The sequence below is a fragment of the Schistocerca americana genome, chromosome 6 (genome assembly GCF_021461395.2).
Source record: "Schistocerca americana isolate TAMUIC-IGC-003095 chromosome 6, iqSchAmer2.1, whole genome shotgun sequence".
In the NCBI taxonomy this organism is placed as follows: Eukaryota; Metazoa; Arthropoda; class Insecta; order Orthoptera; family Acrididae; genus Schistocerca; species Schistocerca americana.
Window position 1 is genome coordinate 298224729 of NC_060124.1, and position 144179 is coordinate 298368907.

Below are 144179 nucleotides of genomic sequence, written 5' to 3' on the forward strand. Positions count from 1 at the left end.
AGGAATACTTTTCTTTTAAGAAAAAAGACCAAATCGCACATACAGTAATATCAAATTATACTTTTACACTATTGATTTGTATCACATCACTGGTCACTAATCACACTAACACACACACACACACACACACACACACACACACACACACACAGACGCACGCACGCACGCAAACTCACAGGGAACTTTTCGGTTGCCATCAGGCTCTTGACGATACATTTGTCATTCCCTCGAATTCTTCATATTGTCGCCTTGGTCCATGTGGGAAAGGTGTCAACACCTCACCAAAATGGATGAGATGTTGGGCTGTTTTGTATTTCTTGTTTGTTTACTCTTCGTAAAAAAAAGTTTAGTGTGGCTATTATTCCATGATCACGAATATTGTCTGTCTCTGTATTCCATTCTGGATCGTGTACGTTATTTCAGTAAATAATAATGAGCCTTACTTTGCACTGGCGTTTTCTTCATAACTCTGTGTGGTGCCTGTGAGACAGCTACCGTAATATTCGTTCCAGCTGGTCAGATACTGCATCAGTAGGACCGTTGCGCTGAGGTCACCATTAACAAGGAGAGTGTACAAACTTGCGCTCACCGATTTGATTCATACTGACAAGATGTGGAGGCCATGACTAGGACTTCAACACTTGTAAACAGAAAGACGCATCTCTCAACTGTTTTCGAGAAAATCGAGTACGGAAAGTCCACAGGCGAACGAGTAAGCGTTAAGTTTCAAAAGGGCGAGGCGTTTGGATCTGATCTCCGTGTCAGCACTCCTTTTTTCTTTAATTCCGACAGTTCTAACAACAGATTTATTATGACTGCACAGATTATCAGTATTTAATGATTCATTTATTTTTTTCATAATTTGTATCCTGAAAAAAGAAGACAAAAATTTACATTAAGGATACTGGAAATCGAAAAGGATACACAAGAACTTTCAATAGAATCATCATAGTCATTTTATTTACGTTACTATATCTACATTTGAGACAAATATAAAATAAAATGTGGAGCACAGTACGAATCGCGATTAAACTGATCGTAGAAACATGGAAGACAATACTTATTGCGACATACAACACTTGCAATGAACGCGTAATTTTTGCACGTGCACAGTTTTCTCGGTGTGTGTATAGCAAAACTAACTTGGTTTACATCCATAAACAGTTACCGGTCGCCAAACAATTTCGTAGCGTACCACACATATCTATTGTCAGAACTGCATGGGAATTAAAAAAAATTTGCACCGGCAGCGAAGTTCGGCAACAAACCTCGCGCTCATGAATCTAAGCGCTTTCTCGCTCGGCTGCGGATGTCTTCAACGCTAGCGACCATGCGAAATGTAAACTGACGTGACAGAAGTCATGAGATAGCAATGTGTACATATACAAATGGCTGCAATACCGCGTACACAGGGTGTAAAAGGAGCTGTCGTTTGTACTCAGGTGGTTCACGTGAAAAGGTTTGCGACGTGTTTATGGCCGCACGACGGGAACTAACATAAACGTCGAGTGGTGGATAGAGCTAAGCGCATGGGACATTCCATTTCGGAAATAGGAAATTCAGTATTCTGGGATCCACAGCGTCGAGAGTGTGCCGAGAATACCAAATTGCAGGCATTACCTCTGACCACGGACATCGCAATAGCTGAAGGCCTTCACTTAACGACTGAGAGCAGTGGCGTTTGCGTAGCGTTATCGGTGCAAACAGACAAGCAACACTGCGCGATACAACAGCAGAAATCAACGTGGCACGTACGAGGAACGTATCCTTTAGCACAGTGTGGCGAAATTTGGCGTTAATGGGGTAGGGCAGCAGACAACCGACGCGAGTGCCTTAGTTAACAGCACGTCATCGCCTGCTCTTGACCGTAACGGTTGGACCCTAGACGACTGGAAAACCGTGGCCTGGTCAGATGACTCCTGATTTCAGGGTTCGAGTGTGAAGCAGACCTCAAGGAGCCATGAATCAAAGTTGTCAAGAAGGCACTGTGAAAGCTGGTTGTGGCTCCATACCGGCGTGGGCTGTGTTTACATGGCATGGACTGGGTCCTCTGCTCCAACTTATCTGATCGTTGACTGTAAAAGGTTATGTTCAGGTACTTGGAGAACAATTGCAGCTAAACAACGATGGAATTTTTATGAATGAGAATGCGCCATGTCACCGGGCCATGACTGTTCGCATCTGGATTGAAGAACATTCTAGACAGTTCGAGAGAATGATCTGGCCACCCATATCGCCCGACGTGAATCCCATCGAACATTTATGGGACGTTATCTAGGTCAATTCGTGCACAAAACCCTACACTGGCAACACTTTCGCAATTATGGACAGCTATGAGGCAGCATGGCTCAATATTTCTGCACGGCACTTCCAGTGACCTGTTTAGTCCATGCCACGTGGAGATGCTGCACTAAGCAGGAAAAAAGGAGGTCCGACACGATATTAGGAGGAATCCCATGACTTTTGTCACCTCCGTGTATAAGCAGGCCTAAACAAACATCCTCTTACTGATAGGCACGACTAGGACTTCAATATGTGAATATTTTAAACCCCTAGTCGTGCCCTACACACGCTGTCAATATAATTAAATCAGTGAGAGGAAGTTTTTACTGTCTCCTTGTAAGACACAAAGCGCACGGCATTTCGATTGATGTATTAATTCTATTTGCTTTGGCAGCAATGTATTAAGGCGCGGTCACACGCGCAACTAAAGTGACGCCGCTGCTCATGACATACTCTAGTGGCACCACAGTTACGTGCGTAAACACTCAGTTTTCGCTGGCGTCACTGAATTGATACTACCTTCTGCTTTGTCATTAAAAGCTGAAGTCGGTTGTACTTAATGACGCCATTATTCTTCCTCCACTACTAAACGACACCATTCGACTGCTGCTTGGGAGTTGTAAGTAAAAAATTCTGTCTCAGTTTTAGTGGAATCGTGGTCCATTCCATTTCATTGAGTTTCTTTTTCTTAGTGAAAAAAAAGGTCGAAAAGTGGTCGGCAGGTACGAATTCGCAGTTTATGTAACCGTACGAAGAGTAACCTGATATTACTGTTCAATTTTTTGTTGAAATGAGCTTGCGCGCAAATGTGTGTTTGTGTGTGTGTGTGTGTGTGTGTGTGTGTGTGTGTGTGTGTGAGTGTGTCTGTGTGTGTGTGAGTGTGTATGAGTGTGTGTGTGAGAGAGAGAGAGAGAGAGAGTGTGTGTGTGCGTGTGTGTGCGCTCATTTTTACACATTATTTATATATGAATGACATATCCCACAATCCGGAAACATATCTAGCCAAACACATAAATTAAAAAAATATGGATCCGAAAAAGCGGGTCGCATAAGGACCATGGTTTCAGATATCGCAAAAGCTGTGGACTATATGCAGGAAAGAGCCCCGAGTGTGATGTACCACACAGGAAAATAAAAATTAGAAGTATTCCAAAAGCCTACATTTACAGATGCCATAATATTCTTAAATCTCGGAAGGGTGGGACGCCTGTAGGTGATATTTACAGGGCTATTGAAAGAGACTTTACCACTCATATCGTACTACATAATTTTAAATTTTCTTTTGTTGCAGACCATAGACGGCCGCCCGAATTACTTTGGAAGAGAGAAGGAAGGCAGAAGCGTGGACAGAAGTGATAGGGTCACCTTCCACACTAAGAAAAAAATTCCAGCATTGGTTTCATAAGGATCCTCCAAGCCATTCAGTTATATGTCGACTGCATGAGAAATTTCTGCGTACCGGATCTGTGACCAATGACGATAAAGGAAACAGTGGACGTTCAAGAAGTATTAGAACGGAAGATTTAAATGTTCAAGGCACACTAATCAGGAGCCCAGGAAAGTCAAGTCCGAAATGCCGGCCGGAGAGACCGAGCGGTTCTAGGCGCTACAATCTGGAGCCGCGCGACCGCTACGGTCGCAGGTTCGAATCCTGCCTCGGGCATGGGTGTGTGTGATGTCCTTAGGTTAGTTAGGTTTAAGTAGTTCTAAGTTCTAGGGGACTGATGACCTCAGAAGTTAACTCCCATAGTGCTCAGAGCCATTTGGACCATGAAGACCGAAATTAGCAGTGGAAACAGAAATCACGGAGACAAGTTTCTTAAGAATTCTCCACCTCGATCTAGGAGTGGAAGCCGTACCACAATCAAAGGATACAGGCTATATCTGACTCTCATAAAATTGCTCGTGTACGGGCTACAGAAGTCTTCTTACAAATGACCCTATTGTTGTTTTCTTTATGTTGAATGAAGCCACATTTCATGTCATCGGCAACGTCAATAAGCACAACTGCGCCATTTGGAATACAGACAATCCCTATGAAGTAAAGGAGCACACTCGATCCTCTCCGAAAGTCAATGTATGGCACGGTATTTCGAAATTTGGAGTATATGTTGCATTATTTTAAGACCGAACTGTAACGGGAGATTATCACCGAGATATTTTGCGGAACTTTGTTGTTGATAATCTTGCTGTAACATCAGATTACCTCTAGTAAGATGATGCATCACTACATTACTCCTTAAAGGTTCGACATTTGGTAGACGCTTTGGAAGAGGTAAACCTTTGGAGTGTTCACCACGGTCTCACTATTTAACTCTATGTGATTTCTGGCTTTAGGGAAAGTTGAAAAAACGCTTTTATGCTACAAGACCTACTGAGGTTAATGACGTAGAAACATATGTGTGTACGAGCTATGGCTAGTGTGGTGAAAAGACTTTGGACACACACTGAAAACCCAGAGTCGAAGAAGTGCATTAGCTTTATTTGGACTTGTGTACATAGTGTTCGTCTTCATATTAAAATAAAATAATAAAATAATATAAGAATAAAGTAACAATAAATAGTAAAAATAATAAAATAAAAGTCAATCCCATGTAAGTGATAACATCTTTTTGGACAACTCTTTATAATCCAACTGTTGGCTAGTTTGCCTTAGCAGACAGCATTTTCATCTTCCAGTGTGTGTTTGTTATCCGCACTTCATTCCTGCGCGTAACTCATTTTCGGATCCAGCATTTGGGTTTCGTTTTTCTTGTAATTAACTCTTGTCTGAACTCTAATCCCACAAACCACACTATAGTATTAAAACAATCGCGAATCACCTCAGCTGAAGCTATATTGAGAACTATGCTACTGCGTAGAACTTGTGGCGTCCTATGTGAACAGTAACTCACGGTAGCACTGCAGTGTGCGTCACTTAAGCTGTGTACGGTAACGCGCTCTTACGCTAGACCGGTATACCATTTGTTTTGCCGCTCTTTAGTTTTCAGGTGATTCGATAAACGAAACTTTGAATTTGGGTCATATGGTATTCAGACCACTGGCGGCGGTGAAATTTGGTGTTCAGCCAAGAAGTGTTGCAAAACCTCGCTGCGAACAGCTTGGCAGTTGCCTTGGCGTTTCTGCCAGCATTTGGCATGTTGCAAGACGCCGCTAGCGAGGGCAGCTACAGCAAAACGCAGATTCATTTCTACAAGACAAGAAACGCGTCGAAAGCGTTCCTGCGAGCCAAAAAGAACCTTGGGAATTAACAAAGGCTTCATAAAATACTCCACTTTTGGGTCTGCTTCCACATTTGGAACACACTGTATAATGTATTGTTGAGTATGGCTAGTCATTACCTTCCCGTTGGTGTGTAGAATGTATGAGACTGGCGATATACCATCTTACTTTCGGAGAAATATCATCCACATGATTCCGAAGATAGCAAGAGCCGACAAGTGCGAGAATTATCTCAATTCTGTTTTAAAAGCTCATGAACCCAAATTGCTAACAAGAATAATATACTGAAGAATGGAAAAGAAAATTGAGGATCTGTTGGATGACGGTTATTTTGGCTTTATAGACCAGAGAGGCAGCTCTGACGTTGCAGTTGCTAATGGAAGCAAGACTGAAGAAGTATTAAGAAACGTACATAGGATCTGTCGAACTGTAAAAAGCGTTCGACAATGCCAAAGTGTGCAAGGTGTTCGAAACTCTAAAAAAAATAGGGATAGTTTATAGGAAAAGAGGGATGAAGAAGAAATATGTACAAAACCTGAGAGAGCAATAAGACTGCAAGACCAAGAACGAAGTCCTTAGTTTACAAAATGTGGGACAGAGATGTAGTCTTTCACCCCTACTGTTCAATCTATTCACTGAAAAAACAGTGACGGAAATAAAAGAAAGATTCAACAGTGGGATTAAAATTCAAAGCGAAAGGGTGTCAGTGATAAAATATGCTGATAACATTGCTATACTCGCTGAAAGTGAAGATAATAGCAGGATCTGCTGAATGGAATGAACAGTCTATTGAGTACAGAATGTGGACTGAGAGTAAATCGAAGAAAGGGTAGAGTAATGACAAGTATCAGAAATGAGAACAGCGAGAAACTTGACATCAGAATTGGGGATCACGAAGTAGACGAAGTTAAGGAATTCTCTAACCCATGACGAACGTAGCAAGGATGACGTAAATCCAGACTGGCACTAGAATAAAGGACAGTCCTGGCCAAACTGAGGAAGAAATTTCTGAGAACATACGTTTGGAGCACAGCATTGTATGGTGGTCAAACACAAGCTGTGGGAAAATCTGATCAGAGGAGAAACGAAACGTTTGAGATATTGTGCTACAGACGAATGTTCAATATTGGGTGGTCTGATAAGATAAGGAATATGGAAGTTCTCCGCAAAATGGTCGATGAAAGGAATGTATGGAAAACACTGACAAGAACAAGGGACTAGATGATAGGACATCTGTTAAGACATTAGGGGGCTGACTTCCATGGTACTAGAGGGAGCTGTAGAGGATAAAAACTGTAGAGGAAGACGGAGATTGTAATACTTCCAGCAAATAACTGAAGACGTAGATTGCAGTTGCCATTGTGAGATCAAGAGTTAGGCACAGGAGAGGTATTCGTGGCGGTTTGCATCAAACCAGTCATAAAACTGATGACTAGAGAGAAAAGAAAAAAAAGAAAAAACTTCATTCCCTATCTTGCTCCACTTACAGATGAAACGAAATAAAAACCGATTTACTTTCTGCTTCGTACGAACCATAATGCCCCTTATTTAGTGCTTACATGTTTACATCTGCATCTACACCCGTAACCCGCAAGCCATAATGGTGTACCACTGTCACATTTACCGTTCCCGGTTGCAGTGGAGAATGGTGCGAGAATTTGAACGATTGTTGTCAAACCACCGTGACCTGAAGTTTGTCGTAATTTACCGTCATGGCCTTTTCAAGAGATATACGTAGAAGGAAGTGATATATTGGTTGACTGTCATACGAACGTACCATTTCTGAATGTTAACAATAAACCACACAATGAAGCGCAACGCCTCTATGTGTCTACCACATGGAGGTAAGAATACCTCCATGGTCTACCACTAGAATTGGATGAGCATCTCTGAAACGCTTTCGCGCCTACTAATTCAACCTCTCAGGAAACGCGTGGCTCTTCTTTGCATCTACTCTATTTGCTCTATCAGTTCTATCTGGTATAGGTCTCTCCTTAATGGGTGGGTTAAACTTCTTGAGGATTTTTGAAATAATCTCAGTGTGGCATCTGTCTTATCTGAGATTAGTTTTGTGTAGTCGTTCCTCTTAAGCTTGCTCCGTACACATGTTCCCAGTTACTGAAGGCATGTAACCGTGTCCAACGAATCTTCGCCATTTGTGTACTCATATAAATATCGGTTGTTCAGCCTATTTAGTGCAATAGATGACATTTATTTATGTTGAGGGCCAACTGTCAATCCCTGCACCAAGCGTCGATCATCTCCACGTCTTTCCGCATTTCACTATAATTTTCTAGCGTTGCGACTCATTCTGTAAATACGAGGGTCAGTCAAAAAGTAATGCCTCCTATTTTTTTTTCTACGTTTAATTGTCAGGAAATTTAAATGCAATTACATAGGTTGAAAACCACAACATTGAGGATCATTTTGTCATTTTTCAATGTAATCTCCGCCCATCTCTACAGTTTTGGTCCATCTTTGAACAAGGGCATGTATCCCAGCACGGTAAAAATCACAGCTCTGCTTCCTAAGCCATTGACGCACGGATGTTTTGACGGCCTCGTCATCTTCAAAATGAATCCCACGATGAGCTTCTTTTAGTGGCCCGAACAGATGGAAGTCTGATGGTGCCAGGTCAGGGCTGTATGGGGGATGAGGCAAAACTTCCCATCCAATTTTGACAATCTCGTCAGAGGTGTGACGACTGGTGTGTGGTCTTGCATTGTCATGCAAAAGAAGAACATCTGCCATTGATTTTGTTGGGCGAACTCGCTGAAGACGTGCTTTAAGTTTGTTGAGGGTTGTGACGTATTGAACAGAATTTATTGTGCATCCCTGCTCCAAAAAATCAACCAGAATCACACCCTCTGTATCCCAGAAAACTGTTGCCATAACTTTCCCTGCCGATCGCACAGTTTTGAATTTTTTCTTCCTCGGCGAGCTTGTGTGACGCCACTCCATTGACTGCCTCTTTGATTCGGGTTCAAAAAAATGCACCCATGTTTCGTCCCCGGTCACAATTTCTTTCAGAAACTCATCTCCCTCCAAACGGAAGCGCTGCAAGTGTTGGGAGGCTATTGTTTTCCTTGCCTCTTTATTCTGATCGGTTAACATTCTTGGAACCCACCGTGCACAAACTTTTGAGTACCCCAATTGTTTAATAATCGTGATCACACTGCCTTTACTAAGAGAAATAATGCGACACACTTCATCTGCAGTCACCCGACGGTCACCACGAATGATGTCATCAACTTGCTGAATGTTGTGTGGAGTCACTGCACTCACCGGCCTGCCGCTCCGCTTTTCGTCAGTCAACGGTGTTTGCCCTTCAGCTTCCTTACAACGACGAACCCATCGTCTAACAGTGCTGACATCCACTGTCACAACACCATACACCTTCTTCAGTCTTTCATGAATGCGTATGGGCGTTTCACCTTCTGCATTCAAGAATTCAATCACACAACGCTGTCTCAAACGAACATCGATGTCGGCCATCTTACAAACTTCTGCTGTGCTGCCACCTGTTGACACAGAAAGTTACTACTGCAGTGGATTGCAGAAGAAGGTTTGAGGAATGGCGCCAAATTCAAATTTTTCACCTAACTTAATTTCTTTAAGTAGAAAAAAAATGGGAGGCATTACTTTTTGACCGACCCTCGTAATAACGTCATCCAGATACAGCCTGATGGAACATTCGACGTTATCATTTGTGTAGGCCTATATTTTGAAAAGTAAATGTCCTGGCCACAGGAAAGGGATCCGGCCACCCCTTGAATTCTCTCTCTCTCTCTTAAGTGTTTGCAGCAATAGGCTATTCCCTTTTTCTGTCTATCTTCCTCTTCATTTCCGCGTAAGCAGTGCACTCCACATCACTCATAATCTCCTGCGTGTATAAAATCCTTTGTCATCCTGGGCGATTCTTTCCCTCCTGCTATAGTTCCTATGATGTTACTGTGTCTTAGAAATGCGTCCTATGAGTTTCTCTCTTCTTACGTGGATGTGTCTCCAAAAAGATCTCGTTTCCTGTACTCTTCTCAACATCTCTCCATTGGTAATTCTGCCTTTCCACCTGATCTTCATCATCCATTTTAGCACCAAATCGCCAGGGCTCCCGTACAGGGTCACGCTCCAAACAAATGCTTTCATGACCCATTTCCTTATTTCCAGACTGATGTTTTTGTTCGTGAGCAAGTTCCTCTTCAAATTAAATGCAATTTTAGCCTGCTGAATTCTACTTACAATTTCTTTCTAGCTTGTACCATCGCTTGTAAATGTGCTTCCCAAATAGGTAAATTTCTCTATCATTTCTAGTTCCTCTCTTCCAGTTCACAGTCTTATAAAGGAACCGAGCGAGGTGGCGCAGTGGTTAGCCACTGGACTCGCATTCGGGAGGACGACGGTTCAATCCCGCGTCCGGCCATCCTGATTTAGGTTTTCCGTGATTTCCCTAAATCGCTCCAGGAAAATGCCGGGATGGTTCCTTTCAAAGGGCACGGTCGACTTTCTTCCCCGTCCTTCCCTAATCCGATGAGACCGATGACCTCGCTGTCTGGTCTCCTTCCCCAAAACCAACCAACCAATCTTAAAGGTTCATACTCTTCTTCAGCACCACATACCATTACTTTAGTCTTTCGCTTGTTTTTTCTCATGCCATGCTGACGATAGAAAATCCTTTCCATTGTGGTCAGAATCTTCTCTAGACCTTCTTTCGTCTTCGTGATCACAGCAGTATCATCTGTGTAACGTAGTGTGTCTGTCTTCTGCCTATCAATTTTGATCCCCACCTCAGCAGTTTCATGAACTTGGTCTACAACTTTCTGGATGTAAGCATTGGATATGACAGGAGAAAGAGCATCATCCTTGTCTCACCTCTTTTTTTAAATTTTTGCTTCTTGTTCTTGACGAAAATTCCTAATCACAGCCACTTCGCTCTTACAAAAGCTGTGTATTACCCTCATCTCTTTGTATTTTATCCCTGCTTTCTTCAGCATTCTGAACATCTCTTGCTAGATAACGTTATCAAATGCCTTTTTCAGGTCCACAAAGGCAATATAAGTTGGTTTATTTTTCTGTATTTGTATTTCGATAAGAACCCTTAATGCCAGAATTTCTTGTTCCTAATGCCTTCCTGAAACCAGACTGATCTTCACTCAGCATATCGTCCACCTTCTCTCCAATTCTCTTCAGAATTATCATTATAATAATTTTTGATGCATGCGATATTAGGCTTCAGGTTCTGTACTGTTCATATTTTGTACCTGCCGCCTTCATCGGTATAGGAACGATGATGCATTTCTGGCAGTCGGTAGGTATCTCTCCTGCGTCATAGATGTCCTAATCAGTTACGGCAGCATCATTTTCATGTTGTCACCAACATTCTTGATTAGTTCTGCAAAAATGTCATCAACAAGCGTTGCGTTGTTCTCTCATAGACCTTTAAGAACTTTCTAAAATTCTTGCAGACTGTAGTCTTCTTTGTCAACTTCGTCTATTTCCTCTTAATTTACTATTACATCCTCTGATAAAGATATTCCCTCATACAATTCCTCAATGAATTCTTTCCATCTCTTTCCAAATCTTTACCAAACAACATTTTTCTCTCTTTGTCTTCTCCTGTAACCGAGTTTACTGTTTAGAGTTTGTTAAAAAATTTTTTTGTCTTCTGTAGGTTATATCACTTCTTCCGTTTCGCATATTTTCTTCCACTTCTCTGCACATTTCCTCAATAAAACTTTCTTTTACTTTCCTAGCTTTTCCTTAATTTTTTGTATTCAGCTTTTTCTTGTTCATCAGCTCCGTTTTTGTATAGTCTTCTGCTTTCGATGAGCTGAATAACATCTGATGTAATCCATTTCCCCTTACTTTCCCAACTATCTTTTCTGCTACTTTGTATATATCAGATTTAATTTGTTCCCAGTTTCTTTTACTTCGCCATGATGTACATTTTTAGCTAGGTGTTTTGTTTCTTGTGCATAGTACCTTGCCAGTCCCTCAGTTTTCAGTTTTTCTGTTTCCCATTTCTGTTTTACTGTCTTTTTCTTCAGACATTTGAATCTGAATGAACTATTCACAAGGCCAGATTGTGGTGACTGTCTATGTCTGCAGATAGATAGCTCCTATAGTCTTTAACTCAGTTTCTAAAACGTGATTTCACTAAAATGTAATCGGCCTTTTGTCTCAAGCCTCCTGGGGCCTTCCAGATGTGTCTTCTTCGCTTGTGGTATTGAAAAATGGTGTATTTGCAAAGACTAATTGCTGTCTGGAGCAGAGCTCAATTACCAGGGCTCCTCTTTGTTTTCTTCTTCCAAGTTCAGTGTTACCCACCATCCCATCTTTCAGTTCTACACCCATATTTGCATTCCAGTCCCCCATGACAATCAGGTTTTCATCTCCGTTAATATTTCCTATCATATTACTTACGTCTTCGCACATTTCGTCAACTACCACATCTTCTAGTTTGGACGTTGTTGGTGTGTTAGCCTGTATTATCACAACTGTATTGCACTTATCCCTTGACACATGAGCCAGTGTTTTTCCTTAAAATCACTCCAAATCCTTCCACTCCAGGTCTTTCTTGATCAGTTCTGACGTGATTTACTCAGTATTCTCCACACCAGAAGTCTCCTGACTGCGGCCACATAATCTCTGATATGCCAAGTATATCGATTTCTAGTCGTTCCATTTCAAGTTCTAGGTTTTCTAATTTGCTGCATTGCAGCAGTGTTCTCACATTCCAAGTGGCTATTTTAAAACTGGATTTCTTTTCTTTACCTTAATGTATCTTTCTCCAGTCCTCTCCCGGTGGTCCGATTGGGGGACTATTTTATAGAAAATACTGGCACGGTTTTACTGCTGATGCTTGTGATATCGATGGATCCTTAATGTGATGGTTTTCTTTGCCTTCCACATCCCACGCCATTTGCCATCAATCGGTCCTTCTGCCTTCGGAAACGGTTTCTCATTTCCAGGAAAAGAGGTTGCTCTGCCCAGAAATTTGCTGAAATGATGACTTATTCCGGTCATCTCTCTGTCCCTATCTACGATAGACGTCGCATAAGGTGACGCTGACCCCTGTCTACCACTTGGAGAAATAGATCAGGAGTTTCCGTTCATCGGGTCTAAGACCTTAACGGCATTTCCTGGATCCCTGAGTACTTTAGAATGCTTAAATTAATCACGCCAAACCCGTTCATAATCATGATGAGTCTGCGCTGATGCTGGACAAAGACACAAGAAAAAGAAGAAGAGTGAAAAGTAATAGTCCTAGACCACTCCTTTGGGGTACACCCGAATCTACATAGGCCTTAGTTCCCAGAATGAAAAAGGTAATGAGTTGCAAACACTCATCGCATATCCTCTAACTTGGTTCAACGTGATCGCTATTCAGAGATTTTTTTTACTGTAAACGCCTGTCATAATTATATTTGTGACCTAATTCTCTTCTCCCATTATTGAAAGTCTTTTTTTATTAATTGGCCTTTGACGTTAACCATCTACCCAGAGAAATGAGTAACTACAGATTTGGTATACAATATCATATATACAGCATAGGCATTAAAAATTAAATCAGTTCCACGTAAACTTCATTCGCTCTATATATTCACCCACTCAATACAGTCCATGTATATCACAACTTCTAACGTTGGAACCTTCGTGTCCGCATTATAAACGGATATCCACTTCTTGCAGAAGCCGGACAATTCCGACATAATCCGTTGTTGTCATTTCGAAACAGTTCCATTACAAATGTGGGTTGGAGAAGTCCTGCTCTGACCAAAGCCTTAACGTGAGTTGGAACGCCCTATCCCGCCAATGTTAAATTTAGTGACTTGGCTTCCCTGTATTTCAGGAGCCACTGTAGCCATTGACATGAAACTTTTACAGGACATTAAACTGTGTGTTCTGAGTGTCCTGAACTACAATAATTGCATTTCAGCCACTGCTTTCGAAAATACAGTCTTTTACTTAAACGGTTAAAATTTTGCGTATTTTTTTGCACGTTATCGTTAATAATTTTAATTATACATAACATTATGTTCTTCTTTTAGTTCACTAGACTCAGGATATGTATGTTATTACTCCCTGAAAATTTGAATACTCTACTCGGAGTGGTTTCTGAGATTTAGGGAAAAATGCAACAGAAAAGTTAATTTTCAGGAACGGCCTATAAAGTTTCAAAAGAGTCTAACTCAATATATGCTTAATTTTCTATTTTTAGTCACTCAGAAGCACCCTGCAGCATGCTGTATATCATCCTCTTCATCTTTTTCTAAGTTTTTTCTTCTTTTCTTCTTTCTGGACTCCTTAGTGGCCAACTGTGCTGCATACTCCTCTTTATCAGTGCGAACCTTGTCCATCCGTTCAAGTTCTCTGATGCAGTTTTCTCCAGGATTAATTCCCATATGCTGTAGCACTTTCACCCTAACAATGTTGCCATCATTAAAAGCATCACTTATCCCTTACTTTAGTGTCTTCATTACAACAAAAACATTTTTGGTAAGCGAGTCCATATAAGACTATTGAACGACCCACTGGGATTTTGAGTCTGGCAATGCACACACTTCCTCAGTAATTCAGGATTTACAAGGTCTCTGTAAATGGGTTTCATTATATCTATGACTGCTGCTGGGATGGAATGTTTATGGCTGTATTAACTGTTTGAGTACTGGGCATTGCGGTAATTGCACCAAGAATCATGTCCAGGAGGGCAAAGGTGGTGCACTGGTTTTTCATCAGTTAACAGTCTGTAGAAGAAGGTAGCCCATATTGCCTGCTTCATTTTCAACAAATCCTTAGTGTTATTTTTAATCACCATCCGATAATACTAATGTAGTTCATCAATCATTATTTCTGTCAGCCTGCCGCTTATGGTTTTACCATCAGAAAGTTTCTTGTCTCTCAAGCTTTGTTTCAGCTTCCTCAACCTGGTGCCCATCCTCTTCTGGACTTGACATGACATTAAACCTTCATAACACAGCAATCCACAGCCTCCTATATAAAAAAAACTATCGATTTCATTAGATCTTGAAGTAATGCACGTAAAATTTTGACATTTTTAACTGGTGTAGATTATATTTTAAAAATTAAATAAAATACTTCTCATGTGAGTTTATAACATATATATATATATATATATATATATATATATATATATATATATATATAATTTTATTCGGAAAATTGCAAATTTTATAATGAGATAGAAATTGGGAAACGTGAAAAAAATTTCCGTTCTGACTCCCCTTCCGAAACTTGCGGCGTTGTCTGTCATAGCATGAACACACTAGTATCACATGGCTGAGGTCTGAAATCTCAGTTGGGTAGACTTCGCAATATCGAGATGGATGAACATTCATCCTATAAAAATGTGAAAGGCAACAGCCGTGACCCAGCCAGATGCACGCTATGGTAGTGATATGACGTCTGTTCAACTTGATTGGGGAGAACCAGGTTTTTCAAGAAATATTCGGCTTTATTTCGTCATAACGTCTTCCTTTGGACTGTTGTAAGATCTCTCCCATCTGTGACCATTCTTGATGGACCTTTATGCTTACATTAGCAACAAAATATATATGCAGAAGGGGAGTGTAGTAAGGTTGACCATCAATCCCACTTTGTTTCTCCAGGTGGTCCGCCGTCACGTTACATGAAATACCAGAGTGTCCCTTGATCCATAATTACTGGACATGTGTATGTTGACTTTCAGACTTATAGATTAATTTAATTACATCGACCACATGGCGGTTGGTGTTGAAGTCCCGCTGCATTTTCCAGGCTTCCCAGTGAGCTCCTTGGATCCGTGACAATAAAGGATGTCGTCCAAATGATTTGCCACGTATTGAAAGGCTTCCTTAATTGGAAGAAGTTAGCAGTGAAGATGCTAGTTTCAGTCGGTAGCTCAAACATAGCCCAGTAAAGTGGATCTCCGCAGAAGTAAGTAAAGGCGGTGCTCTCTCTTGCTTTGGAGCCGTCAGTGAATGTTTTGACCAATAAGGGCTACTTCGATGCAACCAAATGGGAAAGGCCAGTAGAAGTAGTGAAGGTGCGATCCGTCCCTCTGGTCTGATAGAAGATTGTGGTCTGGTAGTTCAACACTTCGTATTCTAAGCTAAATGCGGGAGACAAAGAATCGTTTAGGACCATGGATATCACATATGTTTAGGTGCCTGAAACTTTGAAATAGGAGAGGTAACTTCCTCCTTCGAATCCTATCGACGTACCCGTTGTCCTCAGTGGAGCAGTTAAGATTTTTTAGAAGAGGATGAACTGTTTGCTCTGCCGTGATAAGGATGAATTTCTGAGCCAAAACAGTCCTCCAGAATTGAAAGAGCATCCCCGTTGCCTCCACCAAAGGCGAGTTCGCAGGTGTAGAAATCATTACCCCAAGACATATGCGTATAGCACGATACTGCAGAGTATCGATCTTGCTCAGTAGAGTTGTCGAGGCATTGCCCTATAACGTGCATCCATAATCCATTATAGACTGAATCATGCCACGGTAAAGATATTAAAAGATTCTTTTTGGGCTCGCGCGGAATTAAGCTAGTGCGAGGAGAAACTCTATCGTTGCAGAAAATTGTTTTTATCGTATCAGTTTTCTGTAGCTGTGGAGATGTATATCGCCTCTCTGACTTTGCTGTTCGAACGATATTCCACAGACTATTTCTTTCAGCCAACGCATTACTAATTAAATTTTGATTTATGTAGCTTTCGATATTGATGGCAGTCTTCGCAAAACTGAATGTATATGTATGGTGTCAGGGTCAATCAACTAAAACTTGCATCGCAAATATTGCGGAAATGGAAAATGCTATTGACGTGTGGTTTTCACAGAATAGATTGGCAGTCAGGGGCTCATACTGTTAGCCAAGCAACAGACTGTAATAATAAGTAGGATAAGTTATAATGTTAGGTGTGTTTGTTGCAGGACTCTTGTGCGAATCGTTTACGAGATATCATATTTTGAAAAGTTCCCACACTGACAATTGTAGAATACCTGTGGTAGCACACACTACAGAACAACACAAATGCGTACCGCAGTTATGTGGATTCTGACCAGTAACGAGAAAAATGACCGTTACATGTTGTGTTCAGAATGATCACCAGCAGTGACAATACACGCTTCCAGTCTGGTATGGAACGACTAATGTACACGTGCTAGCGTTTCAGCGGAGATGTCCGAGCAGGATGCAATAATACGTCGTTGCACGTCATCAGATGTAGTTGGTATGTCCTTGTAGAAAGCGTCTTTCAGCTTTCCCCCCAGAAAGAAATCTACTGGCGTCAAATCTGGGGAATGCGCCGTGCAAGGAATAGATCCTCTGCGTCCAGTCCCAACGATTTGGAAAAAATTCGTGAAGACATTCTATAGTACATCCAGCACTATACGCTGGACAGTCGTCATGTTGGTACCACAGGTTCCTCCCATTCTGCAGAGGAACTTCTTATAGCATTCATGGGAGATGGTCTGTTAGGAGGCTGTGATACTTGCGCGTTCTCAGAGTTCCGTCTTTGAAACATGGACCTGTGAGGTGATGGTTCACCATCCCACACCACAAGTTTACGCTCCATGAACGCTGACGTTCCACCTGACGATCTAACAGGGATTGTCAACAGACCAATAGTGCATGTTTTGGCAGTTTACCTGGTCATGACTGATAAATACGGCTTCATCATTTAACAAGATATGTGATACATCTAGAGTATATTGTCTTAACACAATGTTATTATAATCGTTTCCATGCAGCTGTTATTGGAGACAGATTTTATAGGGATGTAACCTATGTCAATGGAGAATGCGTATTACACTTGGCTGACTCATGCCACTTCCTCGTGCGATTGCCTGGGAGATAACATGTGGATTAACTGCAACAGTAGCAAGAACGTTGATTTCCCCCTCTTCTGCAGTCACTTGTTTACTCCTGTTACGTTGTCTAGGGGCTACACTACCACTTTCACGCAAATAGTTGAATGGGTTGATAAATGATTACGGAGATGTTTAGCATATATTAGGAATACTTGCCGCATACACCATACAAGAACGAACTACATTCTTCTTACGCTCTCCACATACCATGAGCATGTCAGCTTTTTTTGCGTTAGTAAATCCCATCGTCCACTCACCCCCTAATGCTTGGACTGTCATACACTGATTAGCAAATGACAATACACTCAAAGAAGACACAAGTACACTGTAAAGAAATATAACAGGCAACTGTGCAGGCTGAATGGTACAAACAATTGTCGGTGTGGAAACTTTTCAAAATACGATATCTCGTTAACGACTCGCACTAGAATCCTGCAACAAACACCACTCGACATTATAATTTACACTACTTTTAGTTAGTATCAGTAGGCATTGTTCAATTTAAAAAAGTGTATGTTAGCACAAAAATACGCTTTCTAAGTATTATTACACTCTGTTTATTGGCCAACAATACAAGCCCGGGACTACCAATCCATTCTGTGAAAACTGCATATCAATAGTATTTTGCATTTCCGTTGTATTTGCAGTTCAAGTTTTAGGTGACTCATCCTGAATCTTCAGTTTCAGTTTTATTGGATCCTCACAGTAAATTGCACAGCTTATTTAATAATACTTTCTGCCGCAATAGACAATAAACAACAACATACTCACAGTTGCCGACTGTTTGGCAGGTTGTCATACTTTCTGTTTCACTGTATAATGATATAGTTAAAATAAAAAAAATTTCTATTTTTGACATATTAATTAAAAAGCATTGATGCAAGCGAGTCCATGGACAGGTCATTCTGTAACCTGGTCGTCGGGGGCCTCCTTTGTCTTCGCTCGGTGTCATGAAACAGGAAACAAACAAAACTATTTAGTTTAAGTAACTATTTCGATACTAATATATTAAAACGTCACTGAAAGAAGAAAATAAAGGAAAAACACGGACTCATCTTCAGGCTTTCAGCTGTTCAGGAGAATAGTGCGCCGAAAAGTTTTGGCACGCTACAATTTACATCTGAAGATTTCTCTCCATTAAGTATGACGTAGTGTATTCAGTTTCACTAGGAATTCTTGAATCCATTCACATAGCGTATGTCATGCACCGAATGTTCGTATTTTGATAATTACACGTCTGTGTGGAACTGCATAGAACGCTTTCCGAAAGTCAAGGAATAAGTGTAACATCTAACATGCTTTCCGCCTTCCATCCAGCGTAGCAATTACATTCGTAAAGTTTTTTTTAAGAAAATGTCAAACAATAATTAAGCGACTAATCTCGGTATGAGATAATGTTAGCCACAGATAAGATAATATGCGCGTCGCTGCGTACCTTCTTGTTGTCGTGGTCTTCAGTCCAGAGAGTGGTTTGATGCAGCTATCCGTGCTACTCTATCCTGTGCAAGGTTCTTCATCATCCAGTACCTACTGCAACCTACATGCTTCTGAATCTGTTTAGTATATTCATCTCTTGGTCTCCCTCTACGATTTTTACTCTCCACGCTGCCCTCCAATACTAAGTTGGTGATCCCTTGATGCCCCAGAATATGCCCTACCAAGCGATCCCTTCGTCTAGTCAAGTTGTGCCACAAATTTCTCTTCTCTCCAATTCTATTCAATACCTCGTCATTAGTTATGTGACCTACCCATCTAATCTTCAGCATTCTTCTGTAGCACCACATTTCGAAAGCTTCTATTTTCTTCTTGTCAAAACTATTTATCGTCCACGTTTCACTTCCACTTTCACTACACTACATACAAATACTTTCAGAAAGGACTTCCTGACACTTAAATCTATACTCGTTGTTAACAAATTTCTCTTCTTCAGAAACGCTTTCCTTGCCATTGCCAGTCTACATTTTATATCCTCTCTACTTTGACCATCATCAGTTAATTTGCTCCCCAAATAGCAAAACTCGTTTACTACTTTAAGCGTCTCATTTCCTAATCCAATTCCCGCAGCATCACCCGATTTAACTCGACTACATTCCATTATCCTCGTTTTGCTTTTGTTGATGTTCATCTTATATCCTCCTTTCAAGACACTGTCCATTCCGTTCAGCTGCTCTTCCAAGTCCTTTGCTGTCTCTGACAGAATTACAATGTCATCGGCGAACCTCGAAGTTTTTATTTCTTCTCCATGGATTTTAATTCTAACTCCGAATTTTTCTTTTGTTTCCTTTACTGCTTGCTCAATATACAGATTGAATAACATCGGGGATAGGCTACAACCCTGTCTCACTGCCTTCCCAACTACTGCTTCCCTTAAATGCCCCTGGACTCTTATACCTGCCATCCGGTTTCTGTAGAATTTGTAAATAGCCTTTCGCTCCCTGTATTTTATCCCTGCCACCTTCAGAATTTGAAAGAGAGTATTCCAGTCAACATTGTCAAAAGCGTTCTCTAAGTCTACAAATGCTACAAACGTAGGTTTGCCTTTCCTTAATCTATTTTCTAAGATAAGTCGTAGGGTCAGTATTGCCTCACGTGTTCTCCATTCCATAGAGAGAACCGAGATGTACGAATTATCAGTCATACTTTGTGTATCTTGATGCATAGTCTGTAGAGACGACTACTTAAAAGAGATTTGTTTAGCCATCGCAAAAGTATGCGTAATTGAGAGTTGGCAACTACTGCGATAATTTATTTAAAGAGGGTTTGTAATGGCTATAATAAGACGGAAGTTTTACACGCCACATACTCGACCACACTGAGCAAGACCAATGAAAAATAATAAATTTGAAGGTATATTTAAGCTATTGTCGTTATTTGTTATCAAATACTAATCTATCTAAAGTTCTATTCCTAGGATCAGCATCCTGTGGCAACCTCTGCTGTACAACTCATTTTCATAAGAGCCAAGATCCGCTCGACATTTTTTTTCTTTCCTGAGGTGCGCAGATCGTTAAAACCTAGAAGAGCAAGAGTGGAGCTTCAGTGCATCAACCTTTACTATCTTCTGGGTCACGTCCACTAACAGAGTGCGCTTCGTCCTTATAAACTCTAGGCTTATGAGCCACCGCAAAACGCATGGCGGAAGGTACTATTGAACATTGCTATTTTTAATAGTTATTCCCTTTCCTGTTCCACTCGCAGACTAAACGGAAGAAAAATGACAGATGCCTCTTTAAGAGCGATGATCACCCTTGTTGTGTCCTTAGGGACTATATGCTATATGAACGTTAAAGGTAGGAGAATTGCTCTGCAATATAGCGAAAATGCTGGTGCTCTAAACTACCTCAATAGCGTTTCGCCGCGAAAATGTCTTCTTTTTCTTCTTCTTCTTCGTCTTCTTCCCTCCAACAATTCCCATGCATGCTTACGGAGAATTTCCGTGATGTTTTTGTACTGACTGAAACGACTGGAAACAAATGCAGCAGTGCACCTTTGAATTGCTTCTTCCTGTCGTCTGTTCGAACTCCCAAACATTCCAGCTGTATTCAAGAAAGCATCGTACAAGCATGTCCCCTATTCGCCTCCCCTACAGCTTACATACGTTATGAACTAGTTCCATCTCATGTCGTTTCCCAAATTTAATCGACACCGCGCGGGATTAGCCGAGCGGTCTAGGGCGCTGCAGTCATGGATTGTGCGGCTGGTCCCGGCGGAGGTTCGAGTCCTCCCTCGGGCATGGGTGTGTGTGTGTGTGTGTTTGTCCTTAGGATAATTTAGGTTAAGTAATGTGTAAGCTTAGGGACTGATGACCTTATCAGTTAAGTCCCATAAGATTTCACACACTTTTGAACATTTAATCGACCAGACGGAATCGAGCAGCAGACCATCAATGCTGTATTCGAATATTGCAGGACTGTTGCTCCTACACATCCGCATCAAGTTACTGTCATCCACATTTAACGCAAGCTCCTACTTATCTCACCAAATAAAAATTCTGTGCAAGTCGCTCAACTTCGGTGCACAACAGGCTCATTAACAACGACCTGACTGCTACCCACAGATCGTTATTTACACAGGGAAGAGGAGCCGTCCTACCACACTTCCCTTGAGCACTTCTTTGCTTCTAATAATCACTCGCTGTCCACGACAACGTGCTGGGATCTACACTAACCAGTCACATTAATGTGACCATCTGTCCTAAGCCTGAATAACAACCTTTTACAGTGCGGACGGCTGCGAGACGTACTGGAAGAGAGTCAGTGAGGTTCGGGAAAGTAACTACAGGGATGTGTGCCATGCCGACTCCATGCCGTATCCGGCTGCGCTAGGTTTCTCGGTTGAGGATCGATGCCGCGAACAACCCGATAGAGGTGGTCCCAAAGATTCTCGATTCGGTTTAAATCCGAGGAATTTGTTGGCCAGGGGAGTATGGCAATCTCATCCTGGTGCTCTTCAAACCACGGACGTAGACTGCGAGCTGTGTGACACGTTGCACTGTCCTGCTGGTAGATACCACTGTGCTGAGGAAAAGTGAACGGCATGTAGGGGTGGACATGGTCCCCAAGGATAGATGCATACTTGTGTTGATCCATTGTGCTTTCCAGAATGCTGATATCATACATGGAACGCCACGACAACATTCCCCAGCCCATAACGCCCCCTCCTCCGGTCTTGACCCTTCCGACGATTTTACATGGTGCTTGCTTTCAGACGTTCCACGCCATACACGTCGACGGTCATCTGAAAAGGCCACCTCTCCCCTCTTGTCGCTGCTCAGTGCAGCTGCTGTTTTGGCGCACATTCCAGGCCTCATTGCTGATGAACAGCTGTCAGCATGGATACATAAGCCATGTGCCTTTGTGGAAGCCCATACAAAGCAACGTTCGCTGAACGGTCGTTGAAGAGACACTGTTGGTAGTCCTTAGTTCAGCTGTGTGGTCAGTTGCTCAACAGTTGCAGGTCTCTTCGCCTGTACAAACCTACGCACTCCCCCTGTCATCTATTGCTTGTGGTATCCCATAGTTTTCTCAGCTCCGGTTGTGGACAGCGCCATACTTTAACCACATTAACAGTTACAAACTTAGCCGTTTCGGAAATGCTGCCACCCTTGGCTCGAAAGCCAGTATCATGTCTTTATGGACGTTAGACAGATGGCTCTTTTTCTGCACTACGACAACTGTACTCTTTTCCGCATCCCCCCAGTACACTTTAGACATTCTCCACTGCTGGTGCTGCTTCCTGCCGTCTGTGAGTGATTATTGCACGCCGACGTTGAACATAAGCGGTGGTCACTTTAATGTTACTGGACTGTGCATAGCTCGTCACTGTACAAGAAAAGGTATTCGCTAATCTTAGATCTACTAGTACTGGCTGAAACAATAGTAACTTTTGAAAGCCAAATTTATTTTGTAGCACAAATTCTACTCGTTTCTAAATAAAATTTCTAATAAGATTCGTATGCCTCGTCCAAAGCCTTTCTGACCTATTTTTTATTTTCCAGGGCTCATCGAAATAAGAGTTCATTCTGTGCAAGACATCTTTCTTCGACATGAATTTCCTTCCTATGATATATTTCTTGAAGACTTTGAAGAGAATTTAGTTGGAAGTTGGAGAACAGAGTGGCAGAGGCAGCATTTAGTAGTTCGGTCATGTTGGATATGGCAGTAGCTGGAGAGTGTACGACTGCAATGACCGAACCAAAGAGCAAGGGGGTGAGAAATAGACAGACAGATGGCCTATATTACAAAAAAAACGTGAATAATAAAGTGGGAAATTAATAAAAGTTTCCATTGAGTAGGGTGCTATATAGGATGGCAGTATACTGACGCAGTTTCTCAAATAATATATCAAAGAAGCAGAAAAATTGAAAGAATGTTAAAGAATGGGAATAAGAGTGTTAAGGGACAGATACCAATGCAAAGGTTCAGAATTGATAAGTGCTTTTGTGCAGGAGTATAAAAGACTTAAAATTGTTGAATGGATTGGAAAGACTCCTGACGAAAACATCGAACAAGACAGATGGCATACCAATAATTGTACAATGCTTGCACTCACTCCAAAGCTATTGCGTCTCTCGTAGTAACCATCAAATATTTTCCAGTGTTAGAATCAGTTTGCATGGCTTTACAGGCTGTTGAATTGAATTTATTAAAAGCACATATCCATGTACAAGAAATAATAAAAATCTTGAAGCAACACACAGAAAATTTGATATCAGTATTTGAAGATATACTTACAACTGTTAAAAATGTACCGGCCGCGGTGGCCAAGCGGTTCTAGGCGCTTAAGTCCGGAATCACGGGACTGCTACGGTCGCAGGTTCGAATCCTGCCTCGGGCATGGATGTGTGTGATGTCCTTAGGTTAGTTAGGTTTAAGTAGTTCTAAGTTCTAGGGGACTGATGACCTAAGATGTTAAGTCCCATAGTGCTCAGAGCCATTTGAACCATTTTTTTGCTAAAAATGTGACAGATTAAGTAAATGTGGATCTTTCAGTACCAGGACAAGATGAGAAACATCATCCAGGTAACTCTCTAAATGAGTGTTACAGATGATCAAGTTTCATCCCATTTATTTGATTCTATAATTTTCTCATCGCAATCCTGACTTTCAGATGAGTATACAGAAACATTTTAGTTTATTTAAACTACATCCTCATCAAATGAAAAATGTGTGCAAAAAATACAGAAATATTCAGAGGTATTATAATAGTGAAAATTTCCTACCTGAAAGTACACTGTTGTACAATTTTTTTCTCAGTGAGAGTGTAAATACTTACAAATCTATCAGCCATTGTTGACAAACGTACAGAATTTTTCCCTGCTGTAAAAACGGCGCTGTTAATTGCTTTTCCTTTAGCTACAACTACAGGTACACATGAATTATCATTTAGTATTCCATGAAGAGTAAAAACGTGTCCTCTTTCCACAGTGAATGAAAACCGGAGTTATATGGTTTGTGCACACTAAGTGTTCACAGAAGAAAAGTGATTGAAAAACCAGATTTTTCTAAGATCGTCACTGACAAACTTTGGTAACAGTCTCAGCAATTGTCATCTGTCTTCAAATAGGATTAAGTATAATATTACATTTTGTGTAGTTACGTATCAGATATGGCTCTTTGTGAATAGTCTTTCCTTCATCAGCTCTTTTTCAGAAAGCAGTTGATTATATTATTATTTTAAAGCATAATTTATAAGCTTTCATTTGATATCATTGAAACTACAACTTTTGGTGCTTGTGAGTAGATGTATTTCGTGCAAGCTATGATTATAGAGTATAAGCATGTTTACAATATGTTCTCTACATTTTTACTTTCGAGGAAGATTAGTCAAAGGCTCTTTGCGACTGGTTATTTTTGTTTAAAACTAACAATTTTCTCATTTTAGATTTCTTCTTGCTTCAGATCTTTCACATTTAGTTGTTGTTGTTGTTGTTGTGGTCTTCAGTCCAAAGATTGGTTTGATGCAGCTCTGCAAGCTACTTGATCTTGTGCAAGCCCCTTTGTCTGTGAGTAACGACGGGAGGACGACGGTTCAATCCCGCGTCCGGCCATCCTCATTTAGGTTTTCCGTGATTTCCCTAAATCGCTCCAGGCAAATGCCGGGATGGTTCCTTTGAAAGGGCTCTGCCGATTTCCTTCCCCTTCCTTCCCTAATCCGATGAGACCGATGACCTCACTGTCTGGTCTCCTCCCCCGAAACAACCAAACCCAACCCAACCCAACTACTGCAACCTACATTCTGCTGAATCTACTTACTGTGTAAATCTCTTGGCCTCTCTCTACGTCCTTTACCCACCACACTTCTCTCCAGTACTAAGTTGGTGATTCCCTGATGTCTCAGAATATGTCCTACCTACCGATCTCTTCTTGCACTTGTAGTCAGGTTGTGCTACTAATTTGTTTGTTCCCCAATACCATTCAGTACTTCTTCATTAATTACGTGATCTATCCATCTAATCTTCAGCATTCTTCTGTAGTACAACATTTCGAAAGCTTCTATTCTCTTCTTGTCCAAACAGTTTATCATCCATGTTTCACTTCCGTATATGGCTGCACTCCATAGACATAATTTCATAAAAGAGTTCTTGACACTTAAATCTGTACTTGATATCAACAAATTTCGCTTCTTCAGAAGTGCTTTCCTTACCATTGCCAGTCTATGTTTTATATCCTCTTTACTTGAGCCATCGTCATTTATTTTGCTTTCCAAATAGCAAAACTCATCTACTACTTTAAGCGTTTGTTTTCCTAATCTACTTCCGTCAGCATAACCTGGTTTAATTCGACTACATTACATTATCCTTGTTTTGCTTTTGTTGATGTTCATCTTAGATCGTCCTTTAAAGACACTGTCTATTCTGTTCAACTGTCCTTTGCTGTCTCTGACAGAATTACAATATCATTGGAAAATCTCACAGTTTTTATTTCTGCTCCCTGGACTTTATTCCTTCTGCAGATTTTTCTTTTGTTTACGATACTGCTTGCTCAGTGTACAGATTGAACAGTGTAGGCATCAGGCTATAACCCTGTCTCACTCTCTTCTCAGCCAATGTTTCCTTTTCATGCCCCTCAACTGTTATAACTGCTGTCTTGTTTCTGTACAAACTGTAAATAGCCTTTCGCACCCTGTAGTTTATCCCTGCTATCCTCAGAATTTCGAAGAGAGTATTCCAATCAGCATTGTCAAAAGCTCCCTCTAAGTCTACAAATGCTATAAACGTAGCTTTGCCTTTCCTTAACCTATCTTCTACGATAAGTTATTGTTTTAATATTGCCTCACGTGTTTCTACATTTCTCCAGAATCCAAAAGATCTTCTACCAGTTTTTGCATTCTTCTGCAAAGAATTCGTCTTAGTATTTTGCAACTGCGACTTATTAAACTAATAGTTTGGTAATATTCACACCCGACAGCACCTGCTTTCTTTGGAACTTGAAGTATAGTATTCTTTCTGAAGTCTGAGGATATTTATTCTGTTTGATGCATATTGCTCACCAGATGGAACAGTTTTGTTATCTGTGGCTCTTCCTAGGCTACCAGTTCTTCTAATGGAACGTTGTCTACTCTCAGGGCCTAGTACTGACTTAGGTCTTTCAGAACTCTGTCAAATTTTCCCTTCTTTGCTTGTGACTAGTTGTTCACCTGTGATCTTGATATTCATACAGGTGATTCTCTCTTCTCCAAACGCCTCCTTACTTTCCTGTAATTTGTAGCTATCTTTCCCCTAATGATAATACTTCTAAAACCTTACATTTGTGCTCTAGCCATTCCTGCATAGCCATTTGCATTTCCCGTCAGTCTCATTTTTTAGACGTTTGTGTTTGCTTTCGCCTGCTTCATTTACTGCATTTTTATATTTTCTCCATTCTTCAGTTAAATTCAGTGTCTCTTCTGAAACCCAAGGATTTCTACTAGCCCTCGTCTTTTTACCTATTTCATCCTCCTCTGCCTTCACTCTTTCATCTCTCAAAGTTACTTCTAATTTATTCCTTTCCCCTGCTCTTGTCAGCTGTTCCCTTATGCTCCCTCTGAAACTCTCAATAACATCTATTGCTTTCTGCTTATTCAGGTGCCATCTTCATAATTTCGTACCTTTTTCAGTTTCTTCAAGTTTTTATTTACAGCTCATAACCAATACATTGTGGTCAGAGTCCACATCTGCCCCTGGAAATGTCTTACAATTTAAACCCGGTTCTGAAAGCTCTGTCTTACCATTATACAGGGTGATTCACTAACTATTGCCACCAGGAATAACTCTGAAAGTATGATAGTAGCTGAAAAGTTAGTGGGAAAAATATTGCATGGGACAACGGGGGCCACAGTACAACGTTTGTTTCTTGTTGCTAGGTAGGGTCATGTCAGAGATATGAAGGTCAACTCCGTTTCTTTAAATGGGATACTATAGCTTGGTACTTATTTTCTGATAGCGGCTATCGAGATGAATACAACGATGTGTAGCAGTAAGGTATTTGAAGGTCAACGAAGGTAAAAAAGGTAGCATGAACGTCTATTTACAGAAGGTGTTCGAAGTGATAAATATTGGTATCAATGCAGTGCTGCACTCTCCTTATCATGGATTGAGTGGTATTCCTTATCACTTCGGCGCTTATCGAAGCACATGTTCTGACAGTTCTCTCTTGTATATCGTGCAAATAGTAAATATTCGCCGTAAACGGCGTATCCATCTAAATTGCCATTGACATGTAAACACCAGTCGACAGTTTCGTAATACAACACTAACAGGAACGGTAAGACTAGTATCGTCGACTCAAGCGAATGTGAATTATGTATTCCTGCGAAGAACAGGTCGATATGCCTCTCATTCACGAAGAAAGCCAACTAAGTTCAGTGAGAGCTAGAGACTTATACGCTGACAGATATCTTCAACATACTCACCCTACACGTCGTACATTGAAATATGTGTATGATAAATTGAGAACAACTGGGATATTTAACGCATCGGAAATGTATTTGGCAAAGGGAAGTTACTAACAAGGAAGCGAAAATTGGTACTTTTCCCACTGTGGTTCGAGATCCTTGTGTTAGTTCACGTCAAATCGCAAGGGAATCTGACATGAGCCAGAATAGTGTTGTTCGTGTTCTACATCGCCATAAATGTCATCCTTACCATATTGGTCTCCACCAAAAATTAACTGTTACGGATTGAATGCGTCGCATTGAATTCTGCCGGCGGACTCAACTTCAGATTCAGAGGGATGACACATTTATTAATTTCATTTTATTTACTGACGAGACTACATTCACAAACCGTGGAAATGTTAATTTGCATAACATGCATTATTGGGCAACTGAAAATCCAAATTGGCGGCTGCAAGTTGCATACAAAACACTGTGGTCGGTGAATGTATGGTGTGGGATTCTTGAGGAATGAACTATAGGCCCTATTTCGTCGAAAGAAATCTTAATGCTGGGAAGTAAACCACATTCCTGCAAGAAACATGTAGGTATGTTATTGGAAGAAATACCTTTAGGAACAAGGTACAGAATGTGGCATCAACACTATGGGTGTCCAGCACATTGTTCGTTGATGGCTAGAAATAAGCTACAGAGACAATTTCCAAATCATTGGGTTGGACGCGGAGGATATGTGTCATGGCCGGCTCGTTCGCCAGACTTGACGCCTCTGGATTTTTTCTTGTGGGGATTCATAAAAGACATTGTTTATAAAGACGTTCCAACTACACCTGAAGATATGCGAGAGAGAATTGTCAGAGCATGTGCTTCGATAAGTGCCGATGTGATAAGGAATACCACTCAATCCATGATAAGAAAATTGCAGCACTGCATTGATACCAATGGTCATCACTTCGAACACCTTCTGTAAATGGGCGTTGCTGCACTTTTGTGACCTTCATTGACCTTCAAAGAAGTTACTGTTACACATCATTGGATTCGTCTTGATAGCCACTATCAGAAAACAATAACCAACCTACAGCATCCCATTTAAAAAAGTTGACTTTCATATCTCTGAAGGGACCCCACCTAGCAACCATAAACCAACCAAAAAACACCGTTGTCCCATGCAACTTTTGTCCCACGAACTTTTCAGCTCCTATCATACTTTCAGAGTTATTCTTGGTGGCAATAGTTAGTGACTCATCCTGTACAATCAATTTGCAACCTTCCAGTGTCTCCAGGTCTATTTCATGTATACAGCATTCTTTCATGATTCTTAAACTAAATGTTAGCGATGATTAAATTATGCTCTGTGCAGAATTCTGCCAGGTGGCTTCCTCTTTCATTCCTTTCCCCCAAGTCCATATTCACCTACTATCTTTCCTTCTCTTCCTTTTCCTGCTATCGTATACCACTCCCCCAGAACTATTAAATTTTCGTCTCCCATAACTATCTGGATAATTTCTTTTATCTCATCGTATGTGTTTTCAATCTCTTCATTGTCAGTGGAGCTAGTTGGCATAGAAGCTTGTACTGCTGTGGTGGGTGTGGGCTTTGTGCCTGTCTTGACTACAATAACGTGTTCACTATGCTGTTCATAATAGCTTACCCACACTCCTATTTTCTTGTTCAATACCAAACCCACAACTGCATTACCCCCGTTTTATTTTGTATTTATAATCCTGTATTCACCCAACTAGAAGCACTGTTCCTCCTGCTATGAAACTTCACTAATTTCCACTACATCTACCTTTAACCTATACATTATCGTTTTTCAATTTTCTAACCCACCTTCCCAATCAAGGAATTGGATATTCGACCCTGTGATTCATAGAAGGTTTGTTTCTCCTGATAATAACATTCTCCTGGATAGTCCCTGACCGAGGATCTGAATGGGGACCTACTTTACCTCCAGAATATTTTACCCAAGAGGGTGTCATCATGATTTAACCATACAGTAGAGCTGGATGCCCCCGGTAAAAATTACTGCTATGGTTTTTCGTTGCTTTCAACTCTTCACAGTACCAGCACAGCAGGGCCATTTTGGCTAATAATAAAAGGGCAGATCGGTCAGTTATCCAGACCCCTGCCCCTGCAACTATCAAAAAGGCTGCTACACCTCTGCAGCCGGCCGGAGTGGCCGTGCGGTTCTAGGCGCTGCAGTCTGGAACCACGCGGTCGCTACGGTCGCAGGTTCGAATCCTGCCTCGGGCATGGATGTGTGTGATGTCCTTAGGTTAGTTAGGTTTAATTAGTTCTAAGTTCTAGGCGACTGATGACCTCAGAAGTTAAGTCGCATAGTGCTCAGAGCCATTTGAACACCCCTTCAGGAACCACATGTTTGTCTAGGATCTCAAGAGATATGCCTCCATTGTGTTTGCAGTTAAAGTGCGGCTGTCTGTACCACTGAGGTATGCAAGCCTCACCACCAACAGCAAGATCTGTGTTTCATGGGGGGTCACATTAAGTATTATTTTAAAATTGTCAGTAAATGAATAAAAAATACCTTTTCAAATATTTTACTGCTTTATTTCCTAACCTTCCGATCACTTTGTTGAAAAATGTCATATTTAATTTAGAAGATAGTCAGCTTCATAAATGTGTCATATCCATAATCATTTTAATATTACCTTGTTACAAAAAGATATACTGTGAAGATAATCGTGCTTACATTTTAAGTATCAGAGTAATCTATCTATAACAAGTATAAACACTTCGTAAATAACCATCAGTACTCTGAATTATCATAAGTTTTTTGTATCACTGAGCCGTGCTGTAGGTCGCGTTGGTGCTGTTTGTAGATATCTGCCCTCTGTTGCAGGCCAGGCGGTATCGTTTAATTGGCTCGGCTGGGGTTGTTTGTCTTCTTCTCGTGTTGACTGGCGCCACTCGGTTTCGCAAGCGTTGCCTGTCCGCCAGTGGCAGCAGCGGCGGTTATCGATATGTAGTAACTGTTGCCCTATCTTTGGGGCGACGCTGTTGTTTTTCCGGGTCGTGTGAGTGTAAGAATTCGGTTGGGGACTCTGGAGGAGCCAGGTCTGTGCATTCCCAGAACACGCCGGGACTGCTGGCGGCACGCATGGACTGACAGATGGAAGGGCTGTGGTCACGAGAGTGCACGACCTCGTCGTAAATCGGATCCAACAAGCTTTAAGATGAGTGCATTTCGATCCAAGTAAAGAAACCTTCACAAGTGTGCTATTTCGCGATTCTCCAGTGACTTGGGTTCGTATTGCTACTCGTAATGTCGCCGAGGCGAAGAGCAGCGAGTGGAGTTCTTGGGGAAGGCGGATCTGAATCGCTTTCCTCGACTTCTTATAATTATTTCTGCGTTCAACTGGTTACAATTTATTAAGTTGAACCAGTGGTAATTTTTCTTGGCTGGTGACCACTAAGGCCTCAGTTACCTGCCCTGGGGATTCGTGTATGTAACGGCAGTGTATACACTCCTGGAAATGGAAAAAAGAACACATTGACACCGGTGTGTCAGACCCACCATACTTGCTCCGGACACTGCGAGAGGGCTGTACAAGCAATGATCACACGCACGGCACAGCGGACACACCCGGAACCGCGGTGTTGGCCGTCGAATGGCGCTAGCTGCGCAGCATTTGTGCACCGCCGCCGTCAGTATCAGCCAGTTTGCCGTGGCATACGGAGCTCCATCGCAGTCTTTAACACTGGTAGCATGCCGCGACAGCGTGGACGTGAACCGTATGTGCAGTTGACGGACTTTGAGCGAGGGCGTATAGTGGGCATGCGGGAGGCCGGGTGGACGTACCGCCGAATTGCTCAACACGTGGGGCGTGAGGTCTCCACAGTACATCGATGTTGTCGCCAGTGGTCGGCGGAAGGTGCACGTGCCCGTCGACCTGGGACCGGACCGCAGCGACGCACGGATGCACGCCAAGACCGTAGGATCCTACGCAGTGCCGTAGGGGACCGCACCGCCACTTCCCAGCAAATTAGGGACACTGTTGCTCCTGGGGTATCGGCGAGGACCATTCGCAACCGTCTCCATGAAGCTGGGCTACGGTCCCGCACACCGTTAGGCCGTCTTCTGCTCACGCCCCAACATCGTGCAGCCCGCCTCCAGTGGTGTCGCGACAGGCGTGAATGGAGGGACGAATGGAGACGTGTCGTCTTCAGCGATGAGAGTCGCTTCTGCCTTGGTGCCAATGATGGTCGTATGCGTGTTTGGCGCCGTGCAGGTGAGCGCCACAATCAGGACTGCATACGACCGAGGCACACAGGGCCAACAGCCGGCATCATGGTGTGGGGAGCGATCTCCTACACTGGCCGTACACCACTGGTGATCGTCGAGGGGACACTGAATAGTGCACGGTACATCCAAACCGTCATCGAACCCATCGTTCTACCATTCCTAGACCGGCAAGGGAACTTGCTGTTCCAACAGGACAATGCACGTCCGCATGTATCCCGTGCCACCCAACGTGCTCTAGAAGGTGTAAGTCAACTACCCTGGCCAGCAAGATCTCCGGATCTGTCCCCCATTGAGCATGTTTGGGACTGGATGAAGCGTCGTCTCACGCGGTCTGCACGTCCAGCACGAACGCTGGTCCAACTGAGGCGCCAGGTGGAAATGGCATGGCAAGTCGTTCCACAGGACTACATCCAGCATCTCTACGATCGTCTCCATAGGAGAATAGCAGCCTGCATTGCTGCGAAAGGTGGATATACACTGTACTAGTGCCGACATTGTGCATGCTCTGTTGCCTGTGTCTATGTGCCTGTGGTTCTGTCAGTGTGATCATGTGATGTATCTGACCCCACAGATGTGTCAATAAAGTTTCCCCTTCCTGGGACAATGAATTCACGGTGTTCTTATTTCAATTTCCAGGAGTGTATTTCCTAGCCTTGCCGCTGCTGTACGGTAAGACGTGTAGTTTTGACAGCTTTCTTGATTGTAGGCCGGTTGGTTATTCCTCTACTCTGGTGGTAATGATTCCTTTCTCGTTCTGGGGGCTCTAAACACAGTATTCTGGACGTAGTGCAGACCGCCGGTTTCGGCTTTAGCGTATTGTTCCATCGCCCAAGATTATCATTAGTCATTCGTTAGACTGCAACTAGTCTGAGTTACCATCTTGTGAAGTGAATGCAACTCTTGGCAGCCTATCTCATCGCTCGCGAAAGTGTTTGTAGCCGGACCTTCTCAGAGGTCAATTCCTGGAGCACTGTCTGGATCAGTTGCTTGTTTTTTTTTTTTTTTTAAATTAACTTTGCTATTGTATTTGCTGTTTAACAGCAGGTTACAAAAATTTTTATATTGTTGCCATTCCTGGCGTGTAAGGCTTCCATCTGTGATTGTGGTCATTTGTCTTAAAACTCAAATTTGGTATTTGTATTTACGGAGTAAGCCTTTAAAACCTTATTTACTGCCATTCCTGGCGTCTGAAGCCGTCTGCTGTGTTTGTGGCGACTTGCCTTTAATATTTCAATACCTGTAATTTGTAAGTTGCAGCGAGTTTTAAACAATTCTTAATTTATTGCCATTCCTGGCGTGTAAGGCCTTCTGCCCAGATCACAATGGCTTGCTCTTAAAACACTATCTGTTGTGTCTGTATTTAATGGTGATTTGCTAAATTGTAACTCACTGAAAACACTATTATTTACACTGTTGTTTATTTCATCATTAATAACATGTGGTATTTTTTATTTATTGTTGAGTCTGAAATTACTGCTTTAAAATAAGTTGTGTGTAATTGTAAAGGCAACTAATAGCAACTGGTTAAGGCCCTGTCCACAATCGTAACCAAATCCTGCCTTCCCTTGACTACCACCAGGTTTCAACTGGCAGCAGAACGTGGTTACGATTGTAATATCGTCATTTCAGTGGCTGTTGGTTTGATTTGTTAATGTCTGTGAGTGTTCTACGATTTCTGCCTTTGGTATTCTGTTCTGTTTTAGGTGATCAACTCTGTAATGGCGGTCAGGCAGTGCCCCGGGATCGTCCTATTGAGGAGGGACCACGTCACTTGTGAGTTGGCGATAAGACGCCAGCCTATTGAGGGTAGTGTTCCGGACTTAGCAGCCCGCTTGTGTGCTACTGCTCTTCAGCCGGTGGACGTCATGCCGAATGTTGTGGCTGAGACAAAGGCAGCCATTGAGTTTTTGTTTAAAGCTGTTAGGAATCTTGAGGTCAACATCGGCTTTTCAGAGGGCACTCAACCTAGTGGCAGTCAGCTAGACAGGGTGCAGGCACAGTTGATACATTTAACCAACTGAATATCTGATTTAAGGGCGTTAAAGTTAGAGGATTGTGATATGGAATCAACCGCTGAATTGGCGTCCTTGGTCAATAAATTGCAGTTTAAGGTCACATGGTTAGAGCTTGATGGGAAGAGGACAGGGGAGCAGGATTTGTTATCTTCCGAATGGTCCGCTAGCGAACCCCGGAATAACGCCCTTATGTCCTCCGAGGGGTTAGCCGGGGCGTTTGCTTAATTGCCTAATCCCCTGGTGCATCTGTGTCTATCTGCTACAGACCGACTTGAGCAAATTGAAAGGTTGTTATGGTTGTTGGTTCGCTTTGAGCAACACGCTGATGTGTTTTGTCTCTATCGTATCCTTTAACTAGAGGCGAATTGAGGTCTCTGGTATCCAGTTCCATGGCAGAAGGGTTTTCATTGCAGCAGTTCAGGGAGCTTGTGATCAGCGAAAGATTGACCACGGGAGTTTTTAAGCAGTTCGAGTGTCGCTATATTTGGTAGATGCAGCAAGGTAGGGAGGAATTGCATCAATAAGTGGAAAGAGTTAAGATAGCCTATTTGGCCTTGTTAGTCGACTTGCCAGAACGGGAATTAGTTTCAATTGTCCTGAGGGGAATGCGAGCGGCGGATAAGTCACATTTTGTTTTTCGTGGTTGTCCCTCCACTTGGGAAAAGCTTCGTGCCGCCGTTGTAGCGATATCCTTGTAGCCATGTAAAAAACTAATGGGTCACTAGTCGGATTCAATTAACATGTGACAGAAAACGTGTTTGAAAAAAAAAAAAAGTATAGATCCTGCAGTAGTGGCAAATTATAAAAACTAACCAAACTGCTAAGAAAAGTTATTAAGAATCAAGGAATATGCACATTATGTAATTCCTACAACAGACTTAAGGCTGTCAATACGGAATGTATTGAAACGAGACACAGGACAACTAGCTATGGAATGAGATAACATCACTATTGAATAAAATGAAGGGCCATAAATGATTATTCACAGGTAGCAAATACGGATAGTAATTATTTCTTAAACAAAGTAAAAATGTAAGGACAAGCAGTTTAGAGAAAAGTCATAACTGCTGAAATAGCAACTCTCATAAAACTCAATCATGTGATTGTGTCATAACTTCTTCTTCTCAAATTAAGAAAATCATATAGTCTCTCAAAAACAAAAGCTCATTTGGATTTGATGGTGTTTCCAACACAATACTAACGATATGTCCCCATATAATAAGACCTGCCTTAGCTGAAAAAGCTTACCTAACTCAACGCATTTTTTCCCAGGAAATGTACCATTGTTAAAGCCATCTATAAGAAAGATGATAGATGATGGGAGATATTAATAACTAAAAACCTGTTTCACTACTGACATCATTTTCCAAAACGTTTGGGAAGATGATGTGTTCTAGAACATTATTTCACCTGAGCAACAATAATATCCTCAGTAAGTCACAGCTGGGATTACATAAGGCTTGCTCAACTGAGAATACCATTTAGACATCCACTCACCAAGTTTTACAAGCATTAAATAACAAAATAGTAATAGCAAATAGAATTACAATATTCTGCCAGATAAACTGAGATTTTATGGGATTGAATGTATTGCCAACCAATGGATAACGCCAAAAGAGTGCAGAAAGTTGTACTTAGTAAGTAATCCAATGTAAGCAGGGGGGATAATTCTGACTGCAGAGAAACCACATAAGAAGATCCTCAATGCTCAATCTTAGGTACACCATTGTTCCTCATTCATGTGCACCATCTTCTATGTTATGTACAACCTAGCCGAATTAGTTCTTGTTGCAGATGACATTAGTATTGTGACCAGTCCAAACCTATATCTAGCAACAAAAGTAATGGTAAGCAATGTTCTTAAAAGCTAATGGTAAGCAATGTTCTTAAAAGCATCATTGACTAGTTTCTGCACATTGTCACACTCTGAATTTTAAAAAGACATGATATATTCAGTTCTGCACATCTAGGTACTACACCAGTGATAAGTATAACACATGGTGAGGAAATAATAAATAGGGTGGAAACTTCAGAATTCAAAGGTGTCCATACTGATGAGATTAAACTGATGAAAGCACATTTTGTAACTTCTGAAACAATTTACTTCAGTCACATTTCGCTTAGAATATTTGCAAATCTTGGGGAGAGATATATTAGTAAGATCGATTGAAGACTCTCTCAGGGTATTCCACTGATGAACTCTTCTCAGGTGATGAGCAGAGTGGTGGTGTCGTCTTGTCAAAACGTTTCGATGAGTGTCATACCCATCATCCTCAAGCGAGTTGTCAGGACGCTGTGCTGGATATTTCTATAGAGTTACTTGCCAGCAGGCCAATCATGCGCCTCCGGAAAAAGGTGCCGAGTGGCTCGGCCGGTGGTGGAGGATCACAGCGCGGCCGGTGGTAGGGGACCACGGTGTGGCTCTGGTGCGGGCGTCGAGTCCTGGTCGCTGTCCATGCCGTCCACGGACGCCACCACCTTCCGAACGGAGTGTACCTGACGTATCAGTTGCGGGATCCCACGCTGCGCTAAGTTGAAATCCCTTATCCAGATTGACCAGACTGTTGTGGAGACGTATTTCCACTGTCTCCTTAAAGATGGAGTCCCAGAATCCGTTGTCAGTGCATATCTTCTTCGTTTCTTCAAAGTTGAAGGTGTGCCTCTCGTTAATGCTATGCTCTGCTACCGCGGACTTTCTTATTTGCCGTAAGCGCACGCTTCTGACGTGCTCCGTACACAGCCGTGATATACACCGTTGCGTTTGTTCGATGTACTGCCTTCCACATTCACACTCGATACTGTAGATGCCCGGCATCTGCAATCTTAAAGGGTCTTTGGTCGAGCCACATATGTCCTTTACATTCCACGTTGCGTGGGAAATGGCTTTTATACCATGTGTAAGGTGGCTATAATTTCGCACCTTACAAGGACTCATCTACATACTTTGCCATGATTTACAGTTGGAATTAGGTACCATTTGATTGGTTGTAGTCGCGCGGTATTAGGCGAGCGGTCTCGGGCGCTGCAGTCATGGACTGTGCGGCTGATCCCGGCGGAGGTTCGAGTCCTCCCTCGTGCATGGGTGTGTGTGTTTGTCCTTAGGATAATTTAGGTTAAGTAGTGTGTAAGCTTAGGGACTGATAACCTTAGTAGTTAAGTCCTATAAGATTTCACACACATTTGAACATTTTTGATTGGTTGTACATCGCATATATGAATATTTAAAGAAGACTGACATTGTCACCTACATCTTGTAAATAGTTGTTAACGCTTATTGCATGAAAGGTTTGTCTTTATTATCAAAACGGCGTAATGAATGATTGCCTATACTAGCAGAGCTTGTAACGCCAGTGGAAATGAAACGGCAGGCATAATTCAGGCCCTGGGTGGAAAAGCCCGCACAGGTGTGTTGGTCCTGTTTAACACAGGCCCAAGACTGAAGATTGGGGCACCTGAGTGCTGAAGCACGATAGAGCGGCGGCCGGCCAGTATTGTAGCGAGGCCAGAAGGATACCCAGACAATACTTCGGAAACTCTGAAGATCTTGGACACGACAGACAGGAAAGAGGAAGCATTACCTCGAAAATCACGCAAGCTGGGTTATTTCCGAGGATTTTTACTCTGAGAAGTGTACCATTCAATGACTTCCTAATTAACGGGAATATGTATTTCCTCATAAACTTTCCGCGCTGGACGGCAAAAGACTAAAATATGGTTGGTCGGCGTTAGGAAGAATCTGTAGAGGGTGAGGATGTTCCGTGGTTTCGAGAATATGATTCACCTTCTGCAGTTACGAGGGTGGGGGGGCGAGCTTTGCTGGGAAGTTCAAATGACTCTGAGCACTATGGGACTTAACTTCTGAGGTCATCAGTCCCCTATAACTTAGAACTACTTAAATCTAACTAACATAAGGACATCACACACACCCATACCCGAGGCAGGATTCGAACCTCCGACCGTAGCAGTCTCGTGGTTCCAGACTGTAGCGCCTAGAACCGCTCGGCCACTCCGGCCGGCCCTTTGCTGGGTAGCTAGCAATGAAGAGAAAGCGGTCTTCCGTTTTGAGCACCCATGTTAGATAGTCGTTCAGTATCAGCTTTTGTTGGTACAGATGGACTTGCTGTCTTTGCTCTCAGGAGATTTTATTGTTAGTGAACGGTTAGACACTGTACTGCTGCGAACTTATACGATTCTCTACTTCGCCTCTGGGTAGGGATTCGATGTTAAGTACACAGCATTCAATGATTGAGAGCACTACTTCTGTCTATACTCACATTGAGATGTTATATGAATTCCGTCCTTGTGGCTGAGAGTTCGCGTTTGTCTTCTGTAGAACACAGAGAGGAGAAGACAGTATTAGATTATGCTAGTCAGAGTATCGCCTTCTGCCATTCTAGTATTTTGAATTAGTCTTTTTTTATATTTTGTGACTGGAGTTCTTCCATCGTCGCAGACATGTATGAGAACCATCACTCTGATGCACCGGATGCAGTACATATGGTGATTTTGCTAATTGCTTCAGCTTATTGGCGATATAAAGCTAAATAGCTGTGATCATGTAAGTTTATTTCCACTGAGGCTGCACAGCACTGTAGATCATCTTTGAAAGTAGTGTCTTCTAGTGTTTGGTACCTAGATGACATCAGTCATTTTTCACGCGTTATTTGTATTAGATCGCGTATCCGTAAAAAGGAAATATTTGGGCAATTGATCGGTAATATTAGTTAGGAAATTTATTTGTATCTCGTTATGTCCACTGGACATTGATATATAAACATTTGTGATATATAAACGAGGTTTTAATCTACAATAAATGAATAAGCAGAAACTTTATTTATAATTTTGTAGTTACTAGTTCCTACTCATTCATTCATGTTTTATGTTGTAATTTATGTGTTAAAGAGTAAGAAGGAGGAAATACACTCCTGGAAATTGAAATAAGAACACCGTGAATTCATTGTCCCAGGAAGGGGAAACTTTATTGACACATTCCTGGGGTCAGATACATCACATGATCACACTGACAGAACCACAGGCACATAGACACAGGCAACAGAGCATGCACAATGTCGGCACTAGTACAGTGTATATCCACCTTTCGCAGCAATGCAGGCTGCTATTCTCCCATGGAGACGATCGTAGAGATGCTGGATGTAGTCCTGTGGAACGGCTTACCATGCCATTTCCACCTGGCGCCTCAGTTGGACCAGCGTTCGTGCTGAACGTGCAGACCGCGTGAGACGACGCTTCATCCAGTCCCAAACATGCTCAATGGGGGACAGATCCGGAGATCTTGCTGGCCAGGGTAGTTGACTTACACCTTCTAGAGCACGTTGGGTGGCACGGGATACATGCGGACGTGCATTGTCCTGTTGGAACAGCAAGTTCCCTTGCCGGTCTAGGAATGGTAGAACGATGGGTTCGATGACGGTTTGGATGTACCGTGCACTATTCAGTGTCCCCTCGACGATCACCAGTGGTGTACGGCCAGTGTAGGAGATCGCTCCCCACACCATTATGCCGGGTGTTGGCCCTGTGTGCCTCGGTCGTATGCAGTCCTGATTGTGGCGCTCACCTGCACGGCGCCAAACACGCATACGACCATCATTGGCACCAAGGCAGAAGCGACTCTCATCGCTGAAGACGACACGTCTCCATTCGTCCCTCCATTCACGCCTGTCGCGACACCACTGGAGGCGGGCTGCACGATGTTGGGGCGTGAGCAGAAGACGGCCTAACGGTGTGCAGGACTGTAGCCCAGCTTCATGGAGACGGTTGCGAATGGTCCTCGCCGATACCCCAGGAGCAACAGTGTCCCTAATTTGCTGGGAAGTGGCGGTGCGGTCCCCTACGGCACTGCGTAGGATCCTACGGTCTTGGCGTGCATCCGTGCGTCGCTGCGGTCCGGTCCCAGGTCGACGGGCACGTGCACCTTCCGCTGACCACTGGCGACAACATCGATGTACTGTGGAGACCTCACGCCCCACGTGTTGAGCAATTCGGCGGTACGTCCACCCGGCCTCCCGCATGCCCACTATACGCCCTCGCTCAAAGTCCGTCAACTGCACATACGGTTCACGTCCACGCTGTCGCGGCATGCTACCAGTGTTAAAGACTGCGATGGAGCTCCGTATGCCACGGCAAACTGGCTGACACTGACGGCGGCGGTGCACAAATGCTGCGCAGCTAGCGCCATTCGACGGCCAACACCGCGGTTCCTGGTGTGTCCGCTGTGCCGTGCATGTGATCATTGCTTGTACAGCCCTCTCGCAGTGTCCGGAGCAAGTATGTTGGGTCTGACACACCGGTGTCAATGTGTTCTTTTTTCCATTTCCAGGAGTCTAATATCATCATTGAGAGATTACAAGATCTCCAGGGGGTTGTCAGATAGGAACAAATCTTCATTTTCGCGTTCAGTTTTTTCCATTGCGCACATTCTTTTTAACACATGCTTGGAGTAGCATCATTGGCATGCTTTTTCAGTATTCTAACGATTTTGGCTGTTGGCGAGCCTCTTCTCACGTGTTATCTGCGTCTCGCTGTAGCCTTTTTTATGGAAAGTTTCCCGCAGACGCTGCAACTCCTATGGCAAACTCCCCCTAGCACAGATGGAGCTGACTCTATGTACTAACGTGTTTAGTACGGAGTTGTGTTGTGCTGGCTGGTGGCAACTCCGAGCATTAAGATAAAGGCCCATGTGCATCTTCTTCCTGTAGACCAAGTATCCCAACGTGCCATCCGGATTTCTCTTGATTAAAATGTCCAGGAAGGGTAGACATCCATTCTCTTCTACTTCCATAGTGTACTTGATATTTTCATGAGTGCCATTGAGATAACGTAGAAACGTCTGTGGGTTTTCCTTGCCATGTGGCCACACCACAAAAGTGTCATCAACGTATCTATAGGACACCTTTGGATTTAGGTGGGCGGCATCCAGTGCCACATCTTCAAAGTCCTTCATGTAAAGGTTGGCAATACCTGGAGCTAAGGGGGAGCTCATGGCAACCCAGTCTATTTGTTCATAGAATTTCCCACCACATTTGAAATAGGTGGTAGTTAGCACATGATGGAAGAGTCTCATTGAGTCTCCAGCAAAGTGTCCCTTGAGAAACACTAAGGAATCGCCGAGTGGCACGTGAGTGAGAAGGGATGTAACATCAAAGTTGACTAGTAGGTCCTCATCTATGCACAGCTCTTGGAGTACTTTAACAAATTCTGTCGATTTCGTATGTGGAGTGGGCAGTGACCCACAAGTGCTTTTAGCAGTTGTGTTAGATGTTTGCTTGTCCCATATCTTGGTGAGTTTCTGATGTTCAGTATCAGACATAGTGGAACCTTCTCCTTATGGATCTTCGGGAAACCATATAATCGTTGAGGCGCCGGTGCCCTGGGTTAAAGCCTTCTGTTGGTGTTCCTGTCTAGTGCAGAGATGTTGGGAAGATCTGTGGTCTTACATGTGACTGCAGTTGTCCCTTCTTTCTTCGCTTATTTGTATGCAGGGTCTTGCAGCAAAGTCTGGATCTTTTGCCAGCAATCTTCTGTCTGCAGTAGCACAGTCGCATTGTCTTTATCTGCTGCTAAGCCCACTATATCCTTGATCGTCACGGAGGGCTTTCAGCGCCTTGTGTACTGCTGCTGAAATGTTGTTCTTTCGCAATCCGGCTTTCTCAAGTATTCTGCAAGTCTCCCTCCTCACTTCTTCATTGGTCTCCGAAGAGAGCTCACATGTGACTTGCTCAACATTGCTGATGATGTCACAGTTTGGTAAAGTTCTAGGAACTGGAGCAATGTTCAGTCCTTTCGACAGGACGGAGAGTGTTGGTTCATCCAGTTTTCTCTCAGTCAGGTTGATGCTGGTCTTCACACTGTTTGATTTGTCTTCCTGCTGCCAAGCCCCTGTAAGGCGGAGAAACTTGTTGCACTGTTTCTCGCTGGCTTTCATCTTGTGGAGCTCACTACTTGCATAATTGTTGCCATCTAGCCACTCCCAGGTATGTGCTGGCTGAATGGAAACCAGGGCCCGCATCTCGTGGTCGTGCGGTAGCGTTCTCGCTTCCCACGCCCGGGTTCCCGGGTTCGATTCCCGGCGGGGTCAGGGATTTTCTCTGCCTCGTGATGGCTGGGTGTTGTGTGCTGTCCTTAGGTTAGTTAGGTTTAAGTAGTTCTAAGTTCTAGGGGACTTATGACCACAGCAGTTGAGTCCCATAGTGCTCAGAGCCATTTGAACCATTTGGAAACCAGGTACAAGTGGTGAGAGAACAAATTTCTCGTGTTCTTGTCGAGTTCCATTCTAGTAATATGGATATGCTTCTATACCAGTGCTGAACTGGCTCATCGTAATATGGATTTTGTCATGCCTCTGCTGATGAGATGCTGTAGGTTAGAAAACTGCAGCATCACATTCTTATCCCAACAACTTAGCAAGAAGGCCAACCTGCTGAGCAGCTTCTCCTTCTTCATTCATGGTTTCTGCAGCATCTTGTAGCTGCGTTGGATGTCCTCCCCGTAAAGGTGTGACAAATGCGATTGCAGGCTTTCCCGGCATCCATTGATGAACTCTTCTCGGCTGATCAGCCCAGAGATGGCGCCGTTTTGTCGCAACGTTTCGCCTGCAGAAGAGCACAATGGTCAAGTAACTATATAGATATGTGCAGCACAACATCCCAACACCTCGCTTGAGGATGATGGGTACAAAACTCATCGAAACGTTGCAATTACTGCAGTTGGTCGTAAGACCATAGATCTTCTCAGCAGCTCGGTACTAGACAGAAACACCATCAGAAGGTTTTACCACATAGCACTGACACCTCAACGACTATATGGCCTTCTGGAGATCCATAAGAAGAAGGTTCCACTATGTCTGATACTGAACACCATAATCTCACCAACATATGGGGCAAGCAAACATCTAGCATAACTACTAAAAACACTTGTGGGTCACTGCCCACTCCACGTCAAGAACTCGACAGAATTTGTTAATGTACTCCAGGAGCTGCGCATAGATGAGAACGACCTATTAATCAGCTTTGATGCTACATTCCCTTTCACTCGTGTGTCGCTCGACGATTCCTTAGTGCCAAGGGACACTTTGGTGGAGACTCAATGAGACTCTTCCATCATGTGCTAACTACCACCTATTTCAAATGTGGTGGGAAATTCTATGAACAAATGGACTGGGTTGCCATTAGCTCCCCCTTAGCTCCAGGTATTGCCAACCTTTACATGAAGGACTTTGAAGATGTAGCACTGGATACCGCCCACCTAAAACCGAAGGTGTCCTATAGATACGTTGATGATACTTTTGCGGTGTGGCCACATGGCAAGGAAAACCCACAGACGTTTCTACGTTATCTCAATGGCACTCATGAAAATATCAAGTACACTATGGAAGTAGAAGAGAACGGATGTCTATCCTTCCTGGACATTTTAATCAAGAGAAATCCGGATGATACGTTGGGACACTTGGTCTACAGGAAGAAGATGCACATGGGCCTTTATCTTAATGCTCGGAGTTGCCACTAGCCAGCACAACACAACTCTGTACTAAACACGTTAGTACATAGAGTCAGCTCCATCTGTGCTAGGGGGAGTTTGCCATAGGAGTTGCAGCATCTGCGGGAAATTTTACGAAAAACCAGCAACAGCGAGACTCAGATAACACTTGAGTGTTGCGGACAGAGAAGAGTTGGGTGCGCTATGCTGGTTCGCCAACAGCCAAAACCGTTAGTATACTGAAAAAACACAGTATAAAAGCCATGTTCCACGCAATGCGAAAAGTAAAGGACACATTGGGCTCGACCAAAGACCCTTTAGGATTACAGACATCTGGCATCTACAGTATCGAGTGCAGATGTGGAAGGCAGTACATCGAACAAACATCAAACAAACATTTCTTATGGCAAATAAGAAAGTCCGTGGTAGCAGAGCATAGCACTAACGAGGGGCACACCTTCAGCTTTGAAGAAACGAAGAAGATATGCAGTGCCAACGGATTCTGGGACTCTGTCTTCAAGGAGGCGGTGGAAATACGTCTCCACAACAATCTGGACAACCGAGATAGGGGATTCGACCTTAGCCCAGAGTGGGATTCCGCAATTAAGAAGATACATAAGGAAAGCTATGTTCGGAAGATGGCGGCGTCCGCTGACAGAATGGACAGCGACCATGACTTGACGCTTGCACCAGAGTCGCGCCGTGGTGCCCCACCAGCATCCGCACAGTGATCCCCCACCAACGGGCACGCCACTCAGCACCCGTTTCCGGAGGTGCATGATTGGACTGCCTGCAAGTAACTACACAGATATGAGCAGCACAGCATCCTTACAACTCGTTTGACGATGATGGGTACAAAACTCATTGAAACGTTGCGACAAGACGACACCACCACTTGGCTGATCACCCAAGAAGATCTCTTCAAATATCTGTAAGTTGATATATTTTGCCCATTTTGATTCAGTGATGTGCAGAATAATGTTCTTGTGTATTGTCTTTAAAAAGGAATTTCTTCAATGATCAAAAACGTGCTATAAGACTAATATATGATGCTCACCTATGATCATCATGAAGACATCTGTTTAAGCATTTAGGCAATTTGACTACTGCTTCACAGTATGTGTGCTTCCCCATGAAGTTTGTTGTAAATAGTCGACTACATTTTAAAAGGATCAGTGGTGTACATTATTACAATACAATATAGAAAAAATGACATCCATTATGCCGTATTGTGGTTTTTTTTAGCACGAGAAGGGGTACACAATGCTCCAAGCAAAGTTTTTGATCACTGACCCAGTGACATAAAACTTCTGACAGAAAGCAAAAGTAAAATTTGGAAATAAATTCAAAAAGTTTCTCCATGACAATTGCTTCTACTTCACAGAGGTATTTCTTTTATTGTTATGTGTAAAAAGTCGTAGGAGTTATACCTCGCATCTGTATGTTAAAAAAAGACAAAAATGCTTGAAAATCAACAGCTTGTAGCCATATTTACAAAATAATTTTTAATTTGAATATAAAAAACTTCTTTGAGATCACTTTGATTTGTCATTCAGATGATCTATGGAACATGAAATTAATTAATTAAGTACATAATCCCTCCCCCTTGTGGGGGAAATTTTGCTTCAACTCTGAAAAAAGATTCATTCCTACCTATCACCTATTCTAATAAACAGTTTGGAACAGTTTTTATTCTCTCTACCAATTGATACTTTCTACTAGTTCATGAGTTTGAATTATTCTGCTACTCGTTTCTTGAATATTTACTGCCGACTAAATCTGTACTGTGTATTGCAGTATTTTTTAGGAAATTTTTGTCAAGAAGAACTGATATTTTCCTAACAGAAAACTACTGAAGCAGAAGGCAAATGACATTTATTTATGTACAAAAATTAGTTATTATCTAAGTCATACCCAGAAGATTGTAATTGAGATGTAATTGATAATTGTATGATCTAAAATATCTGTGAGTGTTATTTTGTGGGAAAAATGGACCAACTTTGCACCATTGACAAAGTGGGTCAAAGTAGTTCCAAAGGATTTTCATTACTTGTTCTAGACCTGATTCAGCTTGGGATGAATCTTATTATGCTGAAATTGAGCAATGCTAAAAGATTAATGCTGTTGTAATATGGTATGTGTGTAAACAGAAGCTAGGACCTCCCTGCAGTTTACACCATAGAAAACCTGATATAAAGATGGAAATCGGTTAGAAACGGAACACGTGCTTGAGATGTCACAAAGCTCTTCTAATCCAATGCAGGTACTAGTGAATGACCTAAGCAGAGGATATCCAGACAGTGCTTGATTCTTTAATGATGAAGGCCTGTTAAAGAACAAATTCTTCATGAAAGTTCAGACAAAGATTGGCAACCACACAAAAGAATTCAAATGGAAGCTCAGCAACATCTACTGATAATGCAGAGAGCCTCTCAAAAGTGCAAAACTGAAATCAATTAGCTAGCAATTGCCCTATTTCTGGTTATGCAATACGAAAATAAACATTACCCTGGTGTTATTCAAGTTTTATCGAAGCTGGTGCGATCATGAATATCTTGATGTCATGGCTCGGCAACTGGAAATAGCCTGTAAACAAAGATGTACTTTTTCATAAATTGGGTGGTATAGTTATGACTCTATCAAAATGCTTAAGCGAAAGAGCCATTTTCTCAGTGCCAGAGTTGGTCGATGGTGATGAATTTTGCAAAATATTTTCCTGTATTTCTCTGGTATAGATGCTGACATTTTGTCAGACCAACATAACTTATGAAGCTTTTTCCTTTTCTTTGATAACAAAAATACCTAAATTTTGTTCACGTTTGTTACTTTTTTTACGTCTTAAATTTAAAAAAAGTGACGCTACCCTGAATTTTTATTGCTTTTGTCCTTTTAATACCAAAAATTACATTAATGTTGGTTTACTATATAAGGTAAGACAATAAATTTTAAAGAGGGTAACATTGCCCAAACTACTGTCCTGTATCAAAATAGTGTTTATATTAAGTGGATCAAAGTAACTCACACCAGGGTTTGCTTTGCTCCAATTTTTAGAACTCTATAAAATGAGAAAAATAAATCTTTGGTATCTTTGTGTGGTACTCTAAAGGTTTCCACGTCAATCAACAATAGACTAACCTCATTTTCAGAGTCCTTTTACGAAACTGTTATGAATTACATGATTTTGTTTGAAAAATTGTCCAAAATTGAAGCAAAGTAAATGCGAATACCAAATTTCAGTAGTAAAGACTGAAAGATTGCAAGAAAAACTATAGACTTAAAACTTGACTTTGAGAGGTATTTTTAAGAAATCGAAGATTATTTCAGCAAGCTAGGCTAGTTGTATTTTATTTTTTTCCCCTAGGACTCATGGATGTGGAAGTCAGAGATGCTAGCATTAAGTCGATAAGTGGAGACGACTGATACCCGTAAACTTTGTGGTCATGTGATCCTTGTACATGTGGTTGCGTCATGAGTGTCATGTAGATGGAAAAGGTGATATTGGCAGATAGTAAACAAAGTTAAGTGAATAGTGAAGAAACGGATTGCGACGTCTATCCATATAGTTTTCGATATGGAAGAATACAATGGAAATGGAACTGTGAGTGTTACGTACTGTCATCTCTCCTGAAATAAATTTATTGCGTTCTACGGTGATGGCGTTACTTGTGCAGAAGTATTATATTCTTCTGACATTTTTAGGATCTCTACAGCCACCACGGAGTGCTGTTGAAGATTCATGGAAGTCATGGAAAAGATGATGACGGCCATAGTTTGGGCACCTTGAGTATTGTGGAATTTGTAAGTGTTACAGCTGGGGTGTAATAGTTAATGCACGAAGTTGACAAGGCTACTACAAAGTTACATGGTTGGCACATTGCACTGTTAGTCCATAGGCTAGTGATATGTTCACCAGAGGTCACAGGTCGTTTGTACCAAAATACTCAAAGGTCACTGAAAAACTTGATGAATTGTGTCTGAGTGTAAAGAAAGCAGATCCGTGTATAGTATTACGTTAGATCAACCTAGCACTCTAATAAGTACACACACAGCAACTTATGTCTTCTAATTAGTCAACGCTGTTGTGGTTTCTTAGTAATGGAGTCGTTTAGTTACAAAGAAAACAAATTGACCAACATGAGTCCGAAACATTGTTATTATGGAGACTTAAAATATTTCGTTGACATGTCGTCATACTTTTTGCCGACTGGTACACCGTATATTTCCATTGTTCATAAAACTTGACAGCTTGCGGTGAAGGCCAAGCAGATACCATTTTGACTAGGGAAAATACAGTTTCTGTGCTGTGGTGTTAGATATTCAAAGCTGTGCATTCCACTTCCTGAATACAATGACTGAAAGAATGTTAATGACACTGCCAGCACATCCTTTCTCTTCTTTAATTGTTGGTACACATCCTAACCCACAAAAACAACAGTTAAAACCTGGGCATCATTACCACATTATTTTCATGGTCACTAATGCAGTGCTTACTGGAGTCATTCTGAATCGCCATTTTCCTTTCATTGAAAATATGGGTAGGTGTATCATTAATTTGTATCGTTTTTAGCACAGATAAATAGAAATTTAAAGATGGGTTTGTATTCAAAATGAAACAATCCCCTCTCACTAAAAGTGAAAGTTGAAACCTGTGAACTGCCATTAAATTCTCCCCCATACAAAGTTGCACTAGGTAGTATGACACTAGCTGTTCTGAAGACCAATACAGCCTGTTTATTGAGGCAATTGATCCCAAAATTATTTGTATTAGTTTGTCTTTAAAGCTTATCAGTATCTTCATTTGTTTGATCAGTTAGAGTTTCTTAAGTTACATAGGTGTTTATGTAGGCTTCTAAAATAGTTAAAAGGTGATTATTCAGTTTTAATACATGATATGTCATTAGTTAATAGCCTGTATTAGATTAAATATAAAGCTGTGAGGAGACATCTGCAGTTATGATAAGCTATTGAGACCCATACAATAAGCCACTTCCTTGCAAGCTGCTAATTAGGTAAACTTCTAATGATTTGGATAGTTTTTGGAAATCTTGGTTACTTTGGTTAAACCTGTAGAGCATAACCATGTTCTTTCTCGCATGTTAATCAGTTGACTACTCAGAAACAAACTCTTCAAAACAGCAGCCTTCAAAAACAGATTACAGGTATTCATATATAAAGTCATAGCTTTTATCTGTTTGCAGCATGTGGGGACATTGTTTACAATCATGTAGCTCTAAATTGTGATATCATTTGATTATAATTACTACTACTACTACTACTACTACTATTTGTTTCTGGGAAATCCCATAAGACATGGGATATTGTATTCTCCTTCTGCCCCCCCCCCCCCCCCCAATCCCAAATGGTCTTAATCGCTTTCCCTCACACCACAACCAGGTTGTTTTAGTATCAAATGCATTGGCTTCGCCAACTCACAACTGAACTCTTCCCTTCCAATCTAACTTATACTTTGGGTTAAGCTAAAGATCAGTGTATCACCACGATCAGTGTATAGATATTAAATTTGTTGACTTTGCCAGCTAATGACAAAACTGTGAATATATTCACCAATAGGTGAGGTGATAGCAGCTATTATTGTCACTGGCCAAAGCCAATAATTTGCATTTTACCTGAAACATCTTTGAAATATGACAGATTTTATCACTTTTCAAATAGAGTATGCAAGGATATTTGCAAAGCCATATTTAGTCCTTTCTTTGCAAGCAGTGCTCCCACTAATGTGTAGTTAGTGATGCATCAGACCCCGCTATCTGAGAGAACTGTGTACCTTAGCAAAGTGTTTCAAATGTTACATAATGATTTACAATAGTATGTCATCTCCATTAAATACTCTGGTCATATATTATTTTGCAATCCCCTTCTCTTCACCCAACCTTAACAGCCATAATTTGGTGATTGCGCCTGACCATTGAAGGGCTGAAAGAATGAGCAGAAGAAGAATGATGTAAATTTCTGGATCTACATACTATGTACTCCATAAACTACTGTGTGGTGGATGGCAGAGGTACCTGGGGGTGAATTTTTGACAAATGTGGGTATGAGACCAGTAATATGTAAGAGCAAATTTCATAAAATCAAAGATCTGCCACAGCAGATGAGCACAAGGCACTGACAAGTCCTTTCTGATGGATTTTTATAAAGAATATTTATAAGGTGCTTAGTACGCTGTGTCAGCATTATTTGTGTATTAGTGTCTGAAGGAGTTATTTCAATGGTGTTTCTTGATTTTATTATATGTATATTGTGTCAAATTGGAGGGATACACTCAAATTGTCAACTGTTTTCTCTGGTCACGATTTAGGATTTCTCCTTGCCCAGCAACTAACAAATTAGTGCACAGAAGTGTGCACACTCTTAACTTACTGGAAGGAGTGAGAAGCCATCACTGTATCCCATTACAGCAGTGTAGCAACTGAACCCACCAGGAAAAAGTAATTCCGAATATCCAAAATGCTTTGTAGCAGATAAAAAGAAAAGGTTAACATGCTACTTGGTAGTAGGAATTCAAAATGTCATGTGCAATCCCACAACATTCTATCAAATCACTGCCGAGTAGTGGGATTGTATGTCTCTGGGAAACAGTGGTTGGAAGTAGCAGAAAACAAGCTGCAGGTAGTCAGCAGAACAATTGGGTCTGATAAGTGTCTCACCAATCCTAATAAATTATAGTGCCAGGCGGAGGGTTAGGATAGTGCTCTTTTATACACAAGTCCGTCAGTGTGATGATCAAAATGGTATATGAAAGAAATGGTGTATCACTTTAAATACTATATATATTTAACTGGGTGTCTTTTATTTACTGACTAAAACATTCTCGACTTATATGGGGATTTACTCTTGTCTCTGTTTTAGAAGAGGATGGTTAAATGTAGAGTATATTTTGAATTTTTTGAGGTATCTGACTTCTTAAAACATTAAGAGATAAGTTCCTTGTTTGTTTTAGTAATAAGCCAGCCACATCTAGGTTAAAGAGGTTTATACTTCTGAAGCTCCTGTTGTTAATTAGTTTTGTACAGGCAGTTTTGGTTTCATTTTACAGAGACGATGTGTGTGTCAACAAATAGGTAGTCTAGTGATAGTTATTTACTATACCAGTATATAAGCAAGTGAAGTATTATGCGATGTAGTCTCGCTTTACTATACCAGTATATAAGCAAGTAAAGTCTTAAGCAATGTAGTCTTGCTTGTCCACATGCCTAGAGTATCCTAGCAGTTTGGTGCTCTTGTTAGATAACCAGCAACCATCCATTTTAGTAACAATCGGATGAATATTGTAAGCATTCTGCAGTTAAGAGAGGTTGCTGGATGCTCAAAACACTAAGATTTTCTTGTTTTAATAGAATGCTGATCATTCTAGTCTGTCAGCAGTCACACATTTCTGTAATTTTTTCAACTTTGTACTAGTTTTACCTGTTTATAAAGTTGAAAGAAGAGTACTGTTCTATATAGTGGTGTGTGTTGGTGGGGCTTTGGGAGGGTTGGCTCTTCCTGCATTTCTGTCCTATAAATACACTGGCTTGCCATTGGAGATGTAATAGGCATACAGCTGTTTCTCATTTTTCCAAATGTGTCTAATTTTCCTATAGGCAGCATTTGTCTTTTCCTTAGTTGTGTGTGCATCTGTATAGTAGCGTTTCCCTCTAGCCATTTCTTGTTAGCTGTTTTGCAGTCTCGGTCAATCTCATTTCTTGGACATCTCCATTCCTTTTCAATGAAATTCAGTATCTTGTGAGAGATACAAGAATTTCTATTAGGCCTTATCTTTTTTACCTGTATGATCCACTGCAGCCTTCACTGTTTCATCTCTCAAAGTTACCTGTGGTATCATCTCTTTATCTTGCAACCTTTTGCAAATTCTTTGCTTTTAATCTGCAGTTCATAACCAATAAATCATGGTCAGTGTCTGCATCTGCCCATGGAAGTGTCTTCCAGTTTAAAATCTAGGTGTGAAATCTGTCTTGCCATTATATAATCAACCTGTGACCTTAGTGTCTCCAGGTCTCTTCCATTTAAAGAATCTTCTTTCATGATTCTTAAATCAAGTGTTAGTGATGATCAAATTATGCCCTGAGTAAAGTTCTCCCTGGTTAATTTCTTTTACCCAGTCCATATTCCCATACTATTTTTCCTTCTATTCCTCTTGTTAATATTGAATTCCAGTCCCCCTTCGCAAACTTTGGTCTCCCTTAACCACCAGTATAATTTCATTTATCACGTCATAGGTACATTATTTCAATGTCATCTGTGGAACTACTTGACTTGTAAACTTGTAGTGTTACAGTGTGTGTTGGTTTCATGTCTGTCTTAAAAGGAGATGTCCCCAGCTGTGCAGTTGACTGTTTGCAACCACCTATAGGGTGGTGTAGGTTAAGAACCCAGGTATCACTCCCTAAAGATGTTCACCCTGGTGGGCCCTTGTTTATGAGTAACAGCTGAAAAACAATTTATCATGATCCTCTAGAATATTAAATTAATGCCATATGCTCGACTGCCGTTGTAGCATAATGGATAGCTTGGAAGACTAGGAAACTGAAGTGGCGGCTGGAATTTTGTCACATTCATTAATGATTCTTTTTTTAAAAAAATTTCTAGTTTCTTCAGTATTTGCTTCAAATGTAAATCTTTCAATTTTCTAATCCTTGTATTCTTTATTTGCTCTCATATTGTCTTCCTGCCATTCTTTTTTAATTTGGAATCTTTGTCCATAGGGTTTTAATTCTTTTTTATTTATGTATTGTAATATTTAGTCATTTAAAAATACTGATCAAGCAACAGAAAAGTGAAATAGTTATTAGTATTCATATTGACAGTGCTACAGTCACAAATATTTTCCATTGTGAGAGGTACAGTTTTTTGGGTGGTAATTGTCAAACAAACATTTGAAACATAAATTTTTCTTGCACAATGGACAAACTATAAAAGCTATCTTTCTGCATTTGCATAGTTTCTTCATCAAATTCAATGGGAAGCACACTTCATTCATGTTATGAAATAATGTCTTTTCACTGCATCTTCGATCCATACCAGGCATACCTTATGTTTCGAAAGACTGGTGGACAAAGAATCCGATGAAGAGTGGAATGTATTTTGATTACGTCTTCACATGTAGCAATTTCAGATTTATCTTGAAGTAATTCAGGTGTGCTCTGGCATCTTTTAATAATATTTTTCACCTGACAATAAAAATATATGTCACATGGCTGACACAAGAGTACACTTTTGAGGAGGGATTTTGACAGTGCATGTAGCATTTCCAACACTGTTCACCAATATTTTGTTGTATAAAGTGTTGACCATCTTACCACTCCTTGAATAAACTAGTTACAAAGTCATTGTCTTTAATGTATGGTTTCATTATAGGTTGCACGTATTGTCTGTACAGCTTTCGTTAATTTTCCTGATTTTGAGCAGGTGACGGCCACGTTTCAGTATTCTGACTCCAAATTTTCAATTTCTTTAGCAGCTTTAGGTCTAAGTTTATTTCTGGCCTCCAGCATATGTAAGAACACTTGTGCCAGCAATCCCCTTGTGAATGTCAATGTATATTGCGGTATATATGAATGTGTAGCTTTCGCCAAATCTCTCTTGCATTACACTGTTTTTGATCCCAGAAATTCCAGTGGTAGATGTTACGTTGATTTGTAATTGCAACCCATTTGATTGGTATTATTAAGAATGTTTGGATTGTAATTGCCTCTTATCAGTACTATTTGCTGCAGACTCGCAAAGCAAATGTGAGAGGAAAATGAAAAAAAATAAACAAAAAAGAATTGATTTGTGATTGGTAACTGCAAGTCCACCAATGATTTTGAGCCCAAGGGAGAAATGAGAACAAATAAGAAAGTTAATACAATGGTTACAATAACTTGCTAAAGGCTTAGAAAATTTAAAATTATTACATTTGAAGCAAATAACTGAAGAAAAATAAAAATTAGGAAAAATTTCTTAAAAAAATATTAGGAATGTTAAAAAAATCGAACCTACCACCTTCTTTATCCAGTCATTTACACTATCCATTATGCTACAACAGCAGTCAAAAATTAGGTGTTAATTTAATGTTCTAGAGGAGGAGGTTAAATTGTTTTGTGGCTTTTACTCTTAAACAAGCCCCCCCCCCCCCCCCATCTGAAGTATACTGTTTAGAATTAAAATGCAGAGAGCTGGCAATACACAATTTTTTGAGTATAAATGTGGTGGATGATTGCACTGGTACTCTCTTAATAATTTTTTATCCTTTTTTGTGTCAGGAAAATTTTTCTGTGAGCAGCCCGCAAAAATGGGGAGGGGGGGGGTTGTGTTGGCTACACTGGGGTCCTGGACAACAGTTGCTGATTTTTCCTATAGAAATTCACAGTTCTGAGATATTTCAGTTTGTTCCATTGTGCCTTACCACATAAATTCAAGCAGTGGCTGCCACTTCTAATACAAAAGAGAAAGTCTTGTTGAAAGATTCATTTTCAAAAACTCTGTAGGAACTTGCATACTTCATTTGCAGTAATATCCCCTTAGTATATTTCTAAGACTGCTTCCCGTAATCTGTAAAAACAATATGAAAAAAGGGAATTAACAAGAGTGTTCTGTTGGAAATCATTAAATTACTTAATTTTGAAGTATCATAGAAACTGTTACCAGTAACGAAGAGAGTCCATTTATTATCAAGCAGTGATGAGACTGTAACCCATAATAAGGGGAATAATTTTTCTTTTTTTTTCCACTGAATAATTTTCATAAAAGGGCTTGAGAGATAATGCGTAGCAAAGAAAACACACTAATTCAGAAACAGTATTTCTTTTTGTGTGTGCGCAGAAAGTAAGATGCTACTCAGAACACAAACTTCAGAAATGGATGTAGTTTAGCTCGATTTACATAAAACTGTTCTCTTTGTGGGTGCAGTGGATGCCATTTAGTCCCAAATTATAGGTGCAGACATGCTAAATACATATGCAACAACTGAGAACTGTAGTCATATAGTTCACATATACAATACTTCTCGCTTGCATATTAAATTTATTTTGGTGTTCAAGAAGAGAATTCTTGATCTGCCTACTGCCCCCTGCACACTCACCCAATATAAGGTGACCCAATGATTAAGAAATTTGGCTTACAGAATTACTGGTTTCTGAACAGTATTGGGTTTTCCATGCTTCACGTAAATTGCTTCAACTACCCTTATCCAACTGAATTAGTGCATTGTATATAGTGATGGAATATTGAATCATGACAGAGGCTTTCCCAGCTGGTGAACACAGCCTTGGGTAAAGTGAGTGAACGAGTAATCCAAAGGCTCAGCAGTAGATGGTTACTACACATCAAATATTAAGTTTGTTAATATTTTCATAAAACATTTTGTTCTATCTGTTTTGAGCTATGGATTTTCATTGTATTATTGTGACAATTATTATATCATTGAGAGATGATCCTTGGATGGCTAAAGATAAAACAAGAAAATAAAAATAACACTTGTCCAATATACTACACAGAATTGAATCTAGATGATTTTTGAACATATTCATTTGTCAAGTAATGTGTTTAGAAAGCTTGCAGTTGGTCAGCACTGTGATGCAAACTATATCAGTATAGTATTACCTTCAATTACAGTTAAGCTTATTGTTAAAAGAGGTAGTCATTACAGTTGCAAAGATTACAGTAATGTAGAAAGTGTATATCCCCTTGTCATGTTTTAGTGTTTACTGTATTATGAGGATCATACTGAAATTAGTGTGCTAAGTTTGATAAAAATGACTAAATTTTCATAATCTACAGACTTTCCACTGTGATGACATATTGTGATGTCATTAACTTGTTAAGATTTTATTTTATTGTGTACTGTCATTAAATTCCTCATAAAAGGACAAAAGCTGCTTTGGAATTTCTTCTAAGACTGTCCTCACATTCGCCATAGAAGTGCCTGTGCAATACACAACACGAAGAGTTAACAGGTTCACAAGAGATGATGGACATGCCACTGTGAATGAAATCACATCAAAACTTGCAGTAGGGTATGATGCAGTGTACATAATGATTGATTGATAGTGTAGGTTGTCTAAACATTTGTGTCCATGGGGCATTTATTGACCCAAGAGCACAAAGTTCAGGGAAGAACCATCGTGTTAAAATTTCTTTAGAGATTTCAAAATGGAGGAGGAAGTTTTTTTAGCAAACACTCCAACAGATGATAAAAACTAGTTCTCGTTACAAACCTGAAAGAAAACACCCGAGTATAGAATGGTACAATTTTGATTCTCAATCAAAATAGAAAGCAAGAACCATATGATCTGCTGGGAAACTAATCGGTGTTGTCTTTTGAGGTGCAGTGTATTGCGTTCTGTTTGATCTCCTGTATTCTGGACACACCATAAATGCCCTCCACTATGTCCAGGCATCTTGGAACCTCCATAATATATCATACCATAAGTGCCCTGGGAAGATAGTCATCTTGAACCATGGTAGTACATGATCTCTCACTGCTTGTGTCATTGTGAAGAAAATTAGCCTTCCATACCCTGCCTTGTTGTCCCAGTTTGTCATTATACCGTCTTTATGGTTCTGTGAGAAAACAGCTGTTAGTCCAATACTATGAGATGTTGGAAGACATCCAGAAGCAGTACATCTACAGAAACGGAATTTTTTATGCATGGATAAGTGTGTGGAAAGTGTGCAAAGAAATGGAGATTGTTGAAAAGTAATAGAAAAGTTTGTAGATTATGGTGATGTACACACTTGCTCTGAGATAAAATAAAAATTATATCAACTGTTTGCTCATGACTCTCAATACAATCCTCATATTTCAGGGTGCAGCAGCGAAACTTGATTACTCAAAAGATCAATGAAACAAAACAAAACAAAAAGTGCACCACTTATTTCTTCTTGTGTTTCTACTTATTTGGGAAATCAGAATTATACATTTAAAAAATATCTAGTAAATACTGTATATTGTCAGTACATCGATTTCATCAATTTCTTAAGTTAGCTCTTTTGAGCACATTGTTGGTTTTGTGGGCTATTGCTAGACAAATTTTGTCCTTCAGGTGTAAAAGATCCATAGACAACTGATGGTAATGATAATGATGATTGTATATAGCCTCATTTAAAAAAAAGAATAGCAAAAGGCTATATTGAGCAAGCGCTCTGATCTCAGAAAATAATCTATCAAGATCCAGTCTCCAGAGAACTTCCCTTTAAAACATGCATTGCATTTCTCATGTCTCCATCTTGCTGAAAAAATGCGTTCCCAAAATCAGTTTGTTAAAGACTGGGTAAGTAGTAGTTCTCAGATATGTTAAACAAATTGCTAAGACTTCACAAAGCTCATCACAAAAAACACTAGCAAGTTCTGAGGCAACTTCTCAAGCAGCTCTTTCCATGTATTTTGCCGTGCAAAATAATTCTGTACACTGATTTCTTGCTCAACATCAAACTTTTGCCAATGGAAACTAACATTATCATGAATATCGACCTTATAATGATCAGAAAGTTGGTCAGATGTATGCTTACATACTGAGTGCCAATGAATTTAAAAAAAATTAGTGTCTAACTGCTTCGATGTTTTGTAGTGAACACATGAGCTGAAGTAACTGCATTTTTCCTCTTTGCACATTCCCGGTTGACTTGAAGCTGTCCACCCATGAAAAAACTGATTTGCTGGCAGAAAGAAGGGGTTTGTGAGGAATATTGCAGTGTGCACAAAATGAATGCTACACAGTGACAATCAACTGGTATTTGAAAAAGTAGACCTCTGCAACAAACACCTGTGTTGCACATTTGGCAAAGGTGGTTTTGGTGCTGAGGCAAGTGGTAAACGAAGTTACTAGTCCACTGCTTTGAATGAGACCATCCCCACTCTTGGCCTACAATATATCCCTTTACAGCACCCCATTCAAATCTGCAAGTTTCATTGCTGCACCCTGTAGTATTCATGCACTATACTACTTTCTAATACTGAGTATGAAACTTAGCCCACAGGAAAGGCTATTGAGTGGAAAACATCAGAGGTGTCTGTTGATTCCGAGACTCATGACCAAGATTGGTCTGTTGTACATACTGTCGGGAACCGTACTCGAACAGTGAGCTGTGAGTGTTACTTTTATTCTGGTTATGAAACTCTTATTTTTAAGTCTTGTTAGTATGATCTTACGTAACAGTGTAGTTTTTCGTTATTTGTTATAGCTTCAAGTGCTGATAGTCAGGCACAAAGCAGATGTCTTCGAATTCCTTTATCGGATGTCAAAAGTTTCAGAGTCACAAGAAATAAGCAACAGCTCACTGTAATGCAGAGAGATGGATCAGTACACAGTTCATTCTTCTTTCAGAATGGAAATGCAGATTGTTTTGTAGATGCGTTGAAAGGAAATTTAAAGACTGTGAGGTAAGATAACCTTTTTCTTTTATTTGTGAGAAAATAATAGTTGCTTTGTAGTTCTTTTCTTGTTGGCAACAGATTTGTGATTTCCATTTATGGTGAAAATCATGTATCACCATATGTTTTAATTATCTTCTTACTATAATGATTGAAGTTTAAAGTATTCTGCAAAGATATTTGTGGAATTGAATTGTGAATATTTGTCGATCATGACAGATGCTTTGTAATTGATAAAATGCCTATAAAAGTAACCATAGGGATCAAAGAAGATTATATGAACACATTGTCATAGTCACCTTATTCCTAGACCCCATTTGCTGACGCCTATGTAATGCACTATTAGCTTTCACGTCACGAAGACATTATTCATGAATATGGGGATCAGAAATGTGCAAAACTTGTAATTGTACAAGAATCTATGCAATACCTATACTACTGACAATATGCTCAAAGGCAATAAAAAATATTGAGACAGCAGAAGTTTGATATGTACAGTCAATTTGATCTTGTTTGTGTAGCGTGTACTGTTCATCCCTTTCTTGTGTATTTGATATTTTGCTTGCAAAGCTGCGTATTTTTCCTTGTAACATTGCACAGCTTTGTAATCTGATGACTCAGATATGTAAATATCAGCAGTGGACATAAAAGAGACTGTGGAACTTTTTACATATCTAGAGAGCAGATCTCAGTGAAAATGTGATAGAAACTGCATTATATGTGAACTTCGGTCATAGAAGACCATACAGCAGCAATGACTCCCAACCATGGTCAGGCTAGTAAAGAGCATGCAATTGCCGAATAACTTCTGGAAAAGATAGAATCCCCACATTATTCACCGCATTACTCACTCAGCCCAAAGACTGTATAAGAGTAAGGTGCTGCATGCTTACACCATGAAAATGGTAAAAGAGTAACTGGTTATAAATATGGAATTATTCTAGGCAGATTAGCTGATAAATGCTTGAGACACTAAGATTGTTGAAGATGGAACCACCATTATCGAGACAAAGGATGTGCCCCCAAAGATCGTTTGGCAATGGAGAACCAAGAACATTTAGATCCCATTGAAGAGGTATGGGTATTCCATAAACTTCCCATGATTGAATTCTTGAAGTGGCACATGTTCACTGGTAAAAATGTATGCAAAGTGCATTGCCCTGAAACGGGACTCCGACAGGACAGAAATGTCTGTGTGTCCCTAAAATCTTTCATTGCCAGGCCAAGATATTTTTTTTTTTTTTTTTTTTGCTCTTTTACAGACACAATTGAACAGAAGATAACTATTAAGAAATATGAAATAATTTTAGCTAATTCAATTCATTCAATGTAATATGTCTTATTCTCATTAGGGATTGCATGTTGCAAGGTACTACTCCCACTCTCATGACAAAAATAGTGGTTTGCTGATTTTAATGTTGAAGTAGCATGTCTGAAGGTCCCCATAATGCATTATATGAATGATATTGAGCAATTGTAATCTGTACTGGAAGACTGGTTAAGGGCTTGCTATATTTCTTTAGAACCTCTCGAGAAATTATATTATTTTCTTTGCAAAAAACATGTTAAAATGCCATGTAGTCATAAGGAATTCCAGTCTTGAATTCTGGCAGGTTTTTACAGTTTTGAATTTCAGACTCTGCCATGTAAGGTTAATATTCATATTGATTTGCCAGACTCCAGTCTTTCCTGCAGCTTCTGTTGATCGTAAGTGTTACAATCTGTTAATTGCTGATTTTGCTTGAAGAATATATTTCTCACAGTAATGTCATGTTTTTCAGGTCCAAAAAGGATAAGAATCTGTACTTGATTCTGGACCAGCCAGAGAGCCAAGTTCTAGATCGATCCTTTGCCGAGCTGGATCTGTTCACAGAAAATACAACTTATGCAGTATGGAAGTTTGTCAAAAACCTTCACAATCACCCTTATGAGACAACAATGGAAGCATTCAGCAAGCTGACTGATGTTTTGTGTATGTAATTGAGAAATTCTGTATTATTCCTCTCAATTTCTATGAACACGTAATGACAAAAGGTAATTCCTTTTAAGGTTGGCAAAGCAGATATTTTTGTATCTGTAATTCAGTCTGGTTCCTGGTGAACATCGAGCGAGGTGGCGCAGTGGTTAGCACACTGGACTCGCGTTCGGGAGGACGAAGGTTCAACCCCGCGTCCGACCATCCTGATTTAGGTTTTCCGTGATTTCCCTAAATCGTTCCAGGCAGATGCCGGGATGGTTCCTTTGAAAGGACACGGCCGACTTCTTTCCCTAATCCGATGAAACCGATGACCTCGCTGTTTGGTCTCTTCCCCCAAACAACCCAACCCAACCCTCTTGGTGAACAGTTAAACATAATCACTCGTGTGTTGAAACACAAGTCACCAAAAAGTTTACAAAACAGTTGTACAACAAAGATCTACTCAAAATTGCTGTATGTTGCATAGATTACTGCACTCATTTAACAATTTTGTTGTTCTCCATTTAGTTCACAAGTGACTTATTAACAGATTAGTGAATACAGTTACCACAGAATAAATGACACATTGTTTATAAGTTATGTAGCATGTGAATTCTCGAGTACCAATAAGAACAATTTTTAATTAAAAAACTTGAATTTAGAGTGTGGGAACCACTCGTGGTCAAGGCAAAAATCACTCTTGACCAAATGGTATTACAGTCAACCAAAGTAGAACTTTTGATGGTAATGGGTGGAAATCACTGTATTCACATCCCAAGTAGCCCTAGTCCTCATGAAGGCACAACAGTCAGTCCAGGGAATATTCAGATATAAGAGATGTGGTGCAGTGCTGTCTTCAGTCCATCAGCTAGCTGTGGAGAGGAACACATTTGCTATCAAATAGAAGTGAGAATGGGTCTGTGACCACGTGACCGTTTTCTCGTAAATCTACTGGCTGATTAGGCCCATGTGACCTGCCACCCTTTGGTGCACACAGCCATGCCACCAAACATAGATGAGTCAATAGTATGGAGTCATCCATGAATACACCCTGCGGGATTACAAGTACCAGACTAACATTTAAGTGCATGAATCTCAGGTGGTTGTTAATGATAACTCCACACACACACACACACACACACACACACACACATGAAACTTTTTTTTAAAGCCATTTGCACAGAAAGTTTAATGTTAACGACTATGTGAAATTGGAAAGGTTATTAAGGACTGTTAAATGTGAGGAAAGCTGGGGGTATTGATGTTGCTTTTGGTACAAACGTTCATTTAGTGAATAATATTTAGTAAACTGCAAAACGGTTTAACATTTTCAAAAAGTGTGTGTTAATGATATTGACAACCTTTTTTTTCCTTCCACGGGTTTGAAGCAGCACCTTAGATTTGTGGACAATATGTTGCTCAGTACATAATCAGTTTTCTTTTGTACTGTGATGCCTAAATCAACAGTGAAGGCTGCTTGATTAGTGAAAACCAAAGCTAATCAACTTAGCCATCTTCCAATCTGGACCAAATGATATGCACTACTAGTAACACTTGAACTCATTTCTGAATGTTGATGATTTAAAATACTAGGATGAAAACCTGCTTTTGATTATCTCATGTTTTGAAATTATTTCCTGTGCTGGTCACTGATTTGCTCAATGAAAACGCAGCAGCCATACCTTGTCATACATTATTACTAGGGACAGGAATAAAGTTTCGTTTTTTCGTCATATTTAGCATTACTTTTTGCTAAATTGGTGTTACTTTTAGCCATGTTTTTCTAATTTTGTTACTTTTTTTTTTGCCAGAATCGGTGTTGGTTATTTTGCAAAACTCAGCCTTTCTTTCTTTTTTTCCTTAAATTTTGGTGTTTTTCTTGTCAAATTCATTATCTTCATTCTGACTTCGATGGTTAGTTTACAGAAGTCAGTGTGGTTTTTTTTTTTTTTTAAATATCGGTGCTGTTCTGGTTGTCACATGAAAGTTAGTTATGTGGGAAATGGATTGTCAGTTTAAGAGTGTACACTAACTTCAGATTTGGGAGATAAGTCAAAATGGAGTTTTAACATTCTCTGTCAGTTAAGAGTAGCTCAGTTGGTAGAGCACTTGCCCGCGAAAGGCAAAGGTCCCGAGTTCGAGTCTTGGTCCAGCACACAGTTTTAATCTGCCAGGAAGTTTCATATCAGCGCACACTCCGCTGCAGAGTGAAAATCTCATTCTGGAAACATCCCCCAGGCTAAGCCATGTCTCCGCAATATCCTTTCTTTCAGGAGTGCTAGTTATGCAAGGTTCGCAGGAGAGCTTCTGTATAGTTTGGAAGGTAGGAGACGAGGTACTGGCAGAAGTAAAGCTGTGAGGACGGGGCATGAGTCTTGCTTAGGTAGCTCAGTTGGTAGAGCACTTGCCCGCGAAAGGCAAAGGTCCCGAATTCGAGTCTCGGTCCGGCACACAGTTTTAATCTGCCAGGAAGTTTCAAGAGTATTAGTAAATTGCCGTCCTCAGATTTAAAACGTGTTTATATGGAAAATTAAAATTTTTGTGATATATATGACTGTAGGCTTTCCCGGCATAAACTGTTGATGAAGGTTTCTCGGGTCTCCAGCCGAGTGATAGCATTGATATCTCGTGACGTTTCGGGAAGTGTTGTACTACCCACCTTCTGGCAGAGTGTCGAGATTTGCAGAGAGCGGGCCATTTATATGCGCGGTCACCCCCCCTCCACTAGACCTCGGGTGGCTGTGGTGGACCAGCAGCGTGCGCGCGGTGGAACCCTGTGATAGCGGCAATCCATCAGGAGCGCGCCCATCAACGTCCTCCACCACTGACGCAGACAGAATGCTTACACCGAGAACCAAACATGGCCGCCGGGGGTGACTGCTATCCCCACCACTGCGCGCATGCAACTGGTCCACCACGTCACCAGAGGTCTAGTGGAAGGGGATGACCGTGCATATAAATAGCCCGCTCTCCGCAAATCTCGACACTTCGCCAGAGAATGGGTAGTATGATACTTCCTGAAACGTCGCAAGACATCAATGCTACCACTTGGCTGGAGACCTGAGAAACCACCATCAACAGTTTGTGCCGGGAAAGCCTACAGTCACGTAGACGACACCTCTACAGGGAGGAAATAGTCTGCAGCTTCAAACGGCTGCAGAAAGAACGCACCAGGAAAGCGAAACTTCTCAGCACACTGGCTTTCCTACAATGCTGTCGAGACAAGAACATTTTACCAAGGTTTGCAGTGATTCGATATCCAGTAAAATCTAAGAAGACCGTCCGGATATTATGACAAGCAGGCATAGCCTTAGTAAGGGAGCGCATTCATTTCACTCAGAAGGAGCTTGACAGGAATGTGTGCATCCTCCTCACATGCCACCTACAACTGGCAAGGACATTACCAGCCTATCTGTGGGAATGGGCTGACTGCAGCACATACTCCAACAGTGAGGTGCAAAAACGGGGCTCTAAATCTAAGCAACTCAGCAAATTCGGCAGACTAGCAGGGACTTAAGACGACAAAAAAGGAGATGAATGACAACAGAGCTGTGGTCAATTTGATTGGAAAACAACTGGATGCTGCCACAATCACAGTCCTCAAAATGGACTGAATTTCGCCCCCATTCCCAAAATGATCCCGAAATGAGACATTATCAGTGGTGTGGATGAAGCAGTACGAGGGCTTCCAAAGGAGGAAGTTAGACGGGGAACTTGCAGAATAATTAACAGATCTTGATTACCTAAAAGTAATGTATCTGCAGAAGAACAAGCAGCTCTCCGGCCCTTAGAGATGATCCTGATAAGAGATGACCCTGATATAACGATCCTACCAGCGAACAAAGGGAACGCTGCAGTGCTATTAAGCACTGCCAAGTACTGACAGAAAATAAACCTGCTGCTACAAGAAGGATCCAACCCTGATGATGAGTAGAAAGAAGATAGCTCTGCTGACTTACCTGGGCCAGTGAAGAAGCGGCTGTACCCCAGAGCGCTAGCGATACCACACCTCTATGGACTCCCCAAGATCCATATGGAAGGGGTACCTCTGAGACCGATTGTGGACTTCATCAACTCTCACAGTTATGGACTTGCAAAATACCTGGCGACACTGCTCAAACCCCTTGTGGGACACTGCAGCACCATGAGAGAAACTCAGCCGAATTCATAAAAATACTCAGCGACATGCGACTACAAAGGGAGGACCTACTTGTGAGCTTCGACGTGACGTCGCTTTTCATGAAAGTGCCCCTTAAAGATTCCTTGGCACTTTTAGCTCAGCACTTTGAACCACAAACAGTCAGCCTCTTTGAACATGCACCAACAACTACCTACTTTCAGTGCAACCGGGAATTCTTCTAGCAGATCGATGGTGTGGCCATGGGCTCCCCACTGGCTCCTGCGATTGCAAACCTCTATATGGAACATTTCGAGGAGGTGGCCCTTCAAACTGCCAGACATAAACCAAAGCACTTCTTCCGCTATGTTGACGACACTTCTGTCGTGTTGGGACTTGGCAAACAGGTGCTAGACGAGTTTCTGGAACACCTCAACAGCATCTATTCGAACATCAAATTTTGCAATGGAAACCCTTGGTACAGGGTGTATACAACCCAGGAAAACTGGGAGATCCAAGAAAAACCTGGGAATTTTTTCATCCGGGAGAAAACCAGGAAAAATCCGGGAATTGTTTGGAATTCTGGGAAGTTTTCATTGTTTTAGTTTTCAGTTAAATTTTTATGATTTTGACTGGTAAGAACCAATACTCTAACAAAGGATATTACTGTATCCTGCTACTGCAGAATAATACTGTAGCAACAAAACACGGACAAGAGAGAAAAAAAAGAAAATAAAACTTAAGTTTCAAAGGAAATGCGCCATATACAACAACAAAACAGTGCTCATACAAGTGTCTGCCAACAGCAAAATGTGTCAAAAGCTGTAGGAAGACTATGCAATGCTTTGTAACAACAAATTGCCTCCGATAAGCGTGGCGTGACAACTGTTTAAATTAGATTCGTTTGAGCAGTTGCGGTCGGGTTCTTGTGCATGCGCAGTTGAGTCACGTATGAGCAATACCTTCTCCTGCTTCTGGTTACAGAAGTGTGGCTGGGCACCACTACTTAATATTGCCCTGGTTCAGAAATTAGTAAATCTGGGGCTGATGCACAGAGTAGTCTGGCTTGTGGTGGGGAGGTGGTCGTCTCCACGTGCCTTGTTTACATTTAGTGATTATGTTGTTTTCTCTTCCTTTATTGCTCTCACGTTAAATGATAACAAAATGGATTTTTGTGGCCGGGAGCTATCAAATGAATTAAAATACGTTCATGTTATTACGGAAGGCTAAAATATGTTATTAGTTTTAGATATTATTTCCACCTTTCTGACAGTCAAACATTAATCGCTTTACAGAACAATGAAGTTATTTTTGCTGGTTTGCTAAAGAGATTTGGCTTTTATTAATCTTTTCTGTTGAGGCAGTCAATTTATTTGAAACTAAGTGTTTAATTTCACACTATTGGCTAGTTTCAACTGTTCACTGCATTTCAAGTGCACGTATGGCATTATGCCATAATAAAGAACCAAACATGTGATAATACAGTACTGGTACTCCAAGAAGTGCATTTTAAACCGAATTATGCGTCTTAATATGGTTCACGAAATTCCGAAGCTCTTGAAGTATCCTCCGATGTCTTGTTTCTTTTATGACATACCGTATTTACTCGAATCTAAGCCGCACTTTTTTTCCCATTTTTGTAATCCAAAAAACCGCCTACGGCTTAGAATCGAGTGCAAAGCAAGAGGAAGTTCTGAAAAATGTTGGTAGGTGCAGCTACAACTATTAACTTCTGCTGTCGAATATATGTAGCGCTACACAGGTATGCTTTGTAGGCACAAAGATAAATACTTTCGCCAAAACCTCTGCGTCAGTAAATAAATTAAAAAAAAACAAAAAAGGTGGAAGACGAGCTTTTCTTTTCTCCGCCCCGAGTTTCGACCACTGCATTTTCATACATTATCCAACGAAGTAAATACAAATTCCATATTGTTCATCTTCGAATGTAGCAGAATTTCAATCTACTACGAAAATCCGACTGGCAAGACTGTTTAGGATGTTTGTCAATATGGCCAACTCTACGTTCTGAATTTTTTCCTACCAGTGAGAAGAGTTGGTTGCTAATAGGAACCTGATGAAATGTGAATCACATGCAGTATTCTCTTCACCATAAGAATAATCGAATATAAACATTTTGCCATGTATTCTTTCGCGTTTGCTGCTATCTCATTTAAATCCTGCCTAATAAACTACGAAACTAGAGTGAGACAACAGCAAACGCGGAAGAATATACGTATCGTGTCGTGTATATATTCATATTATTCTTATGCCTAATGTGATACAGTCAGAAATGAAGTATGGCAACTGACAAGATTTTTAAATCTAAGATGACTCTAATTTCTGTGCAGAATTTGATGTAGTACAGAAGCGGCCGCAAAGATTTTCAAACGGAGAAAAATTTCGCCGAACTCTCGTTCAGAACATGTTCTGAAATACGCAGTCTATTATTTGGTTCTTGTTGATCATTATCAAAGAAAGCAGCAGTGTAAGTAACAACAAATAGCAGTCTCTTGCCATTGTTTCGCTAGTGAGACGATTCCCCCCTCTCTTTTTTTTTTTTTTTTTTTTTTTTTTTTTTTTTTTTTTTTTTTTTTTTTTTTTTTTTTTAATTGTAAGCGGCGGTAGCGCGCACAAAAGCAAGCTGTGCCGCGAGCGGCGACAGGCCGTAAACACGCACGGTCAGAATGCGACAAACAATGCATGACAGTACAGTAATGCATTTTCAGCTTAGAATGACGTGAACACCTATAACAAAGAAAACGGCACTTATCAGATCAAAGCAAAATAAGCAATCGATTCAAACCAGACAGAGCACGTGAAAAAGGAATGGTACTCGCATAAATACGGACGGAGCGCCTGACGCATAGCAATGGCTACCTGGTAAAGCTTAACTGCTAAGCTTACGACTCGAACCAAACTACTGTCGCTGTATCGTCATTCATTTGACGTAAATTGTGTCTCATATTACAATGGACCAACTTTGTTTCGATTTGGAGGTGCGGCCTAAAACTTTTCTCTCCCCTTGAATTTCAAGTCGCAAATTTCAGGTGCGGCTTAGATTGGGGAATTTTTTTTTTTTTTTTTTTTTCCTTTATTTCGAGTCTCATTTTTCAGGTGCGGCTTAAATTCGAGTGCGGCTTAGATTCGAGTAAATATGGTAATGTAAGATCTTTTAATGTTTTACATGTACGAACATATGTGCTTCCTGCTTCATTTTAGCTGTGCAAGCGTGGGGACGCTTGTTACCTGGCGCTCTCTTGAAACTGCAGAAATGAACCTATTTCTAACAGGTCGCGGGAAAATATTAGGAATGGTGGTTTGAAAAGCGTTACGTTCAAAGCAGATTTTCTTTAACTTTAGATGAGCTATGTGCAAGAATGTATGATGAATTTCTTAAATCATAAAGCGTTTGACTCTCATTTAAAAATCAACTCTTTGAGGACGACCATTTAGAAGAATTTAGAGCCCAGATCAGACATTTACGTCGTTACTAAAAATTTTACTCATTTGTGTGATGTATACTTAAGTGTAACAAGCACAAAAAAGATAAACATTATATGTAGAAGCTTAGCTTCTCTTCCAGCTAATTAATCTTAGAGACCAATATTACATGTGAATGCTATGTATATTAATTTAAACCATTAACTTTTCTTATTTGTGTGTTTGCGCTACATAAGAGTGATCTTGCTATTTGCTGACTACATCATGTGTCCTATGCTGTCATCAGCTGGCGAGATCACATGACATTAGCTATGACGGGCTTACAAGAGCCCATCGCAATCTCGATTTCAGTGCTTTGGAAAGTGACATGCAGTGTTTGGTGAATTCGAATTTATAGCTTCATAATACGAAAATATGCGGCGTACATGTTGCTGCATATCAAAGGTCTTTAAAAATGTGTTTTTCCCCCGTGAGTTTCGTTTTCTAAAGTGCCGGGAAATTCTACTCTGGTATAAAAACCATAAACATTTAAAAGGTTGATGAGTATTAAAGTGCCGAATAAGAGTATACTGCCACTTAACACGGAAAAAGTGTATCTTCACCCGGGAGAAAGTGTATTTTTAACCGGGAAAAACCCGGGAATTTGTTTTCCTTGTCTACATATACACCCTGTGATATTTTAATCAAGAGGAAGGCAGATGGTTCACTATGCCATACAGTACATAGGAAGAAGACACACACACACACACACACACACACACACACACACACACACACACACACACACAGACCTATACCTTCATGCAACAAGCTGCCACCATCCAGCACAAAGACAAAAAGTACTGCCTACCCTGGTACATAAGGTGCACGCCTTATGCGACAAAGACAGCCTACCATCCGAGCTGCAATACCTGAGGGAAGTCTTCCACCAAAATGGCTACAGTGAAACACAGATCAACAGGGCGCTTAAAAGGAAGAAGGAAGCAGTGAGAATCCCAGAAGATGATGAAGAAGAAGAAGAAGAAGAAGAAGAAGAAGAAGACAAACAAACATAGTATCTTGTTACAGTGAATATTCATATGAGTAACAGTAAAATATAAGGAATTACATTTTCCACATTATCAAAAAGGAGATTTTTATTAAATAACAGTTCGCAAGAAGTACTCCAAAAATTGTGAATTTCAGATTTGAATTAAATTTGAAATATTTTGCCAGTATTTTTTATTTAAGTAATAAGACATTATTTAATCTTAAAAGTTTGCACACAAATAAATGTGTTATTTTCAATGTTTATCACAATTTTTGATGGCCAAACCAGTTAATTTAATCTTATTTTAGGGCTTGATTGAAAATATCTGTGCTTTGTATCTGGAATATTTCTTGTCAAATATGTTGTCCTTTATCTAATGTTTTGCAATTCACTTTGTTGTTTGATGGTACATTGAAATGTCAATTTGCCTGGGTATGTTAGATATTTTCAGTTATGCATGAACATATAAAACAAGCATTTTTTTTTTAAATGCAATAAAAGTGCTAAATGTGTAACGCATGCTCATCATTCAGGTTCCACCACTGAAAAGACTGTTTGGGAAAAAATATAATAAAACTCTAGAAAAGTCCTGGAAAATTAAAGAAATTTAATCAGCCAGTAGAATGACAACTGTGGTGGTGGTGGTGGTGGTGGTGGTGGTGGTGGTGGTGGTGATTAATAATAGTTAATATTATTATCTTCTTTCCTTTCTCGGACCTTTGGTCTGGTTAAAAATGGAAAGTGACGCGGACCTAGATCAAGCGTGACTTCCTTTTAACTGTACGGTATATGTTACATTGCATTTAGAAACTTTCGGGTAATTGAACATGTATCAATAATTACAGATTTCTGTAGTTGTATATATAAGTTTGGATGTAGCTGTATTGCGTTGATGTACTGGTGGATATTGTGTTGTATGACTCCTGTAGTTGATAGCATAATTGGTATGTCAACTTTATCCTGATGCCACATGTCCTTGACTTCCTCAGCCAGTTGGATGTATTTTTCAATTTTTTCTCCTGTTTTCTCTTGTATATTTGTTGTACTGGGTATGGATATTTCGATTAGTTGTGTTAATTTCTTCTTTTTATTGGTGAGTATGATGTCAGGTTTGTTATGTAGTGTTGTTTTATCTGTTATAATGGTTCTGTTCCAGTATAAATTCTATTCATCATTCTCCAGTACATTTTTGGTGCATACTTGTCTGTGGGAACATGTTGTTTTATAAGTTTATGTTGTAAGGCAAGCTGTTGATGTATTATTTTTGCTACATTGTCATGTCTTCTGGGGTATTCTGTATTTGTTAGTATTGTACATCCGCTTGTGATATGATCTACTGTTTCTATTTGTTGTTTGCAAAGTCTGCATTTATCTGTTGTGGTATTGGGATCTTTAATAATGTGCTTTATTTTGCTAGTTTCTGCTCGTTCTATAAAGAATTTTCTTAAGTTGTCTACCTGTCCATAATGTAGGTTTTTATGTTGATATTATTGTTATTATTATTGTTATTATTATTATTATTATTATTTAGTTGTAGAGGCAAGTCACCTGTAGATCGCCTAGCATTTGCAGACAATTTAGTGATATTAACTTGCGACATTTCCCAAAATCAGATTGAACTTTCCAAAGAAACTACGGAAATGGACCGTCTCCAAATTTCTTTTGATGAGACAGAGTATGTGAGCTGCAACAAGGATAGGCTCCAAAATTTATGATACATAGCAAAACTGAACAAGTTACACGATTTAAGTATATCGGTGAAACCATTAGGGAAAATGTAATCAGAACAAAAACAAATACAATTAGATACCAAAAGATGGAACTGGATACCAGTCTACCTAAAATATCTACAACAAGAAACGTATCAGAAAAAACACATTGAAAAAGTTGAGAAGGAAGGAAGGGATGCAAAATCATCAGGAAAAATTCTAGACCTAAAACTTGAGGCTAAACAATACTGACTCAGAAGCAGTCACGAAATAAAAAAATATACAAATATCTGTAGTGACATTAGAAAATGTTGCTTAAGATTCTATGGATACAATAAAAGAATGAACCCAAACAGTTACTAAACAGACAGGTAACTTTTTTGATACTAGTAGCAAAGCTAAAACAGACATGATAAAATGGATTGGTGACATCAGAACTGATCTGACATTGGCAAGAATTGCTTCTGGCGATATCAAAAACTATGAAATATTCAGGTCCATAATTTGCAAATGGCAAGGTAACAAAGAAGAAAAAACCAGGGAAGAAGACTGGAACAACATAGTCTGAAGAGAGAAAGGAAGTTCACAGGAAGAGAACGAAAGAAATGCAGGTGCAAAGAAAGGAAGGTATCCACCTCAAAGTACTTTTTGTAGTCCTGATGGGTGTAATGACTACTTTGTCACATCAGTCAGAGAACTTTTGGATAAAATTAAAGCCACTGTCATATCTGCAAGGGATCTGCTTATTCTCCTGCTGTCTGACGGTCTACGGTTTCATTTGGATGAAGCCACTTCAGATGAGATCTGTAAAACTCTTTCCAAATTGTCTAATTCCAAAAATATCGACTGCTACTTAATTTCTAATAATGTTGTTAAATGAACAATCCACTTGATAATTAAGCCACTGAGATTTATTTTTAATGAATTTTTAAAGTGCGGAGTTACTCCAGATAACTCAAGATATCTTGTTCATCAGACTTTCACAGCTTTCAGAAGTAAGAAGGTGGTATCACTTATGTGATCTAAGTAAAGCATTCATATGCATTCCTTTAAACAGATTACTAACAAAATTGGAGTGTTATTGTATACACATGTTTACATTAACAGTAATTTGTTCCTACCTGAACAACAGCTGAAAGCTTCTTAATTGTAAATACACACTCCTTGTTTGTAGAAATTGCTTTGACTGTTCCACAGGACTCTGTTATTGGCCTCCTTTCTTCATTGTGGCTATCAATGACCTGCTCCATTGTGTATCACAGTCTGTATTCGGCTATGCTGATGAGACAAGTTTACTTACTTTGAATCATGATTTCCCAAATTTTGGTAGCATTGTGCAAGAGACAATTGACCCTGCATTAAATTGATTTGCAGCCAGTAAACGTTTTTGTAATCATGACAGAATCAAAAGCATGTGTTAGGACTGTCTAAGGAATACATATTGACACCAAATTCTATTGGGAAGAGCATATCAATCAAGTCTGTCAAAAGATCTCTGTGTGTCATACCTCATCTAGAAACTGAGATATGGTCAGTAATAATTATCCCCGTTTGACAAATTTCACACTCACATATGGGGACATTCTCCTCACATCAGTAACATTTGAAAAGCACAAAAAAAGTCCATGTAATATGGAAGGCTGATAGGCTGATCCTTCTGGTGTTAGAATACAATATCAGCTCAGTGAATGTTACCCACAAAGCTTGCAGTTGAACTCAGTGACAGGCCCTTTATTGGGTTAAAATATCCGGTACCAGTCCTAACAGATGATGATTTTGTTTGACAAGTGACCAGTTTCATGCTTGTTCTCATGGTCAGGTGGTTTGGTGAGCTGCATGTTTTCATGGTCAATGTTGGAGATCACAGATTAAATAAAAAACCATTTATTGAAAAATATTAAGGTACATAAATGTAGCTGAAGTATCCATATCATTGCCACATTACATTTATTACAAAAATATTTCAATTTTTACACGTTAACTGTATATTAATAACCATTGTAATTAATGGTAATTCCATATTTCTGTGATATAGTAGGTGACACTTTAAATGTTACTGACTTCAGAAGCACATGCATTTACAGTATCATGTGTGTTGGCACAGGAGAACAGTGGTTGTGGTCTAAGATCATAGATGTATGAAATACAGAGATGTTGCACACACAGAAATTTAAAATGTCAGAGGATGAAAAGGAAATGTACAGTTGTGGAACCACAATTTCATGTATAATATGTAGAATGGTTGCTGGCAATTTGTATGAGATTAAATAGTCACTCAATTCTGGTTTTTAATTTTTGTAATAAGAGTTGCGAGGGGCAATGAGATACAGTTTTTGTTCTTAAATATTTCATTAAAGATGTGTAGAAATTGACTTGTTTGTAATGTCTACTTGTTTAATGAGAATGAGAGGTGAGTTGGAGTTACGGGTGTAAATTTAGAGTTCTTATGGAAGATTGTGTCCTTTGTTTGCTGACAGTGTTTGTATCTGCAGGTTGTCTATAACGACTGTGGCTGGTGGCTGTGTTTTTCTGATGTGTTGCAAAAGTGGATTTAAAAAAGTTATTTTGCCATATGGCCTACAGTGTTCCCAGTATCTTATAGTGAAATTCCATCCTAGAACTGTGGGCAATAATTGTCACATGAAAGTGTGTAAATACATGATTTGCAATGACGCTGGATAATTGTCTTGCAGCAGTGAATGATGTGCTGCTGTAGCTTATTATTAATGCTGAATGATATTTGAATACAACAAGGTTATCAACTACGTATGAATTTTTTCCTATAAAGGGGATGTGAGCAAGTGTGTTTTTTGTGTTCATGAATCTGATTTAGGTGGTGTGCCTTCTTTCATTTTGATTTTGCTCTGAAGTTTAGCGGCTGTATCTGGGTTGTATCCATTCTTGTATGCAATTCCTGTATTAATGTTAATTTCTTTTCGTTCATCAAAAGGACTAAGTGGAACTTTGTGTAAGCAGTTAAACATAGATCTGAAAAATGCCATTTTGTCTTGTGTTGGGAGACTGGAGTTGTTGTGGCAACATCACTGGTGGTTGGTTTGTGGTAAATTTGAAACACACGTTTGTCACTTACATTAGAGATTGTAAGATCAAAGAAATAGATTCCTTTTATCCACCTTATTTTTAACATTCTTGTGCATGCTACTGAGAGAATTTGCAAGTTTTTCAACCTTCTTAATTGTACTATTGTACAGGATAATGGTATCAACATGCCTCATGTAATGAATTAGTTAATCATTAAATAAATGTTGTGCCTTGAATAGTTTTTCTGTGTATTTACCGTGACTGTCTGCCATGATTGCTGCCAAACTGCTGCCCATTGGAAGACCATCTTCCTGCTTATAAATTTTGTTGTTAAGAGAAACAATTGTGTGAAAGTAGTTGTTCAATCAGATGAAGGAGTTTAAATATCTCAGCCTTAGATAACTTTTTGTGTTTTAATACAATTTTTTTAATTATGTGGATTGTAATAAATAGGTGTGTTGGTGTAAAGGTTTACTATGTCCATCGATGCAAATTTGGCACCCTCTGATATGAGCATATCTTTGATATCTTCTATATGATTGTAGCTATTCTTAATTGAGAAATTGCTGAGAATATATTTCAGGTTGTAGCTGATAAAATATGCTGCTCTATTTCCTGAGTGGACTTCAGGACATAACAGGACAATTATGCTTATGAATTTTTGGTTGTGAATATAGTTTCGGTGCTGGCGGGTTCTTGACAAGGCATGAAATATGACAAAGGGAAATCAGTTATTATGTATGAATCTGAGTATATCAGCAAAACTTAGGGATGTTTTCATAAACACAACATACATGAAATACAAAATGACCCCACACCCAAAATTCAAACCCAGCTAAGGAAACTACTGAAATCCTCTGATTTCCTGTTATCTGACTGATGTCTGAAAATATCTCTTCTTGAACCCATAAGCAGTGATGTTGCTATAAATAACTGCTCCTCTCGCTCAGTACAACATAAAATGGCATTCTTCAGATTTACACTTAATTGTATACCCTACTGGCCATTAAAATTCCTACACCAAGAAGAAATGCAGATGATAAATGGGTATTCATTGGACAAATATATTATACTAGAACTGACGTGTGATTACCATTTTCACGCAGTTTGGGTGCATAGATCCAGAACAACCACCTCTGGCCGTAATAACGGCCTTGATACACCTGGGCATTGAGTCAAACAAGAGCTTGGATGGTGTGTACAGGTACAGCTGCCCATGCAGCTTCAACGCGATACCACAGTTCATCAAGAGTAGTGACGCGTATTGTGACGAGCCAGTTGCTCTGCCACCATTGACCAGACATTTTCAATTGGTGAGAGATCTGCAGAATGTGCTGGCCAGGGCAGCAGTCGAACATTTTCTGTATCCAGAAAGGCTCGTACAGGACCTGCAACATGCGGTCGTGCGTTATCCTGCTGAAATATAGGGTTTCGCAGGGATCGAATGAAGGTTAGAGCCACAGGCCGTAACACATCTGAAATGCAACGTCCACTGTTAAAAGTGCCGTCAATGCAAACAAGAGGTGACAGAGATGTGTAACCAACGGCACCCCATACCACCACACCCGGTGATACGCCAGTACGGCGATGATAAATACGCGCTTCCAATGTGCGCTCACTGTGATGTCGCCAAACACGGTTGCGACCATCATGCTGCTGTAAACGGAACTTGGATTAATCCGAAAAAATGACGTTTTGCCATTCGTGCACCCAGGTTTGTCGTTGAGTACACCATCGGAGGCACTCCTGTCTGTGAGGCAGCCGAGCTGATACTCCATGCTATTGCAAACGTCATCGAACTTTTCGTGCAGATGGTTGTTGTCTTGCAAACGTCCCTATCTGTTGACTCAGGGATCGAGACGTGGCTGCACGGTCCGTTACAGCCGTGTGAATAAGATGGCTGTCATATCGACTGCTAGTGATACGAGGCCATTGAGATCCAGCACGGCATTCCGTATTACCCTCCTGAACCCACCGATTCCATATTCTGCTAACAGTCATTGGATCTCAACCAACTCCAGCAGCAATGTCGCGATACAATAAACCGCAATCGCAATAGGCCACAATCCGATCTTTATCAAAGTCAGAAATGTGATGGTACGCATTTCTCCTCCTCATATGAGGCATCACATCGTTTCACCAGGCAACGCCAGTCAACTGCAGTTTGTGTATGAGAAATCGGTTGGAAACTTTTCTCATGTCAGCATGTTGTAGGTGTCGCCACCGGCGCCAACCTTGTGTGAATGCTCTGAAAAGCTAATCATTTGCATATCACAGCATCTTCTTCCTGTCGGTTAAATTTCGCGTCTGTAGCACATCATCTTCGTGGTGTAGCAATTTTAATGGCGAGTAGTGTACATGACATGTCACAGTGGTATTCAATTATCCTTCAGCACTAACAATAAGCTATAACACATCATTTATTGCAGCAAAACAAATAGCTAGTGCTACAACAAATCTAGTATTTACAAACTTTCATGTGACATTTGCCTACAGTCCTCTCTTAACATACCGAGAACACATGGATGCCTTTCAGCAAAATAACTTACATAAATCCTCTTTTGCGACTCATCTGAAAGAAAGTGACCACACCGCTGCACTCGTTGAAGGCAACCTGCAGATACTACACGCAATCAGCAAACAAAAGAAAATGAATCTACCTACAGAACTTGGAATTTACATCCGTAGCTCCAGGTCCCAACACTTTATTCTGAGTGAACAATTAGGCCTTGCAAAAAAAGGTTTTTCTACTCGTCTTTAATGAAATGTTAAAAAACAAAAGCAATAAATCATTGCCCCGTCACAACTAGTATTTACAAAAACAAAAAAGCAAAATTGACTAACTACTTAACCATACTATACAAGATGTTCCAAAATTATTCATTCAAATTAATCCAGGAAATAGACAACATCAAAACAAATACATTTGGACATGGTACATATGGGAACCACTTGAATGCATGACCATGGCCCATGTGTGTGCAGTACGTAGTCAGACCATTGTTTTCCCTTCAAAGATTCCGGAATGTTTGCAATGTTACCAGCGGAGATGGAAATTCTGGGAATGAGATTTTCTTCTGTTTTCATAATATTTTCATACACCAGCTGTGAATGGAAAGGGAAGAAGCCCTAAAAAGTGGGACAATGAAAAGTACCCTCCGCCATGCACTTCACTGTGGTTTCTAAAGCATGGATGTAGATGTAGACAGGAACCATATAGACTTCTTGCATTTCTATCTGTACCGTTGGGATACCTCACGAGATGGTGCAATGTTTTATACACTGGGGGCAGCAGTCCTCAAATCTGTGTGTAACTACCTAGATTTAAGTGTGCCATGGTTTCTCTAAATTTCTGAAGCTGAATTCTATAACACCTCATTTGAAATGTAATTTTCTGGTTTATTTTTGTATCCTTATTCAAAATGACCTTGCTGTTCCGCCTGTAACTATATTAACCTTTCTTTCAGTTTTCATTTCTACTGCCGTAATCTGTTGCCTCTACACATGCGCTCTCTCTCTCTCTGGATGCAGTTTCATATTTTGATTTATTGGCTATTTTTTCCTGCTTATTTCTTCTGCTTCATTTTGTATGTTTCTCCAGTTTCCATTTGCTTTTAAGCACTGCCATTTTTTTGGTTTCATGCTCATTCTCTTAACCACTTCAGTCTTCAAAGCTTGAAATTTCTGAAATAAATTCCATGTTCTGTATAAAGTTCCACTTCACAACTGTGTCCTTGACAACTTGATACAACTCAGTGTTTGGCTTATGTAAAACATTTCACTGTCTACAAAACACGAGAACTGATACCAATCTCTTGAAAATCGTTTCCATGTTCTAGCTAGAAAACACTGGTTACTGTCATTTGAAGTATCGCTGTAAGTGCTTTCATCAATAAAGAGATAACAAATAGTTGGCTACAGTGTGGAGCTGGTTCTTAGGGAATGGGATTATGAGAAAATGACAAATTGAGCAGAACTACTAAAATAAAATTTGCTTTTTCTTAGCACATGATTTGCAGTAAATTGTGTTACATTGTTCAGATGGTTTATTAAGGTTATTTGCAAATGAGACCTTAAGAACTGTTCAGCTCCTGAATTGAAAGCAACGACATTTCAGTATTATTCAAACAGTTTGTTAGATAGGTATATAAATTGTACACTTATTTCAGTTTTGGCAGTTGTGTAGCGAAGTGTTTCACTGTGATCCATCAATGTGTATTTTGACGTAAATTTCGTTTTCAAATTGAGTTTTGTACATTCTCATTATTGTGATAATAGAAAAGAGAATAAAAAATTAGATTTGCTTGCTTTTCATGGGTTCCCAGCTTACACCTTTTTTCTGATTTACATTCACAGTGTACAAACCAAATGAGCCTGAGGAACAGGAAGTAGCAGAATTATTAAATCGAAGTCTGTCACTGGAGGGGACACCATCTCCACCACCAGGAGCAGCAGAAGGCTATGAAGTGATTGGGCGTGTGCTACCACCCCGCCAAAGTGTTTGTCGGGGACCACCACTGTCGGCGGAGGAATGGTCAGCTTTGATCACTGCTGACCCCTGTCATCGAGATGTTGATAAAATCAAAGCTACCATTTTCAGAGGGGTTAGAACTTCAGTACTTAATAATACTAAGGTCATTTAATAAGTAAGGCAACAGATTTTTCTGAAAGGTTGGTTTTATTCAAGATTCCAATACATCACACTATTCCCCACTCTCTTTGTTACAAATCCCTATTTTTCAACGTAATCATCTTTCAATGCGATGGCTTTACACCACCTTACTGGGAGGGCCTGCATGCCCTCATGGTACCACTATACTGGCCAATGTAGGAGCCAATGTCTTGCTGCATCAATAACCTCTTCATTACCCATGCACTGTTTGTCAGACTGCATCCTTCATTGGACCAAATAGATAGAACTTGGCAGGTGCGAGGTCTGAACTGTAAGGTGTATGAAAAACAAGAGACCACACCTTTGAGTGTGCCATCTGGTGGGTGACTGTGTCAGCACTACCAACAGAGACGTCCACTTGTGTAGCAAGGTGTTTGACTGTGATCTATCGGTGTGTCTGCACTTTCCAACATTGCAGCAATCACAGCTGTGTGTAGCTGGCTGGCATGCAGGAGATCGGACGGGTGTGCCTGACCTTGTTGCGATGATGAGAGGCACCTCGCTGAATGACTCGCTGTACTTTTGTTCACTGCCAGGATTCCATAGACATTCTGCAAGTGTCTAGGAATGTCTGTGATGCCCTGGTTTTCCTCCAAAAGAAACCAAATTACAGCTCTCTGCTTGGAACGTACCACTGTTAAGAGACGTCAGTTTGAAGGCTAAGTATAGTGCCTCCACCTGTTCGAATTTCATGAAACTATAGGGGCTGCAGTGGGAATATTCCATGATGTCCCATAACAAATTTCACATTTCTTCAACTGAAACTGGCTGAGAAAAATTTGTGTGTTGCATTACTTATTGAATGCCCCCTTATATTTAACATCGTAATTTGTGATGTTCGAAGAACTTATGGTAGTGACTTCTGCTGTTTCCAGTTATGTTCTCAAATGATGATGATTTCTTGAATAAAGCCACTGCCATTTCCTTTAGGCATTGTCCATAATGAGTGGTCTGCAGTACTGTTCGTGCTACCAGAACATGAACTCCTGCCAATAAAATTAGCTTGCTTTGGAAATGTTTGATTCAGGCTACAAGACTAACTTTATAAAATTTGTAGTAGCTATAACAAAACCTTGAAAACCTTATGAAGGGATCTTCTGTAGCGTTGTATCAGCTAGCTTCAAGTTAGCCACAAGTTGATGAATTTATTAACTAATCTAATTGAAATGTTAGATATGGTCACGGATGTAAGCTTTTTTTTTTTTTAGGTTTAATTCTCCTCCAGTTTGGAGATTGAGGTGTCTTTATTAATCACAATAGAAGTTTGCCTATGGGTGAATGTATATTTGTGTGTGTGTGTGTGTGTGTGTGGTTTTTTTTTTTTTTTTTTTTTTTTTTTAGGGAAGAAGGTGAGCATTGGACAGGAGCCTAGTGGAAAGTGGGGCCAAGAGGATTACAGGATCGAAGGATGTGTTCAAAGAACAAATCTCATGTATTCAGAGACGCTAGTGTTGGGGTTTTATCCGAAAGAGAGTTCTGCTACTGGGTGGTCAACTTTGCTGTTGGCCGCAGTTTGACCGTGGCCATGGTTTTGGATGAACAGCTGGTTGGTAGAGTTGCCCACATAAAATAATGTGCAGAAATTACAACAGAGCTAATACACTGAAGAGCCAAAGAAACTGGTACACCTGCCTAATGTCATGCTGGGCCCCCACGAGCATGCAGAAATGACGCAACACGGTGTGGCGTAGACTTGGCTAATATCTGAAGTAATGCTGGAGGGAATTGACACCATGAATTCTGCAGGTCTGTCCACAAATCTGTAAGAATACGAGGGGGTGGAGATCTCTTCTGAACGTCATGTTGCAAGTCATCCCAGATAAACTCAATAATGTTCATGGCTGGGGAGTTTGGTGGCCAGCAGAAGTGTTTGCACTTTTATAGTGTGTTCCTGAAGCCATTCTGTAGCAATTCTGGATGTGTGGGGTGTCGCACTGCACAATGGACAATAGGTGATCAAATAGGACACTTACTTATGTGTCATCTGTCAGTCATATCTAGATATGTCAGGGGCTCCATATCACTCCAACTGCACACGCCCCACACTATTACAGACCCTCCACCAGATTGAACAGTTCCCTGCTGACAAGAATTCATGAGATAGTCTCCATACCCGTACACATCCATCTGCTTGATACAATTTGAAACGAGACCCGTCCAACCAGGTAACTTGTTTCCAAACATCAACAGTCCAAAGTTGGTGTTGACAGGTCCAGGCAAGGCGTAAAGGTTTGTGTCGTGCAGTCAGAAAGAGACCACGAGTGGGTCTTTGGCTCCAAAAGCCCATATCAATTATGTTTCGTTGAATGGCTCACACACTGATACTTTGTGAATGGCTGAGAATTGAAATCTGCAGCAGTTTGCAGAAGGGTTGCACTTCTGTCATGTTGAATGATTCTCTTCACGCGTCGTTGGTCCTGTTCTTGGAGGATCTTTTTCCTGTTACTGTGATGTTGGAAATTTGATGTTTTACCAGATTCCTGATATTCACGCTACACTCATGAAGTGGTTGTATGGGAAAATCCCCACTTCATCGCTACGTCAGAGATGCTGTATCCCATCGGTCGTGTGCCGACTATAATACCACGTTCAAACTTGCTTAAATCTTGATAACCTCCATTGTAGCAGCAGCAACCGATCTAACAACTGTGCCAGACACTTGCCTTATATAGACATTGCCGACCGCAGTGCTGTATTCTGTGTGTTTACACATCCCTGTATTCGAAAACACATGCCTGTACCAGTTTCTTTGGCACTTCAGTATATATAACAAGGCTGCTTTTGTAAGTAACCCTACCATATAAGACATGCATGTTATCGGACTGGATTAGGATGTTTGGTGTGTGTATTGAACAGGTATTGGACTGCGTTGTCTTCACTGAGGTCGGAGCCTTGTTGCAAGTGTTTGAGTGCAGGTGTGGCATAAGGAGGAACTAGGATGTTGTGTAGATTGTGTGAGCAGTAGAATACCACTTTTGGAATCTCCACTTCCTCTGGTCTACTCCCCCTCCCAATCCACCTCTCCATGTCATCATGTGCTGCACACAACTCCTTATCTGCAATCAGAATGTGTTCACTGGTATCACATTCCTAATGTGGCCACTTTGTGTCGAAAAGTTTTTAACATAACTAGTTTCCAGGCTGTAAAGTTGTATTTGTGCTCATATCATCAAGTATTTCCTTTTTCCTGGAACGTTTTCCAATCAGCTGTACTGTTCTGTTGCATATTAAAAGTCAACCAGTTGCACATAAATGTTAGGTACATTGATCTAGATTTTGACACCTATTAGGAGTGTCTTCATCAGATTGAACAGTTGCTAAATCATAAAATTACATTGCTAAAAAGCAATAGTCAGAATTTGGAGCAGCTATGCTCAAGTCAAAAGTGAAACAAAATGTAGTAACCTTTGCCTCCTGTACCCAGCTGGGAACATCAGACATGTGTCCCAGCTGGGTACATGTTGCAAGGCTACAACATTTTGTTTCACTTTTGACTTGAGCATAGCTGCTCCAAATTCTGACTATTGCTTTTTAGCAATGTAATTTTATGAGTTAGCAACTGTTCAATCTGATGAAGACATCCCTAGTAGGTGTCAAAACTTAGGACTATGTACTTAATGTTTATGTGCAACTGGTTGGCTCTTGAATCCTATATTGAAACTAGTATATAGTTGCTGAATAACAGCCATGTTCAAAACTGTAAGCCTTATATATGTTAACAATGAAGTAATTATGATTAGTTCCCTTTTATAGGGTGTTTTACCAAATATCCGGTTAGATGTATGGAAATACCTCCTGGGATACTACCCCTGGACTTCTACAGAAGAAGAAAGACAGCAAATAAAGAGAAATAAAACTGATGAGTACTACCAAATGAAACTGCAGTGGCGGACCATAACACCATCACAGGAACTGAGGTTTTCAGACTTCCGGGAGAGGAAAAGCCTCATTGGTTGGTGGTTTCTCAACTTTGTTATAAATGTAGTTGCCCACAGTCCCTTGTATTTTTGCCATTGTTTGCTATATATTAAATTCTAGTACAGGTTATTCTTGTTTATATAACTGTTCTTTTTTCCTTTGAATGCTCTTACATGAATAATAATTTGTAGTGCTTTATTAGTACTCTTTCTTTTATTATTTTTTTGGCAGAGAAGGATGTCAACCGCACTGATCGTACAATACAATTCTTTGCTGGTGATAACAATTGCAATCTTCAAGTATTGTCAGATGTCCTGATGACATACGTCATGTATAATTTTGATTTGGGATATGTCCAAGGAATGAGTGATCTCTTGTCGCCAATACTTGTCATTATGAACAATGAAGTGGAAGCATTCTGGTGTTTTGTGGGTTTTATGGACAAAGTGGTAAGTTTGAGTTTAATTTTAGATGTAGGTACCACAGAAACATCTTAGTGTGTCAAATTGAATTACAATGGCACTTTTAAAAGTGGAAAATTTACATGTTGCAGTAGTTTCTCAGTTCTCTTCAAATTTTCTCATGAATATGTCTATCATAAATTTGAATTAGTATATGTTACACTATGGATCTGTGAGATCAGTTTACTGCAAGATCAATGCTAATCACGGTGAGATAATCAGGCAGTCCATGTGAACTTTCAGTGCTTACCCTATGTCCTACATCCATGCTGAAGCAGGAAGTCCAGAATGGAATAACAATATGAAAAGGATAGATCGCTACGCACTACATGGAGAAAATGTTTTCACAGACAAGCACAATCAAAACGAATGTTAGAAATATTGCAACGTTCAGACAAAATCCTTCTTCAGAAGTACGAAACCTATATTGACACAACTCGTACACACATGGTCACTGTCTGTGGGCACTGAGGACCTTTGTGCCTCAAGACAGTGGTCGTGTATGTGTGTGTGTGTGTGGGGGGGGGGGGGGGGGGGGCGGGGGGCGGGAGACCTGCTGTTGGGTGAACGTAGGACCAAATTGAGGAGCAAAAGGTCATGGAACATGTCAGTACATGAAATTACAACATAAAAGTATGTACAGATAAAGATAAAATGTTCATGAAACCAAAAAAAGTCAATCCACAAGTTTAATTAAAAACAATCTACAATACAACAAGAATCAACTTAATTTTTCAAGGAACTCCTCAACAGAATAGGAGTGACCCACGAGGAAACTCTTCAGTTTCGATTTGAAAGTGCTTGGATTACACCTAAGATTTTTTAAATTAGGTGGTAGCTTACTGAAAATGGATGAAGCAATATACTGCACACCTTTCCACATAAGGATTAAGGAAGTCGATCCAAATGCAGATTTGATCTCTGCCGAGTATTAACTGAGTGAAAGCTGCTTGTTCTTGGGAATAAGCTAATATTTTTAACAAGAAATGACAGTAAGGAATTTTTTTTTATATATATATAAAGTAAAGTATAGTAAAAACAAAGATGATGTGACTTACCAAACGAAAGCGCTGGCACGTCGATAGACACACAAACATACACACAAAATTCAAGCTTTCGCAACAAACTGTTGCCTCATCAGGAAAGAGGGAAGGAGAGGGAAAGACGAAAGGATGTGGGTTTTAAGGGAGAGGGTAAGGAGTCATTCCAGTACCGGGAGCGGAAAGACTTACCTTAGGGGGAAAAAAGGACGGGTATACACTCACGCGCGCGCACACACACACACACACACACACACACACACACACACACACACACACACACACATATCCATCCACACATATACAGACACAAGCAGACATATTTAAAGACAAAGAGTTTGGGCAGAGATGTCAGTCGAGGCGGAAGTGCAGAGGCAAAGATGATGTTGAATGACAGGTGAGATATGAGTGGCGGCAACTTGAAATTAGTGGAGATTGAGGCCTGGTGGGTAACGGGAAGAGAGGATATATTGAAGAGCAAGTTCCCATCTCCGGAGTTCGGATAGGTTGGTGTTGGTGGGAAGTATCCAGATAACCCGGACGGTGTAACACTGTGCCAAGATGTGCTGGCCGTGCACCAAGGCATGTTTAGCCACAGGGTGATCCTCATTACCAACAAACACTGTCTGCTTGTGTCCATTCATGCGAATGGACAGTGTGTTGCTGGTCATTCCCACATAGAATGCATCACAGTGTAGGCAGGTCAGTTGGTAGATCACGTGGGTGCATTCACATGTGGCTCTGCCTTTGATCGTGTACACCTTCCGGGTTACAGGACTGGAGTAGGTGGTGGTAGGAGGGTGCATGGGACAGGTTTTACACCGGGGGCGGTTACAAGGATAGGAGCCAGAGGGTAGGGAAGGTGGTTTGGGGATTTCATAGGGATGAACTAACAGGTTATGAATGTTAGGTGGACGGCGGAAAGACACTCTTGGTGGAGTGGGGAGGATTTCATGAAGGATGGATCTCATTTCAGGGCAGGATTTGAGGAAGTCGTATCCCTGCTGGAGAGCCACATTCAGAGTCTGGTCCAGTCCCGGAAAGTATCCTGTCACAAGTGGGGCACTTTTGTGGTTCTTCTGTGGGGGATTCTGGGTTTGAGGGGATGAGGAAGTGGCTCTGGTTATATGCTTCTGTACCAGGTCGGGAGGGTAGTTGCGGGATGCGAAAGCTGTTGTCAGGTTGTTGGGTAATGGTTCAGGGATTCTGGACTGGAGCAGATTCGTTTGCCACGAAGACCTAGGCTGTAGGGAATGGACCGTTTGATGTGGAATGGGTGGCAGGTGTCATAATGGAGGTACTGTTGCTTGTTGGTGGGTTTGATGTGGACGGACGTGTGAAGCTGGCCATAGGACAGGTGGAGGTCAACATCAAGGAATGTGGCATGGGATTTGGAGTAGGACCAGGTGAATCTGATGGAACCAAAGGAGTTGAGGTTGGAGAGGAAATTCTGGAGTTCTTCTTCACTGTGAGTCCAGATCATGAAGATGTCATCAATAAATCTGTACCAAACTTTGGGTTGGCAGACTTGGGTAACCAAGAAGGCTTCCTCTAAGCGACCCATGAATAGGTTGGCGTACGAGGGGGCCATCCTGGTACCCATGGCTGTTCCCTTTAATTGTTGGTATGTCTGGCCTTCAGAAGTGAAGAAGTTGTGGGTCAGGATGAAGCTGGCTAAGGTGATGAGGAAAGAGGTTTTAGGTAGGGTGGCAGGTGATCGGCGTGAAAGGAAATGCTCCATCGCAGCGAGGCCCTGGACGTGCGGAATATTTGTGTATAAGGAAGTGGCATCAATGGTTACAAGGATGGTTTCCGGGGGTAACACATTGGGTAAGGATTCCAGGCGTTCGAGAAAGTGGTTAGTGTCTTTGATGAAGGATGGGAGACTGCATGTAATGGGTTGAAGGTGTTGATCTACGTAGGGAGAGATACGTTCTGTGGGGGCTTGGTAACCAGCTACAAGGGGGCGGCCGGGATGATTCGGTTTGTGGATTTTAGGAAGAAGGTAGAAGGTAGGGGTGCGGGGTGTCGGTGGGGTCAGGAGGTTGATGGAGTCAGCTGAAAGGTTTTGCAGGGGGCCTAAGGTTCTGAGGATTCCTTGAAGCTCCGCCTGGACATCGGGAATGGGGTTACCTTGGCAAACTTTGTATGTGGTGTTGTCTGAAAGCTGACGCAGTCCCTCAGCCTCATACTCCCGACGATCAAGTACCACGGTCGTGGAACCCTTGTCCGCCGGAAGAATGACGATGGATCTGTCAGCCTTCAGATCACGGATAGCCTGGGCTTCAGCAGTTGTGATGTTGGGAGTAGGATTAAGGTTTTTTAAGAAGGATTGAGATGCAAGGCTGGAAGTCAGAAATTCCTGGAAGGTTTGGAGAGGGTGATTTTGAGGAAGAGGAGGTGGGTCCCGCTGCGACGGAGGATGGAAGTGTTCCAGGCAGGGTTCAATTTGGATGGTGTCTTGGGGAGTTGGATCATTAGGAGTAGGATTAGGATCATTTTTCTTCGTGGCAAAGTGATATTTCCAGCAGAGAGTACGAGTGTAGGACAGTAAATTTTTGATGAGGGCTGTTTGGTTGAATCTGGGAGTGGGGATGAAGGTGAGGTCTTTGGATAGGACAGAGGTTTCGGATTGGGAGAGAGGTTTGGAGGAAAGGTTAACTATTGAATTAGGGTGTTGTGGTTCCAGATTGTGTTGATTGGAATTTTGAGGTTTTGGAGGGAGTGGAGCTGGAAGTGGGAGATTGAGTAGATGGGAGATTGAGTAGATGGGAGAGACTGCGTTTGTGTGCAATGAGAGGAGGTTGAGGTTTGCTGGAAAGGTTGTGAAGGGTGAGTGAGTTGCCTTTCCGGAGGTTGCCTTTGTTTTTAGAGGGAAACATTCCACGCGGGAAAAATATATTTAAAAACAAAGATGATGTGACTTACCATACGAAAGCGCTGGCAGGTCGATAGAAACACAAACACGCCCATACATACACACAAAATTCAAGCTTTTGCAACAAACTGTTGCCTCATCACGAAAGGGGGAAGGAGAGGGAAAGACGAAAGGAAATGGGTTTTAAGGGAGAAGGTAAGGAGTCATTCCAATCCCGGGAGCGGAAACACTTTCCTTATGGGGAAAAAAGGACGGATATACGCGCGCGCACACACACACACACACACACACACACACACACACACACACACATCCATCCACACATATATCCATCCACACATATACAGACACAAGCAGACATATTTAAATACAAAGAGTTTGGGCAGAGATGTCAGTCGAGGCGGAAGTGCAGAGGCAAAGATGATGTTGAATGACAGGTGAGGTATGAGTGGCGGCAACTTGAAATTAGCGGAGATTGAGGCCTGGTGGGTAACGGGAAGAGAGGATATATTGAAGAGCAAGTTACCATCTCCGGAGTTCGGATAGGTTGGTGTTGGTGGGAAGTATCCAGATAACCCGGACGGTGTAACACTGTGCCAAGATGTGCTGGCCATGCACCAAGGCATGTTTAGCCACAGGGTGATCCTCATTACCAACAAACACTGTCTGCCTGTGTCCATTCATGCGAATGGACAGTTTGTTGCTGGTCATTCCCACATAGAATGCATCACAGTGTAGGCAGGTCAGTTGGTAAATCACGTGGGTGCTTTCACATGTGGCTCTGCCTTTGATCTTGAACACCTTCCAGGTTACAGGACTGGAGTAGGTGGTGGTGGGAGGGTGCATGGGACAGGTTTTACACCGGGGGCGGTTACAAGGATAGGAGCCAGAGGGTAGGGAAGGTGGTTTGGGGATTTCATAGGGATGAACTAACAGGTTATGAATGTTAGGTGGACGGCGGAAAGACACTCTTGGTGGAGTGGGGAGGATTTCATGAAGGATGGATCTCATTTCAGGGCAGGATTTGAGGAAGTCGTATCCCTGCTGGAGAGCCACATTCAGAGTCTGGTCCAGTCCCGGAAAGTATCCTGTCACAAGTGGGGCACTTTTGTGGTTCTTCTGTGGGGGATTCTGGGTTTGAGGGGATGAGGAAGTGGCTCTGGTTATATGCTTCTGTACCAGGTCGGGAGGGTAGTTGCGGGATGCGAAAGCTGTTGTCAGGTTGTTGGGTAATGGTTCAGGGATTCTGGACTGGAGCAGATTCGTTTGCCACGAAGACCTAGGCTGTAGGGAATGGACCGTTTGATGTGGAATGGGTGGCAGGTGTCATAATGGAGGTACTGTTGCTTGTTGGTGGGTTTGATGTGGACGGACGTGTGAAGCTGGCCATAGGACAGGTGGAGGTCAACATCAAGGAATGTGGCATGGGATTTGGAGTAGGACCAGGTGAATCTGATGGAACCAAAGGAGTTGAGGTTGGAGAGGAAATTCTGGAGTTCTTCTTCACTGTGAGTCCAGATCATGAAGATGTCATCAATAAATCTGTACCAAACTTTGGGTTGGCAGACTTGGGTAACCAAGAAGGCTTCCTCTAAGCGACCCATGAATAGGTTGGCGTACGAGGGGGCCATCCTGGTACCCATGGCTGTTCCCTTTAATTGTTGGTATGTCTGGCCTTCAGAAGTGAAGAAGTTGTGGGTCAGGATGAAGCTGGCTAAGGTGATGAGGAAAGAGGTTTTAGGTAGGGTGGCAGGTGATCGGCGTGAAAGGAAATGCTCCATCGCAGCGAGGCCCTGGACGTGCGGAATATTTGTGTATAAGGAAGTGGCATCAATGGTTACAAGGATGGTTTCCGGGGGTAACACATTGGGTAAGGATTCCAGGCGTTCGAGAAAGTGGTTAGTGTCTTTGATGAAGGATGGGAGACTGCATGTAATGGGTTGAAGGTGTTGATCTACGTAGGGAGAGATACGTTCTGTGGGGGCTTGGTAACCAGCTACAAGGGGGCGGCCGGGATGATTCGGTTTGTGGATTTTAGGAAGAAGGTAGAAGGTAGGGGTGCGGGGTGTCGGTGGGGTCAGGAGGTTGATGGAGTCAGCTGAAAGGTTTTGCAGGGGGCCTAAGGTTCTGAGGATTCCTTGAAGCTCCGCCTGGACATCGGGAATGGGGTTACCTTGGCAAACTTTGTATGTGGTGTTGTCTGAAAGCTGACGCAGTCCCTCAGCCTCATACTCCCGACGATCAAGTACCACGGTCGTGGAACCCTTGTCCGCCGGAAGAATGACGATGGATCTGTCAGCCTTCAGATCACGGATAGCCTGGGCTTCAGCAGTTGTGATGTTGGGAGTAGGATTAAGGTTTTTTAAGAAGGATTGAGATGCAAGGCTGGAAGTCAGAAATTCCTGGAAGGTTTGGAGAGGGTGATTTTGAGGAAGAGGAGGTGGGTCCCGCTGCGACGGAGGATGGAAGTGTTCCAGGCAGGGTTCAATTTGGATGGTGTCTTGGGGAGTTGGATCATTAGGAGTAGGATTAGGATCATTTTTCTTCGTGGCAAAGTGATATTTCCAGCAGAGAGTACGAGTGTAGGACAGTAAATTTTTGATGAGGGCTGTTTGGTTGAATCTGGGAGTGGGGATGAAGGTGAGGTCTTTGGATAGGACAGAGGTTTCGGATTGGGAGAGAGGTTTGGAGGAAAGGTTAACTATTGAATTAGGGTGTTGTGGTTCCAGATTGTGTTGATTGGAATTTTGAGGTTTTGGAGGGAGTGGAGCTGGAAGTGGGAGATTGAGTAGATGGGAGATTGAGTAGATGGGAGAGACTGCGTTTGTGTGCAATGAGAGGAGGTTGAGGTTTGCTGGAAAGGTTGTGAAGGGTGAGTGAGTTGCCTTTCCGGAGGTTGCCTTTGTTTTTAGAGGGAAACATTCCACGCGGGAAAAATATATTTAAAAACAAAGATGATGTGACTTACCATACGAAAGCGCTGGCAGGTCGATAGAAACACAAACACGCCCATACATACACACAAAATTCAAGCTTTTGCAACAAACTGTTGCCTCATCACGAAAGGGGGAAGGAGAGGGAAAGACGAAAGGAAATGGGTTTTAAGGGAGAAGGTAAGGAGTCATTCCAATCCCGGGAGCGGAAACACTTTCCTTATGGGGAAAAAAGGACGGATATACGCGCGCGCACACACACACACACACACACACACACACACACACACACACACATCCATCCACACATATATCCATCCACACATATACAGACACAAGCAGACATATTTAAATACAAAGAGTTTGGGCAGAGATGTCAGTCGAGGCGGAAGTGCAGAGGCAAAGATGATGTTGAATGACAGGTGAGGTATGAGTGGCGGCAACTTGAAATTAGCGGAGATTGAGGCCTGGTGGGTAACGGGAAGAGAGGATATATTGAAGAGCAAGTTACCATCTCCGGAGTTCGGATAGGTTGGTGTTGGTGGGAAGTATCCAGATAACCCGGACGGTGTAACACTGTGCCAAGATGTGCTGGCCATGCACCAAGGCATGTTTAGCCACAGGGTGATCCTCATTACCAACAAACACTGTCTGCCTGTGTCCATTCATGCGAATGGACAGTTTGTTGCTGGTCATTCCCACATAGAATGCATCACAGTGTAGGCAGGTCAGTTGGTAAATCACGTGGGTGCTTTCACATGTGGCTCTGCCTTTGATCTTGAACACCTTCCAGGTTACAGGACTGGAGTAGGTGGTGGTGGGAGGGTGCATGGGACAGGTTTTACACCGGGGGCGGTTACAAGGATAGGAGCCAGAGGGTAGGGAAGGTGGTTTGGGGATTTCGTAGGGATGAACTAACAGGTTACGGAGGTTAGGTGGACGGCGGAAAGACACTCTTGGTGGAGTGTGGAGTATATATATATATATATATATATATATATATATATATATATATATATATATATAAGGCCTGTGTCAAAATAACCAGACTCTCGAGCAGGGGTCAACAAGAGGTTTGTGAACTTACACCACTCATTGCCCAGACTGCCCATTTCTGAGCCAAAAATATCCTTTTCGAATGGGGAGAGTTACCTCAAAATCCAATACCATACGACATAAGCAAATGAAAATAAGGAAAGTAGACTAATTTTTGTGTCGAAAGATCACTCACTTCAAATAGTGTTCAAATAGTAAAAATGGCAGCATTAAGTCTTTGAACAAGATCCTGAACGTGAGCTTTCCGCAGCAGTTTACTATCTACCTGAACACCTAGAAATTTGAACTGTTCAGTTTCACTAATCATATGCCCATTCTGTGAAATTAAAGTGGTAGGTTTTGTTGAATTGTGTGTTAGAAACTGTAAAAAACTGAGTCTTAACTGTGATTTAACGTTAGTTTATTTTCTACAAGCCATGAACTTAGGTCACGAACTGCAGTATTTGAAACCAGGCCAGTGTTGGACACAACATCCTTTACTGCCAAGTTAATATCTTCAGCAAACAGAAATATTTTGGAGTTGCCCTTAATACTAGAGGGCATATCATTTATATAAATAAGGAATGGGAGTGGTCCCAACACTGACCCCTGGGGCACGCCCTACTTGACTGTACACCTCTCAGACCCTACATAACAGCCATTCTTAACATTGTGAATAATGACCTTTTGCTGTCTGTTGCTAAACCAATTGTGAGCTACTCCGCGTATTCCGTAATGGTGCAACTTCTGAAGCAATACTTTGTGATCAACATAATCAAACGCCTTAGTTAAATAAAAAAATATGCTTAGCGTTCGAAACCTTGTAACCCATTCAGTACCTCACAGAGCAAAGAGAATCGAGCATTTTCAGTTGCTAACGTCTTCTAAAGCTGAACTGTACATTGATAGCAAATCGTGTGATATAAAATGATCTATTATCCTTACATACACAGCCTTTTCAATAACTTTAGCAAACATTAATGGCATGGAAATAGCTCAAAAATTGTCTAAATTATCATTCCCCCCCCCCCCCCCTTTTTATAAAGCGGCTTTACTACTGAGTACATTAATCATTCAGGAAACTGACCATTCCTAAAGGAAAAATTACAAATATGGCTAAATACGGGGATAACATGTGCTGCACAGTACTTTAATATTGTTAGGAACTCCATCATATCCATGACAGTCCTTAGTCTTCAGTGGTGTACTTATTGACTCAATCTCCCCCTTGTCTGTATCACAGAGGAGTACTTCAGACATCAATTTCGGAAATGCATTTGCCAAGAAAGTTAGGATTCCCTGTAGAAACTAAATTTTTATTTAATTCACCAGCAATGCTCAGAAAATGATTGTACATAGCCTATATCTGATTTGTCAGTAACAGAAATATTTTTAGTACAAACTGACTTTATATCGTCAACCTTTTGCTGCTGATGAGAGCCTTCCTTCACAACTGACTATTTGGTTTTAGTTTTGTCCTGTGACTTAGTTATTCTGTTTGCGTACCACATACTCATATACTCTTTGCCTTCCTAATAACATTTTGAAGCACATTATAATACTGTCTGTAATGGGCTACTGTAACTTGATTGCGACTACTTCTAACATTTTGATATAATGTTTCCTGCTTCTGGAGGAAGACTTTGTCAGAAAGTTGAAACATTTCTAGCATTCTTTTTCAGTGTGCCTGTCAGCGACTCGGCACCGCCTACATCATGAGTAGCAATCTATCCTTGCCATATTGTTGTTGTACTAGCTGAATACATTGGATTTTATTCTTTTTGCTACCTATGTACAGTTTCCATTTAATTTTGTTTCAGCCCCTTTTAAGGCTACCACCTTCTTTAATGCTTAACACCTGGTGTGATGACTGTATATTTCTGTTTGGTCACCTACTTTGGGGTCAGACAATGTCTTTGTCAAGTTGACGAAACAGTATTATGAGAAGAAAAAATGCTTCTCACCATAGAGCGGAAATGCTTAGTCGCAGATACGCACAACAGAAAGACTCTCACAGTTACAGCTTTCGCCCATAAAGGTCTTTGTCAACAACAGACACACGAATGTGCGTGCGCACACACTTACACTCGCTCAAATGCAACCCCCACACACGACTGCAGTCTCAGGCAAATGAAACCACTGAAACTGTGGTTTCAGTTGCCTGAGCCTGCTGTCGAGTGTGTGAGTTGAGTTTGTGTGAGAGTGTGTGTGTGTGTGTGTGTGTGTGTGTGTGTGTGTGTCTATTGTTGACGAAGGCCTTTGTGGCTGAAAGCTATAATTGTGTGTGTCTTTTTGTTGTGCATATCTGTGACTAAGCACCTCTGCTATATGGTGAGTAGCAACTTTCCTTCTCATAGTATTGTTACATTCCATCCTGGATTTTCCATTATTCTAGTTGATGCCATATTTATCAATGAACAATGCAGCTTTCATTCTCACATGTATAGAAATACACCTTGACTGTTATTTGTATAAAAATACACCTTGGCTGTTATTGTGTGCCCCAATTACACTCTGAAATTATTGAAATAGAGAGAAGGTAGTTTATCTTTTAAGCAGCCTGTCTCTCAAAAAGAAGTGCCACGTTCTGAATGGAATTGTTGGCATCAGTGATAAACTTCATATTGTAGGAAATATGTGATGGGGTAGATGAAACATTTTATTCACCAAGCGGCAGCAGAAGAATGCACACATAAAAGGAGGTTATACTTAAGCAAGCAAGTGGAGCCTCTGGTTCCTCCTCCTGGCAGAAGGATTGAAGGGGAAGGAAGAGGGGTGAAGGAAAAGGACTGGAGAGATTTAGGAAAAGGGATAGATTTCAGAAAAGTCACCCAGAACCGTGAGTCTGGGGAGACTTACTGAATGGGATGAGAAGGAAGTCTTTCCTTTTCATCCCGTCCAGTAAGTCTCTCCTGATCTGTGGTTCTACCTGTTTTCCTAAACCTCTCCAGATCTTTTCCTTCACCCCTCTTCCTTCTCATTTAACCTTTCTCCCAGGAGGAGGAGCCACTGGCTCCAAAAGTTTGCATGAGTATAACCGTCTTTTATGTCTGTTCTCCTGCTGCTGCAGTGAGTAGATATTTTTATTTATCCAATTGCATTACGTTGTTGCAAACAGGTTATTTTCGTTGTTATATTATAGGAAATGTTGCATTCATATCCTGTACAGTAACGATTTTATGTAAGGTTATAGTATCCTTACACCCTTAACACTCATACTCCATTCCTAAGGCCACCACTAGTGGTGCCTTGCCAAACATAACTTTTGCCAGGAAGCAAGTCGTATATGTAACAAATTTGGTAGAAATTGCTTCTTTTCTTTTAGTGTATTCTTTATGCAAGACCTTTACCCCACCTCCACAAATAAGAGTGCTAGGGGTGTCTTGTCCAGTTGTAATTGTCTCCCCATGTTGTGCTAGGTTACACGTGCCAGGTTCAGTTTAAATTCTTTCAGGCACCCTATAGTGCAACAGCTTGTAGAGTAGTCTGCAAACCCTGGCTTGTTAAATATTGTTCTTATCCATAGAATAACTTAATTTTTACTAACAACCAGGACTTAGCAACTCCAATCTTTTAAGGCTTCTATTGCGCTTTTAAATAAAACTCATTAACTGATAAGTATGTTGTTACAGGAGAACTTCTGGGTAACGTATAAGTAGTAGTTTTTCAATAAATAAATACTCTTTATTGATCTAAACTTCTGGTCATTGGTATTCCTTGACAGTGAGGCTGGTGCAGAAGGCTCTTTGCCACCTTTGACTACTTCGCACGTCAAGATTTCACACGTCTCCAACTCTATTGGAATGGCACAAAGACCAGGTGGAATACCTCACGCAAATAATAAAATACACAAAACAGGACTTGCCCAATAATAACTCTTCTTACGTAACAGTTAAAACTTTGTATTAGCGATGGTTATTCTGGATGACAAAATGCATATAGTTCTACTAATAAAGCTTGTTCATTTATATTCAAAATTAGTACAAGATTTCACTTCCATTCAACAAATTATTTCTTTCCAAACTTTGGCTATAAAATACCTGGAGAATCTTGTACTGCCACAATAGCTATGCTGGAACATAAGCATACAGCTAAACAGTGAACTGTGAGCCAGTGGCAGGTCTAGGGATGCTGAACAGAGAAGACAGAGTGCAGGGGGATCTCAAGATGCTATGCTTTCCGCCTTACCTACATCTACATTAATTTTATACTCCACAAGCCACCCAATGGTGTGTGGCGGAGGGCACTTTACGTGCCACTGCCATTACCTCCCTTTCCTGTTCCAGTCGAATATGGTTCGCGGGAAGAAAGACTGCCGGAAAGCCCCGTGCCCGCTCGAATCTCTGTAATTTTACATTTGTGATCTCCTCGGGAGGTATAAGTAGGGGGAAGCAATATATCCGACACCTCATGCAGAAACGCACCCTCTCGAAACCTGAACAGCAAGCTACACCGTGATACAGAGCACCTCTCTTGCAGACTCCAGCACTTGAGTTTGCTAAACATCGCTGTAATGCTATCGTGCTTTCCAAATAATCCTGTGACGAAACGCAATGGTCTTGTTTGGATCTTCTCTATCCCCTCTGTCAACCCGACCTGTACGGATCCCACACTGATGAGCAATACTCAAGTATAGGTCAAACAAGTGTTTTGTATGCCACCTCCTTTGTTGATGTACTACATTTTCTAAGGACTTTCCCAATGAATCTCAACCTGGCACCCACCTTCCAACAATTAATTTTATATGATCATTCCACTTCAAATCGTTCCGTACGCATACTCCCAGATATTTTACAGAAGTAACTGCTACCAGTGTTTGTTCCGCTATCATATAATCATACAATGAAGGATCCTTCTTTCTATGTATTCGCAATACATTACATTTGTCTATGTTAAGGGTCAGTTGCCACTCCCTGCACCAAGTGCCTATCTGCTGCAGATCTTCCTGCATTTCGCTGCAATTTTCTAATGCTGCAACTTCTCTGTATACTACAGCATCATCCGCGAAAAGCCGCATGGAATTTCAGACACTATCTACTAGGTCATTTATATACACTACTGGCCATTAAAATTGCTACACCATGAAGATGACGTACTACAGACGCAAAATTTAACCGACAGGAAGAAGATGCTGTGATATGCAAATGATTAGCTTTTCAGAGCATTCACACAAGATTGGCGCTGGTGGCGACACCTACAACGTGCTGACGTGAGGAAAATTTCCAACCGATTTCTCATACACAAACAGCAGTTGACTGGCGTTGCCTGGTGAAACGTTGTTGTTATGCCCCATGTAAGGACGAGAAATGTGTACCATCATATTTCCGACTTTGATAAAGATTGGATTGTAGCCTATTGAGATTGTGGTTTATTGTATCGCGACATTGGTGCTCGCGTTGGTTGAGATCCAATGACTGTTAGCAGAATATGGAATCGATGGTTTCAGGAGGGTAATACGGAATGTCGTGCTGGATCCCAACGGCCTCGTATCACTAGCAGTCGGGATGACAGCCATCTTATCCACATGGCTGTAACGGATCATGCAGCTACGTCTCGATCCTTGAATCAACAGACGGGGACGTTTGCAAGACAACCATCTGCACAAACAGTTCGATGCCGTTTGCAGCAGCATGGACTATCAGATCGTAGACCATGGCTGTGGTTACCCTGGATGCTGCATCACAGACAGGAGCGCCTGCGATGGTATACTCAATGACGAACCTGGGTGCACGAATGGCAAAATGTCATTTTTTCGGATGAATCCAGGTTCTGTTTACAGCATCATGATGGTCGCATCCGTGTATGGCAAAGTCACGACGAACACACATTGGAAACATGTATTCATCATCGCCATACTGGCGTATCACCCAGCGTGATGGTAAGGGGTGCCATTGGTTACGTCTCTCGGTCACCTCTTGTTCACATTGATGGCACTTCGAACAGGGACGTTACATTTCAGATGTGTTATGACCCATGGCTCTACCCTTCATTCGGTCCCTGCGAAACGCTACATTTCAGCAAGATAATGCACGACCGCATGTTGCAGGTCCTGTACGGGCCTTTCTGGATACAGAAAATGTTCGACTGCTGCCCTGGCCAACACATTCTGCAGATCTCTCACCAATTGAAAATGTCTGGTCAATGGTGGACGTGCAACTGGCTCGTCACAATACGCCAGTCACTACTCTTAATGAACTGTGTTATCGTGTTGAAGCTGTGTGAGCAGCTGTACATGTACACGCCATCCAAGCTCTGTTTGACTCAATGCCCAGGTGTATCGTGGCCGTTGTTACGGCCAGAGGTGGTTGTTCTGGGTACTGATTTCTCAGGATCTATGCACCCAAACTGCTTGAAAATGTAATCACATGTCAGTTCTAGTATAATATATTTGTCCAGTGAATACTCGTTTATCATCTGCATTTCTTCTTGGTGTAGCAATTTTAACGGCCAGTAGTGTATATTGTGAAAGGCAGTGGTCCCATAACACTCCCCTGTGGCACGGCAGAGGTTGCTTTAACGTCTGTAGACATCTCTCCATTGAGAACAACATGCTGTGTTCTGTTTGCTAAAAACTCTTCAATCCAGCCACACAGCTGGTCTGATATTCCGCAGGCTCTTACTTTATCAGGCGACAGTGCGGAACTGCATCGAACACCTTCCAGAAGTCAAGGAAAATGGTGTCTACCTGGGAGCCTGTATCTAATATTTTCTGGGTCTCATCAACAAATAAAGCGAGTTGGGTCTCACACGATCGCTGTTTCCGGAATCCATGTTGGTTCCTACAGAGTAGATTCTGGGTTTCCAGAAATGACAAGATATGCGAGCAAAAAACATGTTCTAAAATTGTAAAACAGATCGATGTCAGAGATACAGGCCTATAGTTTTGCGCATCTGCTCGATGACCCTTCTTGAAAACTGGAACTACTTGTGCTCTTTTCCAATCATTTGGAACGTTCCGTTCCTCTAGGGACTTGCGGTACATGGCTGTTACAAGGGGGGCAAGTTCTTTCGCCTACTCTGTCTAGAATCGAATTGGTATCCCATCAGGTCCAGTGGACTTTCCTCTGTTGAGTGATTTCAGTTGCTTTTTTATTCCTTGGACACTTATTTCGATGTCAGCCATTTTTTTGTTTGTGTGAGGATTTAGAGGAGGAACTGCAGTGCGGTCTTCCTCTGTGAAACAGCTTTGGAAAAAGATGTTCAGTATTTCAGCTTTATGCATGTCATCCTCTGTTTCAATGCCATAATCATCCCAGAGTGTCTGGATGTGCTGTTTCAAGCCACAACTGATTTAACGTAAGACCAGAATGTCCTAGGGTTTTCTGTCAAGTCGGTACATAGAATTATACTTTCGAATTCACTGAATGCCTCACGCATAGCTCTCCTTATGCTAAATTTGACACGTTTAGCTTCTGTTTGTCGGAGAGGTTTTGGCTGCATTTAAATTTGCAGTGAAGCTCTCTTTGCTTTCGCAGTAGTTTCCTAACTTTGTTGTTGAACGCGGTGGGTTTTTCCTGTCCCTCACTGTTTTACTCGGCACGTACCTGTCTAAAACGCATTTTACGATTGCCTTGAACTTTTTCCATAAGCACTCAACATTGTCAGTGTCGGAACAGAAATTTTTGTTTTGATCTGTTAGGTAGTCTGAAATCTGCCTCCTATTACTCTTGCTAAACAGATAAACCTTCCTCCATTTTTTTATATTCCTATTTACTTCCATATTCAGGGATGCTGTAACGGCCTTATGATCACTGATTCCCTGTTCGGCGCTTACAGAGTCGAAAAGTTCAGGTCTGTTTGTTATCAGTAGGTCGAAGGTGTTACCTCCATGAGTCGGTTCTCTGTTTAATTACTCGATGTGATTTTCAGATAGTGCACTCAGTATGATGTCACTCGATGCTCTGTCCCTACCACCCGTCCTAAACACCTGAGTGTCGCAGTCTGTATCTGGTAAATTGAAATCTCCACCTAAGACTATAACATGCTGAGGAAATTTATGTGAAATGTATTCCAGATTTTCTCTCAGTTGTTCTGCCACTAATACTGTTGAGTTGGGAGGTCGGTAAAAGGAGCCAATTATTAACCTAGCTCAGTTGTTGAGTATAACCTCCACCCATAATAATTCACAGGAACTATCCACTTCTATTTCACTACAGGATAAACTACTACTAACAGTGACAAACACGCCACCACTGGTTGCATGCAATCTATCCTTTCTAAACACCATCTGTGCCTTCGTAAAAATTTCGGCAGAATTTATCTCTGACTTCAGCTAGCTTTCTGTACCTATAACGATTCCAGCTTCGGTGCTTTCTATCAGCGCTTGAAGTTCCGGTACTTTACCAACGCAGCTTCAACAGTTTACAATTACAATACCGATTGCTGCTTTGTCGCCGCATGTCCAGACTTTGCCCTGAACCCTTTGAGGCTGTTGCCTTTCTGTGCATGCCCGAGGCCATCTAACCCAAAAAAAAAAACGCCCAGTGCACGTCACCCAACCCCTGCTACCCGTGTAGCTGCCTGCTGTGTGTAGTGAACTCCTGACCTATCCAGCGGAACCCGAAACCCCACCACCCTATGGCGCAAGTCAAGTAATCTGCAGCCCACATGGTCACAGAACCGTCTCAGCCTCTGATTCAGACTCTCCACTCGGCTCTGTACCAAAGGTCCGCAGTCAGTCCTGTCAACAATGCTGCAGATGGTGAGCTCTGCTTTCATCCCACTAGCGAAACTGGCAGTCTTCACCAAATCAGATAGCCGCTGGAAGCCAGAGAGGATTTCCTCCGATCCATAGCGACACACATCATTGGTGCCGACATGAGCGACCATCTGCAGATGGGTGCACCCTGTACCCTTCATGGCATCCAGAAGGACCCTTTCCACATCTGGAATGGCTCCCCCCGGTATGCACATGAAGTGCACATTGGTTTTCTTCCCCTCCCTTGCAGCCATATCCCTAAGGGGCCCCATTATGTGCCTGACGTTGGAGCTCCCAACTACCAGTAAGCCCACCCTCTGCGACCGCCCGGATCTTGCAGACTGAGGGGCAACCTCTGGAATAGGACAAGCAGCCATGTCCTGCCGAAGATCAGTATCAGCTGGAGACAGAGCTTGAAACCGGTTCGTCAGACAAACTGGAGAGGCCTTCTGTTCAGCACTCCGGAATGTCTTTCGCCACCTGCCACACCTCGAATTGACCTCCCACTCTATCACGGGTGAGGGGTCAGCCTCAATGTGAGCAGTGGGCAGTATCCTGGGCAACCACAGCCGAAGTCCGATTGGGGGATGCGTGGGACGAGCTGGCTGTCCCCGACAAACCCCCGTCTGGACCCCCACAGTGATACCTGTTGGCAACAGCCTCAAGCTGTGTAATCGAAGCCAATACTGCCTGAATCTGGGAGCGAAGGGATGTCAACTCAGCGTGCGTCCGAACACAGCAGTCGCAGTCCCTATCCATGCTAAATACGTCTGAACTATCTACAGAGAGCACAAACAATTCGACACAAAATTTAAACGGTTATTATAATACAAGGCTGCGTAGTAAATGCAGTAATGCTGCTACTTGCGCACTGCTGACACACTGCTTGGCGGCAGAAGGCTAACTGTACTGTCAGTAATGTACAAAGACTATTTGAAAAAAATAAACAAATGACATACGACTACGCGACTTTACACGTCACAGATATTAAAATGCAAATCTGCCTCTGCTAAATACGAAACTACACAATGATTTGACAGATTTAACTAAACAAGTGCGCTAAGAACACTCAAATTTTCAACTTGACTACAACACTTATATGAACGCCAAATAAGCCACTTGCTGCTACTTGCGCACTGCTGACACACTGCTCAGAGGCAGAAGGCTGAGATGTATCTCCAGCTAAAATTTAATCATACTAAGCCAGTAAGAAGCTTATTGTCCTGTCAGAGAAAAGCATTCAAAGTAGGATCACCATGTGCATGAAATGAATATGCCTATGGGCCTCATTCAGTACTGTGAAGAGGATGTTCCAGGCATCATTTGAGAGAGCAAGGTGCACCCAGCTGCATATTGTGGCACAAATGGACAGTGCTTACCTCTTGGGCTCAGAGGTCACACTTCGGTCATTCCAGCAACTGTCAGAGAAGATTGAGAAGACCATCTGTGCTCACAGAAATTCACCAAAGCTCTCAATATGCAGCATTGTCTCTGGAACTGGTGTTAAAGAGTGGGCTGTGAAGTTCTTGGTGTGCATCACAGTGTTTATATCTGTAGGGTCTCTCGAATGGATCAGGATGACTGAACATCAGAAACTGCTCACCACATAGCTGACTGTGTGGGGTGCACCCAATGTTTCTTACATCAGATGGTTCCCTATCCTGTCCAGGCAATTAAGTGTTAAAGATCCCAAAGCATTAGTATCGGGGGGTCTTACAGTACCAGATACAGAAAACTGGCTAAAACATGAAACTGACTACCATGAGATTTTGGAAGTACATCTAAATCTTTTATCCACTGCTATTAACCGATAAAGACTCCGAAGTTTCAGGTGAAGTTGTCTGGATGAGACTCAGTATAAAGAGTGGTCATGCTTACATAATTGGGTCCTCCAATTGACTTCCACATTCACTCCCAGATGTAATAAATTACTTCAAAGAAAACTTCGTCTCACTAATACTTATATTCTCTAGTCCTACTGTCATCATTTAGTAATTGATTAGGATGATTACAGTTCTATAATCATTCTTAGGATTTTTGTCTCTCACTTATTACTTCCTTCTCCTATGAGAATTTTTGTTGGTGTGAAAAATGCCAGAGTTGCATTGTGGTTTGAAGGTCACGTCATAGTGTTCCTCTATAACTGGCTGTGTAAGTCAGTTCAAAGGTCAGAGAAAGATAACGGCATATTCCGTCTACCAAGATCATACCTAGTAAAGCACTGTGGTGTTCAAACTAATATTTGGCTTGATGACAGCTTTACTTTTTAAATGTTGGGCCTGACAAGCAATCCTGTATTCTCTAAAAAGACTTAGAACTGATAGTTCAGATGCCTGTTCTTGATGGAAATTTGTTAGATCTAATGGCAACAAGTAGATCTTACCTTTTGGAAGATGTCCACATTGAAACTAGTATCAATGACCTCAAGGCAGTTGTTACAAAAGTAACAAAAGTCAGTTAAAACAAGAAGAATGATTTTTGTGCTCAGCTCCAAGCATTCACCGCGTGACACAAAGATATTGAGCATCTTTGGTCGGAATTTACAGGTATTGTCCACCATGTGCTAGAGAAGTATGTGCCTAGCAAAAGTATAGGGGAGGGAAAGGATCCACCTTGGTACAACAAACATATTAGGAAGTTGCTGAGAAAGCAGAGAATTTTGCACAGTCATTTTAAACATAGTCACTGCCCCGCTGACAAACAGAAATGATGCGAAATGAAAGCAGCTGTCAGGAGGACAATGAGAGACTCTTTTAATGAATTTGAAAGCAATATTTTATCTGCAGATTCTAAAAATAACCCCAAAAAATTTTGGTTGTCCGTAAAATCTATGAACGCTACAAATAATTCGATATCTTCTCTTGCTGACAGTACGGGTAATGTAACTAATGATGATAAACAGAAGGCCGAAATTCTAGAGCTAGCTTTCAAAAACTTGTTTGCGATAGAGGACTGCAGCACCATTCCCCCTTTCAATTATCAAACAAACGAAAGGATGGCTGACAGTGTTTAGTGTATCTGGGATTGTAAAACAGTTAAGATCCTTAGACGCCAGAAAGGCATCTGGCCCAGACGGTATCCCTGTAAGATTTTATGTTGACTATGCTAGAGATATAGCACCATTCTTACCCGTCATCTATCAGAGATCATTGGAATGCCGTAAAGTTCCATGGGACTGGAAGAAGGCCCAGGTCATAGCAATCTATAAAAAGGGTAGAAAATCGGATGCACATAATTACCGCCAAATTTCACTGACATCGGTTTGTTGCAGAATCATGGAACATATTTTGTGTTCAGACATAATGACCTTTCTAGACTCTGAGAAGCTCATCTGCAGAAACCAGCATGGTTTTAGGAAACAGCGATCATGTGACACACAACTAGCCCTCTTTGTGCATGATATACAACAGACTCTAGATACTGGCTCCCAGGTTGATGCCATATTTCTCGACTTTTGAAAGGCGTTCAACTCAGTTCTGCACTGTCGCTTGCTACAAAAAGTGTGCGCTTACGGTCTATCCAATGACATATGCGGTTGGATAGAAAGTTTTCTAACAGACAGGGAGCAGTATGTTGTCCTGAATGCGGTAACTTCAACAGAAACAAGAGTAACTTCAGGTGTGCCCCAGGGCAGCGTAATAGGTCCTCTGCTTTTTACGATTTACATAAACGATCTGGTTGGTGGTATTGACAGCGGCCTTAGACTGTTTGCCGATGATGCTTTAGTCTACAGGAAAGTAGTAGCACACGAAAGTTGTGAACAAATCAATAAGGATTTGCAGAAAATAAATGCGTGGTGTAATGACTGGCAGTTATCTCTCAATATTAGTAAGTTTAACCTACTGCATAGAACAAGGTGAAAATCCCCATTAATGTACGAGTACAAAATAAAGGATCAGTCTTTGGAAATGGTAACATCAGTCAAGTATCTGGGTGTGACTATTCGAAATGATCTCAAATGGAATGATCAGATTAAACAAGTAACGGGTAAGGCGAACTCTAGATTGCGGTTTATTGGTAGAATCCTGAAGCGATGCAGTCCTTCAACAAAAGAAACAGCTTATGATACATTAGTTCGTCCAGTCTTAGAGTATTGTTTGTCTGTATGGGACCCTTACCAGTTGGGTCTGATACAAGAGACTGAGAAGGTCCAAAGAAGAGCGGCAAGATTCGTGACTGGTACATTTAGCAATCACGAGAGCATTACAAATCTCATAGAAAGTTTGAAGTGGGACACACTTGCATACAGACGACGCGCTGAACAGAAGGGTTGCTCACTAAATTCCGAAATCCGATCTTCGCCGAGGATGTAGTGCATATAAGATTACCACCAACTTTCAGATCACATAATGATCATCATTCAAAGATAAGGGAAATAAGAGCTTCTACTGAGGCGTTCAGACAGTCGTTTTTCCCTCGCGCGATCTGCGAGTGGAACAGGGGGGGGGGCGGGGGGAATAAGACTTTGGTGCGAATTGTGCCCTCCGCCACACACTGCTTGGTGGCGAGCAGAGTATATATGTAGATGTAGGTATTAGTACTTAATAAATGGTGCACTTCATGTAAGGATAAGACCCTTTATTGGTCTTTACAGCAAGAAGATAAACAGCTTTCATCACATAATATACTATTATTGTTCAGCTGGTTATTTTCTGTACCACACATCTGCCAACCTCACACTCTTCGATTCTCACACTGCGGCAGGTAGCAATATACCGTATGCTGGAGTGTGGTCTTTCCAGAGTCGGGATTTGGTGAGATTGCCAAATGATAGGTGTGGAATGACCTGCAAGCCGAGGTTGCTGCACTACTTCTCCACAATGAAAAGATAAAAAATTTAACCAATTTGAGCTATGGAATGTCTGTCAGCTCAAAACAGAACTACTCTTTCAATTTGTAAATGGTTTCTGTTGTGGCTGGATGGTGAGTTTGCGAGGTGACTGTTGCCTGTGGGTGGAGGTTTCCAGATGGACCGCAGTGTTCTGGATGACGTTGCAGTATAGTGGCTGTGACATGATATGTGTTCACTTAGGTAGGCTTGTTTGCATCAGTTGATACACACTACTTTGTATACCCCTTTAATGTGGAGTGTGAGTGTCCTGTTATTTCATCCTGTAGCTGTGGATGGGCTTTGGTAGGCCAGCTGCAATGATCTGTGCAGTGGACTGCGTCGAGGAAAACATGTTTTGTCATTGCCTTGTGTTTGGAAACAAAAATACCAGGTTTTCCATGCCGTGTAGTTTCAAGCGGTTGCATGATCTCCATTTGCCTCTGGGGATCCAATAGGAAATCTTGAGTAGAGTGCAGGGGCTAGGTTGTCGTCATTTGAAAAACTATCCTGGTAGACACAGAGGTTTGCCATACACCAACCTTACTAGGAAGAGCTGCAAGCCTTATTAACACACAGCTCAATCACAACAGCACTACTGTTACGGTGTCAGTCCACAAATCACTCATGTGGCATGTTATAGCAGCCTTCAAGGAAGATGTGGGAGCTCCACAATGCAGTATGATATGGGAAAGTCCGTGTTATATGTGTTGTCTGTGAATGGAGGTACAGCAAATAATGTAAGGTATAATTAACCAACACAGTTCATTCCTCAAGAAACAAAGACAAAAACAGAACTATACAGAACTTCAATGACTGGGCTATTGCGGCAACAGGGACAGTGATTAGCGAAGTCTGTGGATGAGACCAGTGGTCAGAGTGCTGGGTAAATGAAATTTCACAATAGTTCAGTTCCAAGCAGTCAGAGTCCAGACGAGGGCACTCAGTGTTGTGGTGTCATGGTAACAGTTTTGGCATAGTCCAGCAAAAGACTGCCTGAATGTAGTGTTACGTGAGATTATGAAGGCATGATGGTGTAGGAATATGCCCACCATCATTGAGTCTGCAGTGTATAGCATGGGGTGATTGGAGCAGTGCTGTTGTGAAGCTATTTTGTGAGAATGCGCTGGTTAGGTTTTGCTATGATACTACGGAGGCAGCTATGTGCAGGGGCCATGGCTGCACTGTCCGGGTGGGTGGTGATCCTCATGAGCTGGAAACTGCTGGATGTGTGAGCCACAGCCATGTGGCAGCAGGCACCATGATGTAGGCATTGGTGAAAACACAATATGTGTCCCATACAACCGAGTCATTAAATGAAATATTTCTGCCTGCCGCAGCTGACCCTGGTCGTAAGTCACTTGCTAGGAACAGCCAAAATGTGAAATCCGATCACAGGTGTGAACACATATGTCACATTCTCAGCAGTCTGTTTCCATTGTATCAGTAACTGTGACCCAGTAGCAGTAGTTATGTGCGACGGGGGGGTGTCCTACAAAATACAGGTGGATATGTGTAAACGTTTTTGAGTGGAACTTGTAGGTGCCATGTTACTTTGCACATCTGGCAGGGAATGCATGTCTGAGTCCATGTACATCAGTCCTCCTTAATACTGGGTCACATAAAATTGTGTTACTAGTGCCCTCATAATGTGGATTCTTGGATAGCTGAGTTAGTGTGAAGTAAAAAAATCTGTTGTTGTAACGGCAGTACATACAGCCACTGTTGACCTCCTGACTCATTGCAGCAAATTGACTCTTCAGTGGCTGGCAGTCGCATGTGATGCAAGTGCAGGGCCATCTTGCCTTTCAGAAGGTCCTTTAACTCGTCATCGTTTTGTGCGGTCACCAGCTTTGTGAAATCTGCAGTTGTGGAAATGCTTTTCTTTCTATACAAAGCATTGACGTTGAAATTTTTTGAACCGCGTACCTGCCGAGATTCTAGTGTTAGCTGCAAAATAAAATTTAGTTGGATAATGTGCACTGGGAGATATCTGGGTGTGAAAATGTGAAAGGCAGTGGTTGATGGTCTGTATGTATAGTGAAGGAATGCCCTTCAGCCATGCTTGCTTGACTGCTAAACGTCTGTATAAAATGGTTGTTAAGGTCACTATTTCTGTTGTATTCTTGAAGAAACTCAAAGACTGCCAGTGTCCATTTACATTCTGTTGTAGCATGGCACAAACAGCATAGGATGAGGTGTCTGAGAAAATCGCTAGTGGACCAACGGTGTTCAAATGCAAGAGCAGCATGGCTTGCATGTGGCTTGTATGGCAGGCTTCAAATGCTCGCTGTATTTCATTAGTCCAAGTAACAGCTGTGGAACCTGGTATTTTGGTGCCAGCAGTGGTGGTACACAGATACCAGACTGCAGTAGTGAGCTGGTAGAGTTCTCTTAGTTGCCACAGGTGTGCCAGCCATCTGGGTTCTTTGGTACCAGGTGAGGAGGAGAAGCCGAATTGTTTTCTAAAGGTCTTGCCATGCCTGCTTGGAGCATTGGATCAAATTATGCTTTTGCAGTGTATAATTTGCAGAGGGCCAGCCATCTGGGACACGAGGAACTAAGAAGACAAGGCATGGTCCTGATGTGATTGATTGTTGAGTGCTGGAACAATGACAGCACCTTATCATCTTGAGTGAGTGCTAAGAAAACATTTAGCTGGCACACCTATAGCTATGGTGAGATCAGAAAGTGTGCCAAGGGATGGAGTGTGAATGATGTGACCCAGTCCAAAATTATAGCAAGGAAAGTCTAGCTCGATGGTAGTGCAGTCCGTATCTGTGATAACACTGGTCAACACTCATTTTCTTGCCAAGGATATTTGAGTGGCTTTAGGATGGGTTAGTGGTGCTGAGGACGAATATAGCAACCATTTATGCAGTTTGGCTCTAGTTTTTGAGATAATGCATGATTTATTCAAAAAATTAGAAAAAATTACTAATACTGAACTCGAGCGCTACAAACTACAATGAAAAAAGAAAATAATCTTTATAAATAGCTTCTATGAAAACCTGATAGGCATTTGTCCACGTATAAAACATAATTGAAAAGTTTCTCTATAAGTATATCATTTTCCGTCCATGACGAACCGCTTCCTGCACGCTTTCCTTTTATAGGTCTCCTCAGAACAGTCACGTTGCAGATTCCAGCAATAATCTGCCATCATATGCCTGTCCCATCTTCCTTTATATCTTTCCTCTATTCCTTTCATATCTTGATGGAACCGCTCTCCTTGTTCCTCACTGAAATCACCTAGATTACAAGGAAATCAATCCAAGTGGCTGTGAAGGAAGTGCAATTTTATGCTCATGTTAGCTCCTAAGTTTTGAAAGTTAGTGAGCGTGTTTTTGACCAGTTCCTCGTAATTGGGAGCTTTATGATTGCCCAAAAAACATTCTACAACAGCGACAAAACTGTTCCAGGCCGATGCTTCAGTGACAGTCATGACACTTGTAAAATTGGTATCGTTGATGAGCCTGCGAATTTGAGGACCATCAAATATTCCTGCCTTAAGTTTTTCACTACTGAGTCCAGGGAACGTATTGCAGATGTATGTGAAGCAATTACCATTTCTGTCTAAAGCTTTGGTGAATTGCTTCATTAGTCCTAACTTAATATGTAATGGTGGAAGAACAATCTTGTCCCTACTAACCAGAGGTTCATTAATGATGTTTGCTTCACCAACAGCCATATGTTCCCTTGGAGGCCATGTTTTCTGCTTCCAATGTTCGTGCTTTGCCCTACTATCCCACATGCAGATAAAACATGGGTGCTTTGTGTATCCACTTTGTTGTCCAAGCAAGAAGTTCACCATTTTCAAATCAACACAAATCAACCACTGGTGCTGTATATACTCAATTTTCTGCAGAACCATCTTTATGTTAGAATATGCTTCACAAAGTTTTGTTGAGTGGGCAATTGGAATAGATGCGTAACGATTGCCATTGTGTAGGAGAACACATTTTAAACTTCTAGTGGAACTGTCTATGAAGAGACGCCAGTCCTCTGGTCTATATTCCGGCAGCCCCAATTCAAGTAAAAGTCCAGGTATATTGCTGCAATACACTATAACCTCTTCTTGGTTGAAGTATGGAAGAAGGTTTTCTTCTCTCGTCCGGTAAGCTGTTATTTTAACACTTGGATGAAGACAGTTCTTTTCCTTAAGCCTGGATGCTAAGAGTTCTGATGCTTGCTTTGAAAGATTGAGTTCTCGTATCAAGTCACTGAGCTCCTTCTGGTCGAACTGCTGGGGTTGTGTCTCACGTCCTTCGTATTCCGAACCACTACTTGTACATTCCTCGCCGTGCACATCGTCATCTGATGATGTTAGCGTGGGTAATGTTGTGAAGGTTGGTACAGGAACATCGTTGCTGTGCACCACCGGTCTTCTTGCTGACTCCAAATCGGGATATTCACACTTTCGTTTTTTTGAACCTATTAAAACCTTTCACATTAACAATGCAAAAATAGCAATCATCTGTATAGTTCTTCTGCTCTCGCCATACCATAGGCACTCCAAAGTTTAAGCTTTTCCTTTATCGTTTTGTCCACTGCCGTAAGCACTCCACACAGCATTTACAAACTTTATGGGGTGCCCACGCCTTGTCTTGATCTCAAAGTTTAATTCCGAAATATGCCAGATACGCTTCCTTCACAAAAGGAGTGATATTCTTCCTGTTCTTTTGAAGAACGTATTCACCACAAATGTAGCAGAACTCATCTGGATGGTTCACGCAAAGACGGCGTGAAGAACTCATGTTTTCCTAAAACAAAATTGCACAAATACTACATATTATGTAGAACTTTCTTGTATTTGCATGTTAATCACATCCAACAAACATCATTAATTGTTTTGTGTGAAATGAATACTCACCTCTTATTTGCTACGTCACGATGAATAGGTTCTATCTCCTTGAAGCTGCACTGCACATGTGTGTGACTTTCGACCATCGCCATTTTTCTTGTTTACACTGAACGCTACCTATCGGCTGTTGCGGGGATTACCTCGGCCAACAAATGAATGTCGAGTACCGCCGAATTCAAATCTGCACAACCCTCAATATCTTCAACACACGCACTGCACAACAGGACTGAACACATGCTGACAGTGTGATGTTTGCATGATGTAATCCTCAACCACACAGATGCACTCCCTGAGCACAATTGTTTAATAAAGATAGTACAATATCACTAATTAAAAAACAGGTAGCAAATACATTACACCATATATGGACCCTGCAGTTGATATTATCCACATGAAACTCTCATTTCCACAAATAACCTATATCTCAAAAACCAGAGCCAATTTGGAACAAGCACAAATATACTCGGAATGAGTATCATAACAACATCCCATTTTTGTTCAAACTTCCCTGGCAACGAAAAAAAAAATTTATTTTGTAGAGCTGTGTAATAAATTGTAACTCAAATGACCCTAACAAACTGTTGTTCAGATTTAAAGTCGCAATCCAATCTGTAGCTCTGAGCAAACCATTTGCAGCTGCTAATTCGTAATGAACTGAGCTACCGAAGCACGACTCACGCCCGGTACTCACAGCTTTACTTCTGCCAGTATCTCGTCTCCTACCTTCCAAACTTTACAGAAGCTCTCCTGTGAACCTTGCAGAACTAGCACTCCTCAAAGAAAGGATATTGCGGAGACATGGCTTAGCCACAGCCTGGGGGATGTTTCCAGAATGAGATTTTCACTCTGCAGCGGAGTGTGCGCCGATATGAAACTTCCTGGCAGATTAAAACTGTGTGCCCGACCGAGACTCGAACTCGGGACCTTTGCCTTTCGCGGGCAAGTGCTCAACCATCTGAGCGACCGAAGCACGACTCACGACCGGTACTCACAGCTTTACTTCTGCCAGTATCTCGTCTCCTACCTTCCAAACTTTACAGAAGCTCTCCTGCGAACCTTTCAGAACTAGCACTCCTGAAAGAAAGGATATTGCGGAGACATGGCTTAGCCACAGCCTGGGGGATGTTTCCAGAATGAGACTTTCAACTCCAACCACTTACATACCCGCTCATGATGTGTAGGTGTACGACGTTTCATCGCCCCTCGCACGTCCCGTCTCGCCCCCCTCGCACGTCCCGTCTCGCCCCCCTCGCACGTCCCGTCTCGCCCCCCTCGCACGTCCCGTCTCGCCCCCCTCGCACGTCCCGTCTCGCCCCCCTCGCACGTCCCGTCTCGCCCCCCCCCCCCCCCCCCCCCCTCCCCCTCGGGCAGTACTGAGCTTTTTCTTGAACATAAGGTCTGGTGAACAGCTGTCTCATAACGTTGTAGACTTTTCTTTTTGATAACATGGGATAAATTAAAATGACCCATGGCTTTCCTACTCCAACAATAGGACACCCTCATGTACTAGTAACATACAGACTAGAGCAAACTTCATTTAACTAGTTACTTTTTGTACTTGAATAAGATGGTAGATGTTATTTCACCTGCATATCCACACCATGTTTTTGCAGAAAACTGTGGTGCAAAATTTAAGGGCCAGAGAAATGTAATTCTGCTCCCTAACATACAGCACATATGAACTGGGCTAATTGTATCTTGTGTGTCTGAAATACCTATTTGCAAGAGTACACTGTGTCATAGCTCAATTTGCAATTAATATCTAATTATTTATAATTAATATCTAATTTGTGTAATTGCTGTATTGTGTAGTAATGGTTGTTTTTTCCTCTCTCAGTTCTCAAATTTTGAGTTGGACCAGGCTGGTATGAAGCTACAACTCCAGCAGCTCCACTCTCTTTTAGCTGCTGCGGAGCCTCAGTTAGCAACATACCTTGATCAAAATGATTCTGCAAATATGTTCTTCTGTTTCCGTTGGCTACTTGTTCTTTTCAAGAGAGAATTTCCTTTACATGATGTCATGCGTCTTTGGGAGGTAAGCTGAGAATGTCTCTTTGGAACTTGGGACGATATTGCTTTAGATTGACATTACCTCAGAGCTATTTTCATTAGTTTTATTTCTCTGTAGCTTGATATCTGACTAGTGCACAGAAAGTAAACACTGTAATGATCTTTTCCAGGTACTATGGACAGATTTGCCATGCCCAAACTTTCATCTTCTTATCTGCGTAGCTATTTTGGACACGGAGAAAAACAACCTTATTGGCAACAGATATGGTTTTACTGAAATATTGAAGGTAGGCTTGGCTAATTTCACCTCATTGTTCATGATTAGGTTCGAAAAGGAGCAACATAATGATTTACCATTTAGCCATGATACCTGAAATGCATTGAAGTTACATAAATTGCAATGCCTGAGTCTGGAAACTATGCCTGTTTCAGGGGTGAAAGCAAATCTCATCTCGTTTGTGAAATTCCTCCTTTGACTTTATTGCTGGGATTTCCTATCCCTAGACACTCTATGGTGACAAATCTTCTGTATCTTGATTCAGTTTGGGAGTTTATTACCCTTGGTAGTTCATTGGTTAGGTGCCAAACTACAAATTTAAAAAATCTGGCATTTGATTCCTGCTTAGTCCCAGGATTTTTTTCTGTCACTAATCACTTTGTTCATCTCTGGCAATATTTGTTAAAGTGAAATATTGCGCTCTGCACTGTCGTTTAGAGTTAAGGCAATGGTATGTCAGTTCCAGTAGGACCATGCTGTTTACGTTTATTTCATTGGCATCTCAGCAAACTATTCAGTGCACAAATGAGCCTGGCTGCAGTGTGTTCTGGACGAGCTGCATTAAGTTTTAATGTTAGTTTTATTTGTGGTGACAAATTAAGACATTGTGACAGCAGGTTACGAAAATACACTTCCGGCCAACATTATGAAATATTTTATAAGCAAGAATTTTTTTTTTTAATTTCTATTTTACTGGAATTAAATGCATTCGTCTTTTCAGTGATCAGTCCCTGTAGACCAAGTGCTGTATCAACGATCTGCTTCCATCTTCTGTATCTCGCTATCTCTCTGCACTGTGTGGGGATTCCTAATGCTGTGACGTCCTTCTGTCATCTTTCAACTGTTTGTAAGTTTGGGCCAGTGGTCTTGTTGCTTGGAGGGTGCCCTCAGATGCCTTCTTAGGAATTCTGTTGCTTTCCATTCTAGCCACATGCCCAGCCCATTGCAGTCTCCTACTTTCTAATTTCTAGACGATAGTTGGTTGCTTTATTAACCCATACGTTTCAGTCTTCTTTCAAGCTCTCCAGATGACATTCTCCGATACAGGTCCCCAGATTTTTCTCATCACTTTTCTTTTGAAAACATTCAGTTTCTCTCTCTCTCTCTTTTGTGGTAAGCCTCCAGCTTTCCAAACCATACAGTACTACTGGGCAGATGGTGTTACATACGGCATAACAATTATTGAACTATATGAAAAAAACAAGTTAATTAGTTACAAACTATGGTGTGCACACTTTATTCAACATGCAAACATCCCTACAGGTATTTGGATTTAGGTTATGACCTGTTCAATATGCCTGCTATTATTGGTTATGATGTGGCTCGGATGAATGGCAAAATTCTGAGTAACCCGCTGAAGTGTCGGAACATCGATGCTGTCGATGAGCTCCTGAATGGCTGTTTTCAGCTTAGCAATGGTTTTGGGGTTATTGCTGTACACCTTGTCTTTAATATAGCCCCACAAAAAGGAATCACATGTGTTCAGATCTGGAGAATATGGTGGCTAATTGGGGCCCATTCCAATGGCCTCAGGGTACCCCAGAGGCAGAATGCCATCCCCAGAGTGCTCCTTCAGGACATGAAACTCACTCATGCTTCGATGGTATAGAGCTCTGTCTTGTATGAACTCCATTTTGTCAAAATCAGAGTCTCTTTGGATAATGAGGATGAAAATCTTCCAGACCTACATGTACCATTCGGTAGTCACTATGCCATCAAGAAATATTGCACCGGTTGTTCTGTGTGGGCATTGCACACCACAAAGTCAGCTGTTGAGGGTGAAAAGACTTCTCAATTGAGAAATGCGGATTCTCAGTCCCCCAAATGTGCCAGTTTTGCTTATTGAAAGTGGGCTTTGTTACTAAACCAAACCATCATACCCCACAGCCAACCATGCCGTTTGAATGTCCTAATGCAAACTGTTGAGAAGTTATGACAATTTTATTTCATTTAGGTCAATAATTGTCAGCCTGTATCTTCATCTTTGTCGTGACTGACAAAGCTTTAGTTTTGAGTAGGCTGCGTACAGACATCTTGATCCTGAGGCAATTCTCTCATTTATATCCAGTGTTATGATATTTTTATTGCTGAAGCACGACCTGAGGTATTTAAACTGATAAACTATTCTGAATCTAGAATGGTGGTCAATTTCAAAGTGTGGATTTGGGTTTATGACTCAACCTATTTCTGTATATTGTGTTTTCTCTTGCTTTATCAAAAGCCTCTTTTTGCTGGCAATGTCTCTGACAGATCTGTATATGTCCTTCAGCTCTTCTGCTTTACTGATTAAGACTACATCATCTGTGAATGCCAGGAGTTTTATTTACTTCACTGTGTTCAAATCTGAGACCATTGTATGGCTGTAAATTACTGTCTCCAACGCAAGGTTGAAGAGAACAAATGAAAGAGCATATCCTTATCCCAAGCCTCGTTTGACTGGGGATATGGATCCTCTGAACTTCAGTTTTGCCTGTAAGCCATCTGTGTATAGTTGTATCATTCTAATGATTTTACAAGGTTGCTAAATGTTCTTAGTGGGTTGTAGAGGCTACTTGAATACTTTTTTGCAAACAAAATGTAAGAGTACATCAAATTTTCACCTACTCGAAGTTAGGATTCTGTCAGAGTATTCTAAAATGAAATAATTTCAATGAGATATGAAGCATAATGGTCCATTCACACATATTAAGAAGTCCCTCTGCATGGTTTTGTTAAGAGAAATGGATTGCTGGGTCTACAATTAATGTATTAAGTTATCTGATTTGTCTATTTGTTTCTAACATAACAAAAAAATAGATTTACACATCTTTACAGTGGTACAAAATGTATTTTAAATAGGCCAACTGGTGTTGGGAGAAAGGATGAAAATGATACAAAAAAGAGCAACTCAGTTTTGCTGCAAATTTTATATAGTAAACAGTGACATGTTTTGTGTGATACAGATTGAATTCTTGAAATAATCTGCATTTGGAGTCAGTTGGTAATAATTTCCTTCTTATTGAAAAGTCAGAAATAGCAAATTATTATTTTATTTTGTTATTGAGCTTCTTGAAAACTACATACTTCAAACATTCAGCAGAATCTGCTCCATGGCATGCCAGATTTCACGTGGGCCTGGTGTGCAGGCCACACGTGGGCCAAGTATCAGCCTGTCTTGTTCCTTCTCACAAGCAGTCAGTACAGTGCTACATTTCATTTAGTACTCCAGTGTGGCATTTTTCAGTCGGAAAATTTCTCTTCAGTTTTGCAGAATCGCAGTGGAAGCACTGTTTATCCTTCGCGATTTGTTCTGGTACAGATGTTTGCAGGTCCAGTGGCTGTTTGTACAAAAAGAGGCAGGCTTGTGACAATAGATCACTAGGCTATTGATCCATCATCACAAGTTTTTAGAACTGAATGGGAATGATGGAACAGAGGGATTAGAATTCTCAATATCCATTATGCAGTTGCATAATTGATGGGTACTACAAATTTGCTATGAAAAATTACAGTACCATGCAAGAAGAATTTAAAGATTGAATTGGCAATGAAAGAACAAAAAAACTGCAATGATCAATGGACAAGATTCATTGTTCTGTACATCAGGAAGCACTTCATGCTAAATTTGCAGGCATCAAGCTCGTGAAGAAATTGGTGGTATGAAAAGCAAAATGTCTGAAGTCACAGGCATTATTCTTCTATTAGTTGGAACTGTTTTCCATGGAACTGAACAAAAAATATGGAAATACTATATATAACTACAAGGTACATTCATTAAGATAAAGGGCATGCCTAGAATTATTTTTTGATTTGAAACTTGCTGTTTAATTTATTACGGAAAAAGAAGTGTAATAACGAAAATTAGAACATGTGGAATGAATTACAGACCTCTGATTCTAAGAGGGCTTGACTGCGTACTGCCTGCAGCAAGACATTGCAAGGCGAGGAACAATTTCTTTCTGGCTAGGGATGCATTTAAAAAGAAAATAAAGTTGTAAAAGGGACACATTCTTACAGACACAGGTCTTTTTCCTAAGCTTACTGCCATTAAAGAAAATGTGACATCTAAAGAATTCATTGTGGCCATGAAAGAATAAAGAGCATAGTTTCCTAAACATTTTGAGGACACTGCCAGTCTTACTTGTTTTGAGCTGTGTTTAAAGACCATCTGCCATTTCAGTTGAAACCTGTGTGCATGTGGAGAGATAACTGATTGACCTGCAAGGTAATGCTTGTTTTAATGAAAAATCCTTTGTCAGCACTGTCCAGGACATATATTTTGCTTTCCACAGGTAGAGTTTTCATGTCTCCATAAAGAAGCTGCAAAAAATACTATATTTTATCGACCTATTTATGTGAAGAAGGATCTTTCTTGATCGTGAAACTAAATAAGTTATGATTACATTTCAACCTCACTGCGGAAATCTGTGAAATTGTCTGCATCTGTCTGTATTATGCCGATAGTGTGAACCAGATAAAAATTGTCTTAAGTGCACCAAAAATTAATGGCTGCCCCTGATCTAGAAAAACTGTTGGTGATTTCCGAGATTTGATATTATTGTGTCCATAAAACTTATGGTAAATATGACAGGTTTCATTTCTCCTTCATAATATTGTGTCTTAATTGATTTGAGAAGCAGGAGATCGTTTGAGAGAAAACTCTGTGAAGGCAGAAGAATATGTTTGGGCCCTTGACGGAAAGCATTACCATTGTTTTTTCCAGTTGTCTGTGTAGCACTGCTTGACGTCATGTCAAGAATTGACTTCTATTTCATTGAGCCACATCACATTGTTCAGTACCACACAACAAAAATAGTAATAACAAATAAAGCCTTAACTCCTACAACAGTAAGAATTAAAACAAACAAAATCACGGTGCAACAATCACATGGGACAGCAAGCTGCCTCATTGTGGCAGAAACTGAAACTGAAGCATAGTGCAAACAGGAAGGGTTGTTTTTTGGGGTGAGGGGGGCGCAGTTGACAGTTTCATAACCGCCAGGGGCTTCCTACTTCCTACAGCTAAAAGTCTCATGAGATTGCTGGAATGTTTGTTGTGGTTCCCACATGGACTTCATCCCCCTACTTCTGTTACAGCTGTTAACTCTAAATTACTTTAAATAGACTGTAGCAAAGCATAGTGGTGTTGAAACCCACCGTAAGAGTTCATGACAGCTGTATCTTTCTACTAGAGCAATTAATTTCGATACAGCTACATATTCTGGAAAGATGAACTTGAATTACTGTTTGAACAGAGCAAATGTTAGCTGTCCATGTCGACAATAATGTGTTGTTGGAATTTTGTTTGTATATGTGTCTGCTGTTGATAAATGTCCTTTATTAAACTGATATGCCATATTAAGCTGATGTAAAATTTGTTACTCTATAGATCATCAGAGTTTTCTCTTAAGCCATTTTCTTGCTTTTTGTCCTCATTTAAGTGTGTTAAATTCTATGTTTTTTGCAGCATGTAAATGATCTGTCCCTGCATATTGACTTGGAGCTCATTCTGTGCAAGGCAGAAAGTATTTATCTGCAATTGTCTGAGGCCACAGAACTCCCTGATGCTGTCCGCAGGATAATTGGACTTGCACCAATAGAAACCAATGGCTGTGCCACAGACGGGGGCAGCGATGATGAAGCAAATCATGTAGCTGATGGTCCAGTTCGTGAGGGTCCACACTCAATTGACTCAGTCACATTAGTGGCTGGTTTGGGAGAAGCTGCTTATGAAAAAGGACTTGATCTGCACTACACTTAAGACTGAGGACTTCACAGTTGCAAGCTGTTTGTTGTTGTAATGCTGAAAATTCAAACCACTGGAGGTGGATGGAATAGCCGGAGATATAACTGACTTTGAGGAATAAAATTAATGGATAATGTACACACTGACTGAAATCGACTTTTGATTTTAACTGCAGAAATGCAAGGAAAAGGTAATTGCTACTTACTGTAAAGAGTACACGTAAAGTTGCAGACAGGCACGACTAAGACACTTATACATCAGTTTTGAGGCACAGTCTTTGTGAGGAGGAAAACACACACACACACACACACACACACACACACACACACACACATTCACAAAAAACAAGCACACTTCATACACATATAACTGCCATCTTCAGAATCTGACCCAAGCTGCTGGTCAAGTTTGTGAGCGATGTGCTTGCATTTGTGGATGAATGTATGTTTTTCTTTTTCTGACAAAGGCTGTGGTTGAAAGCTAATATGTAAGTGTCTTTTAGTTCTGCCTATCTGCAACTTAATGTGCCATCTTTACGGTAAGTGGCAATCCACCTTTTCCTTAATTTGTTGGTATTCCAACCTGGAGTTTCCATTGTTTCAATTTTAACTTCCTTTTGAATTAGTAATGCCAATTTCTTGAGTCTAACTGAGAAATTCTGGAAAGAATGACATTTGGTCCTGATGATGATGTCTGTGAGTATTTTAAACTGTTTGTGAGTATTTTAAATGCTTTTTTTTTATTAGGCTCAGTTACATAAAATTTGTCCAAGAACTTTACAGTTTTGACCTCACTGGCCATGAGGTCTGCAGAATTGTCTATCATGTAGATCTGAAGATAGTGATGATGGCTGAAATTGGTAATTTCTTGTGGCAAGTTAATGTGGCTGTTGTAGAATAAACTATCTAAAACAAATAATTCAGACGTACGCACTCTACCGTAACACCCCTAAAATACCATGATGTCTCCAGAAAACTATTATTGTTAATTTTGTCATCATCATTGATTGAAGGGTATATTTACCAGAACTGTTGTTAGTTATGGCTAGGATCTGCATATTATGTTGAGAAAGTGTCATAGCGGTAATTAAATGTGAAAACTTTCTCGAAGACACATGACTTAGCCTTCGTAAGGCTGTGGAGAATAATCCAATCTGAAGTTCTTCATTGGAATCATGTATTGTAAATTAATTTTAATTTAGTTGTATATACATTCGTACCAAAAAAGAAAGACTGCTTTTAGTATTGTGCAGTTAATTGAACCAAGTTATTTAATGGTCCTAATATTATGCACTCTTCTGCAGTATCTGTGGGTAAACCTCAACGTGTACAAATACATTTGTAATATCTACATAATGCTGTTCCTGAAGTATCTGCATGAGTTTCTTAATTCTGTCACTTCATGTTAAAGAAAATATATCTAACTTTTGTAAATTTTATATATATAAACAAGCCATTTCATGAACATGACTCAGTTATACAGTTATTTTAATGTGATGACATACTATACTTAGAGCAAGGTTTCTTGCATGGTGGCTAGGCTATTCCTTCTTTCACAAAAGGTTTTTGCAGTGAAGTGAAATGAGGTATTAGTTTTCCTACATGTCAATGTTATAATAGATTGTAGAATGTATTAAGAATATTACATATTTGTGTGCCTTCTTGTACACTCAGAATTTGGTAATGTTTGTGAAATTTATTTTGAGCATTGGTTTCAGCAGTTATAAAGATTATAAATTGTAATTATGCTGTGTAACTATTGCCAATATTGGACATGTCTCTCTGCTGCCTTAATTTGTTCTGTGAAACAGAGCAATCACAATAAATGTGCTTAATTATTTGAACACTCATGTACACATAATCATTTGTTGAATATAGAGTGAAAATTATATTTTATGAGCTTCTTTCAAATTATTGTCTTATTTTAATTTAAATAGTAGTCCGTTCTTTGAGAGATTGCCAACAGAACTTGGTGTGTGTGTGTGTGTGTGTGTGTGTGTGTGTGTGTGTGTGTGTGTGAGAGAGAGAGAGAGAGAGAGAGAGAGAGAGAGAGAGAGAGAGAGACTTCACCCCAAATGAATGAAAATGATAAAACTGACACTCACAATTAGTCCGGCCAATGAAGGAAAACTACTCAAAAAAGTAAAATCGTGTTGTCACAAATTTTCACATGGTACTAGAAGGGAGTGTCCTGAACAACATACTGAAAATCCTGATTCCTACAAAAAGGTCCTATTTTTTTTTTTCTCTGGGGTAATGTTTTGCACATTGCAGGGGATGTAAAAATCGCCGGCTATTAAAAATATTGCCATTGTTATAAAATTGTTTATCTTTAAATGAAGTGAGCTGATAAGAAATATTAATTGTGTGACCAACGTTGTTGTTGTTGTTGTGGTCTTCAGTCCTGAGACTGGTTTGATGCAGCTCTCCATGCTACTCTATCCTGTGCAAGCTTTTTCATCTCCCAGTACCTACTGCAACCTACATCCTTCTGAATCTGCTTAGTGTATTCATCTCTTGGTCTCCCTCTACGATTTTTACCCTCCACGCTGCCCTCCAATACTAAATTGGTGATCCCTTGATGCCTCAGAACATGTCCTACCAACCGATCCCTTCTTCTGGTCAAGTTGTGCCACAAACTTCTCTTCTCCCCAATCCTATTCAATACTTCCCCATTAGTTATGTGATCTACCCATCTAATCTTCAGCATTCTTCTGTAGCACCACATTTCGAAAGCTTCTATGACGTGACCAACGTCTGAAGTGCAATAAAGCCATATTAAGAGATAAATTGTATTTTGTTGGTATAACAGGATGAAGGGGGTGATGTGTGGAGTGGAACTGTCAGGGAAGGTTGTTGCTGGATTGTGTTCATGCACTTGCTCCTACATAAGTCTGCAAATTGAAGATTGAGCTGGTGATTCCCTACTCCACAAGAGCAACTTCAGGCTGTTTCTCAAAGTTACATCGACTCTCCACAGTGCGCCTTTTGAAACACTGGTGACTCAATGTGGACAAAATGCATTAACACTGCCTGGAACATAAATGCACTGAAGAGCCAGAGAAATTGGTACACTTGCCTAATACCATGTAGGGCCCCAGCAAGCGCACAGAAGTGCCACAACATGACATAGCATGGACTCGATTAATGTTGCAAGGCATCCCAGGTACGCTCAATAATGTTCATCTCTGGGGAGTTTGGTGGCCAGCAGAAGTATTTAAACTCAGAAGACAGTTCCTGTAGCCACTCTGTAGCAATTTGGATGTATGGGGTGTTGCAATGTCCTGCTGGAATTGCCCAAGTCTGTTGGAATGCACAATGGACATGAATGGATGCAGATGATCAGACAGGATGCTCACGTGTCACCTGTCAGTCGTATCTAGATGTATCTGGGGTCCCATATCACTGAAACACCATTACAGAGCCTCCAACATCTTGAACAGTTCTCTGATGATATGCAGGGTCCATGTATTCATGAGGTTGTCTCCATACCTACACACCCGCTCAGTACAATTTGAAAAGAGACTCATCTGACGAGGCAACATGTTTCCAGTCAACAATAATCCACTGTCAGTGTTGATGGGTCCAGGTGAGACATAAAGTTTGTGTCATGGAGTCATCAAGATACACAAATGGGCATTTGGCCCTGAAAGCGCATATTGAGATGTTTCATTGAATGGTTCACACACTGACACTTGTCAGAAGGGTTGCACTTCTGTCACATTGAACAACCTCTTCAGTCGTCGTCGTTCCTGTTCTTTCAAGATCTTTTTCCGACTGCAGTTGATGTTTTACCAGATTCCTGATATTCACAGTACACTCATGAAATGGTCGTATGGGAAAATCCCCACTTCATCGCTAACTTGGAGATAATGTGTTCCATCACCCCTGCACCGACTATAACACCACATTCAAACTCACTTAAATATTGATAACTTGCTATTAGCAGCAGTAACCGATCAAACAACTGCGCTAGACACTTGTCTTATATAGGCATTGCTGACTGCAGCATTGCTGACTGCAGCACCATCCACATCCCTGTTCACATCTCTGTATTTGAGTGCGCAAGCCTGTACCAGTATCTTTGGTGCTTCAGTGTATGTACTAATAATGCTAATACAAGTAATACTTATGGACAGAAACTCTGTAAATTCTGGCACACTGTTCTACACTGCTACAAGGAAAATAGATTCTTAGTCATCCTGTGTGACAGCTCTAGTGTTACTCTAGGAAAGGCAATATCCCCCACTACAAGTGTTGCTCAATTTTCACTTTACAGACAGACTATATCTTACAGCATTATCTGCCCAGTTCTCTTATGTGGGTAGAAAAAATAAATTCAGTGAGCTCTTGTGTTTATATTGTGGAGTTACTTTCAGGTTATTAAATGAATATGTTCTTCGTGTCTTATGTGAGCTACTAGGTAAAATACAGGGTGATTCAAAAAGAATACCACAACTTTAAAAATGTGTATTTAATGAAAGAAACATAATATAACCTTCTGTTACACATCATTACAAAGAGTATTTAAAAAGGTTTTTTTTTCACTCAAAAACAAGTTCAGAGATGTTCAATATGGCCCCCTCCATACACACGAGCAATATCAACCCGATACTCCAACTCGTTCCACACTCTCTGTAGCATATCAGGCGTAACAGTTTGGATAGCTGCTGTTATTTCTCGTTTCAAATCATCAATGGTGGCTGGGAGAGGTGGCCGAAACACCATATCCTTAACATACCCCCATAAGAAAAAATCGCAGGGGGTAAGATCAGGGCTTCTTGGAGGCCAGTGATGAAGTGCTCTGTCACGGGCTGCCTGGCGGCCGATCCATCGCCTCGGGTAGTTGACGTTCAGGTAGTTACGGACAGATGGTGGCGCTCCATCCTGCTGAAATATGAATTGTTGTGCTTCTTGTTCGAGCTGAGGGAACAGCCAATTCTCTAACATCTCCAGATACTGTAGTCCAGTTACAGTAGCACCTTCGAAGAAAAAGGAACCAAAAACTTTATTGGCTGAAATGGCACAGAAAACGTTCACCTTAGGCGAGTCACGTTCATACTGAGTTGTTTCCCGCGGATTCTCAGTGCCCCATATACAGACATTGTGACGGTTGACTTTCCCGTTAGTGTGGAAAGTTGCTTCATCACTAAACACAATCTTTGAACCGAAAGATTCATCTGTTTCCATTTGAGCAAGGATAAAATCACAGAAATCGATTCTTTTAATCTTATCAGCTGCAGACAGTGCTTGAACCAATTTCAGACGATAAGGTTTCATAACTAACCTTTTTTGTAGGACTCTCCATACAGTTGATTGTGGAATTTGCAGCTCTCTGCTAGCTCTGCGGGTCGATTTTCCTGGGCTGTGAACAAATGCTTGCTGGATGCGTGCTACATTTTCATCGCTCGTTCTCGGCCGTCCAGAACTTTTCCCTTTGCACAAACACCCATTCTCTGTAAACTGTTTATACCAACATTTAATACACCACCTATCAGGAGGTTTAACACCATACTTCGTTCGAAATGCACGCTGAACAACTGTCGTCGATTCACTTCTGCCGTACTCAATAACACGAAAAGCTTTCTGTTGAATGGTCACCATCTTAGCATCAACTGACGCTGACGCCTAGTCAACAGCGCCTCAAGCGAACAAATGTACAACTAAATGAAACTTTATAGCTCCCTTATTTCGCCGACAGATAGTGCTTAGCTCTGCCTTTTGTCGTTGCAGAGTTTTAAATTCCTAAAGTTGTGGTATTCTTTTTGAATCACCCTGTACATTTCTGCAAACAATGGATGATGAGTGTTTCATTTCTAAGTTTGATTTTATTACTGACCTATGTAGTCTTGATGGGGAGGGGGTAGGAGTGGTAAGTGTGACATCTTGCTGGTGTCTGTTATTGACAGTGTATTTTAAAGCTGTGTGACTGTGTTGTCACTTGCTGGTAGGCCAGAAAAGTACTACACTTCTCTCATCATTAATTGTTGCTGATAGGTTGCATAAATCTCCTCCATTGAACAATTGCTGGCATTTGTAGAGTGGGCCACACTGAGGAGGAGCCACCTATCACAGTATACGCTCCAACAGGGGTGTGAATAATGGGACTGATTGTGTTCTCAGCGAAGTTTGGAAAAGGTATTTTGGTTTTCAATTTCATTCTTAGATTATGGCGGAGTACTTCATATGGTATGCACAGGTGCATTACAATGATGTGCTAGTAGTGGTGAACAGTGGTAAATCCCTACACTCTCACTCACATCTGTATCTCTTTACTTCACTACTAAGCTTGAATCATGAAGTTTGCAATTTTTTCTTAGCCATAGCTAGTATGTTTTGAAAGTCAACATAGGTTTTTAAAACAATCACATTTTGGGCTGGTTGGCAATTTACTTCATTACATTAGATGTTGCTGTACATAGAAAATTGAGTAACCTTGGTAAGTCCTATCCTCATATGGCTCAGTTATCATACAGATTAGTATGCTGAAGACATTTTTTGCTTGACAGTAGTTACTTTGCTTCATCACTCACAGAATCCAAAAGCTGTTTTATTGTACCACACCAATATTCTATAATCTGCATTCCTTAACACATTCATTTACCTGTATCATTGTCTAATCTGTCAGTATTTATCTGTTAAATGACGATCTGTCTTAAACAAGATTACGTATTTCTCAACCCTTTGTATAGGACAAGAGAGAATTGCACGCCAATTTTCCACCAGTTTACCCTATATGTCAGCCTACTGACTTCATTGCCCTTATTTCTCTCTAATTTCACTTATCCATTTATTTTGATGCTTCTTTCTCCCTTTCATCATCATCCTATTGACCTCTATGTTTCCCTCTGTTATATTCGTATCATTATTAATATATATATATATATATATATATATATATATATATATATATATATATATATATATATATATTTGGCATGATCTGTACACTGTTTCCACACGTTTCCTTTAATTTCCAGACGCTTTGGCATGCATCTTGTGCCAATATTTTATTACTCTTTTTGACCTACAAACAATATTTCTTCCAACTGAAAATTATTTTATGTAGAGTTTATTGTTTCAGATTTTAGGAAATTCCAGCCACAAGTGCTTCTCTTGGCACAAAGTATCTGTACTCTACTGCTACTAATCCTTTTTGTGGATCTCATTTATTATCTGTTTACTTCAGTCATTATTTTCCTGTTATTGGTGCTCAAATGTCACCCATTCTCTTTTTAATATTCAGAATTTACTACCGCAAACTACCTCTCATATTCTCTGGTAAGTCAACATTTGGGTTTAGTCATTTTCTGAAATCAGTTCTTACTTACTGTGAAGATATTAACTAATAGTGTATGCACAACATGAAGACATTTATTCCTAACTTGCTGTATTTAGAATAGGAGAAGAGAATAAACTTGGAAGGGAAATAGTTTCATCCAGCTGGGACTGCACAGTATGCCCAACTGTCTATCTACTAAAGAGTGGCAGACTTCCTACAGCATTTAATTCCAGTTAGTCTTGAAGCGCTTCAGGTCTATGTTGTTACATAGACCTAGTTCGTACTTACTTTTTGGGTATTCCAAACGCTACTGGTTTGCATGAGGCTTGCCTACTGTCCTCAATAGTCCTTGATAAACATGCATAACATATTTGTTTCTACTGAAATTCTCCTAGATTTTTCTTTAGTTTTAACTAATGCTAGTTTACCAATGTTAAAACTATTGGGGAAGATTTTGCATCATGCCTTCTTTTTCTGTTTAAGGCTCTTTCTTGTATGTTTGTTCTAGCCTGTGTCTTCTTTTCATCTATATAGCTGTGAGGCAGGACTGAAAAATCAGCCATGTTTGAGAATATGTTATGAGGTTCCCGATTAAACATTACTTCACAAGCAGCAAAGCCTGTTTCATCCTGTTTAAGGTTGTTGAAGATTTCTTCAAAGTTTTTGATATGATTGGGACAAGGTGAATGCTTCCTGGCACAATAACTTCTACACAATCTGCTTAGCTCACCCATAACCATTTTGCTCATATTTCTCTGTGGAAAATACCCCAAGATCTTTACATGGTGAATTTTGGCTTTTTATCGACATGCTTCAAATTTTCCAGATATAAACTGCAGACCATTATCCAATAAGAGACTCTTAGGCTTGCTCTAGCTTGTCTACCAGTATTTCGTCATTGTTGTTGTTCTTGTTGTGGTCTTCAGTCCTGAGACTGCTTTGATGCAGCTCTCCATGCTTACATACAGTAAAGCTGCATGCCCTCAGGAAAAATTACAGGTGTAATTTCCCCTTGCTTTCAGCTGTTCGCAGTACCAGCACAGCAAGGCCGTTTTGGTTAGTGTTACAAGGCCAGATCAGTTAATAATCCACACTGTTGGCCCTGCAACTATGAAAAGGTTGCTTGCCCCTCTTCAGGAACCACATGTTTGCCTGGCCTGTCAACAGATACCCCTCTGTTGTGATAGCACCTACGGTACGGTTATCTGTATTGCTGAAGCACTCAAGCCTCCCCACCAACGGCAAGATCTATGGTTCATGGGGGGGATTTTGTCACTACCTCTCTTTATTGGATATAGTTTGACGTACTTGCTAAAACTGTCAGTCACCACAAAAACATAGGTACATCTCCTTTGGATGCTGTGAGGGTTCAAAAGAGATCGGCTGTACATAATTCCATGGATTCACATGGGTCTACATTGTGCATATCTCCCTGCATTATACTATTTACTGCACACACTTTCTGATACGCAACTTCTTGCTACTACATGTTGTCAAAGTCACCTTCTCATTTAATTTAGCAATGCATTTCTTGGCTCCATAATGGCTATGTTGTAGATGCACATAATCTAGCAGCAAATCCACATGTTTCAAAGGAAATCAGATTTTCCATTCTGTTGAATCTAACTTCCTTCTTCGGGGTAAAATCCCTTTATACTGCACTATTTTTGTATATTTAAGGACCCGTAAGTGGCTTTTGACTAATCTCAACTGATCATTCTGTTCCCTTAAATTTTTGTATACTGTTAAGGCACTATACTTCTTGAGCTCATGTACGGCCAAGAGGCACACTTCATTCCTATCTGCTAAAGGAATTTCTGATTCCCTGCATAACTCAGCACTTCTTGATAGCCCATCAGTTACTGGATTATTCTTCCCAGGTACATATTTAATACATTGACTGCCATGATGAAATTTGGACCATGTGTTGCTATGCCACATTGAAATCATGAATATTACTTCTGAAGCCAAATTGATTTTTTGTATCAGATGTCTTCTTTTGAACATGTAGAATGAAGTTAATTATGGCAGTTTGACTGATAACAGGTGTGAGCTGTATATGGCTCACATGGCCCAACAACACTTTAACACAATTATAATCTGTGGGCATGCGAATCACATGTGGCTCACGATTTATAACAATAGGTATAAAAAATCGTTTTGCAAGAAATTATTCAAGCACTTAGTTTATTTGATTATATTAGTACATATAATATTATTATTTACAATTTTTTTACTTGATCTGACAATAATGTTCATGAATAAAGATCTTAGAATATTCTAATTTTTCAACACGGCACCATGAATGTCACTAAAACACTCATTGCAGCCAGCCGCGGTGGCCGAGCAGTTCTGGCACTTAGTCCAGAACCGCGCGACTCCTACTGTCGGAGGTTCGAATCCTGTGTCGGGCATGGATGTGTGTGCTGTCCTTAGGTTAGTTAGGTTTAAGTAGTTTTAAGTTCTAGGGGACTGATGACCTCAGATGTTAAGTCCCATAGTGCTCAGAGCCATTTGAACCATTTGAACTCTCATTGCACATAAAACTGTCACTTTCATTGCATTTAGTGTACACCCTCTTCACTTTCTTAGCAGCATCCTTTCTTTCTTGTGTTCTTTGCAGGTGATTATAACAGGCCGAACATTTTCTTTGACTGCTCTGCTTTGGTCCCTCTACTGTCACAAGGCGAAGGCTGTTACCTTTGTGGAACGGTTTTAGTGTTGCTTGTGGTTGTGGATCTTTGGCATTCAATAGCAGTAGAGTCAAGCGCTCCCTGAAAGGAATTATTTGTATGTGAGACTTGGATCCTTTGCTTGCCAAGTTGTACAGCACTTGAGCATTTACAGCAAATGTTCCAAGAAAGATGTACAAAACAGATCTTTCTGTACCCTTTAACCATACACCAAAGGTTCGTTGAGTATGAGCTCATCTGATCGAATACATCAATAAATGACTGCTTTGGGTTTCAAAACTTCCACACCATTTTATTTTTTACAGGCGCTCTATCATTGTTATGTTTGGTAGAAATCATAAAAACATTGTCTTTATCTTTCCATTTGATCACAGAGATTTTTGTGTTGTTCTGTGAAGATACTGTTTGCCATTTTTTCACTTCTGCAGATATTACATTTTGTGAGTTACCTTTTCTGTTACTCCTAAGAGTGCCAAGAAGGTTGGTAGAGGCTTGCAGGTAACTCAATAGGTCCACGCAGTTCCATGATGATGCACCCTCTTCTTCTAACCTCAGTGCCGGACGTAGCTGTGATGTAGTGTTGTCTTCTTATGTCCTTCCGTCATGTTCAAAGTTACTGTGGCTAACATTTAAAATTTAGTTCTCACACTTGCAGACAAATCTTAACACTGTTCTCTCACTGGTTTCACCATATTTCACTTCGGTATCCTGTTAGTATAAATAATGAGGAGGTATTGAATAGAATTGGGGAGGAGTTTGTGGCACAACTTGATGAGAAGAAGGGACCGGTTGGTAGGACATGTTCTGAGGCATCAAGGGATCACAAATTTAGCATTGGAGGGGCAGTGTGGAGGGTAAAAATCGTAGAGGGAGACCAAGAGATGAATACACTAAGCAGATTCAGAAGGATGTAGGTTGCAGTAGGTACTTGGAATGAAGAAACTTGCACAGGATAGCGTAGCATGGAGAGCAGCATCAAACCAGTCTCAGGACTGAAGACCAGAACAACAACTTCCTGTTATTGCCTATCAAGTTCCCTGTTTTTTACCAGTCACTTTCACTGTTCAGTTTCCCAGCCAATGAACCATATGTGGGACGGTGTTTAAAATGGCTTCACCATTTTACAAGGGCCTGAAAACCATTTCTGCGGTCAGATAGAAAGCGATGGAGAACACGCTGACCATAATTTCCATTCTGCAAGTACAAATTACTCTTCATACTCAAAGAAAAAATTGCTCCGCATTGCTATTTACTCAGTGGGTCAGGAACTGTGAGTATAAATAAAAGTTTTGAATCATAACTGATTCATATATTCAGTAAAAGTTCACACACACGAACATAATAATATTCTTGATCATAATAATGATGCACATATCGGAAGCAGCACTATTGGCAGTTCAGAGGCAACCTCTGTGGTAAGTTCCATGTAAAGTGGTCTATCACCCTGACTTCTAACTATGCCTTAAAAGTGAAAAATAATGTAGCCACTTGCCATGCAGTGTTGTCAACATCACGGGTGGCACACGAACAGTTACATCTGCGAAAACTAAGTGATCTAGGCAGTGTACAGTTCTCGTGAGTTCACTTCCTACTTTTACCGAAAACATGTTTGGTAGCAATTTGGCTGTGGTGTCATCCAAGGCATGGTACATGCAGGCATTTGACTGACACGGTCAAGATTTGTGTCTTGGTCAAAAGTTTCTCTTCTTACTGCTTCTTGGGCTATATTTATGTATGGGCGCAGCGGACTGCTGAACACATTATCAGCCATTAACAGTTGTAGGCACAGATAGCAGCATCTAAATGTCCCCTTTATTGGACAGGTATTAATTAATATCTCTGTTATTTAGCAATTTAGAGTCTTCTTAATTTTATACAAACAGAGCTAAGTTGGCTTTAGTTGTTGAAAAAATTTTAACTCGACTACATTTAAACTTTACCAGCTCGAATTGTTAGAATGGTACTCACTGTTGAACAAGACCTTTGAAGTGCCTCTTTAAGACTCTTTGTAATGATTGTTATTCACACTGAAGTCCTGAAACTTGGTGCAGCTGCCTTATTTTATCAATGTATCTGAGAGCTGTAATTAGAACATCCTATAACAAATACTACTTAAACTATTATGAATAAGGATGTTTTTGTTTCAAATTTAGTTTTTAGTGAATAACCTGAAAAGTAATAGAGGTAGCTTAAATGGGGTCAAATAGTTAACGTTTTTATATCAAACTGAGGCTAAATACGAATTTTCATCTTTCTGAGTCTAATATTCAGTGCCTTCAGTTTTTTTGTAAAAATGTTGATTTTGACCAAAATATTCCTCCTGTCAAGTTGAGACTCATAACTTTTGATTGTGACATACATTTGGATGTTCTGAACAATTTCTAGCTTACAAAATTGTTAAGCCTTTTTTGTGTCCGCTTGTTGAAAAACTGCTTGTTGGCTTCTGTCTCTGGTTCTTCGGCTGACATTTATCTGATGATTTTTCTGACATTTTGCCAGCACAAGTGGCCAGTAGTGTCAAAGCTCCATTGCTGGTGGTGGACTGGAGCTGAGATTGCAGCTGCAGACTATACTTACCTTGTGCACTAACATGCAGGGGCTTCTCTGCAGTCATTTCCAGTGCTGTTTTCCTGTTGCTGTCTGCAGTTGTCGTTCACTGCAGCACCAGAATCTGTTTACGTTGAGGCTTTCAACAAGAAAGAAGAAAGCCTCAAGTAAACAGATCCATGATTTCCTTTTGATTCACATTGAGGAGCAGTTTGTTGTGACCAATGTATTGAAGTAGTTCATTGATGTTACAGCTTTTGTCCTTTGTAATTTTGAAGTTTAGCACACTGATAGCATCTTCTTGTGGTGCCTGCACCCCAAGTTGTACTAAGGTCAGGTTGTTTATTGCTAAATATTTATCTTCTAGGCAAATGAGTGTTTCATTGAAGATGTCGTCATCGAATTCGATGGGCATTTCATGATGAGCTTGCTGGATTTGGTGCAGTATGTCATCACTCACACTCTCTTTGAAGGAGCCCCATAGCTGTTTTGGTTTTGATTGATTTCGCATTATTAGAATTATAGTGAATAAGTCTCTCATTTGTTCAGCTGAGGCTGTGAGTGAGGCTTCTTGTAGTGTTAATTTCCAGTGGTTGCCGTAAGCATTGGCTTGCTTCTTGTATGTCTGGGATAGAAACGGTCAACAGCCTTGAGATCTGTGAAACTTGTTGGTCCCTGTATTTTGTACAGCATCATCTGGAGATAGAAACATTTGGAGCTGTTCGGATCTATGGTGTATACTCGGCCTAGTGTGCCAGTTTTCATGATCTGCTACTGGAATTCCTTGTTTTCCCCGGTTGAAAGATTTTTCTGTTGTGTTCTGTGTATAACAGGTAGTGACACCGACATACAGTAATGCTTTTGCAGATGTATCCGTTTGGCACAGTTCACAAAAAGGAGTTAGCGTTGTGTTCTAAAAACATACTACTAGATGTTGCACAGCTGGTTTGTGTTCATGTATAGGAAAATTGAAAATCCGTTATGCTGCTTCATTACTGTTGATGTATCTTCCCATTTGTTACATGAGGGTCTCGTTTTCTCTCTCTCCCCCCCCCCCCCCCCTTCCCCCACCCCCCACGCCCCGCTGTCTTTGGCCATGAGAAATTTTGTCATGCCACTGGCTTTGTTCACATATGTGCAGACGTATTTGATGGATTTCACTGAAATGCATTATTCTACATTTGTATATGCTTGGAACATTTTGAAAAGTAGTACGTTATGATACTACCCCCTGATTATCTATTTCCAGTTCGTTGCTGCCTCATATTCGTATCTATGTTGTGAAGACACCTTTTTTTGTCGATCATCTTTTGTATTTGGGATAGTCATCAACTCCGGTTTGTGTGTTGTCAAAGTATGGTTTAGGTTGTTTTTTTTTTTTTTTTTTCACTCGTACAGGGCGAACTGTGGTTTAATGGCCCATGTGGTCCATGAATCATATTTTCCACTAATATATCATACAATTCTGGATCTTCTGGTGGACTGGAAAATTTGGCTTGAATGATTGTGTTGATATCTGTGAGAGTGAGTGGTACAAGCTCAAGACGTGCAACATTGAGCGGATCTGAATACCTACGGTGTTGAGGCTACAAGGTCTGTTCAAAAAATTCTGAACGTTCATTATTTTGCACCAATGGTGTGTTGGTGTGAAATGCAGTTAGCACCCTTGCACATGCCTGTGTTTGATGTGTAACTGCTGGAAGTTTCCTTGTTGTACGTGTGTTATTGTTCAGTGCTGAACTGAGTAGAACATTGTGTCACACATTTTGCGAATTTTGAGGTGGCAGAGTTAGAGGAGAAAAACGTCTGCATTAAATTTTGCTTGAACCTCAAGGAAACCTTTATAGACATACACCAAACACCACTGGAAGCTTATGGTGAGGAATGCTTAACCTGTTTGATGTTATGAGTAGTTCACATAGTTTAAAAATGGCCAGACCGAAGCTAAAGATGATCCTTGTTCAGGACAACCTTCAACATCTATGGATGATGCTCATGTCAGGAACACCAAAGAAATTGTGCATGCCAATCAAAGACTTAGAGAATGCAGAAGAATGTAACATTTCAGCTCGATCATGTCATGAAATCCTGGCACAGCATCTTGGAATGCATCATGGTGCTGCTAAATTTGTCCCATGGCTCATGAGTCAAGACCAGAAAGACCTTTGCCTTGCAATCTGTAGGAGCTTTTGGCTCATGCAAATGAGAACAAGATGTTCCTTAAGAGAATCATCACTGGCTAGTTGGCTGATTTGGGGGAGGGGATCAAACAGCAAAGGTGTTGATTCCACCAGATGAGGAAGGGATGGGGAAAGAAATTGGCTGTGCCCTTTCAAAGGAACCATCCCACCATTTGCCTGAAGCAATTTAGGGAAATCTCCGAAAACCTAAATCACAATGGCTGGATGTGAGATTGAACAATCATCCTCCCGAATGCGAGTCCAATGTGCTAGCCACTGTGCCACAGTCATAACTAATGATTAGACGTGGGTCTGTGGGTATGAAGTTGAGACCAAGGTTCAGTCTCCACAATGGTTCTTGAAAGATTCTCAAAGGCCAAAAAACACTCATCAAGTCAGGTCAAATGTCAAAGCCATGCTGATCGTTTTCTTTGACTTCGAAGGATTTCTTCGTCATGAATTCATGCCACAGGGACAAGCTGTTAATCGATGGTACTATTGGGACATGTTCCAATGCCTGCAAGAAAATGTGAGGAGGAAACAGCCTGGCAAGTGGCAAGTCAATCCATGGGTCACAGTAATACACCCGCACAATCATCCCTGTTATTGTGTGACTGTTACATAAGAAACTAATTCACTGTGCTTCCTCACATATAGACTTTTTTTTTATTTCCAAAATTTAAAAACTCCATTGAAAGGATGAAGATTCTGAATGATAGACAAGATAAAAGAAAAGAAAATTCATGAATGGCACTTTGTGCGATCCAGCAAGAGGCATACCAAGACTGCTTCCAAAAGTGGAAACGGCAGTGGAAGCCGTGTATCAATTGTGGAGGAGACTATTTTGAAGGGGACCATGCACAATAAGTAAAAGGTAAGCACAGGAAAATTTTGTGCACAAAGTTCGGGAATTTTTTGAACAGACCATGTATAGGGCCATGGTGGTGGGCTGTGAAGTGGGAGTTCAGTCTTCAAATCTCCCTCATGCCCACTATTGGTTTTGTTCTCCACAAAATTATGAACTGCCTATCTGGTCATTGACATCTCTGTTCGCTGTACTCAGATTTGTGTTTGTGTTGTGGTGTAATGTCTGCTTGCAACAGCAACGTACCTTCCGTTTGTTCTATGCAAATACCACTCATTATGACTCTTGCATACCATTTTGGAAGTTGGGACTTTTGAATTGCTTAGTTGTAACACACTTCACAACTGCTAATTTGTTGTTTTCGTTTCTGTGAGCGGTTATGTGACATCTTGTCGGCTCTCACTATTCATCACTTTAACTTGCGAAAGTAAGATGTTCTTACCACTTGACTCATATTCTATAAACAGTGTACAGTATGATAGTTTCCAAGATTGCAGAAGGGGGACAGACATGTCATTGACTGAATGGGAAGTTCATAATTTTGTGGAAAAGAAGGGGGGCATGAGGGAGATTTCAAATGGATCTCCTGCTTTGGAGTCCAACATCGTGACCACACAACCATGACACCATGATTCCTGCAATGCGCCCAAAGTTGCATATATTTAACTTGGACCGTTCGCTGCTCCCATTTTGCTTATTTCTTCGCAGTTCATTACACACTCTTCCTATTTTCATGCCTGCCCTGTGTTCAGTTTTTGATGGGCTGTTCTCTGGGTCATTTTACCACTAAATCTGAGGGGCTCAGTTTTCTGTCCCATCCTTGTGTGTGTCAGCATCTTGGATACAATGGCTGTTAAGGTGATTGTGCAAGAATTATTACATGTGTCAGTTCTTGCAATCTTCAGGATTGTGTGGATGATGTTTTTCTGAAACTCAGATGGTATATCGCCAGACTCATACATTCTATACACCAACATGAATAATCGTTTTGTTGCCACTTCCCCCAATGATTCGAGAAATTTCGATGGAATGTTATCGATTCCTACTATATTATTCAATTTTAAGTCTTCTAAAGCTCTAAGCTCTTTTAAACTCTGATTGTAATATTGGATCCCCTATCTCTCCTGTATCGACTCCTGTTTCTTCTCCTGTCACATCATCAGACTGGTCTCCAGTGTACTCTGGTGTCACCTCTGCATTTAACAGTGGAATGCCCACCCATTGCACTCTTAAAGTTTCCCCCTGCTTTAAATTTCACTGGAGGTTATTTTGACTTTTCTGTATGCTGAGTCAGTCCTTCCGGCAATCATTTCTTTTTCAGTTTCTTAACATTTTTCATACAACCATTTCACCTTAGCTTCCATGCACTTCCTGTTTATTTCATTGCTGTATCCCTCAATTTCCCTGAACATTTTCATACATCCTTCTTTCATCGATCAACTGAAGTATTCCTTTTGTGACCAATGAATTCTTCAGTTACCTCCTTTGTACCTATGTTTCTTTCCCCCCCCCCCCCCCTCCCCCCTCTCAGCGTCTGCAATTGCCCTTTTTAGAGGTGTCCATTCCTCTTCACTGAACTGCCTGTTGAGCTATTCCTTATCTCAGTACCTATAGCCTCAGAGAACCTCATGTGTACATCTTCATTCCTTAGTACATATGTATCCCACTTTTTTGCCAGTGATTCTTCCCAACTAGTCTCCGAAACTCACTTAAAACATGAAATACTGTACTATGTAAACAGGAGCTCAGTTAAGTTATTTTGCCTACTTGCGCAAGATAATTGGACAGGAAATGATGGTAAGGCATAGTCTTGTCTGTAAACTGAAAACTTGTTGTGGGGGAAGTCACCTTTCCTGGAGGAACACTACAGCTGCTGTACAGGATGACTAAAAATTATTTATCCTTAGAACAGTGTAGAACAGTGTACAAGGATTTAACAGATTCTGTTCATATGTATTACTTGTGTTAGCAGTACTAGTATATATTTGCTTTCCAGGTAGTGTTAATGTCTTTTGTGGGAGTTAACACTCTCTCCCCCTCCCTCCCCCCTTTGGCATGCCTTCACATTGTGACACCAGTGTTTCATGAGTATTGCAGAGGGTTGACGTAACTTTGAGACACATTCTGTAGTTGCTTCCTGTGAGGTAGTGGGTTAGATAGTGGGGAATATCTGCGTAATCTGCACCTTGCAGACCTATGAAGGTGGGAAGTGCATGAACATGGTCCAGCAACCTACCTTACCTTGTGGTTTTACCACACACATCCCATCCCTTTACCCTAATACACCCCTGGAACACAATTTATCCCTTAATATGGCTCTACTGCACTGAAATGTGGTACACACATATAATATTTGTTTTTGACCCACTTCATTTAAAGATGAACAGTTTTATACCATTGAAACAATATTTTTAGTACCTTGTGATTTCTCCATCCACTGCAATACAAAAGCTATTAGTCCTAGATAAAAAATGAATAAAACCTTTTTAGTAGGAATTCTAATGTAGTTTAACTTTGTGTGGGGAAACATTTTTGCTAGAAGCCACAGTTTTAGAGTAGTTAAAGAAACATGGAAAAAGTGGCTTTTAAATGCCCCCCACCCCACTGCTTACATCCTAAGTCAGGACTTTTAGTATGTTGTTCAGAACAGCCCTGCAGAGCACTGTGCAAAAATTTGGGACCACTATTTTCCCCCTTCTTGACCTTTTTTGTCTTCATTGATTGCGGTAATACACCAAATCCAAAATAAAATTTGGAAGGGAACTATCTGAACTGTTTATGATTAAAATTGGAACAAGTCAGAGTGACTATCTACCACACTCTACTCTCTATATATGCTCTGGAACACGTATGAGAATGGTACAAGGAAAATGCTAATAAAATAAAAATTGGGACCAAGAGAGAGCAAACAAACTTAAATTGCTTAGGATTTGCAGAATTAATATTACTAAGCACAAAAAATAGGATCCGGATATCATTCAGAAAGACTGAGGTGATGGTAACAGACCTACTAGTAATAAACCACGTAATGTTGAACAACATAAAAATAAAAATAGTGAAACAATCAAAACATCTAGGAGAAATTCTAAAATACACCTTCAATGAAAAACTGCTTGGCAAGACAAAACTAACACAGTGATAGTCTCAAAATGTAACATAGTCTACGTATGATAAAATGTCTATCAATTCAATTCAGTTCAATTTTTATTATCACATAACATGCCTTATACAATCAAAGATTGTGACATAGGTGACTTGTCAGTTTTACAATATATATAATAATACTAAAAATAGATGATAAACTAATAATAAATATGGTGTAACATCTTCAAAGAGGTATTTTAATTACAATTATAATGCATTGTTGCCATTCATGAAATCTTCTACACCATAGTAACATTTATCTTTCAGATATTTTTCCAGGTCTCTTTTGGTACCTTTTACATTTGGGTCATCCATATCTTTCCATATTTTATTTACAAATTTCATACACATATAGTATGGGGTTTTTTCATATGATTTTAAACGGTGAGTAGGTAACATGTAGCTCATTCTATATCTAGTATCATATTGATGCAAGAAGAAGTTTCCCTCAAAAAGTTGTGGGTTTCTTTTCGTGAAAGTGAGAGTTTCATAGATGTATATGCTTGGAATGTTCATTAGATCTAGTTTTACAAATGAAGGTTTACAATGTTGCTTTGGTTTTGCTCCCACCGTTGCACGGATGATTCATTTTTGTAGTCTAGAAGCTCTAAGTAAATTTGTTTTTTCAGACCCCCAGAAAATTATACTATACCTAATGACTGAACCAAAATATGCATTATATACAGTTTTTCTTACAGCTAAATCAGTAATACTATACAAAAAATTCATAATATATACAAGGCTATACAGTCGACCCAGTCTGTTGTCCATATGGTGTCTCCATAACAGGTTTTTATTGACTAATACGCCAAGGAATTTGACACAGTCTGCAGTCTCTAATTTTTTGTCCATGTACCTTATTTCACTTATAGACTGTGCAGATTGTTTTGTGGTGAAATGAACAATTTCTGTTTTTCTAAAATTTAATGTCAAGTTATTGTTTTTGACCCATGCCTCCACTTCCCCAAGTGTTTGTTCAATATGACGAATTAGGTCTACCTCATTTTTACAACAGCTGTTGAGTCATCTGCATAGAGGATAGTATCAGACTGGACCTGACATCGCATATCATTAATACAACACAGAAAAAGTAGTGGCCCTAATATTGAACCTTGTGGAACACCTAATTGAGTGTGTTTCCAGCCAGAGAGAAATTTCTTGCCATTGATTTTAATAAGTACTCTTTGCTTTCTGTTTGCCAAGTATGATGACATCCAGCTAAGAGATTTGCCTTGAAAACCACAGCGTGCCAATTTTTGGAGAAGCAGGTCATGATTTACTGTGTCGAAGGCTTTGGACAGGTCACAAAAGATGCCTGACACACACATTCTATCATCAAGACATCTGCTGACTTTTGTGACTAATTCATTTATTGCATGGATTGTGCTGTGGCTTTTTCTGAAACCATATTGATTGCCTAAGATAATGCGGTTAGATGAAATGTGATTTTCAATCTGATCACATGCAGCTCTTTCAAACAGTGAGATTGGCCTGTAGTTGCCAAATTCACCTTGTTTGCCTTTTTTATGTATGGGCTGAACTTCTGCATATTTTAATCGATCTGGGAAACATCCCTCATCAAAAGATTGGTTGATTATGAAAGAGAGTGGATATGCAATACTGTGATGGACTATTTTTATTATTTCAGTGGGGCCTCATCCCACCCCACAGATTTTGAATTTTTTTGGGATGTTATGATTTTGATGACATCTGAGGTGGAAACATGAGAGAACTTAAAACATGAGAAATTGCTGTCTGTCACATTGGGCTTTGTTTTTGGTGGTGAACAGTCACTAAATTTGTTACAGTTTATGAAAAAGTCATTGAATGATTCACAAATGGCACTGGGCTCTACCATTTATCACTATTTTAGAAGGGCATTTTTTCCTCTGCCACACTGCCAACTTCGCTTCTTATAACAGACCAAACAGCTTTTGCTTTGTTACAGGACTGTGATCCAGCCGGAGGTAACACATGTGAATGTAATTCTTATTAAAGTTGGACAAACAATCCACAAAACTAAAAGTAGCTAGAACATACACAAATAAAAAATAAAGAAAAGCCAGAAGGACAGTAGAGGATAGCACCACATCGAGTGTACATGGAGCTGGGGCCTATTACAGATTCTGTATGTAAGATTTCTTTCTTTTTTCCACCTAATGAGAACACTGGAAAACAGACTAACAATAATTATAGAGGAACTCAGCACTCTGAAACAAGTAGGATGGATCAAGGAAATTACAGAGGATTTGGAATAAGTAAATAATCTTTATGACCTGAAAAAGAAACAAAATCTCAAGAAACCGAAAAACAAGAAAATAGTGTTTAAACCACAAATGTACAAACAAAACAGTGGAAGTGGAATTTACAGATGAGGAAAAACAGAATGGTGATAAGACATTGAGCAATTCAGAAGAAATGAAATGAGCACTTCCTGAAGGTGATCCGCAAATGACTGACTAAAGTGGTCCAGTGAGGCCACAAATTTATAATAATAATCCCCACACACTATAGGCCTATTTGTAAGGGATAAAAACGGCTAATTTTCAGTTGCTTGTGTTCAATTCATTTGTTGCTGACACTATGTGAGAGAAGCATCAACCAATAGATAGCCTATTTAACAGTGGTGAGATGCGGAGGGTTACAGAGTCTTACCATGGGACTATGACTGATGCAATGTGTAACATTACATGAACTCTGCTCTACACTAGTTGGCATAATTTTAACTCCAAAGTTAGGAGTTAATCCTACGAGTTTTCCACTAACAGGCCAAGCTCTGTGCCAAAAAAACATTCTGTATTAATATTGAGTGGATGTCACCTGAGCAGAAAGTTTTACTGTGGCATCTTTAAGTGTACAAGTTGAGACTTCATATTACTCAAGAAAACACATGCTCAGATGAATGAAGGCCCAAGATAAGTAGCATGAATTTACTCATTGAAACATTGCTTTTTAAGTGCAGTGTTAAAGTAGGAGAGAGAAGTGGTGTCATGTCCTGACACTGCTGGATATAAAATAACCACCACGAAGAAAGGACCCTACAAAGAACATGTTGCAGGTACCTGTTGGGAACCAAAGTTGCAACAAATCAGAGACCCCTTCAGTTACTATGTTACCCTTGTTGTATACTTGAATCGGAGCTGAGAATTTTTTTCTGCAGCAAATGATAGTTTTCATAGTTCTCATTAAGAACTTAAGTGTAAGCAGACATAAGTTACAAATTTTCTTAAGTTTCAAGCGCAGGTTTGTATAAGATTTGGCCAGTGAAAAATGTAATTTACACAATGACAGATTTTTAAAGACATTTGTGAATGGTAATAAAAATTCAGTTTTATAGCCAGCTGGGTTTAGGTTGTTGAGGGGAACTGTTGATCTATGGGCTGGGCAAACAAGGAGAAAATTTTACTCTCTCTCTTGGAAATCACAGATTAAAACATGTATTTATGAATGTCATGTAACTCTAAACAGTGATATAAATTGCTATATTTTATACATGTTTCATACGTTTATTTATTAGCCATTCAGCACATTTACCATGCAATTGACTTTGTCAAAATACATGTTACATATTTCATAAAAGTATAGTTGTTACTAATTTTTACATTATACATTATGCATACATATACATACATCTTTTTATTAGTTAATAATTTGTACATTTTACTCACATCATCATTTTACATATGCATAAATACATATAAATACATAAACTTCTTACTAATCAGACAATTTTAGCAATAATCATTATACAGTTTATGTTCAAGAATTAATTATATGGTTTTACACATTTAGTTAATGATTGATACATTAATTCATTGTTTATACGTTCCTTCCAAATTACTTCCAAGATATTCTGCAATTCAGTAGTATGCTTTATTTTTGAGCCATGTGTCTAATACCTCCTTAAATTTAAAGAGGGTGAGGGTTTTGACAGATTGTGGCAGTTTATTATATAACTTTAGACTTAGTTGTTTGTGAGTGTTGTGTGTCAGTGACAGCCTAGAATATGGTATATCAAACATGCAGTTGTTTTGAGTGCTGTGCAAATGTAAATTCATTCTCTGTGTAAATTGTTGTATATTTTCTTTTACGTATATTAAGCAGTTGTTATACATATAAAGACTTGGGAGTGTCATTATGTTTGATATACTGAAGTGCTCCTTACAGGTTTCTCTTGGATCCAATCCTTGTATACATCTAATTGCCTTTTTTTGCCATTCGAATACACAGTTTGTGCCTGGCGAATTACCCCATAACAGAATCCTGTATTGTAGCTGTGACTGAAAGAATGCATAGTTGCAAAGCATCAATAAGCTTTTACTGTCAGAATATCTTAGTTTATATAGCAGGAATATTATGTGTGCAAGTTTGCTTGTCAGATAGCTTATAAGGTGATCCCATGATAGCCTTTAGTCTATTTTTAGTCCCAATAGTTTGGCACTGTGATTCTCTACTTTCTGTGCCTTCAGATTAAAATAAATTTCCTCTGTTTTTGTGTTGTTTATACATAACTGGTTAGCAATACACCACACCCTACATTTTTCAAAAAGTTCATTATTTTTGTTTACTAAAAATGAGGATAATGGAATGTAGTCAAATTAAATCGGGTGATGCTGAGGGGATTAGATTAGGAAATGAGACACTTAAAGTAGTAAAGGAGTTTTGCTATTTAGGGAGTAAAATAACTGATGATGGTCGAAGTAGAGAGGATATAAAATGTAGACTGGCAATGGCAAGGAAAGCGTTTCTGAAGAAGAGAAATTTGTTAATATCGAGTATAGATTTAAGTGTCAGGACATCGTTTCTGAAAGTATTTGTATGGAGTGTAGCCATGTATGGAAGTGAAACATGGATGATAACCAGTTTGGACAAGAAGAGAATAGAAGCTTTTGAAATGTGGTGCTACAGAAGAATGCTGAAGATAAGGTGGGTAGATCACGTAACTAATGAGGAGGTATTGAATAGGATTGGGGAGAAGAGAAGTTTGTGGCACAACTTGACTAGAAGAAGGGATCGGTTGGTAGGACATGTTTTGAGGCATCAAGGGATCACAAATTTAGCATTGGAGGGCAGCGTGGAGGGTAAAAATCGTAGAGGGAGACCAAGAGATGAATACACTAAGCAGATTCAGAAGGATGTAGGTTGCAGTAGGTACTGGGAGATGAAGAAGCTTGCACAGGATAGAGTAGCATGGAGAGCTGCATCAAACCAGTCTCAGGACTGAAGACAACAACAACAACAACAACCACCTCTTTTATACTCTCACTGATGGAGATCATGGTCATACCATCAGCATATAAAACACTTTTGCAGGCTATATAGTTTCGGAAGTCGTTAACATTGATAACAAAGAGGAAGGGTCCAAGAACAAAGCCCTATGGAATTACTCTCTTAATTTTCATTAGATCTGACCTTTCATTGTTCACATACACTAACTGTTGCCTGTTATTTAGGTATGACTTAATCAAATTAAGTGGTTTGTCTGCAATACCATTGTACTCTAATTTTTTAACAATTATCCCATGTGATAATGAATCAAATGCTTTGCTTAAGTCTATGAGTGTTGCACAGGTGGTCAGTTTCCTTTCAAAAGCGTTGTGGATTTCAGTTATCAGGCTTTCAGTAGCTTTTGTGGCTGACTGATTAGTTCTAAATGCAAACTGGCTGTCATTAAGTAATTCATTGCTCTCAAAATACATGTAAATTAGTGAGTGTGATCAGCTCTCCATGATTTTGGCCAGTATAGGGACAATTGGTATTGATTTATAGTTATCTGGCATTTCTCTGTCACCATTTTTGTATATGAGGAGTGTAACTGTAATTTTAGCAGAGTTGGAATGAATTCCGTCTTAGTGACATGAGAAGTACATGAGCAACTAGGGTGTTATATCCATCCACTTTATAGTACGTTGTTCATCACTTGAAATTTGACATTGTAATAGTTCTATAGGACCTGAATGTATGGTTTAACATAGATTTCCGTGCACAGGTAGTGGAATCCTGCAGATTATGAAGTAGTAATGTGTGCAAACTGAGATGGTACTTGGTGACGTTCTTAATGGATTCAGTGTGGTTGATATATTACGTATTTTGAGGCTAGGGAATTTAAGACATTGACAGCGATGCACATAGTTATGGATGTTTCTCTAATAGGCCACGCCATGGCAGGTGTGTGGCTGCTGGCTACCACAGGGTGGTCAAGATATAAACGCGTGTTGCTTGTCAAGAAACTGAACCACGACTGACTGACATGTGGTATTGTTAGCATTAGCTTGTATAAGTCATGTCAGCAAGCACACGTTTTCCTGGAAGATGATCTCTCTCCATATGAGTAGTTTATAGACTGATCTGCTCTGTATTTCATTTTATGTAATGTTGAGGCAAATTTGGTATGTGTGTACCCTCAGACTGACGTATCAAGTAGTGGATTTTAACATGTTTTCAGCATGATGTGGTAATCGATTTACTTGATATGTAATTGTGATTTCTGATTTTAGCTTCTGTTCCAATGCTCTTATTGTGCTGTTACAGAATTTGTATTAAAATTTTAAGCACTCTTGTTTGAATTTGAAGGAGTGAGTCTCAAGAATGACTGAGAGTTTAACTTGGCTTTTATATTGTCAGGGCAGGAGTAGTAGATCATTTAAGAATATTTGTCTCTAATTATTTTAATTAGGTTCTTAAAGCACTGTCAGTGAGAATCATAATAATAAACATTATCACGCAGTGAAAAAGAACACTCTATCTGCACATTTATCCCATGTACTTGATTTAATCACAAAGTTATCATATCCTTCACATCCATAGCTGATTTTCATTGGGTCAGTAAGAAATGTGCAACTCATTGGGTGTGAAGTTCCATCTTCTTGAATAAAGTATGAAAAACTACTAGTAGTGTCTTGCTGCCTTTACACAGTATCACTGTCTGTGTCAGTTTTCATTAGATACTAATGAATGGAACATGGGAACATCCTGCAATGTTGTTTCTGTTACCATTCCCAACTGTCAGGCTGGCAATATGCTGTTAATTCGTCTTCGTCTTCTTCTTCTTCTTCAAATTTTCCCAGTAGATGTTAATCATTTGCTCCTTCTAGTAGCTGTGGTTATCCCATTCAAAGCTGTTAATCCCTTTCCATCCATACTCTGTCAATGTGTGACTCCCATGTCACAGGTGGCCATCCATTCTAGTTTTTCTCTAAGTCCACATTAACACCTTGTTGGGTCATATGTCATTACTCATTCTTTTGACATACCCAAACCATCATTCTTTTGACATACCCAAACCACTGAAGACTTTTATTCTCCTAACTGCTCATTATGGACTGTGTAACTTCCATTTTCTCCCATAGTTTTGACATTTTGATCTTATCTTCGTGGATGACCTGCAGGCATCTTCTCATAAAATCCAATTCTGCTGTCCTGACCATCTCCCTTGTCTTATTCATAAGTAGCCACATTTCTGCACCAAAAGCAACTATATTCTTTATAATACTATGGAATATCCTCTTTTGATCTGTTGACTAACACTACTGTTCCAGATCAGTCCATGTAGTGACTTCGTCACCCATTCACTCATTGATACTCTGGTCTCAATATCTTTGTTGCAGATGCCATCACTATGTATAATAAAACCTATATATTTAAAATTTTCACATTTTCAATTTTTCCATCTTTCAAGAACTGTATCTGTTCCTTGTTTACTAATATACATGTACTCTCTCTTTTCAAAATTAATTTTTAGACCCCAGATTGTGTATTCTCATTGAAAATTATCCAGCAAGTGTTCCATATTTTGTCTACTGTTTGCAAAAATAATTTGATCACCTGCAAAAAAATAATGTATGCATTATGCCCTGCCCATCTTAAATATCCATTCCTGAAGATTATTTGCACCATCCCTCCAGTGCTTGTTTTACATATATGTTAAAAAGTAATGGGGACAGACTGCAACCTTATTTAAGGCCTTTGTTGGCTTTCAAGCTTTCTGTTATTCTATTTGCCAACTTTACTTTTGCTACTGTCTCTTTGTGCATTCCCTTAATTATATTAATCCATTTATCTTATACTTTTAATCTCTTCATAGCAGATGTAATCTCAGATCCTGTTATGCTTTTTCCAAATCCATGAAAGTCATGTGTGTTTCCCAGTTACTAGCTCTATTCTTTTCTACTGCTAACCATACACAGTGGATGTTACCTAGACATGATCTACCAGCCTTAAAGCCAGTTTGTTCTTCCGAGAAATTTGTCACATTGTGTTAAATCCTTTCCTTAAGGATTCTAGAGAAAAGTTTTGCTTCCGAAAGTATTAAATTAATTTCCCTGTAATTTGAGCAAAACTTTTTGTCCCCCTTTCTATAGATGCTACTAATAAAAAGACATGTTGCATTCTTTAGGTGTATCCTCCCCTTGTTCTGTTCTGTTTTGTTGAAAATTGCACAAAAATCTTTTCACCTCCATATTTCAAGAGTACCATTCTAACATTTTCTGGACCAGGAATGTTGTTACTTCATGCCCTCCTTAGAACTTTCTTCACATTTTCCACTACTACTTCCTCTGTCCTCTCACATTCTGACACAACCATCTTTGTGATACACTGCTCTCTGTGCTTTTGTAACAGTCTATTGTAATGTGTCATCCACAGATAAGGTGACATTACGTGTATTGTAAGTCTCTCTTTTACTAGTGCCAGTGGCTGTCAGTGCTCATTTTCATTGGTGGAGCACGGGCAAAAAATCAATAATCTTTACAGCAGAATTGTTCCAAATTGTTTGTTCTTGTCATTTATGTCATATTGCTTGAAAAGTAATAAATATGGTGAATATGCAGTTATAAGTATATTACAGAAGTGAACTCAACAATTTGTGTGTGTGTGTGTGTGTGTGTGTGTGTGTGTGTGTGTGTGTGTGTGTGTGTGTGTTTAATACTGTATTGTAGTTCATTGA

The 144179-nt window shown here is 40.7% G+C and overlaps 1 protein-coding gene across 2 annotated transcripts; it reads left to right on the forward strand.

The window, feature by feature from the left end:
• Window positions 1-46953: 46953 nt before the first annotated feature.
• LOC124619474 (TBC1 domain family member 15) lies at window positions 46954-118420 on the forward strand. Of its 2 annotated transcripts, XM_047145880.1 has the most exons (11): window positions 46954-47114; window positions 47216-47314; window positions 57490-57604; window positions 57701-57899; window positions 59672-59862; window positions 77543-77790; window positions 81612-81810; window positions 82008-82225; window positions 110351-110548; window positions 110694-110810; window positions 116247-118420. In XM_047145880.1, the coding sequence occupies exons 1-11, from the start codon at window positions 47088-47090 to the stop codon at window positions 116538-116540; spliced, it is 1905 nt and encodes a 634-aa protein (XP_047001836.1). In that variant the 5' UTR covers window positions 46954-47087; the 3' UTR covers window positions 116541-118420. The 2 variants fall into 2 exon arrangements, with proteins under 2 accessions (XP_047001836.1, XP_047001837.1); XM_047145881.1 differs by lacking the exons at window positions 46954-47114; window positions 47216-47314 and having other exon boundaries at window positions 57681-57899.
• Window positions 118421-144179: the final 25759 nt, after the last annotated feature.

Excerpts from the sequence above, each read along its gene's own strand:
- LOC124619474 (XM_047145880.1), top strand. The coding sequence starts at position 47,088 with ATGGAAGAATACAATGGAAATGGAACT. Across the intron at positions 47,115-47,215 it reads AATACAATGGAAATGGAACT|GATCTCTACAGCCACCACGG; the intron begins GTGAGTGTTACG and ends TGACATTTTTAG. Across the intron at positions 57,900-59,671 it reads GGAAATTTAAAGACTGTGAG|GTCCAAAAAGGATAAGAATC; the intron begins GTAAGATAACCT and ends CATGTTTTTCAG.